General features: G+C 43.9%; 1 protein-coding gene and 1 pseudogene across 1 annotated transcript; both read left to right on the top strand.

The window, feature by feature from the left end:
- The first annotated feature begins 22216 nt into the window (after positions 1-22216).
- On the top strand, positions 22217-72567 carry LOC141155472 (uncharacterized). The gene is made up of 79 exons (XM_073642337.1): positions 22217-22417; positions 22504-22647; positions 23019-23175; positions 23256-23283; positions 23372-23486; positions 23696-23788; positions 23878-23941; positions 24030-24128; positions 24758-24861; positions 24955-25073; positions 25165-25303; positions 25389-25538; positions 25622-25792; positions 25886-26192; positions 26298-26368; positions 26494-26581; positions 26684-26801; positions 27012-27135; positions 27226-27362; positions 27456-27711; positions 27800-28042; positions 28126-28302; positions 28393-28538; positions 28620-28710; positions 28787-29176; positions 29255-29381; positions 29534-29652; positions 29745-29941; positions 30037-30220; positions 30328-30493; positions 30686-30810; positions 31276-31584; positions 31744-31947; positions 32032-32157; positions 32238-32408; positions 32494-32598; positions 32726-32821; positions 32918-33052; positions 33144-33157; positions 39609-39858; positions 61411-61623; positions 61712-61855; positions 62227-62383; positions 62464-62491; positions 62580-62694; positions 62905-62997; positions 63087-63150; positions 63239-63337; positions 64037-64140; positions 64234-64372; positions 64464-64582; positions 64668-64817; positions 64901-65071; positions 65160-65466; positions 65572-65642; positions 65778-65865; positions 65968-66085; positions 66296-66419; positions 66510-66646; positions 66742-66997; positions 67086-67328; positions 67412-67588; positions 67679-67824; positions 67907-67997; positions 68074-68463; positions 68541-68667; positions 68918-69036; positions 69142-69338; positions 69433-69616; positions 69720-69885; positions 70079-70203; positions 70691-70999; positions 71159-71362; positions 71462-71587; positions 71671-71841; positions 71924-72028; positions 72137-72232; positions 72323-72457; positions 72550-72567. Exons 1-79 carry the CDS (start codon positions 22217-22219, stop codon positions 72565-72567), a joined length of 11886 nt encoding a protein of 3961 aa, XP_073498438.1.
- Positions 72568-75496: 2929 nt separating this feature from the next.
- LOC141155471 (uncharacterized) lies at positions 75497-76913 on the top strand (annotated as a pseudogene).
- The last annotated feature ends 42261 nt before the right edge of the window (positions 76914-119174 follow it).

Below are 119174 nucleotides of genomic sequence, written 5' to 3'. Positions count from 1 at the left end.
GTGAACCAGGCGTTCCAGGAGTTTAGAGGTGAAGGGAAGATTAAAGACCGGTCTGCAGTTAACAGTGCAGTTCTGGTCCAGGGATGGCTTTTTCAGTAAAGGGGTTATGATGGTATGTTTGAATGAAGAGGGAAAGGTACCCGAAGAGAGAGGCTAAATATTTTAGTTAGGTGGGTAGTGACAGCAGGGGAAAGGAACTGAAGGAGGTGTGAGGGAATAGGGTCACTGTTGCAGGTTGTAGGGTGGGAAGAAGCGAGGAGTCTGGTCACGTCTTCTTCTGTGACCGGCTCAAAGATGGAAAGTGAACTTGAGGTACGGGAGGGAAGGGGATCCAAACTCTGAGGGGATTGTGTAAAAATGTCTTGACGGATATGATTGATTTTTTTGTAGGAAATAAGTGGCCAGATTGTTAGCACTTAGGTTGGTGACAGGGGTCTGTACTTTAGGGCTCAGGAGGGAATGGAAGGTTTCAAAGAGTCGTTTAGGATTGTTGGCTAGAGATGTGATGAGAGTGGTAAAGTAGACTTGTTTAGCCAGATGGAGAGCAGAGTTTTGAGCATGAACTTATAGTGGATGAAGTCTTCTGCCGAAAGTGATTTTCTCCACAGACGCTCCGCGCACCTTGAGCAGCGCTGGAGAAAACGTGTTTGCATCGTGTGCCATGTCTGCCGTCGATGTTGGGTTATTCTGCGTGTAGCAGGTGCTGCTTCATCCAGGGCACTCTGCAATGTGTTGTTATAGTGTGACAATGCTGAGTCTGGACAGGAGAGGGAGAGGATGGGGACTAAAGATGACTGTAGTTTGTTCATAAGTTGCTGGGCTATAATGTCACGTAGATTTCTGTGTGAATGGTAAGTGGGGGTGTCCTGGGTTCTTGACAGAGAAGGAGGTTGTGGTCAGAGAGTGGTAGAGGAGAGTTAGTGAAGTAATACAGCGAGCAGAGTCGTGAGAAGACCAGGTCCAGAGTATTCCCGTCTTCATGCGTAGGAGAGTTAGTAAGCTGAGAGAGGCCGAATGAGGCAGTTATAGAAAGAAGATGAGAGGCAGGTGGGGAAAGCGGCTTATCAATCGGCTGATACAGTTGAACCGGCGCTGGCATCGGGCCCCCGTGGCTCACGAGCCCCATGACAGCTGCCATTGGAGGTACGCCACTGCCTATTGAGTTTGCATTGTCCCCCCAAGTCTCTTCAAGTTAAATTAGAGTGTCTCTCAGTTCTTAGTAAGTTTACATTCAGATGAACGTATTTTCGGTCCATGTGAAAACAGACAACACCCAGACCCAATGTTAACCTAGATGCTAATACACATGAGCGATTCTCCAAGTGGACCTCATTTCCGTGAGAAACAAATTGCAGCATGCGCTAGTTGGGTCATATTTAGCTCATGCACCCGCCTGCCAAGCGGATGGGCACATGGAGCTCTACACGGAGCCAGTCATGTCTACAATTTGCGGGCGTGACTGGTCTGATAAAATCAGCAGACCATGTGAATGTAGATTAAGACCTAATTCAGATAACGTACAAGAAAAAAAAACAACACAATTTCAATCTGTGTTGGATTCGATTTTCGTCAGTGTGTCTGATTTTACCATAAGTGATTTATCAGTTTTTCTCGTAAGCAAAATAAAAATGATTTAGGTTTCTCAAGATTTTCTCATAAAACTGTGAAAAATGGCAAGCACAAGGATGCAACTAGGATGCCATCAGTGTGCTGTGCAAGTTTTTCACGGATCCATGGATTTGCATTGGTGATTTACATCTTGGATCAATATCAGACAGTTCTCCATTTTTTTATGTCAGTCGGTCCACAAAAATCTCAAAAACGGATGTGTGAACAGCCCCATAGACTTTAATGGGTATGTGATTTGTGGAAACATGGATAGAACACATTTGTGAAAAATGGACGTCTAAATAAGACCCTAGGCTGCTTTTACAGGTCTAAGTTTTTCTTTTATGTGCCGCATCTATGTTTTTCACCTATGAAAACACATACCCACCCATTAGAGTCTACGGGTGCAGGTCTTTTTTCTTTTGCAGTCCAACAGTCCGCAAAAGAAAATGGAGACATGTCTGATTTTGATCCGATTTGTAGATCACAATCACCCATTCAGTTGTGAAAGAAAAATGGACAGAACATGGATTCAACCCGTGCTGTACATTAGTTAATTAATTATGAGAAGCTTGGAAATTACATTTTTTACTTTTTTCATGAGAGAAAAACAGTTCCCAAAATCATGGTAAAACGAATGGACACACGCAACGGATGAAAAGCTCTGATGGAAATCGATGTGTTGGAAAAAAAAATATTGGACATATGGCAAAAAAGGTCCTACAAAAAGTAAAAGGCAGAAACTGTGAACATAACAGATTTATGTCACTTGATTAAAATTGATGTTACTGTACGCAGCAGAATTTCGAGCAGTAATTTGACCCCTTCATCGACTGCTTGTTGACAGAGAATATATAGCGCAGAGCAGATGCAAGCATGTCAGAAATCTCTTGTATGTAGTAACTAGAAGCGGCACCACCCAACCACGTCTCATTAAAATAGTGACATGTGAATGGGCTCTTACATAATATAAATAGTGAATAGCACTAATCCAGGGTAGTGTAGAGCGCAGTCTTTATCAACCCAACACAGGAGATGTAGGATTTAATATAATTATATTTAAAGGGATTGTCAATGTTCTCACAACAATAAGGCGTTCATAGGTTATAGTCTAAAGCAGTGATGGCGAACCTTTTAGAGACCGAGTGCCCAAACTGCAACCCGAAAACCCACTTATTTATCACAAAGTGCCAACACAGCAGTTTAATCTGAATACTGAGGTTTTAGTTAAGAAAAAAACAACTCATACATTCACATGCGAGTAGCATCACCCACTTACTCATGCAGCCCCCAGCATGCAGTCTCACGTGAGTAACATCACCCCTTTCCCACGGAGCCCCATACACTAATCACCCCCTTCTCCACACAACCCCCCCCCCCCAGCACACAGCCCCATGCACATATCACCCCCTTCTCCACACAACCCCCCCAGCACACAGCCCCATGCACATATCACCCCCTTCTCCACATAACCCCCCCAGCACACAGCCCCATGCACATATCACCCCCTTCTCCACACAACCCCCCCAGCACACAGCCCCATGCACATATCACCCCCTTCTCCACATAACCCCCCCAGCACACAGCCCCATGTACATATCACCCCCTTCTCCACATAACCCCCCCAGCACACAGCCCCATGCACAAATCACCCCCTTCTCCACATAACCCCCCCAGCACACAGCCCCATGCACATATCACCCCCTTCTCCACACAACCCCCCCAGCACACAGCCCCATGTGAGTAACATGACTCCCTCTCCAACGCAGCCCCATACACGTTTCACCCCCTTCTCCACACAGTCCCACACACATATCACCCCCTTATCAATGCAGCCCCCCAGCACGCATCCCCACGTGTGTAACATCACAACCCTCCCAATATAGCTCCCCAGCACACAGCCCCACGCAAATTTCACCACCTTCCCTAGGCAGCCCCCAGCATGCAGCCCCATGTGAGTAACATGACCCCCTTTCCCACAGTCCTATACACATAACATCACCTCCTTCCCCACATGTGTAACATCCCCCAGTCCCCCACGCAGCCCTATACAAGTACCCCTAACCCTTCACTATGCAGCCCCCCACTCATATCAACCCTTCTTCACGTGTGTAACATCAGCCCCCACGCACACAAAATCACCCCTTTCTCCATGTAGCCTCACACTGTAACATTACCTAATTCCCTGTTCAGCCCCCACCCCCACCCCAACATGCAGCCCCATACAAGTAGCGGCAGCTCCTTCCCTGTGCAACTTTTCAACATGCAGACCCCATGTAGGAACATCCACTTATCTGTGCCCCCAAAACACTGCCTCAGATCGCTCACACTAGGTCATATGTATAATAAGAACATCACTCCACTATTCAGTCCTCAGTCCTCCCTCAGTCCTCTCAGAGTCTAATCTCTCCAAGTGCCTAAACCCTATAAGGACATACGTGTTGCCGCCCCCCATTACGTATGTAGTAATGTCCCTCATTCTGGGCCCCTTCCAGGTATATGTATGTCCCTTAATCTGGGTCTCTTCCTAGTATATATGTCCCCTATCCTGGGCTCCTTCCTGATATATATGACCCAATACTGGGCCCCTTCCAGATATAGATGTCCTCCATCCTAGGCCCCTACCTAGAATATATGTCCCTTATTCTTGTATATATGTCTCCCATCCTGGGCCCTTTTCTGGCATACCGTATTTTTCGGAATACAAAACGCACCGGACCGTAAGACGCACCCAATTTGGGGTGGAATATAGAAAAAAATACATTTTTATAAGATGGGGGTCCATCTTATAGTCTTAATAGGTACAGTATTTTACCTGGGGGGTGGAGGAGCGAGGGTCACAGGAGGTAAGATCCTTCAGGAATCTGGTGCTCCAGCAGCGGGGAGTTGCGGTGGAGCAGGATTGCAGGGCCCTCCGTTCCATCTCTCAGGAACCTGGCGGCTGCAGCAGAGGAGATGGCTGGGGCCCGGTGCCTGGCTGAGGCGCGGTGCATGGCTGGGGGCCGGGGCCTGGTTGGGAGCCGGGGCCTGGCTGGGGGCCTGCTGAGGGCTGGTGTTTGGCGATCGGGGCCTGCCTGAGGGCCGGGACTGGGGTCTGGCTGTGTGCCACCGAGGCCTGCCTGGGGACCAAGGACCGGTGGTGGTGGCGGCGGCAGCTGCAGCAGCAAAGAAGGAGGAGGTGAGATACTGCGGGTGTCTGGCTGGGGGCCAGCGCGGGTTGGACTGGCTGCTGGCCGGGGCCGGTGAGCGGCGCCGATTTCCGGTGTGCGCGGCCATCTTCCTGAAGCTGTGATCTACAGGAAAATGGCCGCACGAGCTACAAGTCAGTGCATGCGGCCATTTTCCTGTGGATCACAGCTTCAGGAACATGGCTGCGCACACCGGAAACCTGTGCCGCTCATCGGCCCCGACCCGCAGCCAGACACCTGCAGCATCTCACCTCCTCCACCTTTGCTGCCGCCGCCACTGTCTCTGCCGGGTTCTTGAAGGAGGGAGGCCCCGCGATCCCGCTCCACCACCACCACAGGTACCCAACGTTCGGACCATAAGACGCACCCCCCATTTTCCTCCCAAACTTGGAAGAAAAAAAGTGCGTCTTATGGTTCCGAAAAATACAGTATATATCCCCCATCCTTTTTTGGTATATATGCCCCCCATCTTGGTTTCCTTCCTGATATATATGACTCGCATAATGGGTTCCTTCCCGGTATATATGTTATCCATCCTAGTATACAGTGCTGCTCACCATTATTGGCACCCCTTCATTTTTTCATAGACTGTACAATATCTTCAGAAATAAATGGAAATGTACCAAAGTTATATCCTCAGGATTTTCTAATTAGTGGTCCAAAGTAATACAACAATAAAACATTAATACTTTGTTGCATACCCTTTGGCATTGCTGACGGCCTTCAAATGTTTCCTGTAGCCATCTTTAAGCTTCTTGCACTTCTCAGCTGGTATTTTCTCCCACTCTTCCTTTGCAGTTTGTTCAAGCTCTTGAATGTTTGCAGGGTTCTTTTTCCCAATGGCAAATTTCAGCTCACCCCAAAGATTTTCAATGTGATTGAGGTCAGGACTCATTGCTGGCCATTTTAAAACAATTAATTTTTTCTTTTTCAACCATTCCTGTGTACTTTTGGATGTGTGTTTTGGGTCATTGTCTTGTTGGAAGACCCATGATCTTTGACTGAAACCAAGTTTTCTTACACTGGGTAGGACATTTCGCTCTAAAATCTCTTGATAATTCTCTAATTTCATGATTCCTATGATACGGTCAAGGCCTCCAGTACCAGACGCAGCAAAGCAGCCCCACAGTGATGAGCAGGACTGTACATGGCCCCCATCCTAGGCTCCTTCCTGGTATATATGCCCCCAAACCTATGTCCCACTGCTATTCAATGTTATTCTTCTTCATTAGCAATCATGATATGGTCTCTAGCATTCAAAAAATGTATATATATATATATATATATATATATATATATATATATATATATATGTAAAAAATATATATATATATATAGACTGCTCAAAAAAATAAAGGGAACACTCAAATAACACATCCTAGGTGTGAATGAAATATTTTCATTGAATACTTTGTTCTGTACAAAGTTGAATGTGTTGACAACAAAATCACACAAAAATCATCAATGGAAATCACATTTATTAACCAATGGAGGCCTGGATTTGGAGTCACCCCCAAAAGTAAAGAGGAAAAACACACTACAGGCTGATCCAACTTTGATGTAATGTCCTTAAAACAAGTCAAAATGAGGCTCAGTATTGTGTGTGGCCTCCACGTGCCTGTATGGCCTCCCTACAATGCCTGGGCATGCTCCTGATGAGGTTGCAGATGGTCTCCTGTGGGATCTCCTCCCAGACCTGGACTAAAGCATCCGCCAACTCCTGGACAGTCTGTGGTGCAACGTGACATTGGTGGATGGAGCGAGACATGATGTCCCAGATGTGCTCAATCGGATTCAGGTCTGGGGAACGGGCGGACCAGTCCATAGCTTCAATGCCTTCATCTTGCAGGAACTGCTGACACAGTCCAGCCACATGAGGTCTGGCATTGTCCTGCATTAGGAGAAACCAAGAGCCAACCGCACCAGCATATAGTCTCACAAGGGGTCTGAGGATCTCATCTCGGTACCTAATGGCAGTCAGTCTACCTCTGGCGAGCACATGGAAGGCTGTTCGGCCCTCAAAAGAAATGCCACCCCACACCATTACTGACCCACTGCTAAACCGGTCATGCTGAAGGATGTTGCATGCAGCAGATCGCTCTGCACGGCGTCTCCAGACTCTGTCACGTCTGTCACATGTGCTCAGTGTGAACCTGCTTTCATCTGTGAAGTGCACAGGGCGCCAGTGTCGACTTTGCCAATCCTGGTGTTCTGTGGCAAATGCCAAGCGTCCTGAACGGTGTTGGGCTGTGAGCACAACCCGCATCTGTGGACGTCGGGCCCTCATACCACCCTCATGGAGTCAGTTTCTAACCGTTTGTGCAGACACATGCACATTTGTGGCCTGCTGGAGGTCATTTTGCAGGGCACTGGCAGTGCTCCTTTTGTTCCTCCTTGCACAAAGGTGGAGGTAGCGGTCCTGCTGCAGGGTTGTTGCCCTCCTACGGACCCCTCCACGTCTCCTGGTGTACAGGCCTGTCTCCTAGTAGTGCCTCCAGCCTCTGGACACTACGCTGACAGACACAGCAAACCTTCTTGCCACAGCTCGCATTGATGTGCCATCCTGGATGAGCTGCACTACCTGTACAACTTCTGTGGGTTGTATATTTAAAAAAAAATAAAAAACTCAAACTGCTCTCAAAATGCATGTTCCAAATTATTATGCACAGCAGAGTTTTCAACCTTTTCATTTTAATAAAGAACAAAAAAATGGTCATTTTTGAAATTATAAGCATTAGCAGGTTATTACAAACTGAAATCAAACAGTTTTCAACACAAAACTTTATTCTAGGTGATGTTACATTTGCACATAGGACCGCTTGTTCGAAAGGAGCTTCTGAACTCTCTCGTCCATTGAATTTGTCAGGTTTTGGATGGTTTCTGCTTCAATTGTTTTGCATGAGGACAGAATACCCTCCCAGAGCTGTTGCTTAGATGTGAACTGCCTCCCGCCATCATAGACACTCCTTTTGATGATGCTCCAGAGGTTCTCAATGGGGTTGAGGTCAGGGGAGCATGGGTGCCACACCATAAGTTTGTCCCCTTTTATGCCCATAGCAGCCAGAGATGCAGATGTGTTATGTGCAGCATGAGACGGGGCATTATCATGCATGAAAATGATCTTGCTGCGGAATACACGGTACTTCTTCTTGAACCATGGAAGAAAGTGCTGTTTGAGAAACTCAACATACATTATGGAGTTCATCTTTACCCCTTCAGGGATCCTAAAAGGGCCGACAATCTCTCTCCCCATGATTCCAGCCCAAAATATTACTCCACCTCCTCCTTGTTAGCGCCGTAGCCGTGTTTGCATGGGGTGTCCATCAACCAGCCATCCTCCACTCCATCCATCTGGACCATTGAGATCATTTCATGCATGATAATGCCCCGTCTCATGCTGCACATAACACATCTGCATCTCTGGCTGCTATGGGCATAAAAGGGGACAAACTTATGGTGTGGCACCCATGCTCCCCTGACCTCAACCCCATTGAGAACCTCTGGAGCATCATGAAAAGGAGTGTCTATAATGGCGGGAGGCAGTTCACATCTAAGCAACAGCTCTGGGAGGGTATTCTGTCCTCATGCAAAACAATTAAAGCAGAAACCATCCAAAACCTGACAAATTCAATGGACGAGAGAGTTCAGAAGCTCCTTTCGAACAAGAGGTCCTATATGCAAATGTAACATCACCTAGAATAAAGTTTTGAGTTGAAAACTGTTTGATTTCAGTTTGTAATAACCTGCTAATGCTTATAATTTCAAAAATGACCATTTTTTTGTTCTTTATTAAAATGAAAAGGTTGAAAACTCTGCTGTGCATAATAATTTGGAACATGCATTTTGAGTGCAGTTTGAGTTTTTTATTTTTTTTTAAATATACTGTTATCATAGGCAGTTTGTACAAAAACCTTTCAATTGTACTCTAATAGTTATTTGACTGGAAAATGATAATGACTGCAATTCATATAGGTAATTTGGGAAAATCTGAGAAAATATTATTTGCATAATAATTTGGAACACAGTGTAGATGAATGACCCCAGTGAAGGACCTTCTTACGATCCGGAACCGCTACAAACGTCTTACCAGGTGGGAGACGAGACAGGTCCAAGGGAGCCACATTCATCACTTTGGAGGGATCGATGATATGCATAGGCTCCTCGTCTTGATCGGAAGACAGGAATGATAGGGACAAAGCGTCGGCTTTAAAGTTCTTGTCCGCAGGGCGGTAATGTAGGGTAAAGTTGAAACAGGCGAAGAACAAAGCCCACCGGGCCTGACGCGGATTGAGTCTTTGAGCATCTTGTAGATATGCCAGGTTTTTGTGGTCAGTGTAGATGACCACCGGGTGCAGAGCCCCCTCTAGCAGGTAATGCCACTCCTCCAGCGCCAATTTGATGGCTAGCAGTTCTCGGTCTCCTATGGAGTAGTTGCGCTCTAACGAGGAGAAGAGCTTGGAGAAGAAGCCGCAGGTTGCCATTCTCCCGGATGGAGATTTCTGGGCGAGCACCGGTCCGGCTCCGGAAGAGGAAGCATCAACCTCCAGAAAGAACTGTTTGTTGAAATCCGGACGGTGCAGTACCGGGGCAGAAGAGAAGGCTTGTTTTAAGGAGAGGAAGGCCTCCTCCGCTTCAGACTTCCATTCCTTAGGATTTGCTCCCTTACGGGTGAGCGCAGGGATGGGTGCAGTCCGGGAAGAGAAATGTGGGATGAAGAGGCGGTAATAGTTAGCGAAGCCCAGGAATCACTGAATCGCCTTCAACCACTCTGGTCGGGGCCACTTTAAGACGGAAGAGACCTTCTCGGGGTCCATCCGTAGACCAGTCTTAGAGATAATATAGCCCAGGAACGGAAGAGAGGTCTGCTCGAAGAGGCATTTCTTAAATTTTGCGTATAGGTGATTCTGCTTGAGCCTAAGCAGGACCTGATGAACATCCCTCCAGTGTGTGGGTAGATCCGGAGAGAAGACCAAGATGTCGTCCAGGTACACCACCACGCATGAATATAAGAGGTCGCGGAAGATGTCGTTAACTAGTTCTTGGAAGACGGCTGGAGCATTACAGAGGCTGAAGGGCATCACACGGTATTCATAGTGGCCGTCCCGGGTATTGAATGGCGTCTTCCACTCGTCTCCTTGGCGGATCCGGACCAAGTTATATGCCTCACGAAGATCGAGCTTGGTGAAGATCTTCGCGCCTTTAAGGTGGTTGAACAGCTCTGAGATGAGAGGCAGGGGGTATTTATTTTTGATAGTAATCTGGTTGAGTCCCCTATAATCGATACAGGGGCGTAGTGAACCGTCTTTCTTTTTTACGAAGAAGAATCCTGCTCCAGCCGGGGAGGTAGATTTCTGGATGAATCCCCTAGCCAGATTTTCTTCGATATACTCAGACATGGCCCGGGTTTCGGCCAGCGCCAAGGGGTAGATACGCCCACAGGGAGGAGTGGCACCGGGTACCAGGTCGATAGGGCAATCATATGGCCTATGAGGTGGCAGTGTTTCTGCTACCTTCTTGTCGAAGACATCTGCATAGGACCAGTAAGGTGCCGGTAGACCAGGTAAATTAGCCGGAGTAGACGGAGGTTGAGCCGGGCGAACCGGAATCAGGCAGGTCTCATGGAAATCCTGCCCCCAACGGAGCACCTCACCGGATCGCCAATTCAGAACGGGTTCATGTCTCTGTAGCCAGGGTAGACATAGCAAAAGGGAGTGAGAGAGTCCGGATAGCACATGGAAGGATATCCTCTCCGAGTGCAGCATTCCCACATGAAGGGTTACAGGCTCTGTGATGAGCAAGATGGTCACCGGAAGGAGTCTTCCATCCACGGAAGCGACTGCTAATGGTTCAGCCAGAGGTTTGGTGGGAATCTGATATTTCTCTACAAGGGACTGAGAAATGAGATTCTCAGCGGCTCCGGAATCCAGGTGGGCGGTTTCAAAGAAGCTGGTCTCTCCACAGGAAATAGAGACGGATAGAGTCAAGGACGGAGAGGATTTACTCTTGCCTAGGATGACCTCTCCGAGCGGTCCTAGACACTGGAGTTTCCCCGCTTCACCGGACATGAACGGATCAGATGCTCCTTACTACCACAGTAGAAACAGCTCCCCTCGGCTCGTCGTGTTTCTTGGCGAGACTTGACCATCTTGGTCTGGTCAATCTGCATGGGTTCGAGCGAGTGCATCCGGGGAGTGACTAGTTGAGAGGCAGGTTTTCTGGAGAGAAGGAGCAAGCCGGAGGAATTTTCTCTCCCGGGTAGTCTCTTTGGTGCGTTCTTGGAACCGGATGTCAATCCGGGTAGCGAGTGACACCAGGTCATCCAGGGTGGTAGGAATGTCTCGACCGACTAGCTCATCCTTAATCCGGCCGGAAAGACCCTCCCAGAAGACGGACACCAGAGCCTCGTTATCCCAGGCAAGCTCAGAAGCGAGGGTACGGAACCGTATGGCATATTGGCCCACGGTGAGACTCTCTTGGCGGAGACGTAGCAGAGAGGAGGCTGAAGAGGATTTTCGTCCTGGTTCATCGAAGACTTTCCGGAAAGCAGCGAGGAAGGATGATAGGTCGGACACCAGGGGATCCCCTCTCTCCCACAGGGGATTTAGCCATGCCAGTGCTTCCCCAGTGAGATGGGACATGATGAATGCCACCTTGGCCCGGTCGGAGATGAACTGATGTGGTCTGGTCGATCTGCATGGGTTAGGGCAAGCGTGCCCGCGGAGTTGCTGGTTGGGAGGCAGGTTTCTGGAAAACAGGAGCAAGACGAGGAAATCTTTTCTCCCGGGTAGTCTCCTTAGCTCGTTCCAGGAAACGGATGTCAATCCGGGTATCTAGTGACACCAGGTCATCCAGGGTGGTAGGAATGTCCCGGCCGGCTAGTTCGTCCTTGATCCGTTCGAAAGACCCTCCCAGAAGGTGGACACCAGGGCCTCGTTGTTCCAGGCAAGCTCGGATGCGAGGGTACGGAACTGTATGGCATACTGGCCCACGGTGAGACTCCCTTGGCAGAGACGGAGCAATGAGGAGGCAGTAGAAGTCCTTCTTCCGGGCTCATCGAAGACCTTCCGGAAGGCAGTGAGGAAAGCCGGAAGATCGGACACCAGGGGATCCCCTCTCTCCCAAAAGGGTTTAGCCATGCCAATGCTTCCCCGGTGAGGTGAGATATGATGAACGCCACCTTGGCCCGATCGGAGGGAAACTGATGTGCCAATAGTTCAAAGTGCAGCTTGCACTGGTTCAGAAAACCCCGACATAAGACGGGGTCACCCCCAAAACGAGGAGGCGCAGAGAGCCGGGGTCCAGAGCTGGATGCCGTGGTACTGGTAGGCAGAGGCGCCGCCGGAGCGGGTGTCGCTTGGCTCGAGGCGGACACAGGTGGGACGGACAGCGTGTCCAGGCGAGAGTTGACAGACCGCAGGTAGGTCAGGATGGTTTCCTGTTGGGATCTCTGATGAGAAACCTCCTGGTACAGGTCAGCAAGCAAAGGAGCCTGAGGGCCACTGGGTTCCATGGCCCGTGCAAACTGTTACGGATCCGGGTGGTGGAACCTCTGTGCTACGGTGCAAGGAGGGACCAGAGGGGTGTAACTAGGTATCAACTCGGACTGACCAAGGTCGCACGGCGGCTCAATCGACTCCGTGAACCAGGGAAGGACCGAGCAGAGGGACCAGGTGCTACTCTGGACCAGTCCTTGTATGAGAGCAGGTGACTCCCACGGGTCAGAAGGCAGGGACTGACCGGTACAGCTGATGAGCACGGCAGGCAGGCTGACGGGTGATCCGGGTAGACGGACTGGCAGACACCACGGGTAACTGGCAGGAGCCTCCAGGTAGGCTGGCTGGTAGGCACGGCAGGTAAGCCTAGCCCATAGACAGACTGGCGGGTTTGGACCGTAGGCAGACTGTCAGGCTGGAGAGTGTACTTGGCTGGCGGGGACAGGTAGCAGGTAAAGGCTCCGGATAAGCGGACTGGCCAAGCCCATAGACAGACTGGCGGACTGGGCTGTAAGCAGACTGTCGGGCTGGACTGGTAGTCAGGCTGGCGGACTGGACTGGTAGTCAGGCTGGCCTACTCGTAGTCAGGCTGGCGGACTGGTAGTCAGACTAGCAGCGGGACCTGAGGGCTGAAGCAGAGTTAGTACACAGTGCTACAACCTTGCATGGGCAACTCCATTTTGGAGGAGGTGCCTTTTATATGAGAAGTCCTCCGGCCATTGGCCGGGGACTCCTTAAGACGACGCGCGGCCTATTTAAGAGGGAGGGAGCGCACGTGCCCTAAGCACAGTGCCCGGGAAGCTGCGCGCGCCGGCAGCAGCAGGAGAGCTGGAAGATGCCGGGCCAGGAGCGCGGCGGTAAGGGGGATGGCGTCTCTGCCTGACAGGGGGCAGAGACGCTGATGCTACAATTTCCTTTGAGTGTATTGGAACAACACAAAAAAAAATACAAGAGAAAAAAGGAGCAAATTGGATATCATTTTACACAAAACCCCCAAACTGGGCTGGACAAAATTGTTGGTCCTTTTCCAAAATTGTAGGTAAACAACTTTGTTTCAAGCATTTGATGCTTGTTCAAACTCACCTGTGGCAAGTAACATGTTTGGGCAATATTAAAATCACACCTCAAAACAAATAAAAAGTGGAGAAGTTGACTCAATCTTTGCATTATGTGTCTATGTGTGCCACACTAAGCATGGAGAACAGAAAGAGGAGAAGAGAACTGTCTGAGGACAGGTACATGGCCCTTTGTGCGCCAGAGACAAAGTTGGGCCAATTTCCCTCAACCCAATCACTGACTCACCTCCTCTAATTTTAGGTTCAATCCTCACATTGACAGTTACCGATAAATTACACTTTGACTTGCCGTACATTTTTTTGTAAGGGGCCACCAGAATCCCTTTTTTTCAGGGATTCAGATGGAACATCTAGTGTTATATGAATGGCTCCTTAAAGGGAAGACTATGAGACTTCAAGTGCATTGCGCCAAAGAATCTACCTGAAAGGGATATAGTAGAAGATGTTAAGATGTCGATGGATTTAGCTTTCAAAGACCTGCTTGCCTTTATATGCGGTTTGAGGAGGTTAATCTTACTGACTGAACGCCTCCCACTTCAGGTCCTACTAGTTGAGATTCCAGGATAATTCCACCAATCTGCCAAAAATTATATATACTGTTACTTTAGGTTCTGTGTAAAGTGATCACAATTGATCAGATGATATTATAAAAACATTTAACACAGTTTTCAACATACATGTGATAAGTTAATATAGTGTACAAAGCTAAGAAATGAAAGAATGCAAAAAGGCAAAATGCCAGCTTGTGGGTTGTCTCAAAGCACACTTGTGCCTTAACCATGTGGTTGCTCCAGTTTTGGAAGACAAGCTGCTTGATGAATGTCCCCTTCTACCAGCTAAAGTATTCCTGACTCAGAAGTTCATTTGTCAAACTGTGTGACACATGGGTAATGAGTAAAACATGAGTTGTTTTCCATGAACCCGCGAGCTTCAGCTATGAAATAGTTAAAGCTCCCGGAGCCGTAACTCGATTTAGTGTTCGCCTTGTGATAAAAATAAATAAATAAATCTTTTCCAAAAATGTCTTCGTGATAAACATAGATCTGTCACTGAGATACTTACACGCTATTTAATATGTCTTGATTATGAGGTACTAATCCTCAATTTGAAATCAAGGAGAAGTCTCCAGCTGAAGACATTTAATAACTACTTAATCATCTTGAGGGGGAGTATGTGGGGGTCTATTCCTGTAAATTATACGCACTGGCAAACCATACTGTTGTAAACCCGAACTGGAGTAAGATTTTTTTAAATTCATAAGTGTTAGTAAAACACGTATTAATATCCATTGATGATTTCAATTACCGTACTCTCAAAGGGACTCAAGCTGATATCAAAGTGTATCAGTTTCAATACTTATGAGTTCTATGATGATCATTTTTATCATATGATCTAATATATTTTTAATTGCTAAGATTAATTAGTTATCTATAGTCATACTGATGCAAATTGATTGGCTTTAATTTGTCCATAAGGGAGCAATGACAGCTATACCGGATCCCCTTACAAACAGAGTTTGACGTATCCCGATGGATCCTATTAACTTATAATAGGGTGTTTCAGGTTTCCGTTGGCGTAACAGTATATTTACCAGCAAGAATATCAGATTGCTATCCTTATCGTCAAAAAATACCAAAACCTCAGAGGGAACATAAAAATGTCTGACTGGAGCCCAATTCAGTTTTAGAACAGAATACCTTTTGCAAAAAAAAAGAAAAGTGAACCCAACCTAGTTTCTTTTCCAGCCAGGGACTTGCATCTTGTCTAGAAAAATACAAAGAAGAGACTCATTTAGTAATCTTTTGTATGTTTAATGAGTCTTTTCCAATGTCTGCAGAGTAGCTGTGAGAAAAAAACAGCATTTTGTACCCTAATGGTGGTGCGAGGGCTAAACATCCAGGGCACCTACACTGTGTTCCCTTGCCCCATATATTGCAGCCAGTCACTACCTCTCTTAACTATATCAGGATGCCAATAAAATTAAATCACTGAGCGACTCAATGTAAAGAGCTTGACATGATGCCAGTTAAAAACAGTAGGCATCTACACTATGCATTTAATGGATGACAGAGATTTCTGGAGTGTGGCTCATGTATTTGTTATGAATCCCTAACAGATATACATTATTATTATTATTCAGAGGCGACGAAAATATGTAAAAAAAAAAGTTAATTTTTTTTTTTCGAAAGAAAAGAAGATTTACTAAGAATAGCGTTTTTTATGCCATTGGAATAAATTGCACTCCTTTTTTTTTTTAAAAAAAGCCATGTGCCCAGTGTAATACAATTTGGCACAGATATAGACTTTCTAAAAGTAAAAAAAAAGAAGATCTACACCTCTTATGAGTATATGGATTTGCACCAAAATTTGCAACATTTTTAGAAGTAAAGCTTAATAAATCTGTCTAAAAGTTGTTCGCCATGCCCACTCCTGGTCCACTGACCCCTCTTCTTTAACCGCTTCCCGACCGGCCACTGTACATAAACGTCGGCGCTGCCTGGGCTCTGTGCAGCGCCGTTTATGAATGGTCGGTGGTCCCGCAGCCCTCAGGACCCCCAGGGTCCTGCAAGTTCTGCGGTTGCGGTTCAGAGCGACAGCTCTGACAGGGGACATCATCGGGACCTGATTGGATCAGGTCCCAATGATGTTAACCCTTTGCTATCTTCTATATGCCGCGATCTATAGTGATCGCAGCATATAGAAGATAGTGAGAGGAGAGGGGGTCGTCCACTTACCTCTCCGACGGCCCCCTGATGTCTTCCAGGACCTGCCGTTGTTATGGCAGCCGGAGGTCACATTACCGCCTCCAGATCTGCCATATATGGTGTCCTGCTGAGCTCAGCCTGCAGCTGAGTCCAGCAGGAGACAGACAGTGTGAAACTGTCAGCAAACTTCTCATGCAATGCAATACATGTCTATTGCATTGCATCAGAACAGTGATTAGAAAAATAAAAATTAATGTCCCATACAGGGACTAAGTAAAAATGTAAAAAAAAAAGTCTAAAAAATGTTTTCAAACTGTTAAAAAAAATCACAAAATAAATAAAAATAAATAAATAAAATATTAAACCAATAAATCCGTATATTTATGCAAAAACAAAAAGAGTACACATATTTGGTATCGCCGCGTCCGAAACAACCCAATCTATAAAACTGTCACACTAATTAACTCCTTCTGTGCACACCGTAATAAAAATAAATAAAAAACGGAGCAAAAAACTATGCTTTTTCATCATATCACTAAACAAAAAGTGGAAAAAAATGCGATCAAAAAGCAAAATGGAAATAAAAATGGTACCACTGAAAACTTCATCTTGTTCCACAAAAAACAAGCCGCCATACAGCTCCATCAGCCAAAAAATAAAAGTTATAGCTCTCAGAATAAAGCAATGCAAAAAGAATATTTTTTCTATAGAATTGTTTTATTGTGTAAAAGTGCCAAAACATAAAAAAATATACAGTAAGTGTAGTATCGCTGTAAACGTACTGACCTGAAGAATAATGCTGCCTTATCACTTTTACCACACGCAGAACGGCATAAAAAAAACCCTCAAAAAACAATTCCTGAATTGTTGTTTTTTGTTAATTTTACCTCCCAAAAAACGGAATAGAAAGCGATCAAAAAATGTCACGTACCCAAAAATGGTACCAATAAAAATGTCAACTCGTCCCGCAAAAAACAAGCCATCACATGATTCTGTCGGCCGAAATATGGAAAAATTATAGCTCTCAAAATATGGCGATGCAAAAACTAGATTTTGAAAAAAAAAGCGTCTCTTAGTGTGTGACAGCTGTCAGTCATAAAAACCCGATATAAATCTGGTATCTCTGTAATCGCACCGACCCAAAGAATAAGGTAATCTCATCACTTATACCGCACGAGGAAAGGCGTAAAAAATAAATAAAACCAATTCTTCACCTGCTACTGATTTGTTTATTATGTCTCCCAAAGATCGCAGTAAGGCTCTGCTCACACTTATCCTGCGCTCTGCGCTGAGCACTTACACCAGAGTTTCTGTGTAAATCTCTGAAATACGTGATTCAGACGGAACCCATGACGGAAGATTCCCTGTAATGAGACAGATATAGGCCACTGTGGACGCCGTCTGGCCTGTGATCCCACGGTGTCAGTTTTTTAGGCGTGCATAAAAGTGCGGTTGGCCACAGTTTTGTGCACTTGTGAAAAAAAGGACACCGCTAAACAGAGGCCAGACGGAGTCCGGAGTAACTCTGCTGCCTCATTACAGTGAATGGATCCCGCAGGGGTTTCATCTGAATTACATCACTTGGAAATTTAGATGGAAACCCCGATGTAAGTGCTCAGCCTAGAGCGCCGGATAAATGTTACGTAAAATGTTCCCAATAAAAGCTTCAACTCGGTTCTCAAAAAAAGCTAGTCCCCACTCAGGTCCGTCATCTGTTAAAAATATAAGGGACTTCCAAGTTACTGGTAGCAAAAAGGCTCTGGAAAAGCGAAATGGCCCTTGCCCCCCAAAAGAAATTCAGAAAATGTTGTGCTCCCAAATCCAAATGCCTAATCTACAATAATTTGTTCTCCAATTGTCAAATAGCGCTCCGTCCCTCCCAGATCTCGCCGTATGGCTGAGCGGTACGATACAGCCACATATGGGGTATTGCCACTTTTAGAAGAAATTGTGTGACACATTTCGGCACCATTTTTACCCATTGCCCTGTGTGAAAATGTAAAATCTGAGGGTAAAACATTTTTTGTGGTAAAAATACATTTATGTTTTCTTCACTGCCCAATGGTATAAATTTAAAAATTAAAAAATACTCACTACTTCCCTAGATGAATTCCTTGAGAGGTGTAGTTTACAAAATGGGGTCACTTGTGGGGGTTTCTGTTGTTTCAGCATGTCAGCGACTCTTCAAATGTGACATGGTGTCTGCAACCTATCCCAGCCAACATAGCGCTTCTTTCTCTTCCGAACCCTGCCGTACACCAAAGCAGTGGTTTTCCCCCACAAATGGGGTATCGGCGCACTCAGGAGAAATTGCACAACAAATTTCATGGTGCAATTTCTCCTGTTATCCTTATTATAATGCTAAAATAGGGGATGAAAAACATTTTTTGTGGGGAAAATGTGAAAATTTTATTTTTACGGCTCAATATTATAAACTTCTGTGAAGCACCTGGGGGTGCAAGGTGCTCACCTCACATCTAGATAAGTTCCCTAAGGGGTCTAGTTTCCAAAATGGTGTAATTTGTGGGGGGTTTCCACTGTTTAGGCACATCAGGAACTCTCCAAACGCAACATGGCGTCCGCTAATTATTCAAACAAATTTTACATTCAAAAAGTCAAATGGCGCTCCTTCCCTTCCAAACTCTGCCGTGCGCCCAAACAGTGGTTTTCCTCCACATAGGGGGTATCGGCGTGTTCAGGAGAAGTTGAACAACAAATTTCATGGTGCAATTTATTCTATTATCCTTATGATAATGCAAAATTAAGGGCTGAAAAACGTTTTTGTGGGAAAAATGTGAAAATTTTATTTTTACAGCTCAATATTATAAACTTCTGTGAAGCACATTGGGGTTCAAAATGCTCACCACACATCTAGATAAGTTCCCTAAGGGGTATAGTTTCCAAAATGGTGTCACTTGTTGGGGGTTTCCACTGTTTAGGCACATCAGGGGCTCTCCAAACGCAACATGGCGTCCGCTAATTATTCAAACAAATTTTACATTCAAAAAGTCTAATGGCGCTCCTTCCCTTCCGAACCCTGCAGTGCGCCCAAACAGTGGTTTTCCCTCACATATGGGGTATCAGCGCGCTCATGAGAAATTGCACTACAAATTGTGTAGTCCATTTTTTCCTGTTACCCTTGTGAAAATAAAAAAATTGGGTCTAAAGTAACATTTTTGTGAAAAAAAGTTAAATGTTCATTGTTTTCTTCCACATTCCAAAAATTCCCGTGAAACACCTGAAGGGTTAATAAACTTCTTGAATGTGGTTTTGAGCACCTTGAGGGGTGCAGTTTTTAGAATGGTGTCACTTTTGGGTATTTTCTGTCATAAAGGCCCCTCAAAGTGACTTCAAATGTGATGTGGTCCCTAAAAAAATGGTTTTGTAAATTTTGTTGGAAAAATGAGAAATCGCTGGTCAACTTTTAACCCTTATAGCTTCCTAACGAAAAAAAATTTGGGTTCCAAAATTGTGCTGATGTAAAGTAGACATGTGGGAAATGTTATTTATTAACTATTTAGTGTGACATATCTCTCTGATTTAAGGGCATGAAAATTCAAAGTTTGAAAATTGCTAAATTTTCAAAATTTTCGCCAAATTTCCGATTTTTTCACAAATAAACGCAAGTGATATCGAAGAAATTTTTACCACTATCATGAAGTACAATATGTCACGAAATAACAATCTCAGAATCAGGGGAATCCGATGAAGCGTTCCAGAGTAATTACTTCATAAAGTGACAGTGGTCAGAATTGAAAAAATTGGCCTGGTCACGAAGGCAAAAACAGGCTCTGGCGCGAAGTGGTTAAGGCAAGCATGGTTTAAGAATCAAAAATTATGCACAATTTGTGATTTCTTTTTTACATAAAGTGCAACTTTTAAAACTTAGATTACACCAAAAACTGGTATAAACTGCTTGATAAATGTAGGCCTCAAATTGTTAGTTAAAAAAAAAAAGAAGATAATACCTTATTTATGCTACTTGTATTAAAAAAGGTCAAATCATTTTATAGTTAAAAGTTAAAGTTTGCTTCATAGTGAGAAATTACTTTGTAATATAGGAAAAGGAGAGCGTTATTGCAATAGGGAAATAAAAGTCATTCCTGTGAATAGAGTAAAACGTTCTTATACAAAATCAGTAGGAATAAGACATTTTTCTAAATAATATTGGGCATGAAATTAGTTCTAGTTTGTATTTCAAAATCTTAGTATTTATATAAATTGTAACTGGGTTGTGTGATTTCAGAGAGTTATCTAACTTGGAAAAGCAGGTGCAGAGTATCCAGACGTCCTAATACATTATGTGGGTTATTTTTACTTGCGATGCACTGACAATTTGGGCTTGTTGCACACTTAAGGAAATCTGAAGACACTTCCTTTCTTGACGAGAGCTGAGTAGGCAGATGGGTTGCTCTATAAAGGCGAGCTCGAGGGTCCTCTGTTGGTCACATTTGTGTTGGTGGTGAGTACTGTGCATGATGTCTTTTTCTGTAAGATGGGAAGTCCTAGAGTAAATTAATCCAGATAATGAACATAGTAGGATGTGAATTTTTTTTATACTTCCTATTATTTCCCTGTATCGAACCTTGTAAAATAAAACAACAACTCAATTTGGATATAAAAATACCCCCCAAAAGCTAAATTCTATGAATGTGCTATAGATACAGAGTCACATATCAGATCATCTCTAGTCCACACTTTGCGGTTTAAATGTCCATAATATAACTATGAAAGATATGTATTTGGTTGTTGATTTTTTTTTTTTTTTTTATGAAAACCTTGTGTTCACGTAATTTATTGATACATTTTTGTTTCCTTCTGGCAGAGGGGGATCACCATTTTTTTTCCACCCTCTTCGACAACAAAAGGTGAGTCTTTATATTTTCCTATTATAAGGTGGGTTGGGCATTTCTATATCGTTAGACCAATTTATGTTTGATTTACAGCATTTGCTTCTATGTGAATCTGCTAATTCTCTGTTCATATGTGTGTTGTTGGCTCCGTCATGAGCATCAGTCACAGATTTATTCATATTTGATGGACATTTATTCGGAATACAGTCAGTTAATGGGGTCCATCAGGTATAGACAGATTTTAGGAACGACATTGTTAATACAGATGTGAACAGAGCCCCAGTCTTTCATGAGGCCATTATATGTCTAGACGTTCTGGAGAATTATTACTAAAAGTCCACTTTTCCCTTTAGTGCAGGCAAATATGTAAAATTGAATCTAAATTTCTTGCCTTGCAAATACTGTAAAGTAGTCGTACATGATCCACCTTTCTGCCACGTCTTGATTAGGTGAGGTTCAAATCATGTTTGTGCTCTTCAAAAAGAGAAACAAAGTTTTTTAATATTATTTTTTTTCTTTAGTCATATCAATATATAGTGTAAACTTATATTCACACTCGCAAATATATCTGCCAATGAAAATCCAAAAAAAGAGAAAAACGGAAGCTTTTCCAGCTTCATCCAAGCTGTATTATTCCCCAGGCATGCAACATTGATCAGTGCTTGAGAAAAGACCTTTGTGGTTGAAACGTTGCATGATTGGTAAATAAAATACCTTAGATGAAGGCGGAGTGCTGCAGTTTTTTCTTTTATTGGATTTTCAATGAGTCTCTGGATTTAGATACGTTGTTGCCTGCACCCATTCTTAAGAAATGTGATTTTGGGGTGTGCTGCTCCTATTCCTAATTATTATATCTGCCATTTACTCATTAATTTCAATTATGAAACAATATATACTATAACATATATGGAATTTTGTAGTTTCCTGTTTTTGTTTTTTTTTAAGTGCTGTAGCTGACACTTTACTGTATTGTCAAAAATATTATCCAGACCTTAACTAATTTTGACATGGGTCTTCACCTATTGAAGTCTATGGGTACTGTACAATATACTGTAATTTTCGGTACTTTTTTAATGCATACACACCTAACCAGACAGGCCCAAATGTGGCTGTAAATAGAGACTTCTGGGGATAACAAGATGGGTATATTGATGGGGAGATGTAAAATGGTTGAGAACAAACAAAAATTAGGTTTATTTCATTGTAGGTCTAAAAAGGTTTATTTTTACATTTTGTGTGTTTATATAGTTTGGCTTGAATCATATAAAATATCCTTTTCAGAAACCAGCAACCATGGGTGACGGTGAAATGGCCTGTTTTGGCGATGCCGCCCAGTTTCTCCGTAAGTCAGAGAAGGAGAGACTGGAGGCTCAAAACAAACCTTTTGATGCCAAGAACACCTGCTTTGTAGATGATCAAAAGGAACTCTATGTGAAATGTATGGTCACAGCTCGGGAAGATGGAAAAATCACCGTGAAGACTGACGATGGGAGGGTAATTATTCTAATATATTCCTAATAAATCAAATGCCATATTCTGCACATTCTAGAACATCACTAAACATGTTGTCTTCTTTCCAGACTGTGACTGTAAAAGACAGTCAAGTTTACCCTCAGAATCCTCCAAAGTATGACAAAATTGAAGACATGGCCATGATGACTCATCTGAATGAGGCTTCTGTGCTTTATAACCTCAAAGAGCGTTATGCAGCCTGGATGATCTACGTAAGTCTGAAAAGTTCTGATTTGTGAAACCTAAGAAACCACAAGAAAACAATTACTCTTGATTTTCATCAAGATAGTGAAAATCTTTTGTCCGTGTACTATAATTCCCAGGAGAGCGTGTAGATTCTGGTCTACTACTAAAAGGCCAATTGGGATAAACCCTAAGCAATAATTATTTGGTGGCTTTAAATGGCTTATCTTTACCCAAGATTACCAAATTCTTTTTAGTTAATATATATAACTTAATATCCCTAGCTGGGTTCTAGTAACTGTATTGTGGGTCCTTTGTCTATAGATATTCAGTCATACTTAATATACTTTGCTCATATGGTGTAAAATGTTTTTCCCTAAAGTGATTATATCTATTACAGACCTACTCTGGACTTTTCTGCGTAACTGTCAACCCCTACAAGTGGCTGCCAGTGTATGACCCTAAGGTGGTAGCCGGCTACAGAGGCAAGAAGCGTATGGAAGCCCCACCACACATCTTCTCCATCTCTGATAACGCCTATCAGGCCATGTTAACAGGTGCAGATCATTCACATAATAAACAATAGTTCCACATGACATTTAATAAAATATATAACCTGTTACCTTTATTTTGTCAGATCGTGAAAATCAGTCTGTCTTGATTACGTAAGTAATGGTAACTACGTATTTCTCATACAAGCAATGTGTTTGATTTCCACATATTCACGATGTATTTGATCTCCTCTATCCCCAGTGGAGAATCTGGTGCTGGAAAGACTGTAAACACCAAGCGTGTCATCCAGTACTTTGCAACAATTGCAGCTATTGGAGATTCTGGAAAGAAGAAGGAACCCGCCAACCAAATGAAGGTAAATGCAAAATTAAGAAACCTTAGCTGACACTACAAAAAGAAAGACTCAGAAAATTACACGTTACCAAGTATGATACTACCATAGTTTCTACTTTGAGGTTTACCTAATGATTTATCTTAGATGCATACAAATATATCTTAATCTAGAATGTGAAGTTACCTATACATAAAGATGAAGACACTAAGTCATTGTATTGTGCCTTTTAGGGAACTTTGGAGGATCAAATTATCCAGGCTAACCCTCTGCTAGAAGCCTTCGGTAATGCCAAGACTGTGAGAAATGATAACTCCTCTCGTTTTGTGAGTATTATAATTGCAGTTCCACACACACACAGCGTATGCTTTCACAAATTCTTGATAATCGGTAAACTCTGACCTGTCTCCTTTAGGGTAAATTTATCAGAATCCATTTCGGAACCACAGGAAAACTGTCTTCTGCTGATATTGAAACATGTAAGAATTATATTCGATATGTTTCTTTTACTTTTTTGTCACTTATGACATATACTTAAATGTCACTTTCTATAAAAAAAAATTACAGATCTGCTGGAAAAGTCCAGAGTAACATTCCAGCTTTCTGCTGAAAGAAGCTACCACATCTTCTACCAGATCTTGACAAACTTTAAACCAGAGATTGTTGGTAAGTTTAGTGTCAGGAAGAAACTTGAAACTGGAAGAATGTCAAAGGGGTATTCCTATATCCAAGATCCTATCCAAAAATCTAGTAGGTATAATAATATATGTTAGCAAATACCTCCAATTAGAAATGTAGTATAGTTCTACTGATTCGCTATGTCGCTTACCATATGTGCAGTGCATTGCAGTACTTTAGGTATCCATGGTTATGACTACTAAAAACTAACTAACTGTAATTATATGAGTGGTCATAACCATGGGTACCTAAGCTACTGCAATGCCCTGCACATGGGTAAACAACATAGTGAATCAGGAAAACTATGCTACATTTCTAAGTGGAGGTATTTTGCTAATATTATTATTGATGAGATGGGAATTCCCCTTTAAAGACATTACTGTGCAATGAGTAGATCCCAGATGTATTCAATGCACAGAACACTAGCAATGTAAATATCAATATAATATGAAAAGGCAGCATTGCAGAATTCAAAATAATACACAAAGTTGTGCCTTTATTGAGCCATGTGGATACAGCAGCGTTTCAGCCCCACCAGGGAACCATTTCAGGCAAATTAAATACATATAATAACCATTGTGCCTTGGTCACAAACTGGTCTATTTTCTTGTGCTTAGAAATGCTTCTGGTCACCACCAACCCATATGACTATCCTTGGATCAGCCAGGGTGAAATCACTGTGAAGAGTATTAATGATGAAGAGGAATTGATAGCCACAGATGTAAGTATGCGGTACTTCAATTTATATGTTTTTGCTGTTAAATTTGATATATGTCAGTGGTTGGCGTTTTCATACTGTATGATTTTCTGACAGACTGCTATTGACATTCTGGGATTCACACAAGAAGAGAAGATGGGCATCTACAAAATGACTGGTGCAGTCATGCACAATGGTAACATGAAATTCAAGCAGAAGCAAAGAGAGGAACAGGCTGAGCCAGACGGCACTGAAGGTTAGCAATTGTGTTTAATATGTAATACGACAACTGAATTGTTCCATTAACATCCACTTATAATAACACAATGCTATACCTTCTAATGCAGTTGCTGACAAAGTTGGTTATTTGATGGGCTTGAACTCTGCTGACTTGCTTAAGGCTTTGTGCTACCCAAGAGTAAAAGTCGGTAATGAATTTGTCACCAAGGGACAGACCGTACCACAGGTACATTAAAAAGAAGATAGTAAGAAAGAATTGGACTAGTTTAATAGGCCACTTGAGGTAAACACTGTTGTAATTTCCTCTTTAGGTTAACAACGCTGTCGGTGCCCTCAGCAAGTCCGTTTTTGAGAAACTGTTCTTGTGGATGGTCACTCGTATCAACCAACAGCTGGACACAAAGCAGCCCAGACAATTCTTCATTGGTGTGCTGGATATTGCTGGATTTGAAATCTTTGATGTAAGTCTTCAACCTGTTCTACCATCATGAGTCTCCCGAGCCAGCCATATTGTATTTTCTCATGTCCTTTTAATAAATTACAGTTTAACAGCTTGGAACAGCTTTGCATCAACTTCACCAATGAGAAGCTCCAGCAGTTCTTCAACCACCACATGTTCGTCCTGGAACAGGAGGAATACAAGAAGGAAGGTATTGACTGGGAGTTCATTGACTTCGGTATGGACTTGGCTGCCTGTATTGAGCTCATTGAGAAGGTAAACTCACATAAATAGGCTTTATAAGTCTACTGTATAGTAAGTATCTACATGTTACTCTGAAATGCAATAACATTTGATGTGTGATTTCAGCCCATGGGTATTTTCTCCATCCTTGAAGAGGAGTGCATGTTCCCCAAGGCCACTGACACATCCTTCAAGAACAAGCTGTATGAACAGCATCTTGGCAAGTGCAAGAACTTTGAGAAGCCCAAGCCAGGCAAAGGCAAGGCTGAAGCTCACTTCTCTCTGGTGCATTATGCTGGTACTGTGGATTACAACATCTCTGGCTGGCTCGATAAGAATAAGGATCCACTGAACGAGTCTGTTATCCAGCTCTACCAGAAGTCTTCTGTCAAACTGCTGTCCTTCTTGTATTCTAGCCACGCTAATGCTGAGGGTAAGTGACCCATTTCTGACCATTATTGTGCTTATCATATTAAGAAAATTTAGTTAGGTTGCATGATAAAAATGATTCTTAATATTTTGCTGTACTCTTACTTAGCTGATTCTGGTGGAAAAGGTGGAAAGAAGAAGAAGGGATCCTCCTTCCAGACTGTGTCTGCTCTTTTCAGAGTCAGTATAAATTATTGTACATACAATATTAAATGTGCACTATATATTTTCATATATTCATGATTTACTTTGTTCATTAGCCTTTTCAATTCATTGGAATATATATAATTTTGTATTTTCTTCAGGAAAACTTGAACAAACTGATGACCAACTTGAAGAGCACCCATCCTCACTTTGTGCGTTGTTTGATCCCTAATGAGACCAAGACTCCAGGTATTGATTTATATATTTCTACTTAATTGTTTAAATAGAGAACATTAAAACTGAGCACCATTATTTATCACCGACACAATCAAATTACTTTTATACTATCAGGGATCATGGATAACCACTTGATCATCCACCAGTTGAGATGTAACGGTGTATTGGAAGGTATCAGAATTTGCCGAAAGGGATTCCCAAGCAGAATCCTCTATGCTGACTTTAAGCAACGGTAATTTTATTTTCTTTAGTCAAAATAGCTTTGTGCTAATCTGTTCTAACTACTTTTACCATTTAGTTTACCTTACATTATAGCTCTGTTATAAAAAAAATTGTGAGAAAATATTACATTAAGTAACAAAACATTTAATATATTGTCAATTAAAATTATTGAAACTGTTAAGATTGACCTGTTTTTTTTTTCATTACTCTTGTTTGTTAGTTACAAGGTGTTGAATGCCAGTGCAATTCCCGATGGGCAGTTTATTGACAGCAAAAAGGCAGCTGAGAAACTCTTGGGCTCAATTGATATTGATCACACTGAATACAAATTTGGGCACACTAAGGTATATTGTTAGAAGATGTCAGATATGTTGGGTAACATGCACTGTTTATACCTTTTAACTTATGCTTTAATTCTTTATTAATCCCTGAAGGTGTTCTTCAAAGCTGGTCTCCTGGGTACCCTGGAAGAGATGAGAGATGAAAAGTTGGCACAACTGATTACTCGTACTCAGGCTCTTTGCAGAGGTTTCTTGATGAGAGTTGAGTTTAAGAAGATGATGGAGAGAAGGTATTTTATTTATTGATATTCTAATATTACTCAATGATATATCCAATGTAATTTATTTGCAAAGGCTAACAGTAATTCAATTTCTTAAAACAGGGAGGCTATATTTATCATCCAGTACAATGTCAGATCCTTCATGAATGTCAAACACTGGCCATGGATGAAGCTCTACTTCAAGATCAAGCCTCTTCTGAAGAGTGCTGAGACAGAAAAAGAAATGGCAAACATGAAGGATGAGTTTGAAAAGACAAAAGATGCTTTGGCCAAGTCAGAAGCTAAGAGGAAGGAGCTAGAAGAAAAAATGGTTGTCATTGTCCAAGAAAAGAATGACCTTCTTCTCCAAGTTCAATCAGTAAAAACATTTGCATATATTAATATAGCCTTATATTAGGTAACTAAAAGTTACATACTAACCTAATATGCATTTTTAATTTCTGTAGGAATCTGAGACTCTGGCTGATTCTGAGGAAAGATGTGAAGGCCTCATCAAGAATAAGATCCAGTTGGAGTCAAAGATGAAGGAACTGAATGAAAGACTTGAAGATGAAGAGGAAAGTAATGCTGAGCTGACTGCTAAAAAGAGGAAATTAGAGGATGAATGCTCTGAGCTGAAGAAAGACATTGATGACTTGGAACTTACCTTGGCTAAAGTTGAAAAAGAAAAGCATGCCACAGAAAACAAGGTACAGTCAACAAGGAGAGCATACTCGTCTTCCAATTAACTAGTCATTATGCTTTTAAGCTCATGACTGTTCTTCAATTATAGGTTAAAAACCTTACTGAAGAATTGGCAACTCTTGATGAAAATATCTCCAAAGTCTCCAAGGAAAAGAAGGCTCTCCAAGAAGCTCACCAACAAACACTTGATGACCTCCAGGCTGAGGAAGACAAAGTCAGTTCTTTGACAAAAGCCAAGACAAAGCTGGAACAGCAAGTCGATGATGTAAGTATTTGTAAAACATTTTATTTGTATCATTTCACAGTTTGGATGAATCTCATTTTATAATGAATGTCATACTTTTTATTTATGTAGCTGGAAGGTTCCCTTGAACAAGAGAAGAAACTCCGTCTTGACCTTGAGAGAGCTAAGAGGAAGCTTGAGGGTGACCTCAAACTGTCTCAGGAAACAGTTATGGATCTCGAAAATGATAAACAACAAACCGAGGAGAAACTTAAGAAGTGTGTATTTACTATTCTGTTTTATAGAAAAATCTGTATACAAAGATGGTAATTAACCTGCATATTGGTTGTATTTCCTAGGAAAGAGTTTGAAATTAGTCAATTGCAAAGCAAGATAGAGGATGAACAGTCCCTGGGATTACAACTGCAGAAGAAGATCAAAGAACTGCAGGTAAAACCCTGTAAAACATGATTATATCATATAGTAAAGATTATATTACATGTAATTACCAAATGCTGCTTTCCAGGCTCGTATTGAAGAACTTGAAGAAGAAATTGAAGCTGAACGTGCAGCTCGTGCCAAGATTGAGAAGCAGAGAGCTGATCTTTCTAGAGAACTTGAAGAGATCAGTGAAAGACTTGAAGAAGCTGGAGGTGCAACATCTGCCCAGATTGAGTTGAACAAGAAGCGTGAAGCTGAGTTCCAGAAACTGAGACGTGATCTAGAAGAAGCCACCCTTCAGCATGAAGCTACAGCTTCCGCTCTGCGCAAGAAGCACGCTGACAGTGTTGCTGAGCTGGGCGAACAGATTGATAACCTGCAACGAGTAAAGCAGAAACTGGAGAAAGAGAAGAGTGAACTGAAGATGGAAGTTGATGATCTTGCCAGTAACCTGGAGAGCATCTCTAAAGCCAAGGTATTTTCATGACCAAACTGTTTTCTATGAGTCTACTTAAGTTGTCAATGAAAATCATACTAAGATTTATTTTTGTAGGCCAACCTTGAAAAGATAAACCGTGTAGTTGAGGACCAACTCAGTGAAGTGAAGTCTAAGGATGATGAGCATCAACGTGTGATCAATGACCTCTCAGCTCAAAGAGCGCGTTCCCAGACAGAAAATGGTAAATTGATACATTAGCATCAACATAAGTAATAACGATACCAAGTGTAAACTCTAAAAATCTTCACAATTTCACCTCCACAATTATCTTGTTATTCTCTATGTAAAGTTTTTTTTTTTAAAGTGGAACATCAACTGTTTTCCTAATTGTAGGTGAGCTATCTCGTCAAGTTGAGGAAAAGGAAGCACTGATTTCTCAGCTCTCCAGAGGAAAGCAGGGATTCACACAACAGGTGGAGGAACTTAAAAGGCAACTAGAGGAAGAATCAAAGGTATACATTTAGAGCTGTTTACATAACATTTGCTACTAAGATTCTGTGATTTTTTTATGTTTTAACAAGCAAAATGTATGTGTACATTGTAGGCTAAGAACGCTCTTGCTCATGCTCTGCAATCTTCCCGTCACGATAATGACTTACTTCGTGAGCAATATGAAGAGGAACAAGAAGCCAAGGCTGAACTCCAGCGCTCTTTGTCCAAAGCTAACGGTGAAGTTGCCCAGTGGAGGACCAAATATGAAACTGATGCCATTCAGCGCACAGAAGAACTGGAAGAAGCCAAGTTAGTTTAAACTCCAATTAATTATTACTCATAAAAATTGTTATTTTCAGAGAAGAAAATAATTTCTGTCATATATCTGTTCAATGTACTTATAGGAAGAAGCTGGCTCAGCGCTTGCAGGATGCTGAGGAGCAGGTAGAGGCTGTGAACTCCAAGTGTGCTTCATTGGAAAAGACGAAACAGAGACTGCAGTCTGAAGTAGAAGACCTTATGGTTGATGTGGAGAGAGCAAACAGTGCAGCAGCTGCTCTTGACAAGAAGCAGAGGAACTTTGACAAGGTAGACTTCCCAACTTAGCACTGGGGTATTACAATCCTGATTATGCATATTTAGCATAATTCAGATGGTTTACTACATTTTAATGTAATATTTATTCATTTGTAAAGGTCCTGGTTGAATGGAAACAGAAGTATGAAGAGGGACAGGCTGAGCTAGAGGCTGCTCAAAAAGAAGCTCGTAGCTTAAGCACTGAAATCTTCAAGATGAAGAATGCTTATGAAGAGGCCTTGGAACAAGTTGAGACCTTGAAACGCGAAAACAAGAATTTACAACGTATGTTTATTTAATGAAGATTAATACTGTACTCTTTATACTTAGTAGTTGAATATAAATCAGTGTAAGTTAGTGTTGCCAGGATTTAAAAAAAAGATTTATCTAGTTTATAAAAGCCTCACATATTTATATCTTATATTATTTCAAATATTATATTTTGTAATTTTCATTTTTTTTGCATCCTTATTTTAGAGGAGATCTCAGATCTGACTGAACAGATCGGTGACACTGGAAAGTCCATTAATGAATTAGAAAAGGCCAAGAAACAGACTGAGCAAGAAAAGAGCGATCTGCAGGCAGCTCTGGAGGAAGCTGAAGTATGTTGCTATAACTTTTACACATTTTTAAAATAAATTATTCTAGCTGTTTAAATTAGCTAAACCTGTAAAGTAATTTCTATAACCTAAGTGTGCATACCCAGTACTGACAACTTTTTTTTTTTCATAAAGATCCTGGCCACACCGATTCTAATATTCTAGCATATGACAGTATCACTTGACAGATTACACATGTTTACATGCAAAATCTTTGACTCATAATAGATCAGAAATATATCATGGTGAAATATATAGTGTGAAAGGTCCGTAGAACGGCACATCATAACAAAAATTTATGAAAACCCTTTTTAAGATCAAGTTGCTTTTAAATTAGTAATTTTTGGGGCATAATATTTTTGCTTTGATAAGTTGTTAGAAGAACTGGTTAACTTTAGAAAGAAATTTGTATTTTATATAAAATTAAAATGTATTTGCATCTAAATATTTCTTAATTTTACTTGACAGGGATCATTGGAACATGAAGAAGCCAAGATCCTGCGTGTTCAGCTTGAGCTTAACCAAATTAAATCAGAGGTAGACAGGAAGATTGCAGAGAAGGATGAGGAAATTGAGCAGCTGAAGAGAAACAGCCAGAGGGCTATTGACACCATGCAGAGTACACTGGACTCTGAAATTAGAAGCAGAAATGATGCTCTCAGACTGAAGAAGAAGATGGAAGGAGACTTGAATGAACTTGAGATCCAACTCAGCCATGCCAACCGCCAGGCCGCAGAGGCACAGAAACAACTCAGAAATGTGCAAGGACAACTGAAGGTATTCCTTACGAACATCAATATCATTATTTATTCCTAAAACCCTCTAACATATAATGCATTTTCTCTACATTTTACTAATTTTTTATAAGCTTACTACAAGTGAAGGGGTGACATAGTAGTTACATAGTTTATTCATATTTTTGCACTTTTCCAACAGGATGCTCAACTCCACCTGGATGACGCCGTTAGAGGACAGGAAGACCTGAAGGAACAGGTTGCAGTCATTGAACGTAGAAACAATTTGCAACAGGCAGAAATTGAGGAGTATAGGGCTGCTCTGGAACAGACTGAGAGATCTCGCAAGATTGCAGAACAGGAACTTCTGGACTCCAGTGAACGTCTTCAGCTCCTGCACTCTCAGGTAAGGTCTTCTTCTGAGCGGCAAAAACATATGAAACCTAAAAATAAATCATGTGCAATATTAAAATTATATTTTCACAATTAGAACACCAGCCTGATCAACAGCAAGAAGAAGCTTGAAGGAGACATTAGCCAGCTTCAGAATGAAGTGGAGGAGACTGTTCAGGAAGCAAGAAATGCTGAAGAGAAAGCTAAGAAAGCCATCACTGATGTAAGCCTACTCTTTAATGCTACGAGTGCATATTTGTCTTTACTTGACACAAAACTCATTGCTACTTTATTGTTTTTAAGGCTGCTCTTATGGCGGAGGAGCTGAAGAAGGAGCAGGACACTAGTGCTCACTTGGAAAGAATGAAGAAGAACCTGGAACAGACAGTGAAGGATCTGCAACACCGTCTGGATGAAGCTGAACAACTGGCACTTAAGGGTGGCAAGAAGCAGCTCCAGAAACTGGAATCCAGAGTAAGCACTTTTTTTTTTAAAAACATTGAGAAAAATTCTAAGTGAATTGCAAAATGTATATGATTTGTATAATTGTCATCTATAGGTCCGCGAGCTGGAAAATGAGTTGGACAATGAACAGAAACGTGGAGTTGAAGCCATCAAAGGTGTTCGTAAATATGAGAGGAGAGTGAAGGAACTGACCTACCAGGTAAAAAAACCCAAAAAACAGTAATATTAAAAACCCAGTACACAATGTGATATATCCATGACTGATGGTTTTACTAAATAAGTCTAAATCATAGTCACCATTGTAATAATTAACATTCTTTTTGCAGACTGAAGAAGACCGTAAGAACAGCCTGAGACTCCAGGATCTGGTTGATAAACTGCAGCTGAAGGTCAAGGCCTACAAGAGACAGTCTGAGGAATCTGTAAGTAAAATCGAGTACATTTTACATTTTTTATGTTGTTTGTTGACAAACAAAAAAGGGATTCGCTAATTGATTATGATGTCCTGCCGTGTTCAGGAGGAACAAGCCAATGCCCATCTGAGCCGTTTCAGGAAGGTCCAGCACGAGCTTGAAGAGGCTGAGGAGAGAGCTGACATTGCTGAGTCCCAAGTGAACAAGCTGAGGGCCAAGAGCCGTGACATTGGTGGAAAGGTAACATATGAACATATTTTGATTGATGTGACATATATGCATTTTTAAAAGCTATCTGATTTTAATATGTTTTCTCTTATTTTACTTGCAGAAGGAAAGCGAAGAGTAAAGAGTGTAAATGACTGAAGATTGAGGAAATTTCAAAATGGGAACTTCTCAGTCTTTAATTTTGTCTTTTGTTTATCTCGTTAATAAATTTCGTATGTGAGCCTTTTAAATTTGTGTCATCTTGCATTTGTACAGCCAACTTATCCACAAGTTTAACCCAAACTGGGGTTTTTTTGGCCTTAAAACTTGATGAATAATTCATTCAACACTCACTTCAAAATTCATATTTATAGATAATGGGGAGCATGATCACAGAGCCAAAGGTAAAGTGGTGCCAAGCAAGCGAAGAAAACTCTTATCTATTTAAACAGCAGAAACCTCTTGTTAAAGAGTATGTTATTTGTACTAATTGACAATTTTATCATTAGGAGGGAGCTTATAAAAGTGTTGTCCATCTTTGGGGCCAATTTGTTTTTGTTTTTTATACGTGAATGCAATTATATGGTGCTAAAATAATTTTTGGATCCCTAGAAACCCATTTAATATTACAAAAATAATGTTATCAACGTCATTGGTGAAATATATTTTATGAAAACTATTACTGATCCAACTTAGCAGAGCTTCCCATCAAAGAGTATACTCACCAGCTATATTATAAATACAATACTTTCTGTTTTACTCTGGGATGGTACCAGTCATTGAAAAGTTAAACTTATCACATTTTAAAGCAACAAAATCTAATTCGGCTTAGACATCTTTTTGTCCTTGTAATTTGCATTTTATCTGTTAGAGCATCAGTTTGAGCTCCAGATTTTCTATTCCACAGTAACAAAGCTATCATCACAAAATTACCTAGTTTAAATCAGGTTTTTGTGTCAAATATATATTTTTTTTAAATGTTCACACTAGTCTCTATGGCTTTTTTAGGCTCATGCTTCCTGTCCTTTCAGGAAGCGTTTTATGTAAGATTCAATATCATCAGAAGCAGGAATACAATGGCTGATAACACCTCTATACAAAGCTGATAATACGGGATCCAACAATCACAATCTGGACGACTCTTACACAATGACTTTTGCACAAATTCACTAGACACTTCAATACAAAACATAGGGATGGGGTGTGACAATTGTAGCTAATGTACATGTGTTGTTTCCTGAAACAGCAGGAAGGTAGAAAGTAAAAAGCCCCAGTGGCCAGTGTGAAAATTGCAATCTTTGTATTTTTTAATACAGATTCTGATATTGAAAAAAAAACACTGCAAAACAATATTTTAAAAATACATTTGAGACAAAAACCTGCTTTAAAAATAGGTAAATGTTTGACAATAGCTTCCCTTTAAGCCTACCAAACACAATACATAGCTGTCAGACATGCGCTCTTGTGTTCTCTATGAGAGAACAGCTACCAGACTTCTCTGGTGGTGTCTTATCTCACTGAGAACGAGAGAATCGACAGTCCTAAATCAAACATGCCGGGTTCTTATTTTGCACGACACCATCTAAAAGCCAGGAGGCACTCATACACATTAAACTGTTGGCCAAGCCCACCAATATAGGCAGGTTCAGCCAACATTAGTCTAATCTGTAGGGGGGCTTTAAGGAATGTCAGATATGAAAATCTCATGATTGTCTCTCAGCCTATACAAAAATACATACATCCACTTTCCATTTCCAGCCTTTGTCATCTACATACTCTTGCTTATCTCCATATCAGCTCATGATACTTGAGATCATATAATGCAAAATCCTTTCAAGAGAATTCATAAAGTATGACAACAGATAAAAAATACAGTAACGTTTATAAACCTTCCAGTATCTAAGTTTATATACAGATGTATATAAACTTAGATACTGGATGATACATGTTCGTTATCATCATCATGATTGCTCTGTTAAGTTCGGAACCATATAAAACTTGAGTAGGATGACATAAAGTCCCAAACCTTATTAAGTATTTTAGTAATAAAAAAGAGATATGGAATATTCCTCTATATGTGCTAGCAGCATACACTACATATACTATTAGTTGGAGGCTACTGCACCAACCTCCATTGCATGAACTAAAATCTGACTTTTTGTTCTAGAGGCAAAGACCCACAAAGCAATCCTTAGGCCTAACAGTAAATTTGTGCCTGATGATCTTGTGCTTACTATTATATCTGGCCCTGTTCCATTTATACCCTTAAAAGGAAGGGAAACTTTCTGGAAACCTGACACCTAAAGAGAGCTTTTATAACTGTTATCACAGCTGATTGGATAGCAGCACCTTGTCATAGAGTTAAGCCTAACCACAAAAGAATTTGCATGGAGTTTACATATTCTCCTTAGGTACTACAAATTCCTACCAGGTTCAAAGAATTAGATACATTTTTCTTTTTATTTGTCCTAAATTATGGACATGAGGTCATGAGACAAATGAAGTCTGCAAGGACTCAACTTAGAATTTCTTACTCCTCTCAACTTGTCTTGTATGTTCCTTATCCCCTCATAGCCTCCGTGGTTTCAGTAGTCTCTCTATCTGGTTTCTATAGAAGACTCCTTGAGTAGGTCAAACTCTATCACCTACTTCAGGCTTGAAGTAACTTTCAATATGACTTCCCTGCATATTTGCAACAACCCTTTTCTAAGCTTATATTCTTTTCTTTATTTTTTACATGAGTCTTCTATTACAAAACTTTAGACTCTACAAGACAATAAAATCAATAAAAAAGTTTTATATCTGAAACATTACTCTATGTTTTCACTAAGTAGGGAAACCGCAGGCCTTACAAATAAAGGCTTATCCATTTTTCCTAGACTCCTGAATGCTTAATCTGTCTAGTAGTGCAGCAATAAAAAAGAGAAGTATCAAAGCAAACAAAATAAAAATCAAGGCCTCATGCACCGTAATATAGCTCCACTTTGTATGCAACTGTAGTAATGTTCCAACTTCAGTGAATGTGATTTTTACTCTGCCTCTGCATGCCTGTAATTTCTTGTTGCTTTTTTTTGTAAAAAAAACAAACAAAAACAGGTTGACAAAGAGAATTATAAATAGATTTAAAAAAACCTTCAAAGACTTAAAAATATTTGTGAATTTTAGAAGTGGAAAATATCTTAATAGTGTAAGCTCATCATAGCTATAACAACCAAAATTATGCCAATCAGAGCGCAGAAAATCCATAGCACCAATTTCTCTCCAGTTGTCGTAAATGGTACTTTGTAGTCGGATTCTAAGGTTCGGTATTCTAAATCTTACTTAATGAGTTTCACACAAGAGTAAAACAAGTGAATTTCTGACCCTGATATAGGTCTAATACCCAAGCGTATTTAGGAAAAAAATTGAAACGATAGTTTCATATTTTTCAATTCTGTCTTACATTTAGACAGGGCAAAATACTGTAAAGCTGCATTTACACTGAAAGATTATCATGAACTTTTCTTAAGCTCTTCTTAAGTTCTTAATTTTCACGACACACAGGCTGATGATTGCCGATGAACCCACCAAACGCCCGTTCATCAGTTGACATTATCTTTTCTGAAACTCAAAAAATCATCATTATCGGCAGTGCATCGTCCTGTATAAAGAAGACTCGCACTGCCGAGAGCATTGGCAGCTCATGTGCACTGAATAATCGACTACAGATCGCGCATTGTGCATAGTTTTCTGTAGTCTACCATTGTAAACAGGTATTAAACAGCCGACAATCAGTAAGTACAAGTGCATCTCACAAAATTAGAATATCATCAAAAAGTTAATTTATTTCAGTTCTTCAATACAAAAAGTGAAACTCCTATATTATATAGAGTCATTACACACAGAGTGATCTATTTCAAGTGTTTATTTCGGTTAATGTTGATGATTATGGCTTACAGCCAATGAAAACACGAAACTCATTATCTCAGTAAATTAGAATACTTTATAACATCAGCTTGAAATATGTTTTTAAAATCCGAAATGTTGGTCTACTGAAATGTATGTTCAGTAAATGCCCTCAATACTTGGTCGGGGCTCCTTTTGCATCAATTACTACATCAATGCGGCAATGTGGCATGGAGGCGATCAGCCTGTGGCCCTGCTGAGGTGTTATGGAAGCCCAGGTGGCTTTGATAGCAGCCTTCAGCTCGTCTGCATTGTTGTGTCTGGTGTCTCTCATCTTCCTCTTGACAATACCCCATAGATTCTCTATAATAGATTCTCTATGGGGTTAAGGTCAGGCGAGTTTGCTGCCAATCAAGCACAGTGATACTGTTGTGTGTAAACCAGGTATTGGTACTTTTGGCAGTGTGGACAGGGGCCAAGTCCTGCTGGAGAATGACATTTCCATCTCCAAAAAGCTTGTCGGCAGAGGGAAGCATGAAGTGCTGTAAAATGTCCTGGTAGATGGCTGTGCTGACTTTGGTCTTGATAAAACACAGTGGACCTACACCAGCAGATGACATGGCTCCCCAAACCATCACTGATTGTGGAGACTTCACACTAGACCTCCAGCAGCTTGGATTGTGGCCTCTCCACTCTTCCTCCAGACTCTGGGACCTTGTGTAGTGTGTCAATGACTGCCTTCTGGACATCTGTCAAGTCAGCAGTCTTCCCCATGATTGTGGAGCCTTCTGAAACAGACTAAGGGACCTTTTTAAATGCTTAGGAAGCCTTTGCAGGTGTTTTTCGTGAATTATTTTAATTTACTGAGATAATGACTTTTGTGTTTTCATTGGCTGTAAGCCATAATCATCAACATTAACAGAAATAAACACTTGAAATAGATCACTCTGTGTGTAATGACTCTATATAATATAGGAGTTTCACTTTTTGTATTGAAGAACTGAAATAAATTAACTTTTTGATGATATTCTAATTTTGTGAGATGCACCTGTATTTACTAATCGGCGGTTGCCTAGTGCCATTGATCAGTCAGTGTAATATACATTACAATTATCACAGTGGCCATGTTGTTTTATAAATTTGGTGCATTTTAGACTGCTTAGTCTAAATTTAAGTTGCGTAATGGTTGGCTTACTTTGTGCCAGAAATGTGCGCCATAATTTTTCTACAACTTTTGTCATATGGTGTTGTGTGTTAAGTCACAACTCCTTTCAGATAAGCCACCCATTTTCTTTCAAGCCACATTTGCTTTTTGGACAAGTCGAAGAAAACGTCTAAAACACATAATACATATAATGCAACAGCAGATGTTGTCTACAGTGATGTCACTACGTAAGGGCTTGATCAGCCACAAATAAAGTATCGGAGGGAACCAGAGATCTGCGGCACAAGAATGGATGGGACACAGCAGAAAATATAATCACCAGTTTGTTACTTTTTACATTTATGAGATAACCGAGGTTGCAGTGAATTTTACTAAATTCTGAAAACCCCTTTCAGCTGCTTTCATCTGCTCTCCTGTATATTTAGATCTCTGTTTAGTTCATGGCAATTAAATTGGAATATGCAATTGATAACTAATAATGCTACTCATCAGCAATGTATACACAGAGTGGTAATATACTCCACAAAATCATTAAAATGCCTTACTCAAAATTAGTCAACCTGTTTTTCAGCAGCTGAGCTCCAACTCTCAACATGTGCTGTCAGCCAAAGAGATTTGCAGCTACAGCAGGGGACCTTTGACTGGCAGGAAATGTTAGCAGTTTAACACAACCTCAGTCACAGTTTGCTTCCTTTGTTTCGGGTTGCACATGACGTAATGATAACAAGTCTCATTGAAGAGTAATAAGATTAAGGAATGTGGCATTAATAAGATTCAGCCTCCAAATTTGAAGTGTTCTTTTGTTTTTTTTTTTATAAAAAATCATGAAAGAAGAGATCCTCCATTTTTAGGCAGTCTCTTTTCAAATAAAATAAAAAATGGGACATGCTGTGACACTAGTCACGACTCACAGACAGAACGTGAGGCAGAGAAGTCAAATGTTTCCAGGGTCAGTACCAAGAGAGCACGTAGAAAACCAAGGGGAAAGATAAAGGCGTAAGTTAGGTCATGGTCCGGGGTCAAAATACCAGAAGATAGCAGGTCAAAGAAAAAGGACAAGACAAAGGGATAGTCAGAACGCGGTCCAAAGTGTCAGGCAGCGGAAGATCAGAACTCAGCACATCAGAATCAGGCAAACACTCAATAGGAAGCACAAACTATGTCTGGCAGGGATCAGAGGCAGACAGCTCAGTTAAGGAGCTGGGCAATCTCCAGAACAGAGAACACCTGGACAAAGCCCATCACCTCAGGCTGTCAATCAAAGTACTGACAGCTCAACACGCCCATCACAAGACTGGATGGCTGAGCTGTCAATCAAAACACCGCCAACTCAGCATGACGCAAATTCCATAAGGCAGCTATACATTCACTCACTGAGTGGAGGAATCTTGACAGTACCCCCTCTTCTAGGGGGAGCCACCAGACCCCAGGTTTCCCAGGAAACCTGCGATGTAAGGCCCTGACCAGATGATTAGCATTTACGGCTCGAGCAGGGACCCAGGATCTTTCCACTGGTCCATAACCGCTCCAATGAATTAGGTACTGGAGGGAACTATGGATTTTCCAAGAACTAACAATCTTTCACACTTCAAACTCAAAATTGTCATTGACAGAAACCATCGGAGGTGGAGATGAGGAAGACAAAACCGATGAGACAAACTCTTTTAGCAGTAATTTACAGAATACATTGGGAATGCGAAAAGATGGAGGAAGTTTTAATCTGAAAGCCACAGAGTTAACTACCTCCAAAATCTCATACGGACCAATAAACTTAGGACTCAACTTCGCTGTCGGAACTTTTAGTTTAATATTTTTGGAACATACCAAGACCTTATCGCCAACTTTGAATATAGGAACCCCCAAACGTTTCCTATTGGCCTTCCGTTTCTGGCGAAGCTGAGGCACCCCAATATTCTTCTGAACCTCCCTCCAAACATCCCCAAGTTTCTGTATGGGAACCTCTACTCCAGGACAACCATAACTCTTCCTCGAGAATTCACCAAAGTGGGGATGAAAACCATAATTACAAAAAAACAAAGAGGTTCCAGTAGACTGGTTAACATGAAAATGAAAAGGAGAAAATTGGCACTCCAACAGGTAAAATATGAAAAAACTTTATTGGATCATTTAAAAAAAAGAGGAAAAAGTTAAAATTCTTACACGTTTCTGGCGCTAGGGTTGCACCCTTACTCATAGCAGGACTGCTTTAATGATCCAATAACATTTTTTTCATATTTTATTTATTGGAACGCCGATTTTCTTCTTTTCGTTTTCTTCATATGGCTATGCTCACCAGTGGGACCTGCACCCTTCAGTGGACTATCTTCACCCTGTTTGGATTCAGCGTTGCAGCTTCCTAACCCTCCCTAGACTGGTTAACTCTACTGTTAAAGGCAAATTCAGCAAGAGGTAAGAATGAGGAACAGTCCTCAATACCTTAGAATTTGTTTCAAAGACTGATTTGTCCTCTCCATTTGACTGTTGGTTTCAGGGTGGTAAGCAGAAGAAAACAACAAGTCAATCCCCAATTTCCTACAAAACGCTCTCCAGAATTTGGAGAAAAACTGCACCCCCCTATCAGATACATTGTTCAAAGGAATGCCATGTAATCTCACCACATGATGGAAAACTTCTCCGCATTTGGTGTAGCATCGGCGTCTCTGCCCCCTGCCAGGCAGACGTCGTCCCCCTTACCGCCACGCTCCTAGTCCAGCGTCTTCCAGCCTCCCTGCTGCTGCTGGTGCATGCAGCTTCCTAGGCACTGCGCTTAGGGAGCGCGATCCCTCCCTCTTATAGGGGCCGCGCGCGCCGTCCTAAAAAATGCACGGACTTTCCCTATTTAAAGCATCTCCTCCAATATGGATATGCCCGTGCAAGGTTGTTGCTCTGTGATTCTTACTGTTGCTTCAGCCCTCAGGTCCCTCTGCAAGTCAGTCCTGTCTGTCAGTCTGTTCTTCAGTCCAGTATGACAGTCTGACTACTATCCAGCCCAGCAGTCTGTCTACAGTCCAGTCCGCCAGTCTGTCTATGGGCTCTGCCCACCTGCTTACCTGGAAGCACCTGCCTGTTACCTGCCGTGCACACCAGCCTGCTTACCTGGAAGCACATGCCAGTTACCCATTGTGCTCGCCAGCCAGCCTACCCAGAGCACCCGTCTGGCTATCAGCCGAATCAGCCTGCTTGTGTACCCGGACCACCCGTCAGCCTGCCTGCGACCTTGGTCAGGCAAGGAAGGTACTTAGTCACGCCCCTCTGGTCCCTCCTCGCACCACAGCGCAGAGGTTCCACCACCCGGATCCGTAACATTTGGTAACCCCGATAATAGAACACAGTAAGCTTGTTTACTGATTCGGTCAACTATCACCCAAATAACAGTATTCCCACTAGACAAAGGCAAATCAGTAATGAAATCCATGGACAAATGAGTCCACAGTCTCTCTGGAATAGAGAATGGAGCCAATTCCTCGGAAAGCCAGTTATGACAAACTTTAGCGCATGCGCAAACCTCACAAGCAGATACAATACCCTTAATATCATTAAGCATGGATGGTCACCAAAAGAGTCTACATTGGTCCTGGGGTTACCACTCAAGACGGAGTCATGAAACTCTTGCAATTGACATAATCTTGGATACAGTGGAACAAATAATTTAGTCCCAGAAGTAGCGGAAGAAGTCAACCACTGGACTTCACAAATCTCAGCTTCAATTCTAAGGATACCATAGAAATTACTCTACACTGAGGAAGAATGGGGGATGGCTGTTCTGGAGGAGAAACTGAATCAAGACTGCGTGACAAAGCGTCAGCCCTAGCATTCTTAGACCCCGGCCTGAACGTCACAGAAAAATTTAATCTAGATAAAAATAAGGTCCACATGGCCCATCTCAGGGTTAAACATTTAGGAGGTTCAATAAAAGCTAATTTGTTATGTTCTGTCACAACTGTGACCCGATGAATAGCTCCCTCCAAAAAATGCCTCCGTTCTTCAAAAGCTAACTTGACAGTGAGCAGCTTGCGATTTCCAACATCATAATTTCTATTATCCTAAGTCATATTGCAAGACTCGTTAAAGGGTTGATTGTGACTTGGAGGATTGCTGCTTCGAATAGGTGGTGCTATAGAGTTCAAGTCCTCTTTCTTTCTGAAGAGGCAATTAGCATATTAAATTTCCCAGAGGAGCATTGCACGGTGAATAAGCCTCCTTACCTTGACGTGCCAGAGCTGGTGTGTCACTCTCCACAGGGAGAAATGTTACCCCTTAGGCCTCAGTCCAGAGACTCTCAACTAGCCAAATCATTTCTCATACTTTGCACTGACGAGGGCCAACAGCCCAAAACACCGTGTCTGCAAATGGAGATTCTGATTTGGCTATTATGCTAAGTCATATTGCCAGACTCGTTAAAGAGTTGATTATGACTTGTAGGATTGCTGCTTCCAATAGGTGACGCTATTGAGTTCAAGTCTTCTTTCTCTCTGAAGAGGCAATTTGCCTCTTAGCAGATGAAAATTTCCTAGCAATAAATGCACATGGACGTAAGTTAGTCAGAGTTTTGGGACCTTGAAAAAAAACAGCCTCTTCCCCAACCTCTGAGGCATCCACCTCTTCGATGAACGATTTCTGAAGATCGGGTTGAATCAAAACTGGAGCAGAGATGAAGCACTCTTTTAATTTATTAAAGGTCCAAATTGCATCCGACGACCAAACCATAAGATCTGCCCCCTTACGTGTGAGATCAGTCAGAGGTTTAATGATCTGTGAAAAAACCCTAATTAATTTTCTACAGTAATTGGCGAATCCTAAAAATCACTGTAGTACTTTAAGGTTGCGAAGTTGAACCCAATCAATTATAGTCTGCACCTTCCGAGGATCCATCTTAAATCCTCCGGCAGAACCCCAGAAACAATATTTCTTGAACAGAGAAAGTACACTTTTCTTATTTAGTAAACAAAGAATTTTCCCTGAGTTTTTGTAAAACATAACGAACATGCTCATAGTCTGAACTCAGGTCAGATGAAAAAATTAGAATGTTATCAAGGTAAACCACAATAAACCTTCCAATAATATCAGAAAAAAATATCATTCATAAAGTTCTGAAAGACAGCAGGTGCATTGGTTAAACCAAAAGGTGATCATCTGCCTAGGCCTATATAAGGCCCACCAAGACACACACCTGTGTCTTGGTATCAAGGCTCTTAGTTTTCCTGTGTCCTGTCTGCTTGCGGCCTCCAGTGTTTCTAGTACCTGCTCCATACCTGTTTTCCTGTGTCCTGTCTTTCTGCTGCCTCCATTGCTTCTAGTCCTTATTTCCCATGTTCCCATGTTCCCATGTGCCCATGTGGAGGGATTCACCTCCTAAAGTGAGCCCATAACATTTTAATTCTTTTATAAAGATTTTGAAATGGAAAAAAAACGTAAAAACACATCCGAAATTAAAAAGAAAAACAAAACACAAAGCCCTGATTTCAACAAAAGGTCATTTTCTGATGATACATTCTCACGTCTTATGCACATGACAGAGCTATGTGCCATGAGGCAAATGGAATCCCTGTTAGTCAGTTCTATGGACTTATACACACTCAGGAGGAAATTTACCAATATTAGTGTTTCAAATGCCAGTCTTGATCAAAATCTTGCTCGATCAAGATGCACCACATTTATTAGGAGGAACAAACCTCCTAATAAATGTGCTGCATCTTTAGACTGTCAGTGCATGACAAATAAAAATCAATACCTGCTATGAGCTGGAATCCATTTCATCTATTTATTAAACCGTAGTTGGCCATGCCCTCTTTTTAAAGTAGAGGCGGGTCAGCAAAAAAACTCAAAGAGTCTCAAGTTTTTGCGCAACTACGTAAATACTAAATACTTTGATGAATTCCCTCCTCTGTGTAACACAGTTTTTTGCACATACACTTCTATAGCTACCATATTACATGTGTTCAACCTAGCTTGTATGGAACAGTAATGTGGTTTTGTGCATGAGGACTATTAGAAGCCAAGTTTCCACAGATATCAGTTGTCAGAAAATGAGTAAATAAGTGTTCAATTTTCCTGCCACAGGATAAATAAAGCATTACACAGTTACCTTGCAAATCAATAGTTTTGTGAGGCTATGTGCCCACGTTGCGGAAATGAAGCAGAAAATTTCTGCTTCATTTCCGCATGTCCTCTCCCGGAAAAATGCATGCGGAATTCCGCAAGCGTTTATCGCGTGTTTTTCACGCGTTTTCGATATGCGGAATTGCCTTGCGTTTTTTATTTCATTGTATAAGGCAATTCCGCTTGCGGAAACGCAAAATTAATGAACATGCTGCGGATTTTTGAACGCAGCAAAAACGCTGCGGAAAAATCCGCAGCATGGGCATAGAACTTGCGGATTCTCATTGGGGACCATGGGATGCGGATTACCAAGCGTTTTACAAGCGTTTCCGCTGCGGAAAATCCGCAGCAAATACGCTTGTAATCCGCAACGTGGGCACGCAGCCTTAAAGTAATGAAGGACAGGAAAGGTCCTCCAGACCGAGAGACACTTAAACTCAGGGGTGGATTAAGAGTAGCAAGGGCCCCAGGCAGTTTAGAAAGCGCCCCCCCCCCCCCACAGACACACACACACACCTGATGTATCACATGTCACATGATCCCCTGTGATAGATCATGTGATAGTTCACGTGAAATTAATTTGGCACAATATTAATATATTAATTATAATAATTTTTTTTAGGCTGTGTGCCCACTATGCGTTTTTTAAGCGTTTTCGAAGCGGCAATTCCACTGCAGAAACGCTTAAAAAACGCTTGGTAGAAGGTCTGCCATGTTCCCCAATGATAATCTGCATGTGCTGTGCACATGCTGCGGAAATTTCCGCTGCGGATTATCATTACGGATAAATCCGCAGCACTACCAATTATTTTGCGGAAGCGCGGCGTTTTCGCCGCCATTGACTTGCATTGGACCGCATGGAATCCGCATCACTGCATCTGTACATGCGGAATCCATGCGTTTCAATGTGCGGATGGTACCCGGGTCTAGAGGACAGGAGACTCTCCTCCTGACCCGGGTACCATAGAACCTGTGAAAAAATAAATAAATAAATAAATATTACACTTACCTTCTGATGGCCCCCGGTGTCTTTATCCGATGCGTCCTGGCTTGCCGGCAGCTCGGGGTAGACTAAAGGACCTGCCGTGACGTCATTTAGTCATGTGACGTCGGCAGGCCATCAGAAGGTAAGTATATATTTATTTTTTACCATTCTTTTACGGTCACACTATATAAATCCATGCCGCATGTACAATCCGCATGTACAATCCACATGTACAATCCACATGTACAATCCGATGCGTTTTTTCTGCCAGGGAGAGCAGAAACGCTCAAAAAAAATCCGGAGCATTTCTGCATCGTGGGCACATAGCCTTACATTAATTGTATGACTTAATATTGAGCACACGTAGCCATCCACACACAGCGGGAGGCCGCACGTAGCCATCTATACACAGCAGGAGGCCGTAAGTAGCCATCTATACACAGCGGGAGGCCGCATGTAGCCATCTATACACAGCAGGAGGCTGCACGTAGCCATCTATACACAGCAGGAGGCCGCACGGCGCCATCTATACACAGCGGGAGGCTGCACGTAGCCATCTATACACAGCGGGAGGCCGCACGTAGCCATCTATACACAGCAGGAGGCTGCACGTAGCCATCTATATACACCGGGAGGCCGCACGTAGCCATCTATACACAGCAGGAGGTCGCACGTAGCCATTTATACACAGCAGGAGGCCGCACGTAGCCATCTATACACAGCAGGGGGCCGCATGTAGCCATCTATACACAGCGGGAGGCCGCAAGTAGCCATCTATACACAGCGGGAGGCTGCACGTAGCCATCTATATACAGCAGGAGGCCGCACGTAGCCATCTATACACAGCAGAAGGCCGCACGTAGCCATCTATACACAGCAGAAGGCCGCACGTAGCCATCTATACACAGCAGGAGGCTGCACGTAGCCATCTATATACACCGGGAGGCCGCACATAGCCATCTATACACAGCAGGAGGCCGGACGTAGCCATCTATACACAGCAGGAGGCCGCACGTAGCCATCTATACACAGCAGGGGGCCGCACGTAGCCATCTATACACAGCAGGAGGACGCACGTAGCCATCTATACACAGCAGGAGGCCGCACGGTGCCATATATATACAGCAGGAGGCCGCACGGCGCCATCTATACACAGCAGGAGGCCGCACGCAGTCATGCACACACACAAACATATACAGACATATACATACACGCATAAACACATTTGAAACACAAAAATACATATAAACAGACATCACACAATGATATCTGCCTGCACACACACACACACACACTCACACACACTCATTCACACACAGACACACACACTCTCACACACACTCACTCAATCACTCACACACACACTCACACACACACACACACTCTCACACACACACTCACCATCCCCCGGCTCGGCTCCTGTCCTCCAGCTCCTCTCCGGTGCAGCAGTGCAGCGCACACTGCGTGACGTCACACTAGCAGACACGGCCGCGCACAGGGCCGTGTCTCCTAGCTGTGACGCGGCCGGGCCAGCACACAGAGAAGTTAACAGGTGCAGTGCTGGCCTGGCCGAAGAAGAAGCAGCGGCTGTGCGCCGCTGCTGGGGGAGCGGTCCGGCTCCCCCCTGCCACTGTCTGCCGGTATGTGCCGCGGTGCCGCACACATTATAATGAGGGCAATCTGGCCATGGACCCCCTGGAGCCCCGGGCGGTACCCCAGATTGCCCTCATTATAATCCACCTATGCTTAAACTCACCTGGTAAAGTAGATTCATGAAGTCACAGGTCAGAGTGGACACACGGAGCTAGGGCATTGGCACTGTCGGCTGGAGGGAACATGGGAGAGCAAGGACTTGGGTACACTGGAAACCACAGAGCAAGGAGGACGGATCAGAGGGAAATGGCAAAGCAGCACACAGAGAAAAGCAGTGGAACAAAAGGCTTTTTGCAAAGATGAATGCACAATATGAACAGAGTCTAATAACAGTTTACTATGCTTACTGCGACCAATGGGTTAATCCAGAAGGTGGCTAGCAGAGGGTTAACTGGAAGGTCTGGGGGTGTGCAAGAATCAAAGAAGAATTTCAGAAAAACAGCACAATGTGAACGGATGGTGGAGCACTCCAAACAACAACTAAACTCTATAGAGTCTCAATACTAAGACAATGGTGTGTCTCTAACTAGGCCTTAAAAGACCTAAAGAATGCCAGACATCTTGTAAAGAGTCAGAAATTGAAGAACAAGGATGGGTAACATGATATATTTTGAGCAAGATTAGAGCATTAATTGCTAATCATCTCTCCTCTGGACTGTATCCCTTCCAGTCAATCAAGTATAAGAGAATCTCATGAGCCTTCTTTCAATCCAGAATTTGGTTAATCTCATAGTCTGTCTAGTTTTGATTCAGAAGCAGGAACTGTCTAAACACTAGGAGAGAATGTATGGAGGACCAGAGAACGTAGTAGAGAGACATGAAAGATTTTTAGTGCAGGAAGTAGTTTTAGACAGCAAGTGACCAAATTAATTTGCTGATTAATTTGGAATAGGCCAAAGAATTTAGAAGCCAACTTTATGCAATGAGTCTTTAAACAGATTTTGGTGGAAAGAGAGCGATGATAGGATCAGCACACTTCTCTGCTTTTGCTGTTGACAAATTGAACTGTATCTCAGTCTAGATTTTATGAAAGTCCTGAGAGACATGAGGAAGCACATTTATAGGTGCAATTAGAGGAGGTAGACAAGGTTCTCGGCCATGTTCTGTAACAAACTGATATTTCCAAGAAGACTCTAAAACTGAATTGTTGCTGGGAAAATTTGGCCCAAGGAAACAAATCAAACCAATTATTTTGATGGGAGTTGGAGAACATTTGTTAATATTGCTTCATGGACTGATTGATTGTCTCAGTCTGCCTATTAGTTTGGGCATAAAAAGTTGGAGAGAAGTCCAAGGAGATCTTTAGGTTCTTGCAGAGCGTTCTCTAAAACCTGCTCTGCAGTGTCTGTGTCTAACGACTGCATCCTGCCGACTACGCCAAATGTAACACGGGTACTTTAGATGCAACGACACAGAAACACAGAGCAGCCAATACAGGGTTAATAAACAGGGGAAGTTTATAATAACAGGGTAAATCTCCACGCAGGGAGTATCAGGGGAAAATAAGGGGGAAAACAAGGGAAGTAGCAAGTAAAAGTCTTTAACTGACAGTTCGCAGTTTAACTAGATATAGCAGAGTCTAACCAGTTGTAAACGACAGTTTTTACACTTAGCTGACTCTTTTCCTCCACAAGGCAGTTGCCAGCTGATGCCAGTGCTGATTTCTTCAGGTGTCCCCGCCCAAACAATGCTCCGTCTTCTGGCGGCAGCGGGCGGTCTCCGGTTTTACCCGCTGAGCCCCTAGTCCATAACACGGCATTTCACGTGCTCGGCTCCACAGACCTTGCGTCTCTTCTCCCTCTAGTCGGCTTGACTCCTCCGGTCCACTGCACTCGGCTCTTGCTCCCAGTCCTGGAGCCAGGAGCCTGGACCCTCTCACGCTGCTCTCCTCAGTAGGACCCAGCTCCGTTTTCCCGCGCAAATGTCCTCGTCTCTTCCTCTCTCTCCCCACGTCACCAGTCTCTCGGTCACCTGACCTCCCAGCTCTCACTCTGGACACGCCCCCAGCTGCCCAGTCACCTGATTCCTGTGCTCGCAGTCTGTCTTTCCCCTGCAACCAGAGGCACGGCCCTGGCAGTTCCGGATCCCTTGCTCTGAAAGTACTTACACCCCGGTCTTCCCCCTTACACTCCCGCTCTCCTTTAACTCGCCATTCCACGGGCGTGAGTTCCTTCATCAAACGTTCACATTCTTGGACTTCCTGGACGATACGGTACCATATGAATTGATCTTGTTCATAACGGTGAGGAGGCACTCCTGCTGTTGTCCGTTCTGACCGGCGTAACTCAGTCTGACCGATGGGGGGTGCAGGGTCACTCGGATTTCCAATCTCCACCTGCCCGGTGGCTTCAACCGATGTTGTTCTCTCGCCGCCTGCACTGGGGACTGCAGGTAATCGAGTGCTGGGGCTCGGAGGTAGAATCAACAACTCTTCTTCGTCCACATCGTGGCTTGGGGCAACTGTGACAGGACCCTCTCTAGAAGCAGGTGATTCTTCTCCATCCTCGTCATCTTTAGACAGACAGGGTCGCAGCATACTATGATGAACCACTCTGGTAGGGGCTCCATCAGCCCCCTCGGGTTGAACTTCATACACAGGTCCTTCAGCGCCAATCCTGAGCTTCACTCGGTGCGGGGTCCGTTCCCACTGCCTACTCAATTTGCCCCGGGGCCACCTGTCCCGAACCAACACCCGCTCCCCGGACCTCAGAGCTGTCCCTCAAAGAGGCAATGTCTCATGATGTTTGAGCTCCTGAAACTTTTGTTGTACTAACTGTCGGAGGGTCTGCGGTCTGCAGTCGATGCCGATGTTCCCAGACCCAGGAAGACACCCCTGTCCGTGGGTAGTCCTCCTCGGGGTCCAGCTCTAACTCGGTAATCTCTCGCCCCTTTAGCTCGAACAGCAAGGTATAAGGAGTGAGCCCCGTCGTACTATTCACTCGGTTGTTGTAGACCCACACCAGCTCGGCCACAAACTCAGGCCACCGTACCTTCATATCTTCCTCCAACGTGCGGAGCGTTTGGATCAGTGTCCGATTAAAGCGTTTACAGGCCCCATTTCCTTGAGGTTGGTAAGGAGTAGTCCGTGACGTCTCAATTTTGTACAACCGGTGCAGCTCTTCAATCACCCGGCCTTGGAAGCAGGCGCCTTGATCGGAATGAATCCTCTTTGGGCAGCCGTACACCCGAATGAAGTCTCGGCAGATGGCCTGCGCAGCGGACTCAGAGGTCTGGTCTCTGGTCAGGGTCACTACCACAAACTTTGTGAAGTGGTCTGTCATTACCAGGCAATGTTCATACCCGAGATGCGCCGGTCCAACAGTCAAATAGTCGATCATCAGCACCTCCAAGGGGGCAGAAGTCACAATAGTTTGTATGGGGACCCGCTGCTCCGGGGGCTTAACCAGCTCACAGCTCCGACATCTTCGACAAGTGTCTTCTATTGTTGCTCGCAGTCGGGGATGATACACCAGCCTCTGCAACCACTGAAACGTCTTCTCTGGTCCGAAGTGAGCCCCTCGTTCATGAGCCTCCTTAGCCACTACTCTGACCAACTTCTCTGGGATCACCACTTGCCAGGTGGTCCCGAACTCTCGCAGTATCTGCACCCGTCGGTACAGCAGCCCGTCTCGCAAACACAGTCTATCTCATTGTCCCAGCATCTTCAGTGCTCCCGGGGACAGGGTACTCCTCTCTTCTTGACTGGGGACGTGCCGCAAAGCCACCCATTGACGTAATTGAACAACTTCTCTGTCAGTCTGTTGAAGTCGGATCCAGTCATCTCTTGGCCACCCTAGCACTTGTTATTCCGACGTCTCTCCGATCTGTCCCTGCGCTGCTGCCAGCGGTCCCACGAAACTTCGGAAGCTGGGGGTCTCATCCGCCTCCAAATCTTCATTGCGGTCATGATCAGGCCGTTCATATGTCACTCTGGAGAGGGCGTCAGCATGAGTACTCCCTGCCTTAGGCCGGTAGGCGATCTTATACCAGTAACTGGCCATACGGGCCACCCACCACTGCTCCAGGGCCCCCAATTTTGCATTCTCCAGGTGGGCCAGCGGGTTGTTATCTGTTCTCACCAGTACTTCGGACCCGGACAAATACTCTGCAAACTTCTCGGTCATTGCCCAAACCAGAGCCAGCAACTCTAATTTCAAAGAGCTATAATTATCCGGGTTCCTCTCAGAGTCGTGAAGGGAGTGGTTCGCGTACGCAATCACGCACTCTTTCCCCTCCTGTACTTGGGATAACAGGGCTACCAGATCATGTAGGCTCCCATCAGTGTGGAGTATGAATGGTTGGGAGAAATTCGCATAGGCAAGTATTGGGGCCTCGGTCAGGGCCATTTTTAGGGCACGGAAGGCCTCTTCCTGGCTGCTTCCCCACTGAATCGCCTGATTCTTGGAGCCCACCGGCACGCCCTTAAGTAGCTCCAGCAATGGGTTGGCTATGCGGGTGAAGTTCTTCCCGAATCTTCGGTAGTACCCGGCAAGTCCCAGGAAGGCCCGAACATCCTACACTGTATTCGGGGTAGGCCACTCCTGTACGGCGGCCACCTTTTCCTGGGTGGGCCTGACTCCTTCACCGGACACAGTATGACTGAGATATTCGATCTGTTTGCGAAACAGGTGGCACTTCTGGGGCTTCACCTTTAGGCCATGACTCTGTAGGTGACTCAGTACTTGCTCCAGGCGCTGGAGGTGCTCCTCGAAGGTGGCGGTATAGACAATTATGTCGTCATGGTAAATTAGTGTCGCCTCGAAGTTTAAATCACCCAGGCACCTCTCCATCAGACGCTGGAACGTCCCGGGGGCGTTAGTCAGACCGAAGGGCATCCGATTGAACTCGAACAGTCCCATGGGTAATATGAACGCCGTCTTTGCACGGTCATGTTCGGTCACGGGCACCTGCCAGTACCCACTGGCCAGATCCAAGGAGGAAAAGTATCTTGCCTTCCCTAAGGCCGACAGGGACTCTTCGATTCAGGGTAGTGGGTAAGAGTCCCGTACTGTACAGGCATTCAGTCGTCTATAGTCCGCACAGAACCGCAGGGTCCCATCTTTCTTCCGGACCAGGACAATCGGGGCTTTCCACGGACTCTGACTCTCCCGTATCACACCATTCTGTAACATATGGGCTAGCATCTCCTTAACCCGTTTATACATCTGGGGAGGTATCTCCCGGTATCTCTCCCGCACTCGTGGGTAATGGCTTCGGTGCAACCAAAATCATTCTCATGGCGAGCAAAGACTTCCTGGTACCGCTCCAGCACCTCTTCAACCTGCTGCACCTGTCGAGGTGTAAGTCCCGTCAATTCAGCCCGCATTCGTTCTAGGATTCTTCGTCCCCCCTTTGCACTAGCCCGGTGGGATTCCGGAGGCACGGTGACCGCCAGAGTCCAAGGGTCTCCTCGTACAGCTGTACCACATCAGGTCGCACCAACTTCTCTGGCATTCCCAGAATCTGGGCTATTTCCGCCCTGGGAGGGAGTGTGAGATCATCTTCACCCAGATTAACACACTGCACTATAACATTGTCCGAGCCACCAAGAGTCTGGGGGGTAATTTGTCCATTGATGTTGGTTCTATCTGAACTTCGACCCCCTCAAGAGGTGTGCAGGCCCGTGCGGATAACGTGAGTACAGTTTTTCCGGGCGGTAAGGTGATCACCGTAGCTGCTGGCACCATTATTTTCCCCAGGATCTTCCCTTCACTCGACGTCTCCTGAGCCTGGGAAGCTCGGATTAGTTGTTGAAAGACCCTCCTTTGGGGGGTTCGCGGGTCCCCCTGGTCTAGAGGAATCTTCCTCGGCTCACTAATCAGGATTTGCCCGATCTCTTTCAGCACATTCATTCCGAGGGTCACCGGGGGTCCACTTCCGGTTCCCCCTGCGACCAGGACGACTCTTTTTTTCTCCACATCTTTTCCACACACTCGGAACTTCATCCACACCACCCCTGCGACCGGGATGGGTAATTGATTAGCTGCCGTGAGTCTAATTACTGGTCCCCATTCAGGCCGCGCTATCTCTGGAATTCGCTGTTGGAAGTAGGCTTCTTTCATCGTAGTCACCTGGGATCCCGTGTCAATCAGGCAGTGAACAGCCCGACCGCTTATTTCGGCCCAGACAGTCGGGCTGGTGGAAACCAGGTCCTTGGGACTTCCTCTTTTTCTTTCCCCTCCCTCAGGCTCCGGGCTGTGTCCCACAAACAGGGAGCCCGCTAGTTTAACGGCTGCTGCGATAGGGGCTGCCCTCGGCTAGCACAGCCCCTGGCGTAATGTCCTGCGCCTCCACACTTCCAGCAGGTCATGTCTCTGTCTGTGTAGGGCTGCCTCACTCCCCTACAGAACTCTCCTGCAGGGGGGGTCCTGAATTCAATTCTTTCCATAACTGGAGCAATCGATCTGGGTATCTCTGGTGTCGGGGCAGGGGTCTTCTTGAGACTGGACCATTCATCCCGCATCTCCTGTATCTCCTTTCGCATCTCTCGAGCCCATTCCAGTTCAGCTGCAGGCGGGGTGGGTACCTCATTACTCCGGACCATCCCTGCCATGGCCGTCACCCCCATCTCCTGCTCTCTCACACGTGCCTCCGCCCCTACTTCTAGAAAAGTCATATGTGGGTTGGCGCGCAGGCGATCCCGAAAGGCCTGCTTCAGCTGCACATCCCTGAGGCCTGCCACAAACTGGTCCCTTAAGATCACGTCAGTGGGGCCCATTCCCAAATTCCCCATGTCGTCTTTTCTAGTGATATAGACATGCACCCTCTGTAAGGCATTAACATACTGCGTCACAGTCTCCCCCTCCTGCTGCACTTGGTGAAACAGCCGTATCCTCAGCTCTCCTATATTGGTGGGATCCCCATGCATCTCCTCCAGTATCTGCACCACTTTTTATACAGTATCCCGGTCATGGGGAGGGCGGTACATCACGGATTGTTGGGCCTCGCCGTCCAGGGCCAGTAAGGCTATTTCGGTTTGCATAGCTGGGGTCATCGGATGCATACGTAACATACTCCTAACTCTCTCAATCCAGTCCCACAGAATCATATTGTCCCCGGTGAACTTTGGGAGATTGCTGAGCATGGCCCCCAGCGGCAAGCTAGATTTAGGGGCTGCCAGGATGGACTGCTCTGCAGTGTCTGTGTCTAACGACTGCATCCTGCCGACTACGCCAAATGTAACACGGGTACTTTAGATGCAGCGACACAGAAACACAGAGCAGCCAATACAGGGTTAATAAACAGGGGAAGTTTATGATAACAGGGTAAATCTCCACGCAGGGAGTATCAGGGGAAAATAAGGGGGAAAACAAGGGAAGTAGCAAGTAAAAGTCTTTAACTGACAGTTCGCAGTTTAACTAGATATAGCAGAGTCGAACCGGTTGTAAACAACAGTTTTTACACTTAGCTGACTCTTTTCCTCCACAAGGCAGTTGCCAGCTGATGCCGGTGCTGATTTCTTCAGGCGTCCCCGTCCAAACAATGCTCCGTCTTCTGGCGGCAGCGGGCGGTCTCCGGTTTTACCCGCTGCGCCCCTAGTCCATAACACGGCACCTCACGTGCTCGGCTCCACAGACCCTGCGTCTCTTCTCCCTCTAGTCGGCTTGACTCCTCTGGTCCACTGCACTCGGCTCTTGCTCCCAGTCCTGGAGCCAGGAGCCGGGACCCTCTCACGCTGCTCTGCTGATCAGGACCCAGCTCCGCTTTCCCGCTCAAATGTCCTCGTCTTTCCCTCTCTCCCCCCACGTCACCATTCTCTCGGTCACCTGATCTCCGAGCTCTCACTCTGGACATGCCCCCAGCTTCCCAGTCTCCTGACTCCTGTGCTCGCAGTCTGTCTTCCCCCTGCAACCAGAGGCACGGCCCCGGCAGTTCCGGATCCCTTGCTCTGAAAGTACTTACACCCCGGTCTTCCCCCTTACGTTGTCTCCATTGGGACCAGAAGGTGAAGAGATGGCAGCAAGTATATGTTTAAATTAAATTACATGAGAGGGTGCATTTTCAGAGCCATCACATTGGTCAAAGGATCTGTGGTTTCTATTGGTAGGACAGTACATGAGAATGAAGTCAAACCATGAGATGAATGACCATCGTTATCAGAAGGGATTCCGATTATTGGCTGACTGAAAAGGTTGAAGATTTTTGTGATCATTATACTGTAGGTGGTCACTAGAAACTTTTATCCTTCACGTAGATGTTGTCATTTCTCAAGGGCTAATTTTATGGCTAAGGCTATGTGCCCACGATGCAGAAATGCTCAGGATTTTTTCCTGAGCATTTCTGCATCTCCCTGGCAGAAAAAAACGCATGCGGATTGTACATGCGTTTTCCTGCCAGGGACATGCGGTAATGAAGCGTTCTTCACTGGCATTTCTGCATGCGGGTGTCAAGTGCTTTCCAAGCGATTTTAGCATCACTTGGAAAGTGCTTGACAACTCGGTCACACTATATAAATCCATGCAAACAGCATGGATTTATATAGTATGACCCGAAAGAATGGTTAAAAAATAAAAAATAAACCTATACTTACCTTCTGATGGCCCCCGAGACTTGCTGCGCTCCTGTGCTGGCTGCCGGCAGATCGGGGTACGCTGTACTGGAGGACCTGCCATCACATGACTGTGACGTCACCGCAGGTCCTTCAGTCCTGCGCGATCTGTCGGCAGCCAGCACAGGGAAGGAGTCCGGGGGCCGTCGGAAGGTGAATATAATCTTTATTCTTTATTTTATTATTTTTTTACAGCTTTTAATGGTATCTGGCTGTGGAGGAGAGTCTCCTGTCCTCCACACCCGGGTACCATCCGCACATTAGAACGCGCCAATTACGCAAGTACAGATGAAGTATTGCGGAATTGGCGCATTCTAATGCTAGTCAACGGCGGCGAAAACGCAGCACTTTCGCAAAATAATTGGTAGTGCTGCGTTTTTTCCGCAATGATAATCCGCAGCGGAAATTTCCGCAGCATGTCACAGCACATGCGGATTATCATTGGGGAACATGGCAGACCTTCTACCAAGCGGTTTTTAAGCGTTTCTGCAGTGTTTTTGCCGCTGTGGAAACACTTAAAAAATGCATCGTGGGCACACAGCCTAAGGGCTAATGTTCACCAATGAAATAAATCCATTCTGCTGAAGAAAATTTCTTGGAGAAGTATAAACAGGGATGATTTCTATATCTTGAGGAAATTTGTGAGAGAACTGTTCCTACATCAAAAGCAGAGGAATCCACTTAAAGGAAAAACAGTCTGTCGACATCACAATGGTGTAGGACAGGAGCAGTAGAAAAATTAGATTTAAATTCTTGAAAGGCTTGAACAACAGAATGTGACCAGTTCTGGGAATTAGCACCCTTCTGAGTTAGGGCTATAAGAGGAGCAAACACTTAAGAGTAGTTTTTAAAGAACAAGCGGTAGTAATTTGCAAAGCTGAGTAGTCTTTGAAGAGCTTTAAAACCATTGTGTTGTAACTAGTGATGAACAAGTATGTTCTGTTAACCCGTTCGGAGAGCATGCTCGGGTGCTCGCCAAGTATCTTCAGAGTGCTCGGGTGTTATGTTTTAGCTACTCCGTGCTCATGATTTGCGACTGTTTGACAGCTCTAATACATGTGAGAATGCCTAAGAAACAAGCATTCCTCACATGTATTAAAGCTGTCAAACAGTCGCAAATCATGAGCCAGGAGTGACTAAAACATTAACACTCAAGCATGCTGAAGATACTCGGAAAACACCTTAACATGCTCGTAAATCTCGAGTAAAGGGCATGCTCGCTCATCACTAGTTGTAACCAATCCAAAATAATGGAAACTTTTTCTGGATCCATACGTAGATCTCCAGATTAGATGATGTGTCCGACCTATGACACTTCATGATGCTCATAGAGACATTTCTCCAACATGTCATCAAGTTTGTTTTTATCACAGTCTCTTTAGAATGAAGCGAACATGAAGATGACGAGAATCTAAGACTCTGGAGAAGTTTAGAATGTCATTCAGATAGACTAGGATGTCATGGTACAGGACTAAATTACAAAAAATAAGTGGGCATCACCATGATAAAAGGAGTGCTGCTTTTGTGTATAAAAAAAGACCATATTCAAAGAAAAAGAAAAGCTAAATGTAACTAATGTAGTTGCACCTCACAAAAAAAAATTGTGAATGCTAGTCATTAATTAATAAAAGTAACAAAAATATAATCATGGCACATGATAATAGCTAAATGCTTTTTAAACCATACAGAAAAAAAAGGTTTATACAAAAATAAAGATGACTGCACAATGTGAACGGATGTTGAAGCACTCCAACACCAATTAAAATCTTGAGTCTCAATACTTAAAGGGGTTGTCCGTTCAAAAGTGATAAGTCTGCAGTCACTCTGTGTGACTGTAGACTTATGAATCCCCCCAGCGCAGGCACCGTGCACTGCAGTGATTCGCCGGTATGAGACATGGAAATGGAGGGTATGTATGTGTTATACATGCTCCAGCCACAGGACTCATCTGTCCTGGCAAGGTCACGTTTAGCTTCTTCCCCAATGGACAACCCCCTTAGCTGTGCTCCATGTCTGGTTTTATAGGTTGTCTGATGTATCTCTGTTAAATAATTCCCATAGACCTTTCAAGACCCATTTAGAGACATACCCATGTTTAAAGGGGTTGTCCGGTCAAAAGTGATTAGTCTGCAGACACTGTGCATACTGTACGTTATATATACCCCTGGCCATCTAGCGCCGCCTCTCTCCATTCACTTGCATGCAGTGAGGCCACGCCCTGTCTAGTAACATGGACGGCCAGTGGCACGTCCGACTAGAAGGCACAGCCTTGCTCAATGCAAGTCTAGTCGGACTTCTAGTCGGACGTGCCCACTGGCCGTCCATGTCACTAGACAGGGCGTGGCCTCGCTCCATGCAAGTCAATGGAGAGAGGTGGCGCTAAATGGCCAGGGGTATTTATAACGTACAGTATGCGCAGTGTCTGCAGACTTATCACTTTTGATCGGACAACCCCTATAAACATGGGTATGTCTCTAAATGGGTCTTGAAAGGTTTATGGGAATTATTTAGCAGAGATACATCAGACAACCTATAAAACCAGACATGGAGCACAGCTAAGGGGGTTGTACATTGGGGAAGAAGCTGAACCTGACCTTGCCAGGACAGATGTGTAACACATCTTTGTAACATCTCGGCTCTCTTAAGACAAGAAAAGCCTGAATGGAAAATCCCCTTCTCTCTGTCAACTAGCTAGACATTTCCCTTCCAACAGTCGCAGGACGTGCATTGCATCACAGCAATTTAGATGAAAGACTGTTAACACAAAACAGCTGGACTCCACCAGAGTAGGGCCACTCTTACATGGGGGTTTAAAGTAGTGAGTCCATAGTGGGGGACCCCCCTGCATATAAGTATATCTTAGTAGGGCTAAGAGACAGATCCTGTTTGCTTGAGACAATTACTTTCAAATGCAGAGTTTCTTATCTAATTATTTTAAGGAATTACTATTTTTCTATCATTCTTTTCCAATTATTTATAGAATATCAACATAACGTGTAGTGACAACATGCCCAAATGGCACACATAAAAATATAGAAAGCACAACTTATGTAACACAACATTTCTGGCCAAATACAATTCAATTCAATATTAATTAGACTAAGTGATTATAAATGTATTTGTACCTATGTTGTGTTGTATTATTCAAGTTTGGGATTACAGCAATCTATATTTTGCTTGAAACTATAAGTGAAACATATAATGTATATACTGTAGAAGGGAACAGTTGCAGTGTATCCAGACCTCCGGTTACATTATGCGGGTTATTTTTACTTATGATGGACTGACTATTTGGGCTTGTTGCACACTTAAGGAAATCTGAAGACACTTCCTTTTCTGCAGAATGCTGAGTAGGCAGTGGACTGGTCTATATAAGCAATCTAGAAGGACATCAGTTGGTCACATCTGAGTTGGTGGTAAGTGCTGTGCCCTATATCTTTCGTATTATTGGTAGGACATTTTGGATATCTGAAGTGTGTAAAAAGAAAAATTCAACTGTCTCTGTAACAACCAACTATGAAAAATATAGAGTTAAAGTGTTTTTTTTTAAATTTAGACATTAATTTTCAAATTGAAACAATATTCCGTATAGAAGTTATGCTAGATTACAGCTCATTATCTACATTTACTTTAATTGTAAAATATTTTGAATTTACTTTTAATGTTATTACATTTTTGCTTGCTTTAATATTTTCTATAGTATGAAATTTGCTTTAAATCTTTGCTTTTTCTTTTTGTCTCTAAACAGGGGGGGATCACCAAAATTTCTCCATCGTTTGTCAATAAAAGGTAAGTCACTGTGCTTTCTATATGTTAATCATTGCTAATACTATGTTCACATGTCCAATAGTCTATTTTTTTAATCCGTTTTGGGATGACAAAAACGGAAATAAAATCGTAGAGTGCTGGATCCATGCATTTGGATGGGGGAAGAAAAATGTCCGACACTCTCTTCCATTTGACTGCAATCCATTTTTTAAATTGATCAAAAAATGTAGTCTGTCGTACAAAAAAATCGGATAGAAACCGGATCCGTTTTTATAATATTGAGGTCTATGTGAAAAGGATCATAATGAATGGTTATCTGTCATGATATCCATTTACTGATCCATTTTTTAACACACATTCCCAGAACAATAGAGGGGCTCAAAGACACCTCTAGTAAAAATGGATCAGTTGCAAATTGAACACGAATATAAAACAGAAACAAAAATATGCATTCATTTTTGCGCTTATTGTAACTGATCTAGTTTTTTTTTTTTTAACACTGGGACTATTACTAATAGATGACGACTAGACATGTGAACAGTGCCTAAATCAATACACAAATGTATACCTTCAGTCATCCAAGAAATAAAAGAAGTGTAATGCAGGAGCTTGCAGAGTAATTACTTCCCTTAGCGATATTGCTCTTAATTGCACTGTAGCGCAAGCTTTCTCCATGGTTTCCATCTCCAAAGCTGTACAATTATATTACGTTCTACAACAATTAAGACGGAAACCCAAAATACTGCATGAACCACAGTGGGTTTATACTGCTACTAAGAGCAAAATCACAAATAGAAGTGACTTGTAAAAATGAAAATTGTGTGGGCCCCTGCACTATAATAATTATTTTTCTGTATAACTAGAGGTACACAACAAGTTTCTCCAAAAAAGTTTTGTTTATTCAACTACTTTTAAATCCAGTAGTGTCAAAGTCTTAAGCGAAATTTACAACTAATTCTCTGAGACCCTCAAAAAAAACAGCACATCATAGAAGGATCTGTGGCATACGTAGACACAAACCATATAATATCTAGTAATATGAATTTATCTCTGGGGGACTTAAAGAACACAAGAGTAACTAATCCCAAAATTATAACTTAAGAATGACAAAAAACACATCTAGTTATAGCAGAATTGGCCCAATATGTGATTTGGATTTTACACTGAAAATCCGAAGCAATATACAATAGTAGAGAAGTGAGTGGCATTTTCAAAATGCCGTCCACACATAACAGCAAAAATTAGCACAAAATATTATAAGCATGATATGGAAATACACAGCATGCTCATATCTCTGAGATGATAGTTTCCGCTATGAGTGACAAAGTGCACGTGAAACACATATGTACTTTGCTGTGGATTTCTTGTAGATTTGCCACCGATTGTCCAAAGTATCTGGAACCAGAGTTCAATTCTTCATTTAATTTAGAGTCCTAATAAGAATGAATATCATAATCTTTGACTATGATATTCATAATAGCTTCGAAAAAAATCCTTACTTTAACTGGAGCCCCAAAAGCTACTATGAAAACAGATTAAAATATAAATCATGAAAAATTCACCAATTAGCATTTTATGCAATTAATTTATCATGATAGCAGAGAAGAAACTTTTTTAATATTACTATTTCTACCAAAGGAGTGACTGAGTTACCCTAATGATACATGTTATCGTCAGTAGATCTAATCAAAATCGGAGGCATTGGTAGACAATTTAAGGCGTATAAGCGCCTGGATTAAGTATGTAGAATATTCCTTGGTATTAAGGAAGATAAATTAATGCCATATAGAATATGTGTTTATGAGAAGGCCAGGAGAATACACAGCTGTCATATGTTTATGGTCAGTTTAGCAGAGCAGCTGTGTAAATTCAATTAATCCAAACACCTCTTTTCATTTTTGGAAAATCATTGTGCCTGAAAATCTCACCATCTTTGAAATGTATTATAGTTTGCATGAATGGCACATCAAATTGCTGATCCAAGCACAATGACCCACACTGATAAAACCAACATAACAGTATGTATACCTTCATGGGTAAACACTTTGTGCCCATAAAAAAAAAATTGTACTCTAAATGCTCCTAAATGAGTAAAAAATTCACCAACAGACAAAAGTAAAGTGTTTTGTAATTTACTTTGGAATATTAGTGTACTTTGCAAACATTGTTGGTAGTGGGATACAAATAAAAATTTGTCATTGCTTTGTAGTATTCAATTATATTTAAAACATAATGAATATAAAATACAGATATACAGATTTTTTTCTTAAAAAGAGATTTTCTTTCAGAAACCAGCAACCATGGGTGACGGTGAAATGGCCTGTTTTGGCGATGCCGCCCAGTTTCTCCGTAAGTCAGAGAAGGAGAGACTGGAGGCTCAAAACAAACCTTTTGATGCCAAGAACACCTGCTTTGTAGACGATCAAAAGGAACTCTATGTGAAATGTATGGTCACAGCTCGGGAAGATGGAAAAATCACCGTGAAGACTGACGATGGGAGGGTAATTATTCTAATATATATTCCTAATAAATCAAATGCCATATTCTGCACATTCTAGAACATCACTAAACATGTTGTCTTCTTTCCAGACTGTGACTGTAAAAGACAGTCAAGTTTACCCTCAGAATCCTCCAAAGTATGACAAAATTGAAGACATGGCCATGATGACTCATCTGAATGAGGCTTCTGTGCTTTATAACCTCAAAGAGCGTTATGCAGCCTGGATGATCTACGTAAGTCTGAAAAGTTCTGATTTGTGAAACCTAAGAAACCACAAGAAAACAATTACTCTTGATTTTCATCAAGATAGTGAAAATCTTTTGTCCGTGTACTATAATTCCCGGGAGAGCGTGTAGATTCTGGTCTACTACTAAAAGGTCAACTGGGAAAAACCCTAAACAATAATTATTTGGTGGCTTTAAATGGCTTATCTTTACCCAAGATTACCAAATTCCTTTTAGTTAATATATATAACTTAATATCCCTAGCTGGGTTCTAGTAACTGTATTGTGGGTCCTTTGTCTATAGATATTCAGTCATACTTAATATACTTTGCTCATATGGTGTAAAATGTTTTTCCCTAAAGTGATTATATCTATTACAGACCTACTCTGGACTTTTCTGCGTAACTGTCAACCCCTACAAGTGGCTGCCAGTGTATGACCCTAAGGTGGTAGCCGGCTACAGAGGCAAGAAGCGTATGGAAGCCCCACCACACATCTTCTCCATCTCTGATAACGCCTATCAGGCCATGTTAACAGGTGCAGATCATTCACATAATAAACAATAGTTCCACATGACATTTAATATAATATATAACCTGTTACCTTTATTTTGTCAGATCGTGAAAATCAGTCTGTCTTGATTACGTAAGTAATGGTAACTACGTATTTCTCATACAAGCAATGTGTTTGATTTCCACATATTCACGATGTATTTGATCTCCTCTATCCCCAGTGGAGAATCTGGTGCTGGAAAGACTGTAAACACCAAGCGTGTCATCCAGTACTTTGCAACAATTGCAGCTATTGGAGATTCTGGGAAGAAGAAGGAACCCGCCAACCAAATGAAGGTAAATGCAAAATTAAGAAACCTTAGCTGACACTACAAAAAGAAAGACTCAGAAAATTACACGTTACCAAGTATTGACACTACTATAATTTCTACTTTGAGGTTTACCTAATGATTTATCTTAGATGCATACAAATATATCTTAACCTAGAATGTGAAGTTACCTATACATAAAGATGAACACACTAAGTCATTGTATTATGCCTTTTAGGGAACTTTGGAGGATCAAATTATCCAGGCTAACCCTCTGCTAGAAGCCTTCGGTAATGCCAAGACTGTGAGAAATGATAACTCCTCTCGTTTTGTGAGTATTATAATTGCAGTTCCACACACACACAGCGTATGCTTTCACAAGTTCTTGATAATCGGTAAACTCTGACCTGTCTCCTTTAGGGTAAATTTATCAGAATCCATTTCGGAACCACAGGAAAACTGTCTTCTGCTGATATTGAAACATGTAAGAATTATATTCGATATGTTTCTTTTACTTTTTTGTCACTTATGACATATACTTAAATGTCACTTTCTATAAAAAAAAATTACAGATCTGCTGGAAAAGTCCAGAGTAACATTCCAGCTTTCTGCTGAAAGAAGCTACCACATCTTCTACCAGATCTTGACAAACTTTAAACCAGAGATTGTTGGTAAGTTTAGTGTCAGGAAGAAACTTGAAACTGGAAGAATGTCAAAGGGGTATTCCTATATCCAAGATCCTATCCAAAAATCTAGTAGGTATAATAATAATAATAATATATATTAGCAAATACCTCCATTTAGAAATGTAGTATAGTTTTACTGATTCGCTTTGTCGCTTACCCTATGTACAGGGCATTGCAGTAGCTTTGGTATCCATGGTTACGACCACTAACAGCTAACTAACTGTCACCACTAATAGCTAACTAACTGTCACTATATGAGTGGTCGTAACCATGGATACGTAAGCTACTGCGATACCCTGCACTTGGGGTAAGCAATATAGTAAATCAGGAGAACTATGCTACATTTCTAATTGGAGGTATTTTGCTAATATTATTATTATTATTATTAAATCTAGTACATATTGGGATAGGCTCTTGGAAATGGGAATATCTCTTTAAAGACATTACTGTGCAATGAGTAGATCCCAGATGTATTCAATGCACAGAACACTAGCAATGTAAATATCAATATAATATGAAAAGGCAGCATTGCAGAATTCAAAATAATACACAAAGTTGTGCCTTTATTGAGCCATGTGGATACAGCAGCGTTTCAGCCCCACCAGGGAACCATTTCAGGCAAATTAAATACATATAATAACCATTGTGCCTTGGTCACAAACTGGTCTATTTTCTTGTGCTTAGAAATGCTTCTGGTCACCACCAACCCATATGACTATCCTTGGATCAGCCAGGGTGAAATCACTGTGAAGAGTATTAATGATGAAGAGGAATTGATAGCCACAGATGTAAGTATGCGGTACTTCAATTTATATGTTTTTGCTGTTAAATTTGATATATGTCAGTGGTTGGCGTTTTCATACTGTATGATTTTCTGACAGACTGCTATTGACATTCTGGGATTCACACAAGAAGAGAAGATGGGCATCTACAAAATGACTGGTGCAGTCATGCACAATGGTAACATGAAATTCAAGCAGAAGCAAAGAGAGGAACAGGCTGAGCCAGACGGCACTGAAGGTTAGCAATTGTGCTTAATATGTAATACGACAACTGAATTGTTCCATTAACATCCACTTATAATAACACAATGCTATACCTTCTAATGCAGTTGCTGACAAAGTTGGTTATTTGATGGGCTTGAACTCTGCTGACTTGCTTAAGGCTTTGTGCTACCCAAGAGTAAAAGTCGGTAATGAATTTGTCACCAAGGGACAGACCGTACCACAGGTACATTAAAAAGAAGATAGTAAGAAAGAATTGGACTAGTTTAATAGGCCACTTGAGGTAAACACTGTTGTAATTTCCTCTTTAGGTTAACAACGCTGTCGGTGCCCTCAGCAAGTCCGTTTTTGAAAAACTGTTCTTGTGGATGGTCACTCGTATCAACCAACAGCTGGACACAAAGCAGCCCAGACAATTCTTCATTGGTGTGTTGGATATTGCTGGATTTGAAATCTTTGATGTAAGTCTTCAACCTGTTCTACCATCATGAGTCTCCCGAGCCAGCCATATTATATTTTCTCATGTCCTTTTAATAAATTACAGTTCAACAGCTTGGAACAGCTTTGCATCAACTTCACCAATGAGAAGCTCCAGCAGTTCTTCAACCACCACATGTTCGTCCTGGAACAGGAGGAATACAAGAAGGAAGGTATTGACTGGGAGTTCATTGACTTCGGTATGGACTTGGCTGCCTGTATTGAGCTCATTGAGAAGGTAAACTCACATAAATAGGCTTTATAAGTCTATAGTAAGTATCTACATGTTACTCTGAAATGCAATAACATTTGATGTGTGATTTCAGCCCATGGGTATTTTCTCCATCCTTGAAGAGGAGTGCATGTTCCCCAAGGCCACTGACACATCCTTCAAGAACAAGCTGTATGAACAGCATCTTGGCAAGTGCAAGAACTTTGAGAAGCCCAAGCCAGGCAAAGGCAAGGCTGAAGCTCACTTCTCTCTGGTGCATTATGCTGGTACTGTGGATTACAACATCTCTGGCTGGCTCGATAAGAATAAGGATCCACTGAACGAGTCTGTTATCCAGCTCTACCAGAAGTCTTCTGTCAAACTGCTGTCCTTCTTGTATTCTAGCCACGCTAATGCTGAGGGTAAGTGACCCATTTCTGACCATTATTGTGCTTATCATATTAAGAAAATTTAGTTAGGTTGCATGATAAAAATGATTCTTAATATTTTTCTGTACTCTTACTTAGCTGATTCTGGTGGAAAAGGTGGAAAGAAGAAGAAGGGATCCTCCTTCCAGACTGTGTCTGCTCTTTTCAGAGTCAGTATAAATTATTGTACATACAATATTAAATGTACACTATATATTTTCATATATTCATGATTTACTTTAATAAAGGATGTTCATCAGCCTTTTCAATTCATTGGAATATATATAATTTTGTATTTGCTTCAGGAAAACTTGAACAAACTGATGACCAACTTGAAGAGCACCCATCCTCACTTTGTGCGTTGTTTGATCCCTAATGAGACCAAGACTCCAGGTATTGATTTATATATTTCTACTTAATTGTTTAAATAGAGAACATTAAAACTGAACACCATTATTTATCACCGACACAATCAAATTACTTTTATACTATCAGGTATCATGGATAACCACTTGATCATCCACCAGTTGAGATGTAACGGTGTATTGGAAGGTATCAGAATTTGCCGAAAGGGATTCCCAAGCAGAATCCTCTATGCTGACTTTAAGCAACGGTAATTTTATTTTCTTAAGTCAAAATAGCTTTGTGCAAATCTGTTCTAACTACTTTTACCATTTAGTTTACCTTACATTATAGCTCTGTTATAAAAAAAATTGTGAGAAAATATTACATTAAGTAACAAAACATTTAATATATTGTCAATTAAAATTATTGAAACTGTTAAGATTGACCTGTTTTTTTTTTCATTACTCTTGTTTGTTAGTTACAAAGTGTTGAATGCCAGTGCAATTCCCGATGGGCAGTTTATTGACAGCAAAAAGGCAGCTGAGAAACTCTTGGGCTCAATTGATATTGATCACACTGAATACAAATTTGGGCACACTAAGGTATATTGTTAGAAGATGTCAGATATCTTGGGTAACATGCACTGTTAATACCTTTTAACTTATGCTTTAATTCTTTATTAATCCCTGAAGGTGTTCTTCAAAGCTGGTCTCCTGGGTACCCTGGAAGAGATGAGAGATGAAAAGTTGGCACAACTGATTACTCGTACTCAGGCTCTTTGCAGAGGTTTCTTGATGAGAGTTGAGTTTAAGAAGATGATGGAGAGAAGGTTATTTTTATTTAATGATATTCTAATATTACTCAATGATATATCCAATGTAATTTGTTTGCAAAACCTAACAGTAATTCAATTTCCTAAAACAGGGAGGCTATATTTATCATCCAGTACAATGTCAGATCCTTCATGAATGTCAAACACTGGCCATGGATGAAGCTCTACTTCAAGATCAAGCCTCTTCTGAAGAGTGCTGAGACAGAAAAAGAAATGGCAAACATGAAGGATGAGTTTGAAAAGACAAAAGATGCTTTGGCCAAGTCAGAAGCTAAGAGGAAGGAGCTAGAAGAAAAAATGGTTGTCATTGTCCAAGAAAAGAATGACCTTCTTCTCCAAGTCCAATCAGTAAAAACATTTGCCTGTATTAATATAGCCTTACATTAGGTAACTAAAAATTACATACTAACCTAATATGCATTTTTAATTTCTGTAGGAATCTGAGACTCTGGCTGATTCTGAGGAAAGATGTGAAGGCCTCATCAAGAATAAGATCCAGTTGGAGTCAAAGATGAAGGAACTGAATGAAAGACTTGAAGATGAAGAGGAAAGTAATGCTGAACTGACTGCTAAAAAGAGGAAATTAGAGGATGAATGCTCTGAGCTGAAGAAAGACATTGATGACTTGGAACTTACCCTGGCTAAAGTTGAAAAAGAAAAGCATGCCACAGAAAACAAGGTACAGTCAACAAGGAGAGCATACTCGTCTTCCAATTAACTTGTTATTATGTTTTTAAGCTCATGACTGTTCTTCACTTATAGGTTAAAAACCTTACAGAAGAATTGGCAACTCTTGATGAAAATATCGCCAAAGTCTCCAAGGAAAAGAAGGCTCTCCAAGAAGCTCACCAACAAACACTTGATGACCTCCAGGCTGAGGAAGACAAAGTCAGTTCTTTGACAAAAGCCAAGACAAAGCTGGAACAGCAAGTCGATGATGTAAGTATTTGTAAAACATTTCATTTGTATCATTTCACAGTTTGGATGAATCTCATTTTATAATGAATGTCATACTTTTTATTTATGTAGCTGGAAGGTTCCCTTGAACAAGAGAAGAAACTCCGTCTTGACCTTGAGAGGGCTAAGAGGAAGCTTGAGGGTGACCTCAAACTCTCTCAGGAAACAGTTATGGATCTCGAAAATGATAAACAACAAACCGAGGAGAAACTTAAGAAGTGTGTATTTACTATTCTGCTTTCATACAAAAATCTGTATACAAATCTGGTAATTAAACTTCATATTGTTTGTACTTCCTAGGAAAGAGTTTGAAATTAGTCAATTGCAAAGCAAGATAGAGGATGAACAGTCCCTGGGATTACAACTGCAGAAGAAGATCAAAGAACTGCAGGTAAAACCCAGTAAAACATGATTATATCTTATAGCAAAGATTATATTACATGTAATTACCAAATGCTGCTTTCCAGGCTCGTATTGAAGAACTTGAAGAAGAAATTGAAGCTGAACGTGCAGCTCGTGCCAAGATTGAGAAGCAGAGAGCTGATCTTTCTAGAGAACTTGAAGAGATCAGTGAAAGACTTGAAGAAGCTGGAGGTGCAACTTCTGCCCAGATTGAGTTGAACAAGAAGCGTGAAGCTGAGTTCCAGAAACTGAGACGTGATCTAGAAGAAGCCACCCTTCAGCATGAAGCTACAGCTTCCGCTCTGCGCAAGAAGCACGCTGACAGTGTTGCTGAGCTGGGCGAACAGATTGATAACCTGCAACGAGTAAAGCAGAAACTGGAGAAAGAGAAGAGTGAACTGAAGATGGAAGTTGATGATCTTGCCAGCAACCTGGAGAGCATCTCTAAAGCCAAGGTATTTTCATGACAAAATGTTTTCTGTGAGTCTACTTAAGTTGTTAATTAAATTCTTACTAAGATTTATTTTTGTAGGCCAACCTTGAAAAGATCAACCGCGTAGTTGAGGACCAACTCAGTGAAGTGAAGTCTAAGGATGATGAGCATCAACGTGTGATCAATGACCTCTCAGCTCAAAGAGCGCGTTCTCAGACAGAAAATGGTAAATTAATACAGTAGCATGATAATAATCAAGTTTTTTTGAATAGCAGTCTGTGAATGTAAGAGTTTCAATGTAGCCACCACTGTATGAAATCTGTAACAGTAAAGAAAGAACAAAGAAATAAAAGTATGAAATATAAACTTTCAAAATATTCACTATTCACCTGCACTATTGCACTATTATATAGAGTTACTCTCAATTTAAAGAAAATATTTTGAAAGGGGAAAATCTACTGTGTTCCTCATTTTAGGTGAGCTGTCTCGTCAAGTTGAGGAGAAGGAAGCTCTGATTTCTCAGCTCTCCAGAGGAAAGCAGGGATTCACCCAACAGGTGGAGGAACTCAAGAGACAACTGGAGGAAGAATCAAAGGTATGCAGTTAGAGCACTTTACATAACATTTGCTAGTAAAATGTTGATATGATTATTTTGACTTTTTATCATGCAAAATGTATATGTATATAATGTATATTTTAGGCTAAGAACGCTCTTGCTCATGCTCTTCAATCTTCCCGTCATGATAACGACTTACTTCGTGAGCAATATGAAGAGGAACAAGAAGCCAAGGCTGAACTCCAGCGCTCTTTGTCCAAAGCTAACGGTGAAGTTGCCCAGTGGAGGACCAAATATGAAACTGATGCCATTCAGCGCACAGAGGAGCTGGAAGAAGCCAAGTAAGTTTAAACTCCAATTAATTATTACTTACAATAGCTGTTACTTTCAGACAAGAAAACATTTCTATGATATATTTTTTCAATGTACTTACAGGAAGAAGCTGGCTCAGCGCTTACAGGATGCTGAGGAGCAGGTAGAGGCTGTGAACTCCAAGTGTGCTTCATTGGAAAAGACGAAGCAGAGACTGCAGTCTGAAGTAGAAGACCTTATGGTTGATGTGGAGAGAGCAAACAGTGCAGCAGCTGCTCTTGACAAGAAGCAGAGGAACTTTGACAAGGTAAATTTCCCAACTTAGCACTGGGGTATTACAATTTTGATTATGCATATTTAGCATAATTCAGTGGGTTTACTATATTTTAATGCAATATTCATTTATAAAGGTCCTTGTTGAATGGAAACAGAAGTATGAAGAGGGACAGGCTGAGCTAGAGGCTGCTCAAAAAGAAGCTCGTAGCTTAAGCACTGAAATCTTCAAGATGAAGAATGCTTATGAAGAGGCCTTGGAACAAGTTGAGACCTTGAAACGCGAAAACAAGAACTTACAACGTATGTTCATTTAATAGAGATTAATCCTCTTCGCTTTATACTTAGTAGTTAACTAATCAGGGTAAGTTAGTGTTGCCAGGATATTTTAAAAAGATTTGCCTATAGTTTTTCAAAGCTTCACATATTTATATCTTATATTATTTCAAATATTATAGTTTGTAACTTTCACATTTTTTTTTACTTCTTTAATTAGAGGAGATCTCAGATCTGACTGAACAGATCGGTGACACTGGAAAATCCATTAATGAATTAGAAAAGGCCAAGAAACAGACTGAGCAAGAAAAGAGTGATCTGCAGGCATCTCTGGAGGAAGCTGAAGTATGTTGCTATAACTTTTACACATTATTAAAATAAATTATTTGAGCTGTTTAAATAATCTAATTTTAATTAATTATATAATTAAATCTAATTATATTATGTAATGTAATTATAAAACCTAACTATGAATAGTGGACACCCAGTGCTGACTACTTTTTTTCGTAAGGTAATACTGATTCCAATGTCCTGGTATATGACAGTAGCTCTTGATAGATTACACATATTTGCATACTCAAGCTCCGACTCATATCAAGTCAGAAATATATAATGGTGAAATATTTATTTAGGAAGGTCTGTGGTTAAAGGAGCTGCAGATCATAATATAAAGTTATTAAAGAATGTGTTTTTTTAAATTGGAAAGTTTTGGGGATATTATTTTAGCTTTTATCAGTTGTCAGAAGAACTGGTTAACTTTGGAAAGGAATTTGTATATTATATAAAATGAAAATGTATTTACATCTAAATATTTCTTAATTTACTTCTGCAGGGATCATTGGAACATGAAGAAGCCAAGATCCTGCGTGTTCAGCTTGAGCTTAACCAAATTAAATCAGAGGTAGACAGGAAGATTGCAGAGAAGGATGAGGAAATTGAGCAGCTGAAGAGAAACAGCCAGAGGGCTATTGACACCATGCAGAGTACACTGGACTCTGAAATTAGAAGCAGAAATGATGCTCTCAGACTGAAGAAGAAGATGGAAGGAGACTTGAATGAACTTGAGATCCAACTCAGCCATGCCAACCGCCAGGCCGCAGAGGCACAGAAACAACTCAGAAATGTGCAAGGACAACTGAAGGTATTCCTTACGAACATCAATATCATTATTTATTCCTAAAACCCCCTAACATATATTGCATTTTCTCTACATTTTACTAATTTGTTATAAGCTTACTACAAGTGAAGGGGTGACATAGTAGTTACATAGTTTATTCATATTTCTGTACTTTTCCAACAGGATGCTCAACTCCACCTGGATGACGCCGTCAGAGGACAGGAAGACCTGAAGGAACAGGTTGCAGTCATTGAACGTAGAAACAATTTGCAACAGGCAGAAATTGAGGAGTATAGGGCTGCTCTGGAACAGACTGAGAGATCTCGCAAGATTGCAGAACAGGAACTTCTGGACTCCAGTGAACGTCTTCAGCTCCTGCACTCTCAGGTAAGGTCTTCTTCTGATCTGAAAGAACAAATAGAACCTTAAAAATGAATAAACTTAAATTAACCATGTGCAATATTAAAATTATATTTTCTCTCTCAGAACACTAGCCTGATCAACAGTAAGAAGAAACTTGAAGGAGACATTGGTCAGCTCCAGAATGAGGTAGAGGAGACTGTTCAGGAAGCAAGAAATGCTGAAGAAAAAGCTAAGAAAGCCATCACTGATGTAAGTCTTCTTCTTAATGCTTCCAATGTATGTCTATGTTTTAGAGTTCCCTATATTTATTATAAGCTTTATTGTTCTTTAAGGCTGCTTTAATGGCAGAAGAGTTGAAGAAGGAGCAGGACACCAGTGCTCATTTGGAAAGAATGAAGAAGAACCTTGAACAGACAGTGAAGGATCTCCAGCACCGTCTGGATGAAGCTGAACAGCTGGCACTGAAGGGAGGCAAGAAGCAGCTCCAGAAACTGGAATCTAGAGTATGCATCATTTCATAACATAAATAATAATGCTAAAAAATTAGGCAAAGAAAAAAAATGTTTATGATGATGTTTTTCACAGGTGCGTGAACTGGAAAATGAGCTGGAAAATGAGCAGAAACGAGGAGTTGAAGCCATCAAAGGAGTTCGTAAATATGAGAGGAGAGTGAAGGAACTGACCTATCAGGTAAATTATAAAAAATGAATAACACATAGATACTAAACGATTTCTGATGAAGCCTTTTAATTTAGAAAGCTGAATTATAAAATTTGAATAATTTCCATATTTTTCAAGACTGAGGAGGACAGGAAGAACAGTCTCAGACTTCAAGATCTGGTCGATAAACTGCAACTGAAAGTTAAAGCATACAAGAGGCAAGCTGAGGAATCTGTAAGTAAAACTTTCTTTTCCTTACCAGATTTAAAAGATTTATTCTATATGTTAAACCTTTCTCTTACCATCGTGTTCTTTTGCTAACAGGAGGAACAATCCAATGCTCACCTGAGCCGCTTTAGGAAGGTTCAACACGAGCTTGAAGAGGCTGAGGAGAGAGCTGACATTGCTGAGTCCCAAGTGAACAAGTTGAGGGCCAAGAGCCGTGACATTGGTGGAAAGGTACATTCTATTACCTACTAACTCATACAAGATCGGTCTACTTTCATGAGCTACGTCAAAATTAATTTAATTGTTTTTTTTTTTACTTGCAGAAGGAAAGCGAAGAATAAAAAGCATAAATGATTGAGAGAATCTCAATCTCAAAATGGGAACTTCTCAGTTTTGGTCAATCCCCCTGCCCAGCCCACTTCATTTATCCCCTAAATAAATTTCATATTTGAGCTTTCCATGACTGTGTCATGTTGTGTTTTAAGATATTTGTGTTTTTCTTCTTGAATTTACTTCTTAAATTGTCTATACATTGTTGAAGGATAACAGGTTTTTGGGATACATACTCAACAAATGATCAACTAACTCTGAAATAAACAAAGCTCCAGATTCTCAACTAGCTCAAAGGAAGGTCAATTTTATAGCTTCTCAAATCAGCCAAACCGTTTTCAGCTGGGCTAACATACTTGTGCAAGGGTTTTCTACACATCCATTAGCCTTCTTACACAGTTAGCAAACACAATGTACCATTAAAACACTGGAGTGGTGGTTGTTGGAAATGGGTCTCTATACACCTATGTAGATATTACAATAAAAACAAGACGTTTGCAGCTAGAATAGTCATTTACCACATTAACAATGTATAGAGGGTATTTCTGATTCATTTAATGTTAGCTTCATTGAAAAAAAATGTGCTTTTCTTTCAAAAATAATGAAATTCCTAAATGACCCCAAACTTTTGAACGGTAGTGTATCTTTCATTTTACCTTAGCAGTATAAGAAATGAAAGCTTTTACTTGGAGCTTCCTAAACATTCTGCAGAACTTTTAGGCTCTAGAGTAAAGGAAAGGAACCTGCTAGCTCCTGGTACCTGTTTTCCATGGTACAGAAGCAAATAAAAGTAATTCCTTCCATACTTTTCTCATGACAGTGCTCTAGTGTATTGCAGTGATGTTCCTGGGCTGATGGAAAATTGTAACACTGAGTACAATGTGAGTGAGTGGAGACTCTTTATTGATTCATCCAAAAAAAGTCTCAAAGCCGTGCTACTGCACAATGGCAGCAAGTATGATTCAGTGCCTGTAGGATTTGAGGATAATCTGTGCTGCTGGTATCACATATAATAGATCCAAATCCAAACAGAAAGCATTTTGCGTTTTTTCTTTATTCAGTCAACGCGTTTCAAAGTACTACAGACTTCTTCATCAGGACAAGTTTTCATATCCTGATGAAGAAGTCTGAAGTACTTTGAAATGCGTTGACTGAATAAAGAAAGGATACAAAATACTTTCTGTCTGGATTTGGATCTATTATATGTGATACCAGCAGCGCAGATTATCCGCAAATACTCCTTATTTGTGTTTTTCCGGTCTGATGACCCGTTGGACCTACAGCAGCTGGATTTATAAGCCATGGAAAAGTTGTGTATACACAACTAAATCAGGTTAGCATAACCTTGTTTAACGCTTTTTATCTACCTCGGATAAAATCTTATTGCGGAGTCTTTTTCCTCCTATTTTTTTCAGTGCCTGTGGGCATTATAAGCACTTGAAGAAAAGCTATGAGAAATTAGACTTTATTCTCTAGAAACTTAACTACGAGGATCAAGGATGATCAATATGTGGTGATCTGAAAGTTCTCTCTTTGCTCCTTGGGCAGCAAGAAGGATACACAAAGTACCCATGCTTTTTGTGTGAATGGGACAGCCGGGATAGGAATCATCATTGGAGCCAAAAAAGTTGGCCAACGAGAACATCTTATCAACCTGGACTCAAGAACATAGTTGCAGAAAGTTTAGGTTATCCCACTAAAGTTCTCCAGCCCCAACTCCATGTGAAGGAAAATATATAATCAATAAGGGAAAAATCATAACAGCTGTAGAATTACAATTAGTGGAGAAAAGGGTGAAACTGGATATACCAGTATTGTAAGCACAAAGGGGCCTGTGCTGGAGGTGATAAATCTAGCACATTATCTCTGGGACCAGAAGCTTCAAAGGGGTTTTAACAATATTTCCTACTGTCTGTATAGGGAGATACAGGATATTTGAAATGTAACAATTTGGCTCATTGGCCATTTACAGACAGCATCTTTTAAATAGACCAATTCAGGTCATCCTGGAAATATGAGTCTGTGGTCAGGTCTATAAAAAGCTGGGTTAAACAGAGGAGTATTCACATGTGGGGGCAGTTTAAAGACTGATGTGTTCCATGATTCCCTCTCCTCCCTCAGGAAACAGGATAACTGCAGACAGAAACGTTGTAGGTATTTCTGTTGTTTCTCCATTTTTATTTCATAACTGTTTTGCATATTTGTGTGTCATTGTATTTTTACCTTTTTATATATTTATTGTAAGCACTGTATATTTTTAAATTGACGCTTAAAACCTTTAATAAGTTGACCCTTGTTCACTCTATTAGAGCATTAGTACTTAGTTTAAGCAATTATTCCCTGTACTAAAGAGCTGGTATCCTTGCGAGGAGTGCACCAGTTCTACAAGGTCCAACTCAGTGCTTACTTAGACACACTTGCAAACAGTTTTCCCTTCCCGTTTTTCTTTTCTATCTTTTATTTGGCAAAGGCTGTTTACCGATATGGAAGCCTTATATAAGAAGCAGAGTAAAGAGGCTCTAATTAACCTCTGTGAGCAGAGAGGAATAGAGACCGCAGACAAATCAAAAGATCTGCTGATTGATACTTTAATGGAGCAGGACTCGGAGCAGAATACAGTGGCACCTGGAAAAAAGTGAAAGCCCAACTCAAGGGAGCCAAGCAATGGACCTTGTCCCGGAAATAACTTCTGGGGGTACCAACTACGCCAGTTCTCAGGCGAGCATGGACTTTGCAAATGCCCTTACAACAGCTGGGAGAATGTGATGCCAGTATGCGTGTGCAGCTTACTCTAAAGTGCCAACAGGCTGCCAAACGCCTGGCCGAGAGAGATGTCCAGCTTAAGATAGCCCAGCCCAACTACCAAGGGGTAACAGTTTTCAGCTACCTTACTCCCAGGATATAAATCCAAGGAGACCGTGCTTGGAAAACTTCCCTGTCATGGAGAAAGATGGAGACTTAGATACTTTTCTTTGGGGGTTTCAAAAAACCTACAGGCAATAGCATCTGCCCCGTGATCAGCATGCACAGTATTTAACTTCAGGCCTGAAAGGCAAAGCCTTGGAAGTTTTTGCTGAATTTTCACCAGAGATAGATGGGGACTATGACTATATAAAAGAGGCTTTGGTAAGGAAATACAAGCTCACCCCAGAGCTGTATCGGAGAAAGTTCCAGAATGTACAGCGGGGATCAACTGACAGCTATGAGGAAGTCATAAGCATCTTGAGGACCCCGTTCCGTCAATGGATGCGAGGACTGTCTGTTACCAGCTTTCAGGAACTAGAGGATCTTATGGTTAAGGATCAGTTCCTCCACACAAGTCCCATGGATGTATGACAATTTCCGTGCGACCGAGAGCCAAAAACTGCTGATCAGGCTGCAAAGATTGCTGACTCTTATGCGGCCAACAGGATGCCAGAAGCCATCAGGATTCAGCTGGAAGGGAGGTAAGCCAGTTAGGGACCCCTCTCTCTCTGCCAGTCGGCCCCCAGAGCCTTCTACATCTACTTCCTCCGGGGCCCCTGGGATCAGACATTCTTTTAATGATATACGTCGCTGCTTTATGTGTAACAAAGTGGGACATGTTAGTGCTGCTTGCCCTAATAGGAAGAAAGGCCCCAGTATGACAACCAAGCCGCCAGGGTCCTCACCTTCTGTCTTATTTGTGGCTGGCTATGATGTGAGGAATAATGAGAACTGTCAAACTGTCACTGTGGGCAATAAAGTTACCACTGGCCTTAGAGACACCGGCGCAGAAGTAACTCTGGTGCGTCCACAAATGGTGACCCATGCGGATATAATTCCAGGAAAGATGATGTCTGTAACCGGAGTTGGGGAAGTCAGCCCTGCTATTGCCATGTCATGTGTGTATCTGGACTGGGGAGCAGGGAAAGGACTGAGGGAAGTGGGTGTATCAGACACCATCCCTACCAATGTGCTGCTAGGCACGGAACTGGGCAGGATGGTATGCCACTATGTCCCGGCCTTGCAAATGAATGTGACTAAGAAGGTGGAAGCCAGTGACCCAACCAAGAGCCTGTGTGATGCAAGAAAATGCACTGAGGTGCCGGAATGTACTTATGTGGCAGCTGTGATCCGCAGTCAGGCTGCTGCTGAAATGCAACCCCAAGATTTAGAGGATGAGTCTCAGGGAGAAGTGCCAGGACAGGAGGGCCCTGTTATGGCCCAGGAGCCTTCACCCGTGGCAGCCCTGAGGAAGTCTCCAACAGCATACTCCGCATCTGACCAGGGTCTAGCATTCCGACTAGGCCGGAAACTGCAGACTGATAGTCAGAGCTTCCAGGAAGCCCTGCTAATTGATGCCAGTCTGGAGAATCTGAGATGCCTTGCAGACTAACCGCCTACTGGTTCTGACAAGGACAGGATATATTGGGACCAGGGAAGGCTGTATATAGAGACTCTCCCCCATGGCACAACCGAGTTTTGGGACTGTGAGAAGCATCTGGTTGTCCCATATCCGTTCTGGGAACAGTTATTAAGGATTGCTCATGAGATTCCTCTTGCTGGACACCTTGGAATACAGAGCGCTAAAGCCCATTTGACACAACTTTTATTGGCCCAAAATGGGGAAGGACGTAGCCAACTACTGTCGATCGTGCACAATTTGTCAAAAAGTTGGGAAGACCGGGAACATCAAAAAAGCCCCATTGATACCACTACCAGTGATTGAAGAGCCTTTCCAGCGAGTGGCTGTGGATATCACAGGGCCTCTTGCAATGACTAGCCGCTCTGGCAGACGCTTCATTCTCACAGTGGTCGACTATGCTACGCGATATCCAGAATCACTGGCGTTGTATTCCATACGAGCAGATAAAGTGACCAATGCCCTACTGACTGTGTTTTTGTGTTTTCTCGCGTGGGGTTCCCCAGGGAGATGTTAAATGATCGGGGTACCCAATTCATGTCTAATCTGATGGAAAGTCTCTGCAAGAAAATGCACGTGCAGCATCTTGTAGCCAGTCCCTATCATCCTCAGACAAACGGCCTATGTGAATGTTTTAATGAAACTCTAAAACAAATGCTCAAGATGCTGGTGGAGACTGAAGGGACAGACTGGGAATGCTACCCTCCTCATCTCTTGTTTGCATACCGAGAGGTACCTAAGGCCTCAACAGGATTCTCCCACTTGGAACTTGTTTATGGCAGAAAGGTCAGGGGGCCTTGTGATTTAATTAAGGACTGTTGGGAGGGTAATCCTAAAACTCCAGGAGTCTCTGTGGTGGAATATGTACTGAGACTTCGACTGAAAATGCAGAAATGGAGCGACATAGCTCATGAGAATGTGACCCAGGCACAAATGAACCAGAAGGTTTGGGTGTTAGTTCCTATGTTGCAGAACAAACTACAGGCTGCATAGGAGGGAACGTACACTGTATCTAATTGTTTAAATTATGTTAATTATGTTGTGACCCTGGATGGACTTACAAAACGTCAAAAACTTTGTCATGTCAATATGCTGAAAGGTCATCATGACAGTGAGGCTTGTGTTTTACCTGTCTGCAGCATGCCTGAGGAGGAGGAGGAAGGTGACCTGCTGCAGAGATCTAACACCTCAGGTCTGACTGTTAAGCCAGGGGAGTGTCAGATAGCCATGTTGGAGGTTCAATACCTTGGACAACATGTGGGGGGCAGGGTGCTAAAACCCGAACAATGTAAGGTAGAAGCCATCATGTCCTGGCCTACCCCACAAGCCAAGACGCAGATAAAACCTTTCCTGGGTACGGCCAGCTATTATAGGAAGTTTGGGTCAAACTACAGTGCCCTAGCTAATCTGTTAACTGAACTGACAAAGAATAAGCTTCCCCAAATGATTTCCTGGACTTCTCAATGTGAGGAATCCTTTAGTGCCCTAAAATCAGCATTGGCTAGTTTGCCAGTTCTTCAGGCCCTAGATTTCACTCGCCGGTTTGCGGTGCAGACTGATGCTGGCACTTATGGGCTAGGTGTGGTTCTCAGCCAGGTGAACCAACGAGGTGAAGAACACCCCATTCTTTAACTAAGCAGGAAACTCCTGCCCAGAGTTTGCTTATGCCACAGTTGAAAAGGAGTGTTTAGCAATTGTGTGAGCTCAGCAGAAACTGCAGACATATGTCTATTAGCACAACTTCACCGTGATCACAGATCATAACCCACTGATTTGGCTCAACAGAGTAGTGGGGGATAATGGGAAATTGCTCAGATGGAGCCTGATCTTTGCCGCAATATGATTTTACAATTTAACATAAGAAGGGAATTGATCATGGTAATGTTGATGGTTTATCCTATCAAGGGGTGGTTTATCCTGCCAAGAGGCGCCAGAGCTGGATACCTGCTAGGGAGCTGACAAGTAAGTCAAACTCCCATGCATGTTCAAAAGGGTGGAGGTGTGAAGGAAAATATATAATCAATAAGGGAAAAATAATAACAGAAATTTAATTATAAGAATCAAGGATGGTCAATATGTGGTGATCTGAAAGTTCTCTCTTTGCTCCTTGGGCAGCAAGAAGGATACACAAAGTAATCATGCTTTTTGTGTGACTGGGACAGCCGGGATAGGAATCATCACTGGAGCCAAAAAAGTTGGCCAACGAGAACATCTTGTCAACTTGGACTCAAGAACATAGTTGCAGAAAGTTTAGGTTATCCCACTAAAGTTCTCCTGCCCCAACTCCATGTGAAGGAAAATATATAATCAATAAGGGAAAAATCATAACAGCAGTAGAATTACATTTAGTGGAGAAAAAGGTGAAACTGGATATACCAATATTTTAAGCACAAAGGGGCTTGTGCTGGAGGTGTTAAATCTAGCGCATTATCTCTTGGACCATGAGCTTCAAAGGGGTTATAGCAAATGGTCTACACTAGGCAGAATATTTCCTATTGTCAGTATAGGGAAACACATGATATTTGAAATGCAACAATTTGGCTCATTGGCCATTTACAGACAGCATCTTTTAAATAGACCAATTCAGGTCGTCCTGGAAATATGAGTATGTGGGTCTGTGGTCAAGTCTATAGAAAGCTGGGTTAAACAAACAGAAGTGTTCACATGTGGGGGCAGTTTAAAGACTGATGTGTTCCAAGATTCTCTCTCTTCCCTCAGGAAACAGGATAACTGCAGACAGAAACGTTGAAGGTATTTCTGTTGTTTCTCCCTTTTTATTTTATAACTGTTTTGCATATTTGCATGTCATTGTATTTTTACCTTTTTATATATTTATTGTAAGCACTGTATATTTTTAAATTTAAGCTTAAAAGCTTTAATAAGTTGAACCTTGTTCACTCTGAAAGAATCCATCGCTTTTAAGGGAGTGTGTGACCTTTTGATTGTCTAACAGTAATATAGATTTCGGGGACTCATCACCCAGTGTGTTTGATGAGTGGTGGCAGTGTTAAGTTGGGGTGTGCTGAATGTGTCGTGGTGTGATTTATGCTCACTTTATAGCCTAAGACAGAGATTGAGAGCTGGATTGAGTGAAAAAAGATAGATTAACCCGTGCAGGCGCACTCCACTTCACACGCTGAGAAGTGTGTACGTGAGCCTCCACATTAAGCATAGACTAATGAAGCAACTTGTAAAAGCTCTACTGAAAGACGGAGAGATTTTTAAGTACCTGTGTACCAAGTTTCAGGGATTGTCTGAATCAAAACTGAAGGATATTCGGAAACTCATGAAAGACGATGTGTTTGAAACAAAAATAAAAGCTGTTGAGAAAAGGACTTGGGATTCCTTTAAAGAAGTCGTTAAGAAATTTCTAGGTAACAACAAAGATCCAAAACTTAAGTCCATTGTGGAGAACATGCTAAAACATTTCAAAGCCTTGGGTTGTCTGATGAATTTGAAGTTACATTTCCATTTGGACTACTTTCCTGAAAACCTTGGTGCTGTTAGCGAAGAGCAAGGAAAAAAATTTCATCAGGATATCAAAGAGATGGAACGATGATACCAAGGTAAATGAAACGTGAACATGATGGGGGACTACTGCTTTATGCTTCACATAGAAGATCCACGGGCCTTCTATAAGAGAAAAGGTATCAAGAGAAGCTTTGAAGAGAAAAGGAAAAGGCACAAGAATTAATTTCCAATAAAGTTGCAGAATGAATGTTCAATACATTTTTATATATAATATTGTGTACATTTTTGGCTACAATAAAGATTTTTCTTGTTCATGTTGCTTGTACGTAATTTCACGCGTTTTGTGCAAAATTCTTACGTGATGGTTAAAAATAGAAGTGTTTTTTGAAATCAGGGTGTAAGAAAACATAAGAATCAGTCATTGGATTTAAAACCATTTTCATAAACCCAAATTTTTCATACTTGTGTAATCTTTGATGGACACTTCTTAACAAAATTACACCAAGAATTTATGTGCTGTGTTATTCTTCGTGCAACACTGTGGAACATGTTTCAAACTTTCAAAGAACACTGAAAATAGAAGAAAGATTATTTTTTTCCCTTTCACAAACGTTATAAAATATTAATACATTTAGCAGTGTCGTGCAGATTTTGTCACCATTCTCTTTCTTTCTTCCAAATCTGATTGCTGCTATTAAAGAAACAACATATCCTTTAACCCCTTAAGGACAGAGCCAATTATGTCCTTAATGATCAAGCCAAATTTTACAAATCTGACTACTGTCACTTTATGAGGTAATAACTCTGGAACGCTTCAACAGATCCCACTGATTCTGAGATTGTTTTTTTATGACATATTGTACTTCACGATAGTGGTAAAATTTCTTCTATATAGTAACTTGTGTTTATTTGTGAAAAAATAGAAATTTGGCAAAAAAATGGTGCAATTTTTAAACTTTGAATTCTTATGCTCTTAAATCAGAAAGATATGTCACACAAAATAGTTAATAAGTAACAGTTCCCACATGTCTACTTTACATCACCACAATTTTTTAATTTTCTTTTTTGTTAGGAAGTTATAAGGGTTAAAAGTTGACCAGCGATTTCTCATTTTTCCAACAAAATTTACAAAACCATTTTTTTAGGGACCTCATCACATTTGAAGTCACTTTGAGGGGTCAATATGACCGAAAATACCCAAAAGTGACAACATTCTAAAAACTGCACCCCTCAAGGTGCTCAAAGCTACATTCAAGAAGTTTATTAACCCTTCACGTGCTTCATAGGAACTGAAGGAACGTGGAAGGAAAAAATGAACATTTAACTTTCTTTCACAGAAATTTTACTTCAGACCCAATTTTTTTTATTTTCACAAAGGTAACAACAGAAAATGGACCACAAAATTTGTTGTTCAATTTCTCCTGAGCATGCCGATACCCCATATGTGGAGGAAAACCACTTTTTGGGCGCACGACAGGGCTTGAAAGGGATGGAGCACCATTTGACTTTTTGAACTCACAATTGGCTGCAATCGAGAGGTTTGGCGAGCCCCTGATGTGCCTAAACAGCAGAAACTCTCCACAAGTGACCCCATTTTGGAAACTAGACCCCTCAAGGATTTTATCCTTGGGTATCGTGAGTATTTTGAACCCACAGGTATGACACAGAATTTGATAACATTCAGTCATCATATTGAAAAACTTTATTTTTTCACAAAAATCTTGCGTTAGCCCCAAATTTCTCACTTTATCCAGAGGTAACACCAAAAAGTGAACCCCACAATTTGTTACCCACATTCTTACGAGCACGTAGATACCCCACATGTAGTGAAAAAGTTGTGTTTGGATAAACGGCAGAGCTTGGAGCAATATTTGAAATTTTGGACACAAATTTGGCTCTATTTGGAAAAGATTGTCATATTTGCAGAGCCTGTGTGGTTCAAGAGCAACAAAAATCTGCCATAAGTGTCTTTTTTTTTGCAAATTATACTCTGTAATGTATTTATCTAGAAAGGTAGTAAGTAGTTTGATACCGCCATTTTTTATGCAGTTGATGCAACACTAGTTTGAAAATTTACAATTTGCATTTTTTTCACTGCCTCTTCTATGAATCTTTTTTGTATGTTCTGAGGAACACACCTCAAATTTTATTGCACTAGATTTTCAGTGTTCGAAAGTACATCCAATATGGCACCAAAGTGAGCACTGGACACAAGGCTGTGCCTATAATAGATGGCGCACCATTTGATTTTTAGAATAAAATTGATGGAATTCCAGGACCCATTTAAAGCTTACAGAGACATTGAGCTACCAAGCAAGAAATTCCTTCTAGGAATTATTACTCACAGAGGGACGCATGCCCCTAAAAACGCATTTGCTGATTATAAAACTTGGTTTTGCTAACAAAACAGTTGTCCTGCAATTGCGTATATTATAGCAGGAAGAATAAACTGTCCTGGAGTGAAGGGCAAATGTGGAGGAAAATGAAGCCAACTATGTGACAAACCTCAGTTTGTTCCAAAGATGAAAGAACACCAGCAGGGCTAGAATGACAGGTTTATCGTTCAGAGACTGGTCATACAACGTCCGTTTAGCTCCATCAATCCCTATATGAGAGACGAATGTGCCAATAGACGTGATACACCATAGCATGCTCCCGCCTGCCAAGGCAGGAACCACAATAGGCACAACACAACCAATCTACTACAGAATCCTGAAAGCATTGTCTGGTACAGGAGATTCAGCAAGAACATGCAGCAAAGCCCATAGTGTATAAGTACGGAACAGCCTCATTATTAGAGATCCTCCAATAAAATGATCATGCCCCTATCACCAATATAATTATATAAGTAATATAAATGGAAACAAAAGTTTTGTGTAGCAAGACAGTCGTAAAAACAGTCAAACTAAGATAAATGGTCAAAAATGTTTGTGAGTAATCAAGTCCTGGAATTGTCAGATGACCTGACTTTTTTTCAAGAACATTTGTGAGGTCCACATTCTGGGGTACACAGACGAGAGCATGTATGTGGATGAGAATTTGTTTGTTTAGTAGTTTGGTATGTGATTAAGTCCTGGAATTGTCAGATGACCTGACTATTTTCAAAAGCATTTGTGGGGTCCGCATTCTGGGCTATACAGACGTGGGCATTTACTTATGAAAATATTCTCTTTATTACTTGTTCCCTAAAAATTACTCTTCTGGGGCCCACTAAACAGAAAATATTAATTATTTGAAAAAAAACAACAACCTAATAATTGTAAGATGTGTGGTAGGTCTCAAAACAGGGAGAGATATAAAGGCCTGGTTGGGATGGGCACACGTGGTACTAGTACCGGGAATCACTCCTTCAACCGTGCTTACTACAAACTCGGAATCTTTTTTGGGGATACTTTTTGGTGGGATTGGCAGGGATGGGTATATAAAACGACACTCTGCAAATCTACCCGCATTCCTCATACGCGAAGGCTTCCTCCTGTACTGTCGAGTCAAATATGAAACACTTAAAAAATTTCTCCTAATACTGGAGAAATATCACTACTCCTTGGGATTTTTATACAGGACAAAGCTATTGTAGGTAGCAATCTGAATGAGGTAGTGTTAGGTGTTGGTCTGGGGCTGGATTTGAAATGGGTCCAGGACCTTCTGTGGTCTCCTATTCCAGGCCAGCCAGGGCTGATACTGCTCAGCATTGTTGTCAGTCCCAACACCTAGCTGTTCCATGAGCCCTGCAGATTGTCTCCCAGGCATTTGTGCCCAGCAGTGTTAAGCATAGGCTGCAGAGGGAGACAGGGCTCGTGGAGTCTAAGTCCAGGATTCGCCGCACTGAGCATGTCCGTGACCTGGCGGATCATGATTGGTGGGTTGGCACCCACCTGACTCGGTGACCTGGCACTCCCTGATTGGTTCACGGGTAACATCACCAATAGCGCGTCGCTGGGCAGGGCTTAGTCTTTAAAAGGCCCGCCCACAAACATGGCGGCGTGCTCAGATCATTTGAGCTAGCTGTTTGGTGTGCACGCTTACTCTGGGCTCAAAGAGCCATAGCTTTAGTTAGGCAGGCCGGGACCAAAGAACCATAGCTTTAGTAGGCAGGTAGCTTCGCCTCGCTGACTGGCTCTAACCAGGGGGTTCGCCTTACACCCCGAGCCGCCTGTGAGCTAAATAGAGCGGGTTTGCTCAGTCCGGTAGCCCGGCGGCTGAGTGCTCGATTACCCGGCGGGAATCACCCGCACGCTAGCGCCGCCTCCTATAGTGTAGCGCCTGTACCGAAGACAGGGCTACTGCTCATAGTCCGGTCACACGTCTCCCTGCGGTTCTTGGAGATTGTGTGAACCGCTTTAGCGCCAATCCCCATAGCGTAGCGCCAGTATCAAAGACAGGGCTACTGCTGTTCCCACGGACGCACGTCTCCCTGCGGTTCTTGGAGATTGTGCGTACCGTCTTACCCTTCCGTGTGCGTTAACACGAAGGGCTAAGATATTTGTTAGGTGCGTCGCCAGTCACTCTCTCCTCCGTGCAGTAAACGGAGATAGAGCGTGTGTCACCCTACCTGGATGCCTCAAGTGTAAATAAAGCTGTGTCTGAGAGCAAGGGGGAGGTTCTCTAGTCAGGGGAACATTAGCATGCAATGCCTCCTGTCTCAGGCCAGTAGGGGGAGCTGGCTGCCCCTATAAAAGCTGGTACTGGGGACAGGGTTAGAGAGAACTGGAAAGCCTGTCTCAGCTTTGAGACGTGTCCCAGAGTGGAGCAGGGACAGAAAGTTGATTGCACCTAAGAGGAAGTGTGGCAGTAGGAGAGAGCCACCCGCCAGAGACAAGAGGCGAAGAGAGCCTGTCTTGGCAGAGAAAAGACTTAATTTTACCAGACTTTGGTGTCTGAGGCTGGAAGGATTCCACATCCCCCAGCAGAGAACCAGCCCGCAAGGGACTGTACATTCCTTGGCCTAAGAAGCCTGGAGGCCCTGCCACAACCGAAGGGACCAGTAAAGTCGTACAAGGCTGGGAGCAGAAAGGAACCCACGTCGCAGGCCATACAGGCGAGAAAGCACGGAAGCTCGGAAACGTGGGCTGTTATCCTATCAGGAGGAGATAGTCAGAAGGAGCGCAGAAAGCACGGTAGACCTACATTCTCACCCTGACCAGGGCCAATTTCCTTGTTGCTCTCAGACATCCAGGTCCCCTCCTAGCTGGGACTGTTTGTGGGTCAGTTTACCTGTTTAGTAAAGACCCTGGACTGCAACCTGTTGTCTGTGTGCTCCTTGCTCCTCCAGCACTACCATCACTCCCACCATCCACTATACTGCCCTGGGGCCGCACTCTTCCCGTGGGGAGTCACACTACCATAGCTGCACACCTCATCAGCCCCAGCGGTCTGCATGCAGCGGCGGTTCCTAAAAACCGCAATCCACGGGTGGCGTAGTCGGACATAATCAATATAACGGACTACCACTGGCCTGACCACCCTGAGCCACGGAACCGGGTTGCCACTACTACCCCCATCGTTCCCTATTGCCCGGATCCGAGTGCCCCACGGCCCAGGGGGCGAGTCAAGCTTACCGCTATACCCTGTCCAGTGTGTAGTTAACACGGAAGGGTTTATCTTTTAGTTGTCGTTTGCCTTTCCACCCGGGAAGTGTTCGGCAGCAGTCCTCTAGGCTGCATCGCGGACCCCGGGGTCGGTTGCGTTCCATTAAATAATGTTGTCTGCAACCGCTCTCCCTAACAGTATTTGAGCGCCAGGGTCTTGCCGAACATGGCCGACAACCAGCAACTGCAGCGTTACATACAGCAGCTGGAGACCAGACTTAAGACTCTGGAACAAGCCCCGGTAGCTGATATCACTGCAGTAGATACCCAAGCGGCCTCGCAAGCAGCCAATATGGTTAACTCGGCTGCATTAAATGCTGCGACAGCTGCAACTGCCCCATTACCCCGTTTTGCTCTCCCGGAAAAATTTTCTGGGGACAGTAAACTCTGTAGGGGTTTTGTTAATGTATGCTCCATTCATTTGGAGATGATGGAGGCACGGTTCCCCTCCGAAAGAGCCAAAGTGGGATATATCATATCATTGCTCTCCCACCGAGCTCTGGAGTGGGCTACTCCCCTGTGGGAGCGAAATGACCCGGTAGTGGCTAATGCGGGCCTTTTTCTCAAGACCTTAAAAGGTATATTCCTAGGGCCCCAGATCACGCACGATGCGGCTCTTAAGCTTCTCGCGTTGACCCAGGGTTCGGCCACCGCCAGTCACTATGCCATCCAGTTCAGAACCCTTGCGGCTGAGCTGGATTGGTCTGAGCGGTCGCTTATCCCGGTGTTCTGGAAGGGTCTGGCTGGGCATATTAAAGATGCTCTATCTACCCGAGAGATTCCAAGCTCTCTGGAGGAATTAATATCTCTCGCTGACCGTATTGACTTACGTCATGCAGAACACAGGTTAGAGCTAGAGGTTGGCAGTCCCCAGTACCTGTTGGCACCGGGCGTCTTTAGACCCAAATCCAAGACCTCCGACCCAGAGCCTGAGGCTATGGATGTATCCCGGACTGAGTCTAGTCCCTCTCGTTCCCGTTCTGCACATCTCTCGGAGCACCCCGTAAATAAGGGATCCAAGCAGCCGGTAAAACGAGTAGGGCTTACCACCGTTGGTGGGGGTACATTAAATTCTGGGTCCTCCTTCTCCAAGCTATCATATAAGGTGATCTTGTCCTTCGGTAAATCTGCAGTTACTGCCAAGGCGTGGGTGGACTCTGGTGCTGAGGGCAATTTTCTATCATCTATATTAGCCCAGAGACATGCCATCTCTACTGAGCCACTCTCTTGCCCAATGAACATTAGTGTTGCCAATGGGTCACTCCTGGATGTGCAAATCACTCATCGGTCGATCCCTCTCACCATGTCATTCCCTGAGGGCCACCGGGAGGTTATTTCTTTTCTTATTATTCCCGGTGGATTAGACGAGGTGTTGTTGGGTCTCCCCTGGTTACGCTGTCATTCTCCACACATTGACTGGAATTCGGGGAGAATTTCTTCCTGGAGTGAGAATTGTGCATCTCAGTGTTTGGGCAAAGTCACCCGGAGGGTAGGCTCTGATCCTCCTATCATTGCGACATCCAGTACAGATTCCTTGTCGGTTTCCAGGACCCGGTCCTTGTCAGACTATGTCGCAGAGAATTCTCAGGAGGAGAGAGTGTCTGCAGTGTCCTCCAACCCGGTTCCGTCGGGGAAGACGTTTGTTTCCCCTAATCTATGGAATATGGTGCTCTCCTGGGCTCATGCCCCTAAGTCCGGAGCGCACCTGGGGGTCAAACGTACCACTAAGTCCCTTCTACGGTCCTATTGGTGGCTCCGGTGGCGCCAGGACGTCAAGGAATTTGTTCTCGCGTGTCCCGTCTGTGCGAGAGATAAATCTTTTCGCCAGAGACCGGCGGGTCCTTCCTCTCTGTCACCCATGAGGGATCCTACGCATAGAGAACCAGTTGTCACTGCTTCCCATCCTAAAAGAGGGTACCCTGTACACCGGAGGGGTCACTGTATCGTGGGTTCCCTCTGTGACCCGTTGGACCACATCCTTGCCCCCCCGGCTCATGGAGGAAAATGAGCGTCAAATGGAGGGGGATGTTAAAGGGGGGGATAATGTTAGGCGTCGGTCTGGGGCTGGATTCAAAATGGGTCCAGGACCTTCTGTGGTCTCCCATTCCAGGCCAGCCGGGGCTGATACTGCTGAGCATTGTTGTCAGTCCCAACGCCTAGCTGTTCCACGAGCCCTGCAGATTGTCTCCCAGGTATTTGTGCCCAGCAGTGTTAAGCATAGGCTGCAGAGGGAGACAGGGCTCGTGGAGTCTAAGTCCAGGATTCGCCGCACTGAGGATGTCCGTGACCTGGCGGATCATGATTGGTGGGTTGGCACCCCCCTGACTCGGTGACCTGGCACTCCCTGATTGGTTCACGGGTAATGTCACCAATAGCGCGTCGCTCGGCAGGGCTTAGTCTTTAAAAGGCCCGCCCACAAACATGGCGGCGCGCTCAGATCATTTGAGCTAGCTGTTTGGTGTACACGCTCACTCTGGGCTCAAAGAGCCATAGCTTTAGTTAGGCAGGCCGGGCTCATAGAGCCATAGCTTTAGTAGGCAGGTAGCTTCGCCTTGCTGACTGGCTCTAACCAGGGGGTTCGCCTTACACCCCGAGCCGCCTGTGAGCTAAATAGAGCGGGTTTGCTCAGTCCGGTAGCACGCCGGCTGAGTGCTCGATTACCCGGCGGGAATCACCCGCACGCTAGCGCCATCTCCTATAGCGTAGCTCCTGTACCGAAGACAGGGCTACTGCTGTTCCCACGGACGCACGTCTCCCTGCGGTTCTTGGAGATTGTGCATACCGTCTTACCCTTCCGTGTGCGTTAACACGAAGGGCTAAGATATTTGTTTGGTGCGTCGCCGGTCGCTCTCTCCTCCGTGCAGTAAACGGAGATAGAGCGTACCGCTATACCCTGTCCGGTGTGTAGTTAACAAGGAAGGGTTTATCTTTTAGTTGTCGTTTGCCTTTCTACCCGGGAAGTGTTCGGCAGCAGTCCTCTAGGCTGCATCGCGGACCCCGGGGTCGGTTGCGTTCCATTAAATAAAGTTGTCTGCAACCACTCTCCCTAACAGGTACATTGCTACTTTTTTGTACCAGGCCCTGGTCCTCTGCTTCACCAGATAAGGTTGAAGCACCTGGTCTGACAGGTGCTTCAACCCATGAATTTATTGTAGTCTGTTACACAGACCAGTTTTTGTTTGTCCCGGGTGGAGCCCCTGTCTCTGACCATCACAGCGGTTTCAGCATGCAGCGTGGTCAGCATATAGATGCCCTTCTTATCATTCCACTTCACTGCAAGAAGGTGGTCGCTTGCAAGTGAGAATGACGCCCCTTCTCCAAATGTCTTGACACCAACTGTGATGAAAACCCCATTCAGTTTTTCTTGACTATCCCACGGGCCCCTGTATTTGCAGGGCGGAGGGACTGGTAAAGGGGGATGCTGGTATAATAATTTTCTGTGTAAACGTGGTACCCTTGATAGAGAAAGGGCATTATTAGCGCCCAGACAATTTTACCAGGGATTGTCTTGGGGCAGTTTGGGAGGCTGATTTGGCAGTCTCTACCTTCATATATTCAGAAAGTGGATATGTACCCTGATGTGCTCGCGCACATTTTGTAGAGCTTGATGCCATATTTTGCTCTCTTGGATGGTATAAATTGGCGGAAGGACAGACGTCCCTTGTAACTCATCAGGGACTCATCCACTGCCATTTTGCTCTGGGGTGTAGGAATTTAGAAATGAATGTTGTAGGAGGGAAATTAGGGGTCTCAATTTAGTCAGCCAATCATAGTTTGGGTCAGTTCTTGGGGGGAGCTTGGGAATGGTCACTGAAATGGAAAAATCTCATCAGGGCTTCGTAGCGGGCTTGGGGCATTATAGCTGCAAATACAGGGGTACTGTGGACAGAATTTGTTGCCCAGTAGGAGCGGAGTGTGCTTTTTTTTTTACTAAACCCATGTTCAGGGTAAGGCCCAAAATTATTTTTATTTCATGGACATTTGTGGGGATCCAGGAACGGGAAAGGAAGGTTGTGGGTTTTTGGGAAATATACTATCGGGCATATACATTGGTTTGGTGGACAATCAACTTTACTACTTCAGGGGTAATGAAAATTTGAAAAAATTCAAAGGGGGTAAAATTGGTGACATTTAATTTTATTCCAGGGGCTGCTAAAAAAAGGGGGAATTTGAGGGGAAAATAAACTGTCATGATGCCACAGCAGTGGTGGGACTGTGGTACTTGGTCCTGTCTCTGAAGCTTCAGCAGTGACGACCTACTCAGCTACCATCGGGCTGTGGGATCCCGTGGAGGAAGAGGAGTCATCACTATCTGAAAACTGCTCTACTTCAGAGGCAGATTCGATTTCACTGTTGGAGCCGCCTGAGCAAAGCAGAGTGTACGCCTGCTGCGCGCTGAATGTTCTGCAAGCCATTGCTTTATTTTATACGCCTGCCTAACAAAAAAACTTAACCTAATTTAACACTGCTAGCCCTCTAACACTTCTACACCTAAACCTAATCTAAGACTAGTATTTTTTTATATATACAGTTGAAACCAGAAGTTTACATACACTATATAAAAAGACACATATGTCTATTTTTCTCAATATCTGACTCGAAATCAGAATAAACCTTTCCAGTTTTAGGTTAATAGGGATTACCATAATTTTTAATATTTGCCAAATGCCAGAATAATGAGAGAGAGAGAATGTTTTAAGGCATTTTTATTACTTACTGCACCATTGCCCTTAAACTGAATGACTTGGGTCAAACATTTGGGATATCCTTCCGCAAGATTCCCACAATAGTTAGTTGGAATTTGGGCCCATTCCTCTTGACAAAACTGGTGTAACTGATCCAGGTTTGAAGGTCGCCTTACTCTCACCTGCCTTTTCAGCTTTACCCATAAATTTTCAATAGGATTGAGATCAGGGCTTTGTGATGGCCACTCCAAAACACTGAATTTGTTATCCTTAAGCCACTTTGTTACCATTTGGCAGTATGCTTCAGGTCATTGTCCATTTGGAAGACCCATTTCTGACCAAGCTTTAACTTCCTGGCTGATGTCTTGAGATGTTGCTTCAGTATTGACACATATTCTTCTTTTCTGATGATGCCATCTATTTTGTGAAGTGCACCAGTCCCTCCTGCAGCAAAACAACCCCACAACATGATGCTGCCACCCCCATGTTTCACAGTTGGGATGGTGTTCTTAGGCTTCCAAACTTCTCCCTTTTTCCTCCAAAAGTAAAGATGGTCATTATGCCCAAAAAGTTCAATTTTAGTTTCCTCAGACCACTGTCACGCCAGGTGTGAATGCAATACAGGGGGGGGGGGGATAAAGGGAGCCCAGACACTAGGGAAAGGGGAAGTGGTGACCTCCTAAACTGGACTAGCATCACCCTGTCTTCCCCTACCGTCCCTATACAGCCCCCGCAGCTGTTGCTGATCACGTGCCTCGCCCTACTATCCCTGGCGTAAGGCTACAACAACTGGGGGTGGAAGGAGATGAGCACTAGTCAACCTCCGCTAGCACTCTAAAGACAAAAAGGGAAGATAACACAAGGGAATTACAACTTAGCTTTAGAAGAAACTCCAACAGGGCACAAGGCCTCAAGACTCCAAAGAGGACGTGATGCTACTTCAGCCAAGCTCCAAGTAGGAATGAATATAACCGGAGACACCCACCTAGAGAGACCAGGTATATATACAACCAGGCCAGAGGGAGGTAGTCACTGGGTCCTAAAGACAACCTCCTATCTAGGAAGCAGTCTCAATGCCAAACGTGGAGATCTCCTACAGGCCACTGCAGGGCGACTGTCTGTAACCTCCGACACACCCGTGACAGTACCCACCCCCTATGAGTGGCCTCCGAAAACTCAGGACCGGGTTTCTCAGGAAAAGAGGTGTGAAAAGAGTGAACCAATCTGGGAGCGTTCACCTCTGACGCTGAAACCCACATCTTCTCCTCTGGACCATAGCCTTTCCAGTACACCAAGTATTGTAGAGAATGACATTGGAGATGAGAATCTACAATCCTCGAAATCTCGAACTCCAGGTTACTATCAACCCGTACTGGGGGTGGTAGTAGAGGTGAGGACTCAAGATGTTCTACGTACCTTTTAAGTAGGGACCTGTGGAACACATTATGGACCTTAAGGGTCCAAGGAAGTTCAAGACGAAACGCTGCTGGGTTAATGACGGAGGTAATTTTGTATGGACCAATAAACCTAGGTCTCAGCTTCCAAGAAGGAACTTATATTCTTGGTAGACAACCACACTAAGTCATTCACATTCAGGTCCGGACCTGGCAAGCGTTTTCTGTCAGCCATACGTTTATACCTGTCACCCATGGTCTTTAAATTACACAGAACACCCGGCCATACCAAGGAGAACGATGAAGCAAACTGTTCCTCCTCAGGAACTCCTGAAGCTCCACCAACACTGAAGGTACCAAACTGTGGATGATAACCATATGCACCGAAGAACGGTGTCCTGCCAGTGGATTCTTGATGATGATTATTGATGGCAAATTCTGCCAGCGGTAAGTAGGATGCCCAATCCTCCTGATTTCAGAGACGAAACACCTGAGGTATGTCTCCAAGTTCTGATTGACCAGCTCGGTCTGTCCATTCGACTGAGGGTGGAAGGCAGAGGAAAAGGACAGCTGGTCACCCAGTCGAGAACAGAATGCCTTCCAGAACCTGGAAACAAACTGGGTCCCCCGATCAGACACCACACCGGAGGGAACCCCGTGAAGCTTCACAATCTCATTTATGAACACCTGAGCAAGTGTCTTAGCATTGGGAAGTGCAGGTAAAGCGACAAAGTGAACCATTTTACTGAACCTATCTACTACTACAAAAACCATCGTTTTGCCTGCAGAAACCGGCAGGTCAGTGATAAAATCCATGGACAAGTGTGTCCATGGCCTGTTAGGGATAGGTAGTGGAAGAAGAGTACCAGATGGACGGGTGTGCGAAACCTTTGAACGCGCGCAAATACTACAAGCAGCTAGGTGTTCAATTATATCCCGATGCAACCCCGGCCACCAAAAAAGACGAGAGAGGAGGTCTGCGGTTGCCTTACCACCTGGATGCCAAGCAAGCACAGAGTTATGATGTTCCTTGATTACTTTACGGCGCAGATCAGCTCTGGGACAAAGCATCAGCCTTGACTGTTAGAACCCTCCTGTTTATTTTTTCCATCTTGTGTTTTGCGGTCATGTGACCATCTGCCTTTATATTCCAGCTCCGCCCTTTTGGCTGTGCTGGACTTCAGTGTTTGACTGTTTCTCTAGCCAGGTGCTTCTGTGCCTTTCTTTGTCAGTTCGCTTGGTCCTTCTGGGACCTCTAGTACCTTTTTGTCAGTTTGTCTTTTTGTGTTCTGCCACAACTTCTCTGTTTAGGAGGTGTCCCATTTTTGTCTCAGTCCTTAGTTCTTTTAGGGACCCCTCCCCTTATGCTATAGGTCTTCGTTCAGACTAGCCGAGGACTAAGGCGGGTCTGTTCGCTAGGAACAGTCAGCCCGCTACATCGTAGGGATAAAGCTTAGTCTTACTGTGGCGACAGCTTTCCCCTATCTATCCTTAGTACTTGTTGCAGATCATAACAGAAAGTCCAGCCCAAAAACCTAAAAGTAAAGAAATTTGGGGATCAGTATGGTTTCCATTCAGGATTTGGCTCAACGCTTGCAGGGATTGTCTCTGGAGGGGGCCGAGCTACAGCAACACGTGAGTAGCTGTTCTGGAGCGCATTTTGTGGAACCCAAGGTAGGACTGCCTGATGTTTTTTATGGTAAACAGCAAGATTTTTTTTCTTTAAAAATGCTTGTTTGCTATATTTTCGTTTGAGACCAAGGTCCTCTGGGAATGAATCACAGCGCATTGGTTGTATTATGTCACCTTTGCGCAATGAACCACAGGGGTGGGCCTTTTCTCTCCAACCTAATGATAAGTGTTTAAGGTCTGTAGAACACACTTCAGGAGATTGGCTTTAGAAGTCAAATGGAATGATCCTGCGCTGAAATGTTTATTTCTTGGTGTCTCAGTGAAAGGGTTAAGGACCTGCTAATTGCATTCCCCGCACCTGAGACTCTGCAGGATGCCATGCAATTAGCTGTTCGTGTGGACAGGAGACTGAGATCCAGGGTGAATGAGGTAAAGACTCCTGTAATGTCAGGTCCTAGTCCCCAGAAAATCTGCTCTGACGGCGGAGAACCGATGGAGGTTGGAGCGATGTCACTCCGCTCTCAGGAAAGAGACCGGAGGTTCGCCGAGGGATTGTGTCTGTATTGTGTTAAAGCTGACCATTTGATTAAGTATTGTAAACAATCTATACGGGCATAACTGACTTTTTTTTCTTTACTTAAACGAAGCTCACAATACTTAATATAATATCTTGCGTGCTCCATTTAAGGTGCCCACCTCTGCAGTCAGGTAGGGCATCTGGCATCTCTTAGGCTAGAGTCACATGATTGTGTAAAAAAATCGGTCCGATTTTCAGCCCCGAGAGTTGTCCGAGTGCAATCAGTTTTTAATTGCGTGTATATGTGAGTGCAATCCGAGTGTGCGATTTTTTTCTCTCACATTCATTGCATATGCAGTCCGTATGCTATGCATTTTTAACATAATCTTTCACATACTGTAAACACTGTATGTTAAATTAAGGTATTTAACACAATCGACCGTCCTACATACCTTAAATGGGACAGTTTCCATCCAAAACACTAAAAAACTCTGTTGTCTACAGCCAAGCCATCAGATACAATCGGATATGTTCCAACCCTATGGATAGAGACCAACACCTTGATGGCCCCAGAAAGATCTTTTTGAATCAGGGCTACCATCCAAGAACAACTGAGAACCAGATTACAAGAGCCACCACAATATCAAGGAATCATCTCCTACATTACAAAACCAACAAGAAAGCAACCGGGTACCTCTAGTACCTCGTCAGTCCCAACGCCTAGCTGGTCCACGAGACGTACAGGTTGTCTTTGTTCCTAGCAACATGAAGGATAGGTTGTGGAGGGCGACAGGGCTGCTAAAGCCTAAGTCCAGGATTCTCTGTACTGAGCATGCCCGTGACATGGCGGACCGTGATTGGTGGTTTGGGAGTCAGCTGATCCAGTGACCTGGCACCGCCTGATTGGTCGCGGGTAACGTCACCAATGGTGCGACGGTGGGCAGGGCTTAATCTTTAAAAAGCCCGCCCACAAACATGGCGGCGCGCTCTGATCATTGAGCTGTGATGGTGTTGTGTGGACACTTGGTCTCTTGGGCTCCACGTGTGCTTTAGTTTCTGGCAGGCAGGTTTAGTGGAAATAGGCAGGTAGCTTCATCTGACAGTCTGGCTCCGACAAAGGGGTCGCTTTACACCCTGAGCAGTCTTCAGACACCCTATTCCCAGTACCACCTGTAAGCCACGTGGAGAGATACTCCTCAGTCCGGTAGCACGCCGGCTGGGAGCATGTATTCGCCAGCGTGAGTCACACATGCATCCTAGCGCCAACTGTGTAGTCCCTGTGCGGCAACAGGACTACAGATACATTATTTATCGCACATCTCTCGTGCAGTTAACGGAGATAGTGTGAATCCCTATTCCCGTTCCGGTGTGCTATAACACGGAGGGGATTGTTATTTAAGTTGGTTGTTTTACCTTCTCACCCGAAAGGTGTTTGGCCGCGGTCCACCAGGCTGCATCGTGGACCCCGGGTTCGGTTGCTTTCCATTATTTAATAAAGTTGTTTGCAACCATCCCCTTAACAGACTCCTTCAGACATGTGATAAAATCCACCATCCTAGACACAAACAGGAGACAAGCATCCAACATCAGTGCCCAGGAGAGAAAGGCCATACAATCTTTGAAAACCAACAAAGAAATCATCATTAAACCTGCTGACAAGGGTGGTGCAATAGTGATGATGAACACATCAGACTACATGAAGGAAGCAAACAGACAACTGATGGACACACGCTACTACAAAAAACAGGAGTCCGACCCTACATAGGACTATTACAAGGAACTAAACAAGTTGGTAGCTTGTCTGCCTGACGAATCCATAAGAGCCGATGACCTGATACCAGAGAGTCCAAGAATAGGGACATTCTACACTACTGTTCAAAAAGTTTGGCGTCACACAGAAAATTTTGTGTTTTCCATGAAAACTCATACTTTTATTTATCAAATGAGTTGCAAAATGAATCGAAAATATAGTCCAGACATTGACAAGGTTAGAAATAATGATTTTATTTGAAAGAATAATTTTCCCCTTCAAACTTTGCTTTCGTCAAAGAATGCTCCCTCTGCAGCAATTACAGCATTGCAGACCTTTGGCATTCTAGCTGTTAATTTGCTGAGGTAATCTTGAGGAATTTTCCCCCATGCTTCCTGAAACCCCTCCCACAAGTTGGATTGGCTTGATGGGCACTTTTTGCGCACCATACGGTCAAGCTGCTCCCACAACAGCTCAATGGGGTTGAGATCTGGTGACTGTGCTGGCCACTCCATTACAGATAGAATATCAGCTGCCTGATTCTTCCCTAAATAGTTCATGCATAATTTGGAGGTGTGCTTTGGGTCATTGTCCTGTTGTAGGATGAATTTGGCTCCAATCAAGCGCTGTCCACAGGGTATGGCATGGCATTTCAAAATGGAGTGATAGCCTTCCTTATTCAAAATCCCATTTACATTGTACAAATCTCCCACTTTATCAGCACCAAAACAACCCCAGACTATTACATTACCTCCACCATGCTTGACAGATGGCGTCAGGCACTCTTCCAGCATCTTTTCAGTTGTTCTGCGTCTCACAAATGTTCTTCTGTGTGATCCAAACACTTCAAACTTTGATTCGTCTGTCCTTAAAACTTTTTTCCAATCTTTCTCTGTCCAATGTCTGTGTTCTTTTGCCCATATTAATCTTTTCCTTTTATTAGCCAGTCTCAGATATGGCTTTTTCTTTGCCACTTTGCCCTGAAAGCCAGCATCCCGGAATCGCCTCTTCACTGTAGACGTTGACACTGGCGTTTTGCGTGTACTATTTAATGAAGCTGCCAGTTGAGGAGCTGTGAGGCGTCGATTTCTCAAACTAGAGACTCTAAAGTACTTGTCTTGTTGCTCAGTTGTGTAGCGGGGTCTCCCACTGCTCTTTCTACTCTGGTTAGAGCCTGTTTGTGCTCTCCTCTGAAGGGAGTAGTACACACCGTTGTAGGAAATCTTCAGTTTCTTGGCAATTTCTCGCATGGAATAGCCTTCATTTCTAAGAACAAGTATAGACTGTCGATTTTCACATGAAAGTTCTCTTTTTCTGGCCATTTTGAGAGTTTCATAGAACAAACAAATGTAATGCTTCAGATTCTCAATTAGCTCAAAGTAAGGTCAATTGTATAGCTTCTCAAATCATCCAAACCGTTTTCAGCTGGGCTAACATACTTGTGCAACGTTTTTCTAGGGTTTTCTAAACATCCATTAGCCTTCTTACACAGTTATCAAACACAATATACCATTAAAATACTGGAGTGGTGGTTGTTGGAAATGGGCCACTATACACCTATGTAGATATTGCAAAAAAAACAAGATGTTTGCAGCTAGAATAGTCATTTACCACATTAACAGTGTATAGAGTGTATTTCAGAATCATTTAACGTTAGCTTCATTGAAAAAAAATGTGCTTTTCTTTCAAAAATAATGAAATTTCTAAATGACCCCAAACTTTTGAACAGTAGTGTATATGCTCCCCAAAATCCACAAATCAGGTAATCCAGGAAGACCAATTATTTCATGTGTGGGCACCCTTACTGAGCAAGTTTCTGGTTTGGTAGAGTGTGTCCTTAAACCACTGGTAAAGATTACACCCAGCTTCATTCAGGACACGACAGACCTACTGAATAAACTAGCAGCAATAAGTCCTCTACCAGAAGGAACCATCCTGGCCACCATGGATGTGGAATCTTTGTACTCTAATATCCCACACCAGGATGGATTAAATGCCTGCAAAATCTTCATGGAAAATACAGGAATTGATGCTGATTCTGTGGTGAAACTTACATATTTCATCCTCACCCACAATTACTTTGAATTTGATAACAACATATATCTACAGGAGACTGGTACAGCGATGGGAAGTAAAATGGCTCCACAGTATGCAAATTTTTTCATGACCAAGCTTGAAAGTGACTTTTTGTCCTCATGTCCCATCAGCCCTCTGGCCTACTATCGTTTCATTGACAATATTTTAATCATCTGGACGAAGTCTGAGCAAGAGCTGAAGACGTTCCATGAACACTTTAATCGATTTCATCCCACCATCACCCTAACACTCAACTACTCCTGTACTGAAATTACCTTTTTGGACACCATCATCAAGCTACAGAACAATGAAATAGAGACATCCTTGTACCGGAAACCAATCGACCGTCCTACATACCTTAAATGGGACAGTTTCCATCCAAAACACATAAAAAACTCTATTGTCTACAGCCAAGCCATCAGATACAATCAGATATGTTCCAACCCTATGGATACAGACAAACACCTTGATGGCCCCAGAAAGACCTTTTTGAATCAGGGCTACCATCCAAGAACAATTGAGAACCAGATTACAAGAGCCACCAAAATATCAAGGAATCACCTCCTACATTACAAAACCAAACAAGAAAGCAACCGGGTGCCTCTAGTAGTCACCTACAATCCAAATCTGGAGGCGCTAAGGAGAGATGTACGGAAACTACAACCCTTACTACAAAAAGATGCCCGAATACAATCCATATTTCCAGACCCCCCACTTCTGCGTTTCAGGCAGCCACCAAATCTAAGAAGCATCATTGTCAGAAGCTCCCTGTCATCTCCACCAGCTACAGGTACCTTTCCTTGCAACCAGAAAAAATGTAAAACCTGTCCATGTATAACGACCACAGACAAGATAAAGATTCCCAATACACATCAGGACTATAAGATCCCAGGTACTTTCAGCTGTATCACATTTAATGTAGTGTACTTAATTATATGTACCAAATGTCCAGGTGGGGGTCTTTATGTAGGGGAGACAGAGCAAAAACTTAAGACAAGGATGAATCATCATCGCCACACAATAAAAGAAAAAAGAATAGATCTACCTGTAGCCAGGCATTTTTGTTCCCCTGATCACAGCATAAAAGACATGAAATTACTGGTATTAAAAGGTAACTTCAAATCTCAAAGAGAAAGAAGAATCTCAGAATATAAACTGATGATGATGACCTTTGACACTTTCAGAGCAGGAATGAATGTGTCGCATGGATTTATGTCATTCTACATCAACTAAAGAATGAGCTCCTCAGACCTGGGCGGGCATCACAACACTGGACCTAGTCACAGGACAATAAAACCTTCACACTCCTTATCTATTAACTGCTAAAATATCTATAGCCAGAACTGTTTATCTCTCCCATAATAACTCTGCTTTCCGTCACCTGTCTCATCTATTGCATTATTTCTGTGTCTTATTGTGTATAAATATGTGACTCTTCAGATTTTGCCTTATACTAGCCTGATGAAGAGACCTGAGTAGTCTCGAAAGCTTGCAACTTGTTACCATATTTTCAGTTAGCCATTAAAAGATATCAACCACTGAGGACTCTCAAATCTTGGTATTTAACACAAAAACCAAACAATCATATATAAAGATATATTGATAATGATATATAGCTAGCTAAATAAATATATAAAATGATTGATAGATAGAATGATTGATACATTGATAGATAGGTAGATTGATGATAGATAAATAAAGTAGATAGAATAGATAGATGTCCTGTAGATATATAATGTCACAAGCCCCTTACAAATAATAAACTAGCAACCTTTAGTGCCTTTCATGTGGCACTAAAGAGTGTTTAGCCTTATTAAATAAAGAAAAAAACTGTAAAAAATGGTGTGGGGTCCCCCCAATTTTTAAAAACCAGTAAAGAGAAAGCTGTGGGCTGATATTATCAGACTGGGAATGGCCAGATAACCATGGGGCTTTCCTGCCTATTAATATCAGCTCACAGGTGTCTGCGTAGTCTTTACTGGTTATTAAAAAGGGGGACCCATAAAAAATTACGAGGGATCCCTCCTTTTTTTAATAACCAGCAAAGGCTAAACAGACAGCTGCGGGCTGATATTAATAGGCTGGAAAGGGGCAATGGATATTGGCCCCTTCCCAGACTAACACTAGCCCTCAGCCGCCCCAAAAATGGCACATCTATTAGATGCACCAATTATGGCGCTTACCCTCGACTCCTCCCGATTGCCCTGGTGAGTTGGCAATCGGAGTAATGGTTTTGGGGTTGATGTCAGCTGTGTAATGTCCACTGACATCAAGCCCAGGGGTTAGTAATGGAGAGGCGTCTGACACCCCCATTACTAACCCTGTAAGTTAAAAGAAAAAATACACACACAGAAAAGTCCTTTATTGGTAAAAAGCACTCCCAGACAATTATCCTGATTATTAAAAATAAGGTGGATCCCATGCCATTTTTTTCATTTATTTTTATATTTAATAGCTAAATACATTTACAGTAAACTACACACGCACTGCACTAATTATATATCGCACTGTGATATTTCTATCTATTCTATCTATATAGCTATTCTATTCTGACGGTGAATTTACTGTACTTGGCTGATGAAATGTCGGGTTTCCCTTGAGATGGGTGAGTAAAAATTGGACAGCACAGGTATGGTCTGTGCACCGTGTGTTTTTTTTCTCACAACCATTGACTTGCATCTGAAAGTGCGATTTTTTTCTCAGTCCGATCAAAGCTGAAAAGAAAGTCGCAGATCAGCATTGACTCATTTACTAAGATTAGTCAGAGTGCAATTCGATGTTTTCTCGCATAGCACTCGTCTGATTTATATGCTTGTGTGAGTGATCCCTTAGGGAAAGTATCAGGTCCTCCTTTGCCCTGTATCCTGACCTATTTAGTCCTGTAGTGTGCCTGGTACAATAGTAGATAACCAAATTTACTCAGGCCAACATTATTTGTATATTCCAGGAATTAGTGTGCTAGTTTGTTTTAATTGTGATGAATAAAAGTATTTTTTTTATTGGGGGGAACTTTTTGCATAGTTAGATTTTATTTAAAAAAACACACCAATATTTTTTTCTTTGCAGATATAATGCATACTCACTATCCATATTCTCACTGTTTATTTATTTCATCCCACCGCAGTTACATCTATACAATTCCATCTCTTTATACTAGGATGTTGGGTCATGGCATCTCCAGTCTGACAGTCAAGTACATGTCCTAATGTGTAAGAAGGAAGTAGATCGTGGACTTCATGTGAACTTTAAGATGATATCATCAACTATTAAATTGCACCTGACAGTTCTGACTTCTCCCTTCTCAGCTCCGCCCTCCCTGTCCCTCTGTGTCCTCCATGTAGTCAAATATATAGTGTAATGCAGCGGCTTGCTGCATTGCTAAAAGGTCCAGGGGGTGTGTTCTGGCTGACCATTTACCTCCCCCTCAGGTGACTGATCACATGACTGTGACATCATCACAGGTCCTGTGTGCACAGAAGGATATATAAATCCTGGTGGTTTTGAAACAGAGAGAGGCCTGGTGAGGCAAGAAGCCTGGTCCCTGTGTCTGGGACTCCATTAGCCTGGAAGGCAGCGGCTGGATCCCTGTGTCTGGGATACCAGTAGCCTTGGAAGGCAAGAAGCCTGGTTCCTGTGTCTGGGACTCCATTAGCCTGGAAGGCAGAGGCTGGATCCCTCTGTCTGGGATGCCAGTAATCTTGGAAGGCACGTGGCCTGGAGACTACGTCTGGGAAGCCTTAAAGCCACAGCTGTGGCAGAACAGAGCTGATAGAAGCAGCTGAGACCCGGCAAAGGTAAATCGGCGCATTAAATGAATATTGTTGCTGTACCTTGCTGAAGTCTGTATTTGAAGTCAAGCGGGCAAAGCTGCCACTGAAAAGTCTCGAGGATATACATGTGTAACATTCCTGCGAGCCATTGAGATGGACTATGTTATAAACAGTTTATAAGGTGTAATAAACTGCTGGATATTACCGGAAAATGTTGCATGTGTGATTTAATTGACCCGGTGAAGCGAGTGCCCTCAGCGTGATGAATAGCGCTACCTTACAATAGGTAAAGACTTAAGAAACTGTCTAAAAGAAAAACGGTCTTTCATGCTCATAGCAACCAATTATATAGCAGCATTCATTTTGTATTCTGCTCTTTAGAAATAAAAGTTGCGATGTGATTGGTTGCTTTTTCTGTGGCTTATTTTCATAAATTCAGTTAACTATTCATAGAAATATTGTCTCTGTGTTCCAATATTTTTATTGTAAATCTATTTTAATCTATGGTGAAATAAGCACAAGGTTACATCATATACAAATGAAAAGATTGATCAAAATCAGACAATTAATAGTCCGTCTTTGGATTGACCTTGAGAGAGAGACAGCTTCTCACACATAAATCAGTACCTGACCCTAATGACCTAATGTCACCCAAACAGATGTTCATTAGCTAGAAAATCTTACATCTACATAAAGAGCTTAATGTTGAGGTGAGTCAGAGAAAAACATCAGCTGACATTGTTTTGTTACTCTTTGTTGTCTTGTCAAGTTATATACATACATAGATTCAACAACAACATTACCTTAACAACACAGCTTCTACCGATCTGTTCTTTTCTGATTAACTGAAAACTTAATGCTACAACACAGAATCAACCTGCTTATGAAATACTAGATGGTGGCCCGATTCTAACGCATCAGGTATTCTAGAGTATGTATGCGGCCGACCGGGCGCAATCAGCAGAACGTTGTTTAAATTTGGCGCCAAAATCGCTGATTGGTCGCGGCCGGCAACAGCGACTAATCAGCAAAACGGTGTTTAAATTTGGCGGCAATATCGGTGATTGGTCACGGGTGGCGGCCGCGACCAATCAGCGAACTGTGTTAGTGAGGACCGGAGAGCTTGTTTAAATTTGGCGATAAAATCGACCAATCAGCAGAGCGTTGTTTAAATTTGGCGGCAATCTCGCTGAGTGGTCTCGGCCGGCCGGTGGCCGGGACCAATGAGCAGAGCGTTGTTTAAATTTGGCGCCAAAATCGCTGATTGGTAGCGGTCGCCGGCGGCCGCGACCAATCAGCAGAGCGCTGTTTAAGTTTGGCGCCAATCTCGCTGATTGGTCGCGGTCGGCGGCCGCGACCAATCAGCAGAGCGGTGTTTAAATTTGCCGGCCATCTCGCTGATTGGTCGCGGCCGGCCACCGCGACCAATGAGCAGAGCGGTGTTTAAATTTGCCGCCCATCTCGCTGATTGGTCGCGGTGGCCGGCCGCGACCAATCAGCAGAGCGGCGTTTAAATTTGCCGGACAACTCGCTGATTGGTCGCGGTGGCCGGCCGCGACCAATCAGCAGAGCGGCGTTTAAATTTGCCGCTGATATCGCTGATTGGTCGCGGTGGCCGGCCGCGACCAAGCAGCAGAGCGGCGTTTAAATTTGCCGGACAACTCGCTGATTGGTCGCAGCCGGCCACCGCGACCAATCAGCAGAGCGGCGTTTAAATTTGCAGCCTATATCGCTGATTGGTCGCGGCCGGCCACCGCGACCAATCAGCAGAGCGGCGTTTAAATTTTCCGCCCATCTCGCTGATTGGTCGCGGTCAGCCACCGCGACCAATCAGCAGAGCGGCGTTTAAATTTGCAGCTTATATCGCTGATTGGTCGCGGTCGCCGGCCGCAACCAATCAGCAGAGCGGCGTTTAAATTTGCCGCCCATCTCGCTGATTGGTCGAGGTGGCCGGCCGCGATTAATCAGCAGAGCGGCGTTTAAATTTGCCGGACATCTCGCTGATTGGTCGCGGTGGCTGAAAGAAGCCGGGAGATGAGCGGCTGCTCGCAGCAGAAGCATCCCGACCGGCGGCGCCGCTCCCCGGTCCTCCGTTCACACTTGCTGTCGGGAGATCAGCGGGCCAAGCCGCTGATCTTCCGACGTTAGCCGCATGGAGGTCAGCGGCGCCGGTCGGGGTAGTTGTGCTGCTAGCGCCGCTCATCTCCCCGCGGCATCGCCGCTGACCTCCGTCCGCCAGATGAGCCGCTAACGGCCGCCATCTTTTTTCAGAAATCCCGCGGCGCTGATTGGCCGCTGCCGGACCAATGAGCGACGCGGGATTTCCAGGACAGACAGACAGAAAGACAGACAGACAGACAGACAGACAGATAGACAGACAGACAGACGGGATAAGACAATTATATAGTAGATGTATTTAAATGCGGGGAATCCAGAAATGTAATTATTGCTGTCGAACAGCAAACCAAAGCATTTACAATGGGACGTCCACGGAACTATAATTCCGAAGCTGAGCGCAAAGCCACTGATGCTGCAAGTAAAAGACAGCAAAGATCACTAGAAAGTGAAGAACGACATGTACGACTGCAAAGACACGCCGCGGATGAGGAAAGAGCTATGAGGTGCTAACGTAATTCACAATCATATCGATCGCAAATTGAGAATAAAACTGAAGAGGAAAGAGTAGCAGGGCAACAAAATCGTAGCGAAGTATATCGCGTCAGATTTGAAAATAACCAGAACCGCGTAACTAGAGAATCACAGGACGTAAGAATGAGATGTTTAGAAGACGAAAATGCTATTAACGAGCAATGTTGCGGTTTGATGAATCAAATATGCCAATTCTGTGCATCTAAGAACTTTTTAGATGAAATGACAACAGATAAAAAATTTTCAAAATCTGTCACAAAGGCAAAGTTGTTTTACCAGCCCAGATTCATCCAGAGTTTTTTGTAAAACTCATGACAAATCAACATGAGCACAGCAATATACAGGGTGGTCCAAAAGTAGGTGGACAGAAAGTGTAATAAGGTTATGAAGGGGGAGATTTATCAAACATGGTGTAAAGTGAAACTGGCTCAGTTGCCCTTAGCAACCAATCAGATTCCACTTTTCATTCCTCACAGACTCTTTGGAAAATGAAAGGTGGAATCTGATTGGTTGCTAAGGGCAACTGAGCCAGTTTCACAGATCTAGTTTTGACAGATAGATCTCCACCAAATCAGTTTTCTTTTCAGATAATTCAGATAACATATAATGGCAAATAATTTAAATACAGATCAAAGAAAATGGATTTTAACAGAGTAATGGAAATCTCAAAATGCTGAAACCGTTAGAGCAAATTGGGTTGAAACATTTGGTACTCAAGCCCCAAAGAGACAAACCATTTACCGCATTCGTGACAAATTCAAGGCCACTGGCTCAATCCTTAATGCTCCAAAAACTGGTCGACCCAAAACAGTCTGTACAGAAGATAATAAACAACTTGTTGCTGAAACATTTGTTCAGAGTCCAAAAAAGTCCCCAGAAGAGCCTGTTTGAAATTGGGAATTTCACGAGCTTCTATCATGCGAATCCTGAAATCTATTGGGTGGAAAGCTTATCGTCCACGTCTAATTCATGGTTTATTGGAGGATGATCCAGACAGGCGACTGCAATTTAGTGAGCTTATGCTTAACGAAATTGAAGAAAATCTAGTAATTTTAGATAACATTATGTGGAGTGATGAAGCTTCTTTCAAATTATCCGGCCATATTAACAGACATAATGTATTTACTGGTATAATGAGAACATGCATTTAACATTAGAGCAACAACTAAATGAGCCTGGTGTCAATGTTTGGGGTGGTATTTCAAGTTTTGGTGTTTTAGGACCAATATTTTTTGATGGAACAGTCACAGCAGATAAATATATCGAAATTCTAATGAATCAAGTTGTTCCCCAGTTGTAGCAACAGCCTAATTCAAATGACCTTTATTTCCAACAAGATGGGGCCCCTCCACAATATTCAAGAGTAGTCCATGAGTATCTTGATGAAATATTTCCTAATAAATGGATTGGCCGAAGAGGCCCACTTGATTGGCCGGCACGTTCACCAGACTTGACCCCAATGGATTTTTTCTTTTGGGGAGTACTCAAGGACAAAGTTTATAGACGAAAACCAAAAAGTGTCAGTGATTTGAAAAATTACATAAGAGATGCATTTCAAGAAATTAATACCCAAAGAGACTTGTGCAAAAAAGTTTGTCGAAGCGTAAGAGGCGACTTCAAAGCTGTGCAAATTGTAATGGAAAACAGTTTGAGCCCCTGCGCTGATAAAATTTAAGGGCTTTTGTATTATTGTTCAGAATAAAATTTAATTGTCAATGTTATGCTTGTGTTAGTAAATATAATTTTATATATAAATCAAAATAAATGTGATTATTTTCTGGTCACCTACTTTTGGACCACCCTGTATATATGGATAATATAATATCAATAAATAGCTCTTTTGCATTTGCTTCAATGGGAGCAAATATAGATCCGCTACCCGGATATGGTCCCTATTGCTTCAGGATCCATGGTCAAATACACCATAGAACTGGCTATTTGCATCCTGAAAGAGAGGAATCAAGAAAATATGCACAGTTGTATATATTAGAAACAACTGAGGCGACCAATGAAAGATTCGTACTTCCTGAAAACAGCCATTGTAACAAAGATCTTATCTTTACGATAGCTCAACTTATGAATCAAATAAATGGTTTTGCTAAATTATATAAAATGCTTTGCGAAGTAGAACTTGAAGCAGTCAATGAAGCCAATGAAAATGAAATGACAATGCCAGATATTGTAATGGCAATAAAGAATGATCATGCCCAAGATCCACGACGTTACAACAAGCCAAGAGTAAGTGAGGTGGCAGTTATCTTTGAAAATATTGATGGAGAACCTCCTGTTGACAGATATATTTTAGTTCATTTAAGGCCAGACAGTAGCACAGGTGCAACCTTTAAAACAAAACGCGTCAATATTCTTGACCAAAACCTTGACGCAATGGTGTATCCATTATTCTTTCCACCTGCAGAAATGGGTTGGCACACAGAAATGAGCCAATGAGGACCTGATGGTGAAAACACAAACATGAGAGTGTTCATGTTACAACACTACAGCTACCTGCTTTAAGACAGAGATGCATTTAATCCAATATTGAATGGCGGTAAGTTAACTCAGCAGTTTTGTGTGGATGCATATGTCAAAGTTGAAGGAAACAGGCTTAACTACATTAGAATGTTAGCACCACGCCAGATCCCTGCTCTGACAGGCAGGGTCCCCGGCGTGTCACTTCACTCACCCACGCTGCGGTCGGTGCTTCCCTTCCCCATGCTCTGCCTGCTTCCAGCCAGGCCTCCAGCCATGTCCTTAGGGCATGCGCGCACGCGCTCCCGCCCTCTTAAAGGGCCAGCCCATGCACTAAATATTTCCTTCCCAGCCAATGGCTGTGGGGCATTATGTATATATATTGCTTCCTCCCCACTGAAAAGGTGCCTGAGCAACCTTCCTGTTCTGCAGTCTAAGTTGTTAAGGTCGTGTATCAGTCCTTGCTGCACTCTGGTGCAAATTCTGCTTGCTGCACTCTGGTGCAGATCCCGCCTGCTGCACTCTGGTGCAAATCCTGCCTGCTGCACTCTGGTGCAAATCCTGCCTGCTGCATTCTTGATGCAAATCCTGCCTGCTGCACTTCGCTACAAACCCAGCCTGCTGCACCATCCAGTCTGTCCTACAGGGTCCAGCTGCTGCGCGGCCGTTGGTCTGTCCTGGAGTGGCACCTGGCATTCATCGGGATCCCAGTCTAACCTCACCATCAGAGGCTCTAGTGAACAGTCCGATGCTCGTTTAGTCACTCCCCTCCAGGCTCTCCATGGTCCGTGACACAGTGGTTCCACAAACCACGTCCGTGACAGTTTGCTCAGGCCATGGACCCCGCTGGACCCCGGATTCCGCCTTATCAGACCATGTACCAAGACCTCTGCCGACAGAAAGGCATGCAGGAAAAGGTGACGATGCATTTGCAGTCCCTGACTACCAAATTGGAGGCCTTAAACATCTCTCCAGAGTCCCCTCATGTTCAAGCAGCCGTGTCTTCTCCAGAAACTTCTCAGACTGTTTTCTTAGTTTGAGGTTCAGGGCCCCCACTCGCAGCTCCACCACGAGTTGACGGCAATCTGAATCTCTGCCGCGGGTTCATCAATCAGTGCCGGCTACATTCTGAACTTCTTCCTCACCACTTCCCGTCGGACCATACAAGGGTAACATTCCTTATGTCGCACCTTGGAGGCGAGGTCCAGGCGTGATTGAACCCATTATGGGAGAGAGAGGACTCGATCATCTCCAATTTGTCGGTATTCTTGGAGACTTTTCGCAAAGTATTCGATGAACCCGGGCGAACCACCTCTTCAGCTTCTGCTCTTCTCCGTTTACGTCAGTCGAATTCATCTGTGGGACAATATGCGGTACGCTTCCGCACGCTGGCGTCCGAACTCGGATGGAATAACGAAGCTATGGTGGCAACATTCTGGGAGGGGCTTTCTGGAAACATTAACCAACTACCGACAACCTGATCTCCCTCGCCATCTGTATAGACCTTTGGTTCCGAGAGTGTGCCCTGAGGTGGTACGTGAAAAAGGATCGCGGCGCCTGGCTCCGTCCTTTCAAAGGCTGCTTGTTCCTCTACCCTCCCTTGTCGATGCCTCACTTGAACCCATGCAGGTTGACTGTTTTGCCCTTGCTAGTTAGCGCTAGAGGGATCGCTGCACTAAAGGCCAGTGCCTGTATTGTGGAGACATGGGCCACTTCATTCGCGCCTGTCTGATGAAGCCGGAAAACTCCAGCGTCTAGGGTCGGTAGGAGAGGCCTCCCTAGACAGAAGAGACACCTCTCTTCCCCTGACCCTTACTGTAGCTGTGACAACCGATGAATCCCAGTTTATTGAGACAGCGTATTTGGATTCCGGGGCAGCAGGAAATTTTATCCTCCAGGCTGTAGTGGATCGCTTCCAAATCCCAGTTCATCCACTCCAAAACCCTCTGGCTATAACATCTGTCGATGGGAGAACTCTTCAGAAGACAGTTCATCTGGCTACTGAGCCGCTTGAGGTCCGTATTGGGATGCTTCATACTGAGAAGATAGTCTTCTATGTTCTTTCCCACATGTCTTACGCCTTTCCCTTAGGTCTACCATGGCTACGACAGCACGAACCTGTGTTGGACTGGAGGACTGGAGAGGTGCTCCGCTGGGGACATTCCTGTCATGAGAATTGTCTGGCTCCAGTACGTCCGGGTAAAGCCCCGATCGCTGGCCGATTTGCGGTCTGCCTATTGGTCCTTTGCCGATGTATTAGACAAAAAGGAAGCAGAGACTTTGCCACCTCACAGGGCGTATGACTGTCCTATCGACTTGCTTCCCGGATCTACACCCCCTAGAGGCCGAATTTACCCTATGTCCCCAGCTGAGACTCAAGCTATGTCGGACTACATTTAGGAGAATTTGGCCAGGGGGTTCATTCAGAAGTCCTCCTCTTCTGCTGGGGTTGGGTTTTTCTTCGTTAAAAAGGAAGACGAGTCACTCCAACCCTGTATAGACTATCGGGGCCTCAACCAAATCACGGTGAAAAATAAATACCCTATCCCATTGATCCCTGAGTTGTTTGACCGATTAAGGGGTGCCAGGATCTTCACCAAATTAGATTTAAGAGGCGCCTACAATCTAATCCGAATTCGCCGGGGAGACGAGTGGAAGACGGCCTTCAACACCAGGGATGGACATTATGAATACCGAGTGATGCCCTTCGGTCTCAGTAATGCATCGGCAGTTTTTCAAGAGTTTGTCAATGATATCTTCCGGGACCTACTTTATTCCTGCGTTGTTGTGTATCTGGATGATATTTTGGTATTCTCCCCGGATCTGGCCTCCCACAGACGAGCAGTTGGGCAAGTTCTTCAGCGTCTTAGGGAGAATCGATTTTACGCCAAAAATGAGAAATGTGTGAACAATCCGCCCTTCCCTTTTTGGATTACATTATGTCAGATATCGGACTCAGGATGGATCCTTAGAAAGTCTCTTCCATCCTTAAATGGCCGCTGCCCGTTGGAGTCAAAAGCAATACAGAGATTCCTTGGCTTTGCTAACTATTATCGACAGTTCATTCCTCACTTCTCCACTCTGACCGCTCCTATCTCTGCCATGACCCGAAAAGGAGCCATTCCAAAGAACTGGTCCTCTGAGGCTGAGGAAGCCTTGCGTTCTCTTAAACGGTCCTTCTCCACCGCTCCTGTTCTGCATCGTCCGGGTTTGAACAAACAGTTCTTCCTAAAGGTGGATGCATCCTCATTAGGGGCTGGAGCTGTGCTCACTCAGAAATCTCCCTCGAGTCTCCGAGTGTCCTGCGATTTCTTCTCTAACTACTCCATCGGTGACTCGATGACCGGCAGTTACTTACCATTAAGATGGCTTTGGAAGAGTGGCGATACCTGCTGGAAGGCACAGTCTATCCAGTGGTCATCTACACGGACCATAAGAACCTGGTGTACTTTTTATTACATTTCAGGTCCGGTGACAAGAATGTCAGAGCTGATGCCCTCTCTCTCGCTTATTTCTGTCTGGGGACCAAGAGGAGGATCCTCAATTTATAATCAAACGGTCCAAGATGGTTTCTGTCGCTCCAGTCAGCCTGTTGCAAATTCCCCCAGGAAAAACCCTTGTGGCTGAATCCAAGAAGGAGCTAGTTTTGTCATGGGGCCACTCGTCCAAGGTGGCTGGTCACGCGGGACAAAGGAAGACGCTATAATTGATTTCTCGCCACTACTGGTGGCCATCCATGAGGAGGGAGATCTATGCTTACGTGGCTGCCTGTCCGATTTGTGCCCGCAATAAAGTTCCCAGACGACTTCATACCTGCTCTCTCCTGCTGTTACCAGTGTCATCTGGTCCATGACAGCACATAGCAATGGACTTCATTACAGATTTGCCAGTATCCGAGGGTTGCACCGTCATTTGGGTAGTCGTGGATCGCTTCTCCAAAATGGCGCATTTTACCCCATTGTCTGGTCTTCCATCTGCTCCTGAACTGGCTGATCGCTTCATCAAACATATTTTCCACCTGCACGGATTTCCTCGTCACACTGTGCTGATCGAAGTTCGCAGTTCACTTCCAGATTCTGGTGAGCTCTCTGTAAACATCTGGATATCGTCTTGGACTTCTCCTCGGTGTAATGCACACGCCCGGGCTGAGCGGCGTGTGCGTGTGATTCCACTGGACCGTGCCGGAGAGTGAATGCCTGGAGGGGCGTAACTAGGTATTCACCCGATCCGACCAGGGTCGCACGACGGCATACGACGCCAGTGCACCAAGGAGGAACCGAGCAGAGGGACCAGGTGCTACTCCAGGACAGACCCCGGACAGGCTGTTGACCCACACAGGGGAATACAGGAACAGACTGGTTAGGCTGGCACACAGACTGGTGGGAATAGGCAGGCACGACTGGTATGCAGGCAGGCGGGTATGCAGGCAGGGGGGTACAGGCAAGCACGGCTAGAGTGCAGACAGGAAGGCACTAGCAGGTGGGAACACAGGTGGGATAGGACCCAGTACACACTGGGACTCTGGAACAGAACCACAGATGTGGCGGACAAACACAGCAGAGTGAGGCCGCCCAGAGAGGTGAGCGAGAGCAGGGCAGGACGAGACCGCCCGGAGCGGAGAGCAAGAGCAGGGCAGGATGAGACCGCCTGGAGCAGTGAGCAAGAGCAGGGCAGGACGAGACCGCCTGGATCGGTGAGCAAGAGCAGAGCAGGACGAGGCCGCCTGGAGCGGTGAGCAAGAGCAGAGCAGGACGAGACCGCCTGGAGCGGTGAGCAAGAGCAGAGCAGGACGAGACCGCCTGGAGCGGTGAGCAAAGGGTCAGAGCTGAGCGAGACGCCGGAGCAGTGAGCAAGGAGTCAGAGCAGGACGAGGCCGCCTGGAGCAGTGAGCAAGAGTAGAGCAAGACTGCCGGAGCAGTGAGCAAAAGGATAAGAGCGGAGCGAGACTGCCGGAGCAGTGAGCAAAAGGGTCAGAGCGGAGCAAGGCTGCCGGAGCAGTGAGCAAAAGGGTCAGAGCGGAGCAAGGCTGCCGGAGCAGTGAGCAAGGAGTCAGAGCAGGACGGACAGGGCTCTGTTCACACGGAACAGACAGGAAGGGAAAGGCAGAGACAGATACCCACAGGGTACTTGCAGTGAAGTAGCGAGTGGACCACAAACTCACAAACGGGAGTACAGAGACAACAAGCAGGAGTTAGGTACGAGTTCAGACTCTGCAGAAAAAGGAAAGGAACGGACATAGAGAAAAAACAGGTAAAAGATAGGAGAGAGTTCAGACTGGAACTGAGTGTACGGAGGAGACCGACACTGCAGCGGGATACAGGAGCGGGTCTGGGAATACGGCCCCCAGAGAGGCGGGACGAACAGGCAAGGAGCGTGTTCAGACAGGACAGACAAGATACAGGAGCGGGTCTAGGTAATCGACCCCTAGAAGGCGGGAGGAACAGGCTAGGAGCGTGTTCAGACAGGACAGACAAGATACAGGAGCGGGTCTAGGTAATCGGCCCCTAGAAGGCGGGAGGAACAGGCTAGGAGCGTGTTCAGACAGGCCTGGAAATACAGCCTCCAGGATAGGCAGACAAGAGAACACAGAACGGGACCTGGCACCTTCAGAGTGAAAGCACACACTGAATGAAACACAATGCTCAGGCAGGAATTGATTGGGGCAGCTGGGTTAAATACCAGGTGACAGACAGCAATAGGCTGAGGACGCACAAGGGGTGTGACCCACAGCAGGTACAAAAAGCAGGAAGTGATCGGGCGCCGCCCTTAAGCAGCAGAAACAGACACAAACAGACAGCATGGAGGGAAGCCAGAGAGACATTCTGGACTGGAGATCAAGTGCGCGCTCTTGCACAGTGGGAGATGGACCACTATGCAAGGACGCCACCAGGTATGTTACAGTACCCCCCCTTACGCCCCCTCTTCTTCAGGCCTGCCAGAATCTTCCGCAGGGAATTCGAGGGCCAATCCTTCACTTCAAGGAGATCACTTCCACTGTCCACAGGAAAAACTGGTCTCATCTGGTTAGCTAGGATGCTACCTCCTATCCAGCCATCCTCAGCAACAGACGAAACGGGTGGAGTACCAGGAACAGCACACAAGGAAGTCTCTCTCCACATATTTTCAGGTGGCACCCCAGAGGGTACAGGAGACAACTGGAAGTCCTCCACTGGGTTGGAGGGGAGCAGAGACTTGGGGGTAATCTCTGCTTTGAGGTACATCTTGTCAAATTCACAGGAAGAAATAGACGGGTTATCAGGTACAGGGTGAGAAAAAGTCACTGTCTCTTTGTTATCTGGTGGTACCCCGGAGGAGTCAGGAAACAACTGGAGGTCCTCTGCCGGGTCAGAAGAGTGTAGAGGCTCGGGGAAAACATCTGCTTCAGAGTACACTAGGTCGGACTCACTGGACGAAGCAGGCGAGGTATCGGGTACCGAGTATTGGAAAGTCTCTGTCCATTCACCACCAGGTGGCACCCCGAAGGGTTCTGGAGACAACTGGAGGTCCTCCGCCTGGTCAGAGGGGTGTAGAGACTCATGGGTAACCTCTGCTTCAGAGTACACTAGGTCGGACTCACTGGACGAAGCAAGCGAGGTATCAGATCCAGGATATAGGAAAGTCTCTGTCCATTCACCACCAGGTGGCACCCCGAAGGGTTTTGGAGACAACTGGAGGTCCTCCGCCTGGTCGGGGGGGTGTAGAGACTCGGAAGTAACCTCTGCTTCGGAGTACACTAGGTGGGACTCACTGGACGAAGCGAGCAAGGTATCAGGTACAGAGTATAGGAGCGTCTCTGTCCTTTCGCTACCAGGTAGCACCCCGAAGGGCTCAGGAGACAACTGGAGGTCCTCCGCCAGGTCGGAGGGGTGAAGAGACTCATGGGTAACCTCTGCTTCAGAGAACACTAGGTCGGACTCACTGGATGAAGCAGCCGAGGTATCAGGTACCGAGTATAGGAAAGTCTCTGTCCATTCGCTACCAGGTAGCACCCCGAAGGGTTCAGGAGACAACTGGAGATCCTCCGCCTGATCGGAGGGGTGTAGAGACTCAGGGGTAACCTCTGCTTCGGAGAACACTAGGTCGGACTCACTGGACGAAGCGGGCGAGGTATCAGGTGCAGGGTATAGGGAAGTCTCTCTCCAATTGTCCTCAAGTGGTATCCCGGGGGATTCAGGAGGCAACAGGGGGTCCTCCGGTGTGAATTCTGGGTGGGCAGCAGTCTCTTCGGGCAGGAGAACTGGTGCACTACCCACGCACATTACCCGTTGGGGCTTCTCCGGGATACAGGGAGATGAAGCTTCAGTAGGGACTTCAAGGTTGGGGTCAGGAGGTCTCAGGGAGGACAGACCCTGGCGTGACGGCTTGCCTCTACGTCTAGCACGTCTGGACTGCCTCTTGAGGTTGGGAAAAATATTCCGGAGAGTGTAGTCACCCTGTGAGGATTCTGGGTGGGCAGTAGTCTCATTGGGCTGGAGGACTATTGCGCTACCCACACACATTACCCATCGGGGCTGCTCCGGGATACTGGGAAGTGAAGCTTCAGCAGGAGCCTCCGGGTTAGGATCATCGAAGACCATTAGAAAGGCCACCAAGAAGGCCATTATGTCTAGGACGATAGGATCCTGTGCGTCCCATAGGGGAATGATCCAATTCAAGGCATCACCCGCTAGGTAAGACATCATGAATCCCACCTTAACCCGATCTGTGGGAAAACATAGAGGGTAGAACTTGAAGTGTAGCATGCATTGCTCCACAAATGCACGACTCTGTCTTGGATCCCCATAGTAACGTGGCGGATCCGCAGGAACGAGAGCTGATAGATCCATCTGGACGGGTGCATAATTCGCCTGGAACTCAGCTAAGGAAAAAAAAAAAATTATTTATTTATTTTTAATGCACGTATTCGCTGGAAAACATCTCAGAGAGCGAAGGCCGTGGGGCTCAACGGGAACCATGGCCTGAGCATGCTGTAATGCACACGCCCGGGCTGAGCGGCGTGTGCGTGTGATTCCACTGGACCGTGCCGGAGAGTGAATGCCTGGAGGGGCGTAACTAGGTATTCACCCGATCCGACCAGGGTCGCACGACGGCATACGACGCCAGTGCACCAAGGAGGAACCGAGCAGAGGGACCAGGTGCTACTCCAGGACAGACCCCGGACACGGCTGTTGACCCACACAGGGGAATACAGGAACAGACTGGTTAGGCTGGCACACAGACTGGTGGGAATAGGCAGGCACGACTGGTATGCAGGCAGGCGGGTATGCAGGCAGGGGGGTACAGGCAAGCACAGCTAGAGTGCAGACAGGAAGGCACTAGCAGGTGGGAACACAGGCGGGATAGGACCCAGTACACACTGGGACTCTGGAACAGAACCACAGATGTGGCGGACAAACACAGCAGAGTGAGGCCGCCCAGAGAGGTGAGCGAGAGCAGGGCAGGACGAAACCGCCCGGAGCGGAGAGCAAGAGCAGGGCAGGACGAGACCGCCTGGAGCGGTGAGCAAGAGCAGGGCAGGACGAGACCGCCTGGATCGGTGAGCAAGAGCAGAGCAGGACGAGGCCGCCCGGAGCGGTGAGCAAGAGCAGAGCAGGACGAGACCGCCTGGAGCGGTGAGCAAGAGCAGAGCAGGACGAGACCGCCTGGAGCGGTGAGCAAAGGGTCAGAGCTGAGCGAGACTGCCGGAGCAGTGAGCAAGGAGTCAGAGCAGGACGAGGCCGCCTAGAGCAGTGAGCAAGAGTAGAGCAAGACTGCCGGAGCAGTGAGCAAAAGGATAAGAGCGGAGCGAGACTGCCGGAGCAGTGAGCAAAAGGGTCAGAGCGGAGCAAGGCTGCCGGAGCAGTGAGCAAAAGGGTCAGAGCGGAGCAAGGCTGCCGGAGCAGTGAGCAAGGAGTCAGAGCAGGACGGACAGGGCTCTGTTCACACGGAACAGACAGGAAGGGAAAGGCAGAGCCAGATACCCACAGGGTACTTGCAGTGAAGTAGCGAGTGGACCACAAACTCACAAACGGGAGTACAGAGACAACAAGCAGGAGTTAGGTACGAGTTCAGACTCTGCAGAAAAAGGAAAGGAACGGACATAGAGAAAAAACAGGTAAAAGATAGGAGAGAGTTCAGACTGGAACTGAGTGTACGGAGGAGACCGACACTGCAGCGGGATACAGGAGCGGGTCTGGGAATACGGCCCCCAGAGAGGCGGGACGAACAGGCAAGGAGCGTGTTCAGACAGGACAGACAAGATACAGGAGCGGGTCTAGGTAATCGACCCCTAGAAGGCGGGAGGAACAGGCTAGGAGCGTGTTCAGACAGGACAGACAAGATACAGGAGCGGGTCTAGGTAATCGGCCCCTAGAAGGCGGGAGGAACAGGCTAGGAGCATGTTCAGACAGGCCTGGAAATACAGCCTCCAGGATAGGCAGACAAGAGAACACAGAACGGGACCTGGCACCTTCAGAGTGAAAGCACACACTGAATGAAACACAATGCTCAGGCAGGAATTGATTGGGGCAGCTGGGTTAAATACCAGGTGACAGACAGCAATAGGCTGAGGACGCACAAGGGGTGTGACCCACAGCAGGTACAAAAAGCAGGAAGTGATCGGGCGCTGCCCTTAAGCAGCAGAAACAGACACAAACAGACAGCATGGAGGGAAGCCAGAGAGACATTCTGGACTGGAGATCAAGTGCGCGCTCTTGCACAGTGGGAGATGGGCCACTATGCAAGGACGCCGCCAGGTATGTTACACTCGGCCTATCACCCCCAGTCCAATGGGTAAGTGGAGCGTGTCAACCAGGTCCTGGGCAACTACCTGCGACACTTCGTCAATGCCCACCACAATGATTGGGTGAAAATACTTCCCTGGGCTGAGTTCTCGTACAACAATTATGTTGGTGAAGCCTCGGGAGAGTCTCCTTTTTACATTGTGTTCGGTCGGCAACCCGAGGATTCCCTCCCGGGGACGGTTCTTTCTGATGTTCCTGCGGCACATGTCCTCTCCAAGGATTTTGTAAAGTTGTGGGAAGACACCAAAGCCACTCTAGAAGCATCCTCCAGCCTTATTAAGAGACAAGCATACAAAAGGCGCCTGGACCCTCCGTGCTTTCGCCCTGGCGACAAGGTATGGCTCTCGTCCAGGTACGTCCGGCTGAAGGTTCCCTCTTAAAAGTTGGGTCCTCATTTTATCGGGCCTTTCGAAGTGCTGAAGCGGATCAACGAGGTCTCCTATAAACTGAAGTTGCCTCCTTCATTACGGATTCCAAATTCTTTCCATGTATCTCTGCTGAAGCCGATCATCCTGAGCCACTTCTTCAAGGATCCCAGTACCACGCCCGTGCCAACCGCCTTGGATGATGTTTTTGAGGTGGAGAACATCTTGGCCATGAAGAAGGTGAAAGGCAAGACCTTCTTCCTTGTCGACTGGAAGGGATTTGGTCCCGAAGAGAGATCCTGGGAGCCTAAGGAGAACATTCACGGTCCGATTCTCCTTCGGAACTTCCTTGATGGCCTGAAGAGGAAGGGGCATAAAGGGGGGGTACTGTTAGCACCACGCCGGATCCCTGCTCTGACAAGCAGGGTCCCCGACATGTCACTTCACTCACCCGCGCTGCGGTTGGTGCTTCCCTTTCCCATGCTCTGCCTGCTTCCAGCATGGCTTCCAGCTGGTCCTCCAGTCATGTCCATAGGGCATGCGCGTGCTCCTGCCCTCTTAAAGGGGCGAGCACTTGCTATTTCCTCCCCAGCCAATGGCTGTGGAGCATTATGTATATATTGCTTCCTCCCCATTGGGGAGGTGCCTGAGCAACCTTCCTGTTCTGCAATCTAAGTTGTTATGGTTGCATACCAGTCCTTGCTGCACTCTGGTGCAAATCCTGCTTGATGCACACTGGTGTAGATCCTGCCTGCTGCACTCTGGTGCAAATCCTGCCTGCTGGACTCTGGTGCAAATCCTGCCTGCTGCACTCTGGTGCAAATCCTGCCTGCTGCACTCTGGTGCAAATCCTGCCTGCTGCACTCTGGTGCAAATCCTGCCTGCTGCACTCTGATGCAAATCCTGCCTGCTGCACTCTGATGCAAACCCTGCCTGCTGCACTGTAATGCAAACCCTGCCTGCTGCACTTCACTAGAAACCCAGCCCGCAACACTCCGGTGTAAGCCCAGCCTGCTGCACCATCCAGTCTGTCCTACTGGGTCCAGCTGCTGTGCGGCCGTTGGGCTGTCCTGGAGTGGCATCTGGCGTTCATCGGGAGCCCTGTCTAATCTCACCATCAGAGGCTCTAGTGAACAGTCCGGTGCTCGCTTAGTCACAACCCTCCAGGCTCTCCACGGTCTATGGCACAGTGGTTCCACATGTCCGTGACATAGAAGAAATCAGAAAAAAATTATAGTTGAAAAATATAATGGTCTAATGGACTACATTCACTCTCGAGCAGAGGAAGAGGAAACTACTCTGGGTAAAATGATAATTCTGCCATCGACCTTTGAGAAACATGCAACATGATAACAGCGTTATCAAGATGCAATGGCAATGGTCACAAAATACAGCAAGCCAAATTTATTTGTGACAATGACTTGAGATCCAAAATGGAAAGAAATTCCCGAAAACCTTGAACACCGGTAAAAAGTTGAACATAGGCCAGATTTAGTTGTGCGAGTATTTCGCCTAAAACTTACAAACTTGCTGCATGACATAATCGAAAAAAGATTATTTGGTGGTGTATTGGCATACATACACATCATTGAGTTTCAAAAACGTGGTCTGCCACACGCTCATATATTGTTGATACTTGAATCTGATTCGAAAATAAGAACCGAAAAAAATATTGATGCAATTGTTTCTGCTGAAAATCCTGACAAGGAAACATACCCGAGATTGCACGACATTGTTACTAAAAATATGATTCATGGTTCATGTGGTGAATATAATCCAAAAAACCCATGTACGGACAATGGAAATTGCATTAAGAGATTTTCCAAGGATTTCACTGATGTTACAATTGGTGATGTGGACGGGTATCCAAAATATAAAAGAGAAATTCCTAAAATTGAAATTAATGGAAAACTCATTGATAATTCATGGGTTGTTCCATATAATCTATATTTACTTTTAAAGTATAACTGCCACATTAATGCTGAAGTGTGTGCCTCCATTCAAAGCATGAACTACCTTTACAAATACATCTACAAAGGCCACGACTGTGCCAACGTAGAAATCAAAGACAACACTTTTGACTATG

Source organism: Phyllobates terribilis, unplaced genomic scaffold, assembly GCF_046119375.1.
Source record: "Phyllobates terribilis strain yellow unplaced genomic scaffold, ASM4611937v1 Scaffold_7__3_contigs__length_470593459, whole genome shotgun sequence".
NCBI lineage: Eukaryota > Metazoa > Chordata > Amphibia > Anura > Dendrobatidae > Phyllobates > Phyllobates terribilis.
Note: the sequence above shows the minus strand (reverse complement) of the source record. Positions and strands in the feature narration are given on the sequence as shown.

Coding starts and splice junctions, on each gene's coding strand:
- LOC141155472 (XM_073642337.1), top strand. CDS start 22,217: ATGGGTGACGGTGAAATGGCCTGTTTTGGCGATGCCGCCCAGTTTCTC. Junction 22,418..22,503: donor TGAAGACTGACGATGGGAGG/GTAATTATTCTA, acceptor TCTTCTTTCCAG/ACTGTGACTGTAAAAGACAG. Junction 65,866..65,967: donor TAATGAGACCAAGACTCCAG/GTATTGATTTAT, acceptor TTATACTATCAG/GTATCATGGATAACCACTTG.